Genomic DNA, 144,179 nt, shown 5'->3' on the forward strand with positions numbered 1-144,179 from the left:
TTAGTAACCCAATGTTTACCCTGGTTACCAGTGTAAATGTAAAAAAAACCAAACACTACATACTTACATTCCGGTGTCTGTCGCGTCCCCTGGCGTCCGCTTCCCTGCACTGTGTCAGCGCCGGCCGGCCGTAAAGCAGAGCACAGCGGTGACGTCACCGCTCTGCTTTAGGGCCGGCGCTTACACAGTGCAGGGAAGCGGACGCCGGGGGACGCGACAGACACCGAAATGTAAGTATGTAGTGTTTGGTTTTTTTTACATTTACAATGGTAACCAGTGTAAACATCGGGTTACTAAGCGCGGCCCTGCGCTTAGTAACCCGATGTTTACCCTGGTTACCCGGGGACTTCGGCATCGTTGGTCGCTGGAGAGCTGTCTGTGTGACAGCTCTCCAGCGACCACACAACGACGAAACAGCGACGCTGCAGCGATCGGCATCTTTGTCTATATCGCTGCAGCGTCGCTTAATGTGACGGTACCTTAAAGGAAGTAAGCTACAAACATTTTTTTCAGGGAAGGAGATGTGTGTGTTCATGTCACTTTTGGTTAAAGAAATGTCCCTGAAGATAAATGCCTAGTCTCCGCTGTATATAGTTCATATCAAGTTATTTTTCAGTAAAAAAATGTTTAATTTTTAATGGTCATCTCCTTTCATAAAATGTTAAACATTTGGTCCTGGTAAACCATTGGCCTGCATGGGTGTACTGCCTCTATGACACAAGTCCACACACCAAGACAGGACTCCCAATTTCATGTAACGTACCAGGATGCACTAGATGTGTACCTCACTAATGTCTGCCATCCACGCCTCATTACATATGGACAGATACTCTACTCTCTGCTTTGGAACTCATTTAGGATTACCTTTATGTCTCTGTGCTGCCTCTCTGATTAATCTCCTCCTTGCAGAGGCTAAGAGTTTTGGTGGTCGGCCCTCTCTTGGCAGGTTTATGTCATGCCCTCAGCCGCAGGTCCGGTCTCCGCTGCGCAGGGAGACCGGCACCTATCACACAGCCTTACTCACCCTGTCCGTGGCTCCAGACGATCAGCGGCTTCTTTCTCTGCTAAGAACCTGCATCCTCTTGGCAGGTATCCTGGAAATGCTCTTAGCCGTGCCCCGCTTCCTGCACATACTTGAAACAGCAGGACACCTGTTCGCTATTAGGGATGTCTGTGTTATGATGCTCTGTGCATAAAAAGCACCCTCCCCTTAACGGAGGTGCCTGGGCAATGTGTTCATTTTCTGGATTGTTGCCTCAGCTTCAGGCCACGCTCTGCTGTGCTCTGCACTTCACTTATATCTCTATTTTCACAGAGTCCTCTTCTGGCGATTCCCATCCTGGACTCCTCTGGTCTCTCCGGTTCCCACTCCAAGTTGTCTTGCCTCTCCTCACGGGACCCTCCAGACCCTGCTACCGGAGGGATCAACCTTGCTGGATTTCATGGAGCTTCTGGGATTCTCTCCACCAGCAGGTCCAAGTATTCTACAGTGTTGCTAGTTTGTCAGTATGGGTCGTCCTCTGGTCCTGGATTCGTGGCATTCAGGCCACCTGGTGTTGTGACGGGGGAATCCCTGTATAGGGGTACACCTTGCCCTGTGCTCCACTACGTGGTACAGTGTTGTGATCCAGAGGTTCTTTCCCTCTGACACCTTTTTCCTTTTTGTTTTTACCTTGTTAATAAATATGTTTTGGTTTATGAGATTCACTCTCCTGTCTTTTGAGTATCGGGTATACAGCTGCCACTGCACCATCAGTGGTCTATTGAGTCCACTATACCTTGTCACACCCTGTGGGCGTTACAGTTTATATGGTATCATGTTCTTTCCATTTGATGATATTGGAATTGATGGTGCTCCAGAGGATCACCAGAGATTGGGATTTTTTTTATAACCCAACCCTGACTTGTATTTCTCAACAACTCTGTCCCTGACTTGTTTGGATATCTCCTTGGTCTTGGTGCTGTCTGGTTAGTGGGACCTCTTGCTTAAAGGGAACCTGTCAGCAGGATTGTGCACAGTAGCCAACACACACTGTGAGGTCGGCGCCGTTATACTGAATAAAAGGATACCTTGGTCGATGATGCCGCAAGATGGCAGGAGGAGTTTACACTTTTCTGACAGTAGTAGAATGTAATGCATATACTGAACTTGTTGTACTTTGGTTTCACTTTCTTTCTTGTAAAAGGTCCTTTAGGGTATGTGTCCACGTTCAGGCTTGCTTCAGGCTTTGGTCAGGATTTTATGCAAGTAAAATCCTGACCAAAACTGCACCTGAGGTCACTGGCAGGTCACCTGCGGTGTGCCTGCGTGTTTTGCTCATTGTAGCAACATGCTGCGTTTTGAAAAAACGCACCGCATGTGCGTTTTTGCGGCAAAAACGCATGCGTTTTTTAACGCATAGGTTTTTTAACGCATAGTGGAGTCGGGATTTCATGAAATCCCCTCCACTATGCTGTAACATCTGGACGCTGCATTTTTGACGCTGCGGAAAAACGCAGCATCAAAAACGCAGCGTTTCCTGAACGTGGACACATACCCTTAGACTTCCTACTATGCTGTTTTAAGAAGCTGATGCATGTACATCATGTTCTGTGTAGCTAAAAGTTGAATTACCCCATATAATCTACTCTCACAAGTTTCTTCTGCAACCAAACTATGCAAGTTTTTATCTTAGGTTTTGCTTGTTAAATGGCCACAGTGTGAATGTACGCGTATGTATTGCTGCACTTATACCAACATATGCTCTGGCCCATTTGTTTTAGGTTTTTATGTGTTACTTTAATGCTTCATCACCACCCCCTTCCTTTCTTGCTAACCTACATTTTGATCCATGTTAAGGAATGTGACCCGAATCTTATTTCCTGACATGTGGAATCAGGGGTGTACATAGAAATCTTGGAGCTCATTAACAATAGACTGAATTGAGCCACTAAATATATAAATATTAGTTTTAGGCCACAAATTGTCCAAGAAAGAGTTTGGCTAGGAAAAAAAATAGTTCATTTTTTTTAAATGAAAAAAAAAAAACCATGTCAAACTTGACAAGTCAAAATAAATAGCATGGCAGGGATGAGAAGATAAAACAGGAACCAGAACTATATGTGTGAAGATTTATGCTTTTCACTGAATTTTTAAAAATGTAAACTGAGTATGTTATCCAAATGGCACTGCTCCACTGATTCTGGAACAATTTTTCTATTTCTTTTGTGCCTCTTTTCTTCAAAAGTTATGCCCTAGATTCGCCAACATGCAAATGTTCCCCTTCACCCAACTGGGCATATACAACATAACTTATCTCTATGTCTCTAGGTGTTTGCTTTTTCTCCTCTATGATGCTGGCCAATTAAAGCATAGCCACATGATAGAGGGGACAAAGCAAATGCCTATAGGGAAGGTCAGAGCTGCAGCCGGTTTCAGCATGTTTTCATGGGATGAGAACTACACACTAAGAACTTTGCAGTCACCGCCTCCTTTCCTGCTGTGCTGGAGCACAGGAGAGCAGCAATAATAATAATAATAATTATCTTTATTTATATAGCGCCAACATATTCCGCAGCACTTTACAATGAAGCGGGGACATATCCAGACAAATTCAATACAAGTTAAGACAATTTAAACAGTGACTTTAGGAGTAAGGTCCCTGCTCGCAAGCTTACAATCTACAAGGAAATGGGGGGGACACAATAGGTGAAAAGTGCTTGTTATTTCTGGTCTGGCAATAATAATAAATTGGGATTTTCATATAAAGCTGCATGATCCAGTCATCAGCCCATGTGTTTAAGTGCAATAGTCAAGTATCGAGTGCGGTTATCATGTGCATGGAGGGTGGGAGACAGATGAATAGTAGGGTGCAGATTTAGAATAATATTTGGAAGGAGGGAACAGGACAAAGTCAGTTTACTGGATGGAGAGTATAACTTTGGAACAGAGGGGCATGAAAGAAAAAGAAAAATTGTTAAAGAATCAACGGAGCAGCATCAATTGGAATAGGTACTCAAATAAGTTAAACAAATTGAGTGAGATGTCCTCTTATACTTTCAACAAAATTTGCATAAATTAGTGATACACTCCAATCTAAGAAACTTTGTAATATGTCTTATTAGAAATTCTGCTTCTTTCTCTGCTTATCAGTCTTTTCATTCCCTCCCCAGTCTTTTCAACGTATCAATTACAACAGCTTCAATCCATCTTGCTCAATAAAATATAAACTGCCAGCACAATTATTTGACAGGTTACAGAGCATGTAGAAGAGGGGAATGGGAGGAAGAGCATAGCCAGACATATCACAAAAACATTGTTCTGCAGCTTTCTAGTATTTTGCCTTAGCTTATGTATGAGCTAGATTCACAGCTACACTGCTTAGAACTGCCCGATAATTACATTGTGCCATTCTCTCCCATACAAAGTAAATAGCTCACGGGAGGACATTTGCCAACCTGGGTAAATAGCTGATAGGGCATTGGAGGTTGTTTCTATGATAGCAGTTCCATATCAGAGCATATTCATTTATTTTGCTTGATAGCTCCATCATAATTTGCAGTGCTTTATAGACATTATTATCACTGTCACCATTGAGGCTGAAAAATGGAAATTCTATATCAGTACATCTTTGGGTAGTACATAACTGACATTTGGACCTTCCATTTTCAGGACCAAGGACAGCATTTAACTAAGATGCAATATTACCGAAGGGTAGTCCAGAATTATCCATGTGTGATTAGTATGTATTTCACATCTAAGGCCTTCAGCATCATCATAATGAAGGGACAGTGGCCATTTCATTGCAATCAGTGTCTGTAACGTCCATACATGTGCTTGTTTTTGATATTGCAGCGCAGACTCATCCAAATTTATAGAGATAATTTGCAAATGGATGAATATGGCACTGTGATTGGTACTACAACGTAGGTGCTACCCACACATTAATGGCCATCATATGGATATCACTAATGTTAAACCCGTTTTAAGAAGACTTATTATTTATTACACATGTGCAAGAAGCATATATTAGGGTAAATTACAGTTTCATGTGCATTTTTATAAACACTTTTTTTTCAAAATTATTTTTTTTAACATTGTTATTCAAAGAAGGCATTAAAATGAAAGAAATTACAATATTAGCTTATCATTTAGAGCACTTCAGCTAAATGGGAAAAAGAAGATGTTTCTTGTCAACAGCTGAAATGCACCATGTATAATTTATTATGCTGAATAAAACATGTATAATAGAAAAATACTTTAAAAACCCATTTAGTAAAATAGAGATGTTTAATTAAAGGAATACTACAGCTTTGGTTGATACATTCTCCTAAACCCAGTTCAATGAGGGTGGTGGTAAATGACCAACATCCTTGGTGTTTTTGCTTGCCAGTGCTTTGCATTGTCCCCACTGAATCTACACTAGGCAGATAAAGGTACCTTCACACGAAACGACGCTGCAGCGATAGCGACAACGATGCCGATCGCTGCAGCGTCGCTGTTTGATCGCTGGAGAGCTGTCACACAGACCGCTCTCCAGCGACCAACGGTGCCGAGGTCCCCGGGTAACCAGGGTAAACATCGGGTTACTAAGCGCAGGGCCGCGCTTAGTAACCCGATGTTTACCCTGGTTACCATCGTAAAAGTAAGAAAAAACAAACAGTACATACTCACCATCTGATGTCCGTCAGGTCCCTTGCCGTCCGCTTCCTGCTCTGACTGAGTGCCACCGTACAGTGAGAGCAGAGCACAGCGGTGACGTCACCGCTGTGCTGTACTTTCACTTTCACTTTGCGGCGCTCAGTCAGTGTGGGAAGCAGACGGCAAGGGACCTGACGGACATCAGATGGTGAGTATGTACTGTTTTTTTTTTTTTACTTTTACGATGGTAACCAGGGTAAACATCGGATTACTAAGCGCGGCCCTGCGCTTAGTAACCCGATGTTTACCCTGGTTACCAGTGTAAAATATCGCTGGTATCGTTGCTTTTGCTGTCAAACACAACGATACACGGCGATCGGACGACCAAATAAAGTTCTGAACTTTATTCAGCGACCAGCGACATCACAGCAGGATCCTGATCGCTGCTGCGTGTCAAACTAAACGATATCGCTAGCCAGGACGCTGCAACGTCACGGATCGCTAGCGATATCGTTAAAAAAAGTCGTTTCGTGTGAAGGTACCTTTACAGCGTTCTTTTAGGTTTTTGTTTCCACCAAAAACTACTTTTATATGGAATTTCCAGTGGCATTCAGCTGCTCACTCTTCACCACCAGCAGACAGCTCTTTTGCTTCAAACTTCACTTTGGTTTATGCCAGTTGCCGATGCCTCACCAACCATCCCCAAGTCCAGACTCCTATGCACTACTCTGTACTACTATGTGTTATACTAATACTTTTCTCACACCACCAACTTCTTAGTTCCGCTCAGTGCCAAACCACTTTTTCACCAGCCCTGCTTGGTGCAGACAACCTCTGCTTTTCTTACTTTCATTATCTTCTATGTGTCATGGTACCTCTCTTTCCATAGTTTGTGGCTATGTGTTCTATCATACCTTCTCTGGTTCTGCTCTGTTCTAGAACATCCAATCCTCAGATCTTTGACTCCCAGACCATTCTATACCTCTACTTCTACCAACTAGTCAAACCATCTCACTTCTGGTTACTAGAAGTCCAATAGTGGCAATAAATGCCACAAATGTAGGAAGTTGCATAGATCTCAGGGAAAAAATATCTTCACTTATAAGGAAAAACGCATTTCTCCAAGAAGTAAACAGCTGTCTCCCACCATGCAAATAGCAAATCTTTCTCCTTTCTTCTTTGTTGTCAGAGAGACAAAGCTGTGTGTATTTCCTACCCTGAAGAACTTTACAAACATTTGCAAGATGTCAGGGATAATTAGACAAAGTGGAGATGTAAGACTTAGCCTAACGACTGTGTGTTTTGTAAAGATCAAAAAGCGTCTGTTGCCAACTCGTAAAAAAACAAATGAAAATCTCTCTAAAAACCACATACTCGCTACTTCTGTTAAGTAACTGCAAGCCTAGCAGATGATTTTCATCAGGATCCATTTACCTTTACCTAAAAGTCCTGACAGCTGGGAACTCTTTTTTACTATTTGGTGAGGGGATGTGTAGCAACTTCTGTGCATTGTTTGTATGTGTGTGTTCAACGCATGTATGACCACCTTATGCCTTCAATACAGCATCAATTCTTGTAAGTTATACCTTCCCAAAGTCAGCAAATTCCTTGGCTTATGGTCAGATGTATGAGTAACCGATTATACCAAACAGGAGCTAATGATCATCATTTTCATATATAAATTGAAACACAGTCATTAACTGTTTATTTTACTCACTTATATATCGCTAATAACTCCACAGCACTTTACAGACACTATTAGCACTGTTCCCATTGGGGCTGACAATCTAGATTCCCTATCAGTATGTTTTTGAGTTTGGGAAGAAACCTCAGTACCCAAAGGAAACCCACACAAACACGGGGAGAACATACAAACTCCTTGCAGATGTTGTCCTTGGTAGCATGTGAACTTGGGATCCCAGAGCTGCAAGGCTGCAGTGTTAACCACTGAGCCACCGTGCTGCACAAACTAAAAGAGAAACAGTTGAGTAGCAAGATTAAAACCGGGTAAGGAACAACCAATCGGATTAACCACATTGGCAAGATTGTATACAACAACAAGGCACAAGGTAGTTACTGTATACTGCATCAGCAAGGTTTCTCCCAGACAAAGATATTGAAATAGATTGAGCTTTCAAGATGTGCTGTTCAAGCTCTTTTGCAGAATTATAGAGATATTGATATATTTGAAGACCTTTGATGCAGCCAAGGAAATACAGTACAGACCAAAAGTTTGGACACACCTTCTCATTTAAAGATTTTTCTGTATTTTCATAACTATGAAAATTGTACATTCACACTCAAGGCATCAAAACTATGAATTAACACATGTGGAATTATATACTTAACAAAAAAGTGTGAAACAACTGAAATTATGTCTTATATTCTAGGATCTTCAAAGTAGCCACCTTTTGCTTTGATGACTGCTTTGCACACTCTTGGCATTCTCTTGATGAGCTTCAAGAGGTAGTCACCGGGAATGGTCTTCCAACAATCTTGAAGGAGTTCCCAGAGATGTTTAGCACTTGTTTGCCCTTTTGCCTTCACTCTGCTGTCCAGCTCACCCCAAACATCTTGATTGGGTTCAGGTCTGGCATAGCACCCTATCACTCTCCTTCTTGGTCAAATAGCCCTTACACAGCCTGGAGGTGTGTTTGGGGTCATTGTCCTGTTGAAAAATAAATGATGGTCCAACTAAACGCAAACCGGATGGAATAGCATGCCGCTTCAAGATGCTGTGGTTGCCATGCTGGTTCAGTATGCCTTCAATTGTGAATAAATCCCCAACAGTGTCACCATCAAAGCACCCTCACACCATGACACCTCCTCCTCTATGCTTCACGGTGGGAACCAGGCATGTAGAGTCCATCCGTTCACCATTTCTGCATCGCACAAAGACACGGTGGTTGGAACCAAAGATCTCAAATTTGGACTCATCAGACCAAAGCACCGATTTCCACTGGTCTAATGTCCATTCCTTGTGTTCTTTAGCCCGAACAAGTCTCTTCTGCTTGTTGCCTCTCCTTAGCAGTGGTTTCCTAGCAGCTATTTTACCATGAAGGCCTGCCGCACGAAGTCTCCTCTTAACAGTTGTTGCAGAGATGTGTCTGCTGCTAGAACTCTGTGTGGCATTGACCTGGTCTCTAATCTGAGCTGCTGTTAACCTGCGATTTCTGAGGCTGGTGACTTGGATAAACTTATCCTCAGAAGCAGAGGTGACTCTTGGTCTTCCTTTCCTGGGGCGGTCCTCATGTGAGCCAGTTTCTTTGTAGCGCTTGATGGTTTTTGCCACTGCACTTAGGGACACTGTCAAAGTTTGCTCAATTTTTCAGACTGACTGACCTTCATTTCTTAAAGTAATGATGGCCACTCGTTTTTCTTTACTCAGCTGCTTTTTTCTTGCCATAATACAAATTCTAACAGTCTATTCAGTAGGACTATCAGCTGTGTATCCACCAGACTTCTGCACAACACAACTGATGGTCCCAACCCCATTTATAAGGCAAGACATCCCCTTTATTATACCTGACAGGGCACACCTGTGAATTGAAAACCATTCCCGGTGACTATCTCTTGAAGCTCATCAAGAGAATGCCAAGAGTGTGCAAAGCAGTCATCAAAGGAAAAAAGGTGGCTACTTTGAAGAACCTAGAATATAAGACATAATTTCAGTTGTTTCACACTTTTTTGTTAAGTATATAATTCCACATGTGTTAATTCATAGTTTTGATGCCTTCAGTGTGAATGTACAATTTTCATAGTCATGAAAATACAGAAAAATCTTTAAATGAGGTGTGTCCAAACTTTTGGTCTGTACTGTAGATGAAAGACACATCATGTTTAGTACCCTTAAAAATAGGGAGATGTTAGAAGTGCCATCAGCTGTGAAGTGGAAGTAACCAATAGAACCCAGGTGCATCCTTCTACCTGTCTAGAGAAGTTTTACCAGATGTGGTCTTCATGCAAGAACTACAGCCCAAAAGTTATACTTTGGACATGGAAAAAATGCTATGCAACTCAACTATACACAAAAACATAGGAAGTGGGGTGCAAAAAATGGCATCAGGTGCTTTTGACCGATGAGTCAAAATGTTAAATATTGGCTGTAACATTATACAGTTTATTTGCTGAAAGACTGGACAGTGGTACAATAAGAAGTATCTGCAGGTAACAGTGATGCAAAGTGGAGGCTCCTTGCAAAGTGTAGGGCTGAATTTAACATATCAATTTAAAATAACTGAACTCATTTGAGACATATGACATATATATACGTCATATATCATGTATAACCTTTGATGAGGGCTTCAGCACTGAGCCCTCATCTTTTCCGGCACATGACATCTGATTTGATCAGCTGTCATGTGCCCCTAATAGCTGCAGGTGGAATCACGATCTACCTATGTCTGTTAACATGTTAAATACTGCGGTCAATATCTGACAACGGCATTTAACATGCTTGTGCCGGAAGCGGTCACTGACCCCGCCCAATGGTGCCCATATCACATGATCGCAGGGTGCCGATAGGTTGGTGTGACAAATGAGTTCCGTAGAAGACCACTGTCCTTGCCATTGATGATCTGCTCTGATTGCTGCCCAGCGGCCGGAGTTTATAGCAGATGGGCATTGCTACATTGCTACACATAAGAGTGCTGAAGCTATGTTATGTGAAGCACAAGTGCTTAGAAGATCACAGCTTCAAGTCTCCTAAGGAGACTATTGAAGCAAGTAAAAAGTAGAAAAAAATGTTTTTAAAAATATTTAAAATTAAAAAAAAAATATAAAAGTTCAAGTCACCAACAAAGAAGAGGATTCTTTACTGTTAGGGCAGTGAGAATCTGGAATTCCTTGCCTGAGGAGGTGGTGATGGCGAACTCAGTCGAGGGGTTCAAGAAAGGCCTGCATGTCTTCCTGGAGCATAACAATATTGTATCTTACAGTTATTAGGTTCTTTAGAAGGACGTAGATCTGAGGATTTATTCTGACGGAATATAGGCTGAACTGAATGGACAAATGTCTTTTTTTGGTCTTACTAACTATGTTATATTATAGTAATATGTTACCCCCCTTTTTGATCCATTCAAATTAAAACAATAAAAAAAAATACACATATTTGGTAGTGCTACCTTCAGAAATGGCTGATCTATCAAAATATAGAAATAATTAATCTGATCTATAAACAGTGTAAAAAAAAAGGCAAGAAAAAAAATTCAAAATGTCAAGGAAAGTTTTTTTGCTCACCACAAAATTGCAATAAAATGCAATATCAGGCGATTAAAGCATCGTATCTACCCTAAGACAGTATCAATAAAACCCCCAGCTCAACGTGCAAAAAATAAGCCCTGACCCAGCCCCAGATCCTGAAAAATGGAGACTCTACGGGTCTCGGAAAACTGCACCATTTCTTTCAAGCTGGATTTTTTTTTCACTACTTAAGTAAAAAAGAACCTATACCTGTTTGGTATCTACAAACTCGTAATGACCCGGAGGATCATAATAGCAGTTTATTTTTAGCATTTATTGAACAAGGTAAAAAAAAATTACCGTATTTTCTGGCGTATAAGACGACTGGGCGTATAAGACGACCCCACAACTTTTCTAGTTAAAATATAAAATCTTCTTAAAAGTCAGGGGTTTTCTTATACACCATGTGTCATCTTATAGGGCGGGTGACCAATGTGCATATGGTGGGGTGGAGTGGTCCCGATGATGAAAAGAGGGGGCATCTCACAGGGAAGGTGTAAGTGCAGTATCCCCCATTACCTCATTGTAGCAGCGATGCTCTATGTGCTGGGGGCGGCGTCAGCGACTCCCCTATATGCAGCATCGGGTCTCCGTGCTGGGGGCGGCTCCTTTTTGTGCAGTGTGGGGGCTCTGTGCTGGGGAGCGGCGTATCTCTGTGCAGCATCAGGGCTCCGCCGGCATTTCCTCTAAGCCCGGAGGCACCGGCAGCTCCATTACTGCGATGTGGTGGCCTCCAGGAAAATGGCTGCTGGGGCGGCACATGCTCAGATTCAGATCTCATCTCCCGAGATCTCCAAGCGGCCATTTTCCCGGAGGCCACCGCATTGCAGCAATGGACCTGCCGGTGCCTCAAGGCTTTGAGGAAATGCCGGCGGAGCCCCGATGCTGCACAGAGATATGCCGACAATGCCCCCCCAGCACAGAGAGCATTGCTGCTTTGCTACAATGGGGTAATGGGGGATACTCCACTTAGATGTCATGATTAAGGGAGCTTAGTCTCCAGAAACGCGTTGAGATTCACACCCACATGGTTTGTGCTGAAGTTTGTACCCTCTATGTTACAAGTTTGTGAATAAAGAAATTTTATCTTCATGGATTCGGTGGAGCTGGACATTTTTCTTCTTTTATACTCCACGTACACCTTCCCAGTGAGATGCCCCCTCTCTTCGTCATCGGGACCACTCCCCCCCACCCATCATATGCACCCGCCCTATAAGACGAGTCCCGGCGTATAAGACAACCTCCGACTTTTAAGAAGATTTTCAGGGGTTAAAAGGTCGTCTTATACGCCGGAAAATACGGTAAAAAAAAAATTGTGGAACTGCACTTTTTTGCAATTTTTCCGCACTTGGAATTTTTTTTCCATTGTCCAGTACATTATATAGTAAAATAAATTGTTTTGTTCAAAAGTACAACTCATCCCACAAATGCCCATATTGATGGAAAAATAAAAAAGTTATGGCTCTGGGAAGAAGATTAGAGAAAAATGAAAATGAAAAATAAAAAAATGAAAAATGGCCCAGGGGTGAAGGAGTTAAGGATTTGGTCAGGATTAATGATGTCTCAATGCTATGAATTAGGGCAAAGACAGACTGCGTATTTTTCGTGTGAGAGAATCGCACCGCACTGCATGGACTGTCCTGGCACCTCTCCTGATCTGAGCAAGACAGTATGATGTATTTTTATGCAGCTGTCAATCTCAGGTCAGGAGAACCAACAGCCAGTGTGAGGTTTAGGATGCGATTCTCGCACGAGAAATATGGCAGTCTGTCTCTGCCCTTATAGCCAGGTGCATATCCATCTTGCAATACCATCAGGGTGACATCTGAGTGGCTCTAAATGTATTCTGCAGCAGGACAGTGACCACAAACATACAGCCAATGCACTTAAGAATGAACTTCAGTTTGAAGAACAAGGAATTAGAGCGCTGATATCAACATCATCAAATCTGTCTGAGATTATATGAAGACTTAACAGTATTTACACAAGCGACATACACAGAAGATATGTTGTTATTTCTCCTAAATGTTTGGAAAAGCCTCCCTGATAAATTAATTAAAAGACATTTTTTGTTTTTCTCTCAACTCTGTTTTGAAACAATATTACAGCCCTGAGCCCTGTCTGCCTGTAAGCTGGAAGCTAAAGCTCAGAGGAACCTGCAGATGTGTCAGTTATAACCACACACAGCTCTGCAGTGAGAGCCGCCATTACACATCACACTGGTAACACCCCCTTATATTTAAAACAAGCTCTGGAGGCAGAGTTATCTCCAGGCACCATCTGCCCCGGACCCTGGAAGAGGTCACTTAGATAAAGTGATAAAAGATGATTTCTCAGCAACAAGACATCTGATATGAAACTCACAGGTAGGACTGTTTTCAGCAGTTTATAACCTGTATGCCCATATTAATAGTTTAGATAGGTCAAATGTGGTGACAGATTCCCTTTAATTGATAAAAATGAACTATTAACAATTTTATTTCTGATAGCATTCTATTATCCCAGAGTACAGTATAAAATCAAGTTTTCAAATTTAAATTTCAAACATTGCGCAAAGTATATACTGAGCATTATGCGATTAAAGGGGTTGTCCAACGAATAAAGTTCATTTTAATCAATAGATCTTGGAATAACAATAATTTCCACAATTGGATGTCTTTAAAAACCCCTTCCCGACATGCGCTGTACATATACTGCTCTGTGGGAACTGCGTTCCCTGCAAAGAAAAGTAAATGTACAGCACCACGATAGCGCGGCCTCACTCTGAGAGCTGCGGCAATTGGGTGTGGGAGTCAGCTCTGTTTGAGAGCTGACACCCTGCAGCCATGCCCATGATCGGTGCTAGCATCATTCGTGGGCATTTAACTCCTCTGATGCCACTGTCAATACTGACTGCAACTTCGAGGAGATCGCACACAGGGAGGAGGCTCCCTGAGTGCTCCAAGCAGAGCAACGTGATGCAATCGCATTGTCCTGATGGTCTCCATGGAGATCACTGGCCGCAAGATGACCTCGGTGTCCTTCAAGGAAGGTGGCGTGTCGGCGCCTGCTCAGAGCAGGACCTCAGAGGCCTCCTTCCCTGCCTGTCAGATGCTGATCTGATGTTCTGCAGTGCAGAAGTATTGCAGAGTATCAGATCAGCGATCTGGTACTGAACAGTGATGTCCCATCATAGGACAATGTAAAAAAGTTTTTAAAAAATTATTAAAAAGTGTAGAAATATATATTTTTTAAATCCTCAAATAAAGAGCAAAAAAAGAAACAAATACTTTTCCAATAAATACATTTATTTACGTAAAAAAAAAACAACTGAAAAAGTACACATTTGCTATGGCCATGTCCGCAACGACCCGCTCTATAAAACTGTCCCACTAGTTAACCCCCTCAGTGAACACCGTAAAAAAATGCATTAAAAAAAGGTAAAAAACAATGCTTTATCATCATATCGCTGAACAAAAAGTGCAATAGAATGTGAACAAAACACTAATGGAAATAAAAATTGTACTGCTGAAAATGTCATCTTGTCTATCAAAAAACAAACTGCTTTACAGCTCCATCAGCAGAAAAATAAAAAAGTTATAGCTCTCAGAATAAAATGATGCAAAAATAATTATATATATATATATACTGTATATATATACATATATATATATATATATACACAGTGGGGCAAAAAAGTATTTAGTCAGTCAGCAATAGTGCAAGTTCCACCACTTAAAAAGATGAGAGGCGTCTGTAATTTACATCATAGGTAGACCTCAACTATGGGAGACAAACTGAGAAAAAAAAATCCAGAAAATCACATTGTCTGTTTTTTTTATCATTTTATTTGCATATTATGGTGGAAAATAAGTATTTGGTCAGAAACAAAATTTCATCTCAATACTTTGTAAAATATCCTTTGTTGGCAATGACAGAGGTCAAACGTTTTCTGTAAGTCTTCACAAGGTTGCCACACACTGTTGTTGGTATGTTGGCCCATTCCTCCATGCACCATCGACTCAGCGCCACTTGCACAGAAAGCTCTGACTGATATTGTACACAATGTAAGACAGAGTTGGGTCGATTCATAGTGAGATAATTCCTTGCTATATCCTGGACATTCTTCCATCCCCAATTGTATTGGGTCTTCCCTGGTTGGTGAAACATAATCCGTTGGTGAATTGGCAAGACAGGGAAATTGTTGAGTGGGGAGATTACTGTCATGGGAACTGTTTAAATATTTGTCTTTCTACAGTCTCTACAGTAACTGTACCTGCATTTTTGTTTTTTACAACATTTTTTCTGAGAGGGGGTGTCAGGATTTGCTTCCTCACCGTACATATGACTGTCCTATTAACCTGACCCCATGATCTAAACTTCCAGTCCAGACTGTATAATTTTTCCAGGCCTGAGAAACAAGCCATGAAGGAGTTCTTTGCAGAAAGTCTGGAGAAGGGACATATCCGACCCTCATCTTCTCCCGAGGTGGCAGGGTTCTTCTTTGTGAAGAAAAAAGATGGCGGTCTACATCGCTGTTTAGATTTCTGGGAATTAAATCAGATTACCATCCGAGATCCATACCCTCTTCCTTTGATTCCAGATCTGTTCAGCCAGGTTGTGGGAGCTAAGGTGTTCTCCAAGTTGGATTTAAGAAGGTCTGCAACAAGGTTAGAATCAGAGAAGGGGATGAATGGAAAACAGCGTTAAATACCTCTGAGGGTCATTTCGAGAGTCTGGTTATGCATTTCGGTCTGACCAATGCACCTGCGGTAATCGAACATTTCATTATTGATATTTTCCATCATTTGGTGGGCAGGTTTGTGGTGACACTTCCGGGGCATGTTAAACAGATGCTGCGTATATTAAGGGATAATAAACTACTTGTCAAACTAGAAAAATGTGTTTTAACTGTCCAGGAGGTGCAGTTTTTGGAGTATCTGTTGTCATCTTTGGATTTTTGGATGGATCCTGAGAAGATCTGTGCTGCCCTTGATTGGAACCATCCCGAGAACCTGAAGTCTCTACAATGTTTTCTGGGCTTTACTAATTTTCACCGTAAATTTATCTGAAATTATTCAGTAATTGTAAAACCCCTTACTGACATGACAAGAAAGGGTCTGATTTTTCCAAATGGTTGGATGCCACCCTGCAGGCTTTTTCCTCCCTAAAGAGCTTTTTTGCCATGACCCATATACTGAGTCAACCTGATGTTTCCCAACCCTTTGTTGTGGAGGTTGGTGTCAAAGGTGGGGGTTGGGGGCTGTGTTGTCTCAGGGTCGGTCCCCTGGTAAATGGAGTCCATGCACTTTCTTTTCTAAAAAATTGACTTCAGCTAAGAGAAATGCTGACATGGGTAAGAGGGAGCTTTTGATTAAATTGGCATTTGAAGAATGGCGACATTGGTTGGAGGGGGCTGTCGATCCTATTACTGTTGTCACTGACCATAAGAACCATATCTTCAATTGGCTAGACGTCTCTAAGCTAGGCAAGCTAGATGGTCCCTGTTTTTTATTAGGTTCAATTTTGTTGTCACTTTCCGTCCAGGGGTCAAAAATGTCAAGGCTGATGATTTTTCCCAGAGCTTCCCTGGTGGTGGGGACCATGAGAACCCTGCCCCGATTTTGCAGAAGAGAGTAGTCATTTCGGCATTGTAACCTGAGCTGGAGGTTGAGGTGTTGGAGGCCCAGGAGACACCCCTGCCTCCTACCCTTCAGGAAGGCTGTTTGTACCATTTAATCTGCACTGCAAGGTAATTAAGGAATATCACAACTTTTGCTTGCTTTTCATCCAAGTGGTAAGGCAACTACGGACCTCATTTCTCGTCGTTTTTGGTGGCCAGGGTTGCATCGGGATGTGGTCTACCACGTATCTGCTTGTAGTATCTGCGTGCATTCTAAAGTATCGCATACCTGTCCATTTGGTATTCTTCTTACGTTACTTATTCCTAGCAGGCCATGGACACACTTGTCCTTGAATTTTAATACTGACCTACCGGTATTTGTAGGAAAGACTGTGGTTATGGTGGTTGTAGATAGGTTCAGTAAAATGGTTCACTTTGTCACATTACCAGCACTTTTGAATGCCAAGACACATGCTCAGGTATTTATAGATGAGATTGTGATGCTTCACAGGTGCCATGGTCAGGACATGGTTAATGTCCTGTGCTCTCAGGATTAATGTTGCTAGCCTCTTTTCTAAAATAGGAGGGGTATTTATACTTGCTCCTAACCTGGTTTCTCTGTCAGCTATAGATTCTGTTTCTGTCTGTATGCGTGATTTCTGGAGTGTGTGTCTGGCTTGCATAGTGTTATTTTGCCTTCCGTGCTTTACTCTGTTTGTGTTCCTGGCTTACTGAACTCTGGCTTTGCTTCTGACTATCCCCTGTCTCTCCATTTTGGTACCTCGTAATCTCCTGGCTATGACCTCTGCTTGTTTGATTATTCTTTAGTGCTTGTCCCTTCTCTGTTTCCACGGCGTTTGGCTCTGCCCCCTTACCTCCTCCCACTCTGTCACATGGTCTAAGGTCCTGTTCATTACCTGTACATTCTGTTTCATGTCAAAGGTCCCGTGGATTCAGGTTAGTAACTTGGCGTCTTGCTCAGCTGCTGTGTGCAGCTTCCCCTGCAGCATTGATACCCGGGCGCCATGACAACAGGGTTCCCTCCAATGTGATGTCAGATCGGGGGACCCAGTTTGTTTCCAAGTTCTGGAGGGCGTTCTGTTCTCAACCAGGGGTGCAGCTGTCCTTTTCCTCTCCCCAGACGAATAGACAGACCAATCAGAATTTGGAGACTTACCTCAGGTGTTTTGTCTCCAAAAATCAGGAGGATTGGACATCCTACTTACCGCTGGCAGAATTTACTATAAATAATCATAGCCAGGAGTCTACCGGCAGGTCGCCATTGTGTGGTGCATACGGCTACCATCCACCATTTGGTACTTTTAGTGGATGAGGTGCTTTGGAAGTTCCTGAAGAGGAACATTTTGCTTCATCGCTCTCCTCATTGTGGAGGGGGGGGGGGGTTCTGAGTAATTTGAAGATCATGGGAGACAGGTACAAACACATGGCTGACAGGAAGCACTTACCAGGTCTGGACTGGAGTGTGAATGACTTTGTGTGGTTGTCTACCAGTAATATCAAGTTGAAGGTTCCTTCATGGAAGTTGGGACCTAGATTTATTGGTCTCTATAAAATAACCGCTGTCATTAACACAGCAGTGTATCGTCTTGAGCTACCTCAGGCCCTTAAGATCCACAATGTCTTTCACAGGTCTCTGCTCAAGAAATATGTGGAACCTCTTGTATCCTCACCACTACCACCACCCTCACTAATGGTTGATGTAATTTGGAGTTTCAGATTTCGAGGATTGTAGATTCCCGTTCCCAACATCGTTCCCTACAGTACTTGGTGCACTGGAGGGGATATGATCCTGAGGAGAGGATGTGGGTTCCAGCATCAGAGGTGAGTGCCCCAAGGCTGGTTAGTAGTGTTGAGCATTCCGATACTGCAAGTATCGGGTATCGGCCGATATTTGCTGTATCGGAATTCCGATACCGAGATCCGATACTTTTGTGGTATCGGGAATCGGAATCAGAAGTTCCCAGTGTATGGTTCCCAGGGTCTGAAGGAGAGGAAACTGTCCTTCAGGCCCTGGGATCCATATCCATGTAAAAAATAAAGAATTAAAATAAAAAATAGGGATATACTCACCCTCTGACGCGCCCTGGTAGTAACCGGCAGCCTTCTTTGCTTAAAATGCGCGCGTTTACTGCCTTCCGTGACGTCACGGCTTCTGATTGGTCGCGTGCCGCCCATGTGACCGCGACGCGACCAATCACAACAAGCCGTGACATAATTTTCAGGTCCTGAATGCCTAGAATTAGGCATTCAGGACCTGAAAATTACGTCACGGCTTGTTGTGATTGGTCGCATCGCGGTCACATGGGCGGCACGCGACCAATCAGAAGCCGTGATGTCACGGAAGGCAGTAAACGCGCGCATTTTAAGCAAAGAAGGCTGCCGGTTCCCTCGATAAGGTGCAGGGCTGCGTCGGAGAGGTGAGTATAGCAATATTTTTTATTTTAATTCTTTATTTTACACATTAATATGGATCCCAGGGCCTGAAGGAGAGTTTCCTCTCCTTCAGACCCAGGGAACCATCAGGGATACCGTCCGATACTTGAGTCCCATTGACTTGTATTGGTATCGGGTATCGGTATCGGATTAGATCCGATACTTTGACGGTATTGGCCGATACTTTACGATACCGATACTTTCAAGTATCGGACGGTATCGCTCAACACTACTGGTTAGTTCATTTCACACTTCTTATCCTGAGAAACCTGGTCTTGAGTGTCCAGAGGCCACTCGTAGAAGGGGAGGTACTAGTGTCTGAGCTTCCTTCCCCTCATCTCTTCGTGTTGCACTTAGTCTTCCCACACTGTGCATGACACTAATTTATGGGTGTGTGTCTCCAGAAGCATGAGCTGGGCATAATATACTGGACACTACAACGTACTGGTCACTGCAGTGTACTGGTCACTACAACAGCAGTTTGCCATTTTTACTCAGCAACATTCATTGCTGCTTGTTTCTGGAAATCACCCGTGGAGTCAAAATACTCACTACACCTGTAGATAATTTCCCTAAGAGGTATAATTTCCAAAATGGGGTCACTTCACTTGAGGTGGGATTATGCTTTTCTAGCACTTAGGGGCTCTCTATATGGAGTCCACAAACTATTCTAGGAAAATCTGAACTCCAGGAGGCAAATAGTCCTTCCTGAGTCTCTCAGGCTCAGTAAAGTTGTAGTGCCCCCACTGCCGCAGGGCCGAGGGGTACCCGGTACCGGGCCTCTGAGTCTCTGCTCTGGGGTTGTCACGGTGGCTAGGCCTGGTCCGTAACCCTGCTGAGGGGCGTACAGTAAATAATAGATGTGGATGGTGGTGGTGGTGCGGTGCAGTAAATAACGAGGACACCAGGTTGCAGTCTCTTTACCTCTTTACTGAAGGTCTCTGGGTCCTCAGTCCGGAATACGGTTCACCAGGCTGCGCAAGTCCGGCCGGTCCGATGGCACCTCCAGAGTTCCCTTTGCAGGTGGAAATCTGTGCCTTCCTGCTAGCGCTATGTGTTGTGGTCCTCCCCTGCTGTGCTTACGGGATAGTCCCCACAACTGTTGTGTCTGTTTCTCGTGTTCCCTCACAACAACTCGATTAGATGATGTTCTGCTAATCCTCCGTCCCTCCCGGTGTTATGGTTGGGACGCACCCGTATGACGGGTAGGCTCGGAGCTCTTCCGGGACCCTAGAGTCGCCCCTCTCCACAGGTTGCCCCCTATGTCTGCATAGGTGATTTAGGTGAGACAGCCCGCCTATGACTGACTGTCCTGCCCTTGGTTTGAAGTATTGCCTGAAGCTGAATATAGTAATACTTCCTCGGCGTTCCGGCCGCCAGTTGTGCGCCTCAGTAGGATGTTGCCTCGGTCTTACAGCACGACTCCTACTGGTATTCTCCTTCTTGCTTTGATCTCGTTTCTCACTCAGCACAATATATCTCGCTTCTGATCCTTTCTTAGGGCACCGCCGCTATGCTGAGCAGGCACGGTCCCGTGACGTTCTTTCTTGTTGCCAGGCCTCTGTCAGGGTCCCAAACCTGACAGGGACCCTACCGAATCTTCCCCCACAACACCCTCTGCCACAAGGTGTTGCCTGGTTCCAACCCAGTCAGCTTTCTGTCTAACTTCCTGCCTGACCCCCAGTTTACCCACACGGTGAGGAGTGGCCTAATAAATAGCACCCTTAGCTCCCCCTGGAGGCCCGACTGTGAAATGTATTGGTGTATGTGATACCTGGTCAGATGAACTCCTTCAGTGCCATCAGACGTACCATAGCCCCCCTTAGCGGCGGAGCCACAGTACTGCAACGACCAGGACTCTGGGGCGCTGCACTCCCCCCCGGTTAAATCTAGTACTCCGGGACTGGGAAGAAAACAACAATACATGTCAGCAAAAAGACATACAATTTTTGTGAGTGCAATAACAATAAGCATATTTGAACAGAGCTTCCCTTTATGGGAGGTGAGGACACTTGAACATTACAAACATGGTTAAATTCTTTTAAATAACTTTCCTTACCCAACCGGGTATTCTACTAAGTGCAAAATTTTAAACATTAATTCAACATTGCCTTTAAGGATGTACACTCTAAATCCACTAAAGACCTTCTTATAACACATTATAAGGCTTAAGCAACTGTGCTACATTCTCCTACTTTACATCTGCAGGACCGCCTGTCCTAAACGCTCCAGACCTACTGCCTCTCCTTTCTATTACAGGACTGCTCCTTTCCGCCCGAGCCTGCTGTCCTTCCACTACTATACACAGTATAGAACACGTTTTTCTTTCAGTTTGAGATCACTGAGCCATCTCTATATGGCTCCTAAGAGGACTCACCACTAACCCCTACGGGTTTTAGCAGCAAAATCAGGAAACAAAGAGTTAATTGAACTATTTACATATTCAGAGTTTTAAGATCTTACTCTTGTGGTGCAGAAGGTGGTTTCCTTCCGGGCCTCACCAGACCAACGGGTCGCGCTGCCGATCCAAGGAGTGGTTCCTGCTCCAGCAATGACAGGATCCCTCGCCGTGATGCCCTTCTCACTGATGGACCGGCACGCCCCCAAGGTACGTGGTGGGTCCGGGTTCCCCCCTGCTCCACAGGAACAGGTTCCGTTGCCTTTTCAGCAGGAGGTTCGTCTTCTGGTGTTCCGGCAGCAGCCTGGAGTGCGACGCACCGCTGGACGCCCCGAGCTATCCAGCCAGCTTCACCTGTTTCCCTCCTCCACCTGGTGTAGGTCACAGTGTCACCTGTTATGACCCCAGTGGACAGGGTCTCAGAGGAGCGTGTAAGTCTGCAAGATACCAAAATCCAGCTCATAGGGCTGTGGTAACTGGGTTGACCAAATAGCTACTCCTAACGCCAACAATAGAAGTAGCCGGGGATCATGCCTACGGTGATCGCTAGATGACTCGCGCCAGCCGGAGAATCTAACTACCCCTAGGAGAAGAAAACAAAGACCTCTCTTGCCTCCAGAGAAAGGGACCCCAAAGCAAGATACAAGCCCCCCACAAATAATAACGGTGAGGTAAGAAGAAATGACAAACACAGAAATGAACCAGGTTCAGCAAAGAGAGGCCAGCTTACTAATAGCAGAATATAGCAAGATAACTTATCTGGTCAACAAAAACCCTATAAAAATCCACGCTGGAGATTCAAGAACCCCCGAACCGTCTAACGGTCCGGGGGGAGAACACCAGCCCCCTAGAGCTTCCAGCAAAGGTCAGGATACAGATAGGAACAAGCTGGACAAAAATACCAAACAAAACAAAAGCAAAAAGCAAAGAAGCAGACTTAGCTTGAAAAACAGGAACCAGGATCAGAGGACAAGAGCACAACTGATTAGCTCTGATTTCAACGATGCCAGGCATTGAACTGAAGGTCCAGGGAGCTTATATAGCAACGCCCCTGAACTAACGGCCCAGGTGAGGATATAGAAAAAGACAGACGCTCCAGAGTCAAATCACTAATGACCACTAGAGGGAGCAAAAAGCAAAATCACAACAGTACCCCCCCCTTAGTGAGGGGTCACCGAACCCTCACCACGACCACCAGGGCGATCAGGATGAGCGGCGTGAAAGGCACGAACTAAATCGGCCGCATGAAAATCAGAGGCGACCACCCAGGAATTATTTTCCTGACCATAGCCCTTCCACTTGACCAGGTACTGAAGCCTCCGCCTGGAGAGACGAGAATCCAAGATCTTCTCCACCACGTACTCCAACTCGCCCTCAACCAACACCGGAGCAGGAGGCTCAGCAGAAGGAACCACAGGCACAACGTACCGCCGCAACAAGGACCTATGAAACACGTTGTGGATAGCAAACGACACAGGAAGATCCAGGCAAAAGGATACAGGATTAAGAATTTCCAATATCTTGTAAGGACCAATAAAACGAGGTTTAAATTTGGGAGAGGAAACCTTCATAGGAACAAAGCGGGAAGAAAGCCACACCAAATCCCCAACACGTAGTCGGGGACCCACACCGCGGCGGCGGTTGGCAAAGCGCTGAGCCCTCTCCTGTGACAACTTCAAGTTGTCCACCACAACATTCCAGATCCGCTGCAACCTATCCACCACAGAATCCACCCCAGGGCAGTCAGAAGGTTCCACATGACCCGAAGAAAAACGAGGGTGGAAACCAGAGTTGCAGAAAAATGGCGAAACCAAGGTGGCGGAACTAGCCCGATTATTAAGGGCAAACTCAGCTAACGGCAAGAAGGTCACCCAATCGTCCTGATCAGCAGAGACAAAACACCTCAAATAAGCCTCCAAAGTCTGATTAGTTCGCTCCGTCTGTCCATTAGTCTGAGGATGGAAAGCAGACGAAAACGACAAGTCAATGCCCATCCTACTACAAAAGGATCGCCAGAATCTGGAAACGAACTGGGATCCTCTGTCTGACACAATATTCTCAGGGATGCCGTGCAAACGAACCACGTTCTGGAAAAACACAGGAACCAGATCGGAAGAGGAAGGCAGCTTAGGCAAAGGAACCAAATGGACCATCTTGGAGAAGCGATCACATATCACCCAGATAACAGACATGCCCTGAGACACCGGAAGATCAGAAATGAAATCCATGGAGATATGTGTCCAAGGTCTCTTAGGGACAGGCAAGGGCAAGAGCAACCCGCTGGCACGAGAACAGCAAGGCTTAGCTCGAGCACAAGTCCCACAGGACTGTACAAATGACCGCACATCCCTAGACAAGGAAGGCCACCAAAAGGATCTGGCCACCAGATCTCTGGTGCCAAAAATTCCTGGGTGACCTGCCAACACCGAGGAATGAACCTCGGAAATGACTCTGCTGGTCCACTTATCAGGCACAAACAGTCTGTCAGGTGGACAAGAATCAGGCCTATCAGCCTGAAATCTCTGCAACACACGTCGCAGATCTGGAGAAATAGCTGACAAGATAATACCATCCTTAAGAATACCAACAGGTTCAGCGACTCCAGGAGCATCAGGCACAAAGCTCCTGGAAAGAGCATCGGCCTTCACATTCTTTGAACCTGGTAAATACGAGACAACAAAGTCAAAACGGGAGAAAAACAATGACCAGCGGGCCTGTCTAGGATTCAGGCGTTTAGCAGACTCGAGATACATCAGATTTTTGTGATCAGTCAAGACCACCACACGATGCTTAGCACCCTCGAGCCAATGACGCCACTCCTCAAATGCCCATTTCATGGCCAACAACTCCCGATTGCCCACATCATAATTTCGCTCCGCAGGCGAAAACTTCCTAGAGAAAAAGGCGCAAGGTCTCATAACAGAGCAACCAGGGCCTCTCTGCGACAAAACGGCCCCTGCTCCAATCTCTGAAGCATCCACCTCAACTTGAAAGGGAAGCGAGACATCAGGCTGGCACAAAACAGGTGCCGAAGTAAACCGACGTTTCAACTCCTGGAAAGCCTCCACGGCAGCAGGAGCCCAATTAACCACATCGGAGCCCTTCTTGGTCATATCCGTCAAAGGTTTCACAATGCTAGAAAAGTTAGCGATAAAACGACGGTAGAAGTTAGCGAAACCCAAGAACTTCTGAAGACTCTTAACTGACGAGGGCTGAGTCCAATCAAGAATAGCTCGGACCTTGACTGGGTCCATCTCCACAGCAGAAGGGGAAAAAATGAACCCCAAAAAGGGAACCTTCTGTACACCAAAAAGACACTTTGAGCCCTTGACAAACAAAGAATTTTCACGCAAAATTTTAAAGACCATCCTGACCTGCTCCACATGCGAGTCCCAATTATCAGAAAAAAACAGAATATCATCCAGATAAACGATCAGAAATTTATCCAGATAGTTCCGGAAAATGTCATGCATAAAGGACTGAAAAACTGAAGGGGCATTAGAGAGCCCAAAAGGCATCACCAAGTACTCAAAATGACCTTCGGGCGTATTGAATGCGGTTTTCCATTCATCCCCTTGCTTAATGCGCACAAGGTTGTACGCACCACGAAGGTCTATCTTGGTAAACCACTTGGCACCTTTAATCCGGGCAAACAAGTCAGACAACAGCGGCAAAGGATACTGAAATTTGACAGTGATCTTATTTAAAAGACGATAGTCAATACAAGGCCTCAAAGATCCGTCCTTTTTAGCCACAAAAAAGAATCCCGCACCAAGAGGGGAAGAAGACGGACGGATGTGTCCTTTCTCCAGAGACTCCTTGATATATGAACGCATAGCGGTATGTTCAGGTATCGACAGATTAAACAGTCTTCCCTTAGGAAATTTACTGCCTGGAATCAAATCTATTGCACAGTCACATTCCCTATGAGGAGGCAATGCACTGGACCTGGACTCGCTAAAGACATCCTGATAATCAGACAAGTACTCCGGAACTTCCGAAGGCGTAGAAGAAGCAATAGACACAGGCAGGGAATCCTCATGAATACCACGACAGCCCCAACTAGACACTGACATAGCCTTCCAGTCAAGGACTGGATTATGGGTCTGTAACCATGGCAGCCCCAAAACAACCAAATCATGCATTTTATGTAGAACGAGAAAACGTATCACCTCGCGGTGTTCAGGAGTCATGCACATGGTAACCTGTGTCCAATACTGCGGCTTATTTTCTGCCAATGGCGTAGCATCAATACCCCTAAGAGGGATAGGATTTTCTAATGGTTCAAGAATAAAACCACAGCGCTTAGCAAATGAGAGATCCATAAGACTCAGGGCAGCACCTGAATCTACAAACGCCATGACAGGATAAGATGACAGTGAGCAAATCAAAGTTACAGACAGAATAAACTTAGGATGCAAATTACCAACGGTGACAGGACTAACAACCTTAGATATACGTTTAGAGCATGCTGAGATAACATGTGTAGAATCACCACAGTAGTAGCACAAGCCATTCCGGCGTCTATGAATTTTCCTCTCATTTCTAGTCAGGATTCTATCACATTGCATCAAATCAGGTGTCCGTTCAGACAACACCATGAGGGAATTTGCGGTTTTTCTATCACATTGCATCACATCAGGTGTCTGTTCAGACAACAACATGAGGGAATTTGCGGTTTTGCGCTCCCGCAACCGCCGGTCAATTTGAATAGCCAGGGACATGGTATCATTCAGACCTGTGGGAATGGGAAAACCCACCATAACATTCTTAATGGCCTCAGAAAGGCCATTTCTAAAATTAGCGGCCAGTGCACACTCGTTCCAATGTGTCAGCACGGACCATTTCCGAAATTTTTGGCAATACACCTCAGCCTCGTCCTGGCCCTGAGACATAGCCAGCGAGGCTTTCTCTGCCTGAATCTCAAGATTGGGTTCCTCATAAAGTAAACCGAGCGCCAGAAAAAACGCATCAATATCAGCCAATGCCGGATCTCCTGGCGCCAACGAAAAAGCCCAATCCTGAGGGTCACCCCGTAAGAATGAAATAACAATTTTTACTTGTTGAGCAGAGTCTCCAGACGAACAAGGTTTCAGGGACAAAAATAATTTACAATTATTCCTGAAATTCCTAAACTTAAATCGGTCTCCTGAAAACAGTTCAGGAATCGGAATCTTGGGTTCAGACCTAGGATTTCTGGTAACATAATCTTGTATACCCTGCACACGAGCGGCAAGCTGGTCCACACTTGTAATCAAGGTCTGGACATTCATGTCTGCAGCAAGCTTAAGCCACTCTGAGGTAAAGGGGAAAAGAAAAAAAAAAAATGAGAGAGGGAAAAAAAAACTCAAAATTTTCTTTCTTATAATCCCACTTCTGCAATACATTAAACATTTAATACCGGCCTGGCATACTGTTATGACCCCAGTGGACAGGGTCAAAGAGGAACGTGTAAGTCTGCAATATACCAAAATCCAGCTCATAGGGCTGTGGTAACTGGGTTGACCAAATAGCTACTCCTAACGCCAACACTAGAAGTAGCCGGGGATCATGCCTATGGTGATCGCTAGATGACTCGCGCCAGCCGGAGAATCTAACTACCCCTAGGAGAAGAAAACAAAGACCTCTCTTGCCTCCAGAGAAAGGGACCCCAAAGCAAGATACAAGCCCCCCACAAATAATAACGGTGAGGTAAGAAGAAATGACAAACACAGAAATGAACCAGGTTCAGCAAAGAGAGGCCAGCTTACTAATAGCAGAATATAGCAAGATAACTTATCTGGTCAACAAAAACCCTATAAAAATCCACGCTGGAGATTCAAGAACCCCCGAACCGTCTAACGGTCCGGGGGGAGAACACCAGCCCCCTAGAGCTTCCAGCAAAGGTCAGGATACAGATAGGAACAAGCTGGACAAAAATACCAAACAAAACAAAAGCAAAAAGCAAAGAAGCAGACTTAGCTTGAAAAACAGGAACCAGGATCAGAGGACAAGAGCACAACTGATTAGCTCTGATTTCAACGATGCCAGGCATTGAACTGAAGGTCCAGGGAGCTTATATAGCAACGCCCCTGAACTAACGGCCCAGGTGAGGATATAGAAAAAGACAGACGCTCCAGAGTCAAATCACTAATGACCACTAGAGGGAGCAAAAAGCAAAATCACAACAGTCACCTGGCTCCAAGTCGCGAGCGAACCTTCCTCCGCAGGGCTCCACTTCCTCCCGGTCTACACGGACGTGTAGCGGCTCCCCAATCTCTTGTATAACTCCCCTTCCATGTCGGGAGTTAAAGGACACCACTACACCCCAGTATGATGGCGGGGTTTCTTCCACGCTGGTCAGGTCAATCTGGGCTGCAGGCTGGGGCCGGCTCCACCACGCCGTCATCAAGCGCCGCAGGTGTTCGGCCTCCGGCAGGATTCTCATGCCCTGTGTCTGCAGCATACCTTCAGCCGCGGCCGGGTTGGGAGGAGCAGGGGACACCGGAGACAGGCGGACATCCGTGGGCTGGCCCAGCCGAGCGAGCACGCGGGCATCAGCCTCCAAGCAGCGTGCTATCTGTCGGGCCTCGGCTGCGGCCACACACTCCTCGGACATTTGCCAGTTAGGTCGACCCATCGGTGGTTCCGTGAGGGCCAGTCCCCGCAACGATGGCGTCTCCGAGGCTGTGTCCGGTGATGCGGCTCCATGCCGAGTCGGGTCATCCCCACGCGGTGCTCCCTGCGTCGCCATCTTTATCTCCTCCCCAGCGTCTTCTTCCCGCGGTCTCTTTCGTGGGCGGCCCCGTCTCCATGGTCTCCACCCTCCATTGAGGATTAGGAGGCGGATTTCTGCTGCTGACGGACACGTCCTCACAGTGCAGAAATATTTAGACTGGGCGGCCATTGTCGTTCGCGCTCTCCAGCTTGTCTACGCCCACTCCACGCCCCTCTTCTTCTCCTGCGCTCTCCTCAGCGCTGTAATGGTGGCGGATTTTGGCGGCAAGTGGCACAGCACAATCTTTGCAATAAAGTACAGTCCAAGTATAATAAATCACAGTTCCAAGGCACACATGACCTGATTCTTCAGGCTTAAGTAGATCCTGTTCGTGACGCCAAGTTGTAGCGCCCCCACTGCCGCAGGGCCGAGGGGTACCCGGTACCGGGCCTCTGAGTCTCTGCTCTGGGGTTGTCACGGTGGCTAGGCCCGGTCCGTGACCCTGCTGAGGGGCGTACAGTGTCATGATTCTCAATGGCGAGAGAACATAGCCCAGCATATATAAGAACTAGCTCTTGGAAGATGGAATCTAAACTGACCATGAACTAAACCTGCCGCACAATTAACAGTGGCCGGGTAGCGTGCCTACGTTTTATCCCTAGACGCCCAGCGCCAGCCGGAGGACTAACTAATCCTAGCAGAGGAAAATACAGTCCTGGCTCACCTCTAGAGAAATTTCCCCAAAAGGCAGACAGAGGCCCCCACATATATTGGCGGTGATTTTAGATGAAATGATAAACGTAGTATGAAAATAGGTTTAGCAAAATCGAGGTCCGCTTACTAGATAGCAGGAAGACAGAAAGGGCACTTTCATGGTCAGCTGAAAACCCTATCAAAACACCATCCAGAAATTACTTTAAGACTCTAGTATTAACTCATAACACCAGAGTGGCAATTTCAGATCACAAGAGCTTTCCAGACACAGTAACGAAACAGCAGCTGTGAACTGGAACAAAAAGCAAAAACAAACAAGGACGAAAGTCCAACTTAGCTGGGAGTTGTCTAGTAGCAGGAACATGCAAAGAAAGGCTTCTGATTACATTGTTGACCGGCATGAAACTGACAGAGGAGCAAGGTTATATAGAGACTCCCACATCCTGATGGGAACAGGTGAACAGAGAGGATGATGCACACAAGTTCAATTCCACCAGTGGCCACCGGGGGAGCCCAGAATCCAATTTCACAACAGTACCCCCCCCCCTCAAGGAGGGGGCACCGAACCCTCACCAGAACCACCAGGGCGATCAGGATGAGCCCTATGAAAGGCACGGACAAGATCGGAGGCATGAACATCAGAGGCAGTCACCCAAGAATTATCCTCCTGACCGTATCCCTTCCATTTGACCAGATACTGGAGTTTCCGTCTGGAAACACGGGAGTCTAAGATCTTTTCCACAACGTACTCCAACTCACCCTCAACCAACACCGGAGCAGGAGGCTCAACGGAAGGCACAACCGGTACCTCATACCTGCGCAATAATGACCGATGAAAAACATTATGAATAGAAAAAGATGCAGGGAGGTCCAAACGGAAGGACACAGGGTTAAGAATCTCCAATATCTTGTACGGGCCGATGAACCGAGGCTTAAACTTAGGAGAAGAAACCCTCATAGGGACAAAACGAGAAGACAACCACACCAAGTCCCCAACACAAAGCCGAGGACCAACACGACGACGGCGGTTGGCAAAAAGCTGAGTCTTCTCCTGGGACAACTTCAAATTGTCCACTACCTGCCCCCAAATCTGATGCAACCTCTCCACCACAGCATCCACTCCAGGACAATCCGAAGATTCCACCTGACCGGAGGAAAATCGAGGATGAAACCCCGAATTACAGAAAAACGGGGACACCAAGGTGGCAGAGCTGGCCCGATTATTGAGGGCGAACTCCGCCAATGGCAAAAAAGCAACCCAATCATCCTGATCCGCAGACACAAAACACCTCAAATATGTCTCCAAGGTCTGATTAGTCCGCTCGGTCTGGCCATTAGTCTGAGGATGGAAAGCAGACGAAAAAGACAAATCTATGCCCATCCTAGCACAGAATGCCCGCCAAAATCTAGACACGAATTGGGTCCCTCTGTCAGAAACGATATTCTCCGGAATACCATGCAAACGAACAACATTTTGAAAAAACAGAGGAACCAACTCGGAAGAAGAAGGCAACTTAGGCAAGGGAACCAAATGGACCATCTTAGAGAAACGGTCACACACCACCCAGATGACAGACATCTTCTGAGAAACAGGCAGATCCGAAATAAAATCCATCGAGATGTGCATCCAAGGCCTCTTCGGAATAGGCAAGGGCAACAACAATCCACTAGCCCGAGAACAACAAGGCTTGGCCCGAGCACAAACGTCACAAGACTGCACAAAGCCTCGCACATCTCGTGACAGGGAAGGCCACCAGAAGGACCTTGCCACCAAATCCCTGGTACCAAAGATTCCAGGATGACCTGCCAACGCAGAAGAATGAACCTCAGAGATGACTCTACTGGTCCAATCATCAGGAACAAACAGTCTACCAGGTGGGCAACGATCCGGTCTATCCGCCTGAAACTCCTGCAAGGCCCGCCGCAGGTCTGGAGAAACGGCAGACAATATCATTCCATCCTTAAGGATACCTGTGGGCTCAGAATTACCAGGGGAGTCAGGCTCAAAACTCCTAGAAAGGGCATCCGCCTTAACATTCTTAGAACCCGGTAGGTATGACACCACAAAATTAAACCGAGAGAAAAACAACGACCAGCGCGCCTGTCTAGGATTCAGGCGCCTGGCAGACTCAAGGTAAATTAAATTTTTGTGGTCAGTCAATACCACCACCTGATGTCTGGCCCCCTCAAGCCAGTGACGCCACTCCTCAAAAGCCCACTTCATGGCCAAAAGCTCCCGATTCCCAATATCATAATTCCGCTCGGCGGGCGAAAATTTACGGGAAAAAAAAGCACAAGGTCTCATCACGGGGCAGTCGGAACTTCTCTGCGACAACACCGCCCCAGCTCCGATTTCAGAAGCGTCGACCTCAACCTGAAAAGGAAGAGCAACATCAGGCTGACGCAACACAGGGGCGGAAGAAAAGCGGCGCTTAAGCTCCCGAAAGGCCTCCACAGCATCAGGGGACCAATCAGCAACATCAGCACCCTTCTTAGTCAAATCACTCAATGGTTTAACAACATCAGAAAAACCAGCAATAAATCGACGATAAAAGTTAGCAAAGCCCAAAAATTTCTGAAGACTCTTAAGAGAAGAGGGTTGCGTCCAATCACAAATAGCCTGAACCTTGACAGGATCCATCTCGATGGAAGAGGGGGAAAAAATGTATCCCAAGAAGGAAATCTTTTGAACCCCAAAAACGCACTTAGAACCCTTCACACACAAGGAATTAGACCGCAAAACCTGAAAAACCCTCCTGACCTGCTGGACATGAGAGTCCCAGTCATCCGAAAAAATCAGAATATCATCCAGATACACAATCATAAATTTATCCAAATAATCGCGGAAAATGTCATGCATAAAGGACTGGAAGACTGAAGGGGCATTTGAAAGACCAAAAGGCATCACCAAATACTCAAAGTGGCCCTCGGGCATATTAAATGCGGTTTTCCACTCATCCCCCTGCTTGATTCGCACCAAATTATACGCCCCACGGAGATCAATCTTAGAGAACCACTTGGCCCCCTTTATACGAGCAAACAAATCAGTCAGCAGTGGTAACGGATATTGATATTTAACCGTGATTTTATTCAAAAGCCGATAATCAATACACGGCCTCAAAGAGCCATCTTTCTTAGACACAAAGAAAAAACCGGCTCCTAAGGGAGATGACGAAGGACGAATATGTCCCTTTTCCAAGGACTCCTTTATATATTCTCGCATAGCAGCGTGTTCAGGCACAGACAGATTAAATAAACGACCCTTAGGGTATTTACTACCCGGGATCAAATCTATGGCACAATCGCACTCCCGGTGCGGAGGTAGTGAACCAAGCTTGGGTTCTTCAAAAACGTCACGATAGTCAGACAAGAATTCAGGAATCTCAGAGGGAATAGATGATGAAATGGAAACCAAAGGTACGTCCCCATGAGTCCCTTTACATCCCCAGCTTAACACAGACATAGCTTTCCAGTCGAGGACTGGGTTATGAGATTGCAGCCATGGCAATCCTAGCACCAAAACATCATGTAGATTATACAGCACCAGAAAGCGAATAATCTCCTGGTGATCCGGATTAATACGCATAGTTACTTGTGTCCAGTATTGTGGTTTATTACTAGCCAATGGGGTGGAGTCAATCCCCTTCAGAGGTATAGGAGCTTCCAAAGGCTCCAAATCATACCCACAGCGTTTGGCAAAGGACCAATCCATAAGACTCAAAGCGGCGCCAGAGTCGACATAGGCGTCCGCGGTAATAGATGATAAAGAACAAATCAGGGTCACAGATAGAATAAACTTAGACTGTAAAGTGCTAATTGAAACAGACTTGTCAAGCTTCTTAGTACGCTTAGAGCATGCTGATATAACATGAGTTGAATCACCACAATAGAAGCACAACCCATTTTTTCGTCTAAAATTCTGCCGCTCGCTTCTGGACAGAATTCTATCACATTGCATATTTTCTGGCGTCTTCTCAGTAGACACCGCCAAATGGTGCACAGGTTTGCGCTCCCGCAGACGCCTATCGATCTGAATAGCCATTGTCATGGACTCATTCAGACCCGCAGGCACAGGGAACCCCACCATAACATCCTTAATGGCATCAGAGAGACCTTCTCTGAAAATCGCCGCCAGGGCGCACTCATTCCACTGAGTAAGCACAGACCATTTACGGAATTTTTGGCAGTATATTTCAGCTTCATCTTGCCCCTGAGATAGGGACATCAAAGCTTTTTCCGCCTGAAGCTCTAAATGAGGTTCCTCATAAAGCAACCCCAAGGCCAGAAAAAACGCATCCACATTGAGCAACGCAGGATCCCCTGGTGTCAATGCAAAAGCCCAATCTTGAGGGTCGCCCCGGAGCAAGGAAATTACAATCCTGACCTGCTGTGCAGGATCTCCGGCAGAGCGAGACTTCAGGGACAAAAACAATTTGCAATTATTTTTAAAATTTTGAAAGCAAGATCTATTCCCTGAAAAAAATTCAGGCAAAGGAATTCTAGGTTCAGACATAGGTGCATGAACAACAAAATCTTGCAAATTTTGTACCTTCGTGGCGAGATTATTCAAACCTGTAGCTACACTCTGAAGATCCATTTCAAACAGGTGAACACAGAGCCATTCAAGGATTAGAAGGAGAGAAAGAGAGGAAGGCTGCAGTATAGGCAGACTAGCAAGTGATTCAATTATGAGCACACTCAGAACTAGAGAAAAAAAAAAAAATAAAATTTTCAGCAGACTTCTTTTTTCTCTCCTTTCTCAGCCAATAATTTAACCCTTTTGGGCCGGTCAAACTGTCATGATTCTCAATGGCGAGAGAACATAGCCCAGCATATATAAGAACTAGCTCTTGGAAGATGGAATCTAAACTGACCATGAACTAAACCTGCCGCACAATTAACAGTGGCCGGGTAGCGTGCCTACGTTTTATCCCTAGACGCCCAGCGCCAGCCGGAGGACTAACTAATCCTAGCAGAGGAAAATACAGTCCTGGCTCACCTCTAGAGAAATTTCCCCAAAAGGCAGACAGAGGCCCCCACATATATTGGCGGTGATTTTAGATGAAATGACAAACGTAGTATGAAAATAGGTTTAGCAAAATCGAGGTCCGCTTACTAGATAGCAGGAAGACAGAAAGGGCACTTTCATGGTCAGCTGAAAACCCTATCAAAACACCATCCAGAAATTACTTTAAGACTCTAGTATTAACTCATAACACCAGAGTGGCAATTTCAGATCACAAGAGCTTTCCAGACACAGTAACGAAACAGCAGCTGTGAACTGGAACAAAAAGCAAAAACAAACAAGGACGAAAGTCCAACTTAGCTGGGAGTTGTCTAGTAGCAGGAACATGCAAAGAAAGGCTTCTGATTACATTGTTGACCGGCATGAAACTGACAGAGGAGCAAGGTTATATAGAGACTCCCACATCCTGATGGGAACAGGTGAACAGAGAGGATGATGCACACAAGTTCAATTCCACCAGTGGCCACCGGGGGAGCCCAGAATCCAATTTCACAACAGTACAGTAAATAATAGATGTGGATGGTGGTGGTGGTGCGGTGCAGTAAATAACGAGGACACCAGGTTGCAGTCTCTTTACCTCTTTACTGAAGGTCTCTGGGTCCTCAGTCCGGAATACGGTTCACCAGGCTGCGCAAGTCCGGCCGGTCCGATGGCACCTCCAGAGTTCCCTTTGCAGGTGGAAATCTGTGCCTTCCTGCTAGCGCTATGTGTTGTGGTCCTCCCCTGCTGTGCTTACGGGATAGTCCCCAAAAATGTTGTGTCTGTTTCTCGTGTTCCCTCACAACAACTCGATTAGATGATGTTCTGCTAATCCTCCGTCCCTCCCGGTGTTATGGTTGGGACGCACCCGTATGACGGGTAGGCTCGGAGCTCTTCCGGGACCCTAGAGTCACCCCTCTCCACAGGTTGCCCCCTATGTCTGCATAGGTGATTTAGGTGAGACAGCCCGCCTATGACTGACTGTCCTGCCCTTGGTTTGAAGTATTGCCTGAAGCTGAATATAGTAATACTTCCTTGGCGTTCCGGCCGCCGGTTGTGCGCCTCAGTAGGATGTTGCCTCGGTCTTACAGCACGACTCCTACTGGTATTCTCCTTCTTGCTTTGATCTCGTTTCTCACTCAGCACAATATATCTCGCTTCTGATCCTTTCTTAGGGCACCGCCGCTATGCTGAGCAGGCACGGTCCCGTGACGTTCTTTCTTGTTGCCAGGCCTCTGCCAGGGTCCCAAACCTGACAGGGACCCTACCGAATCTTCCCCCACAACACCCTCTGCCACAAGGTGTTGCCTGGTTCCAACCCAGTCAGCTTTCTGTCTAACTTCCTGCCTGACCCCCAGTTTACCCACACGGTGAGGAGTGGCCTAATAAATAGCACCCTTAGCTCCCCCTGGAGGCCCGACTGTGAAATGTATTGGTGTATGTGATACCTGGTCAGATGAACTCCTTCAGTGCCATCAGACGTACCATAGCCCCCCTTAGCGGCGGAACCACAGTACTGCAACAACCAGGACTCTGGGGCGCTGCACAGTCACATATAGAATATTTCTACATTCAGCAGAAATTGTGGGACAAATTTTGGTGCCATTTTACCGTTCTCTCAGTAGGAAAATTTAAAATTTGAGGCTAACACAATTTTGGTCGTAAAAATGTAAATAGGTTTTTATTCACTGCCCATTGGTACAAAATTCTATGACACACCTGTGATGTCAAGATGATCAATGCATACCCAGATGAATTCATTGAGAGGTTTAGTTTGTAAAATGGGATTAATTATGGGGGGTTCTGCTGTTCTGGCACCTCAGGGGCTCTGCCAATGTGACATTGCACTGTCAAACCAGGGAAGAAAAATCTGCCCTCTAATATGGCTCTACTTCTCTTTTGAGCTTTGCACTGTCCCTCAAAAGTAGTTTTCAGCCACATATGGGGTATCAGCATGCTCAAGATAAATTGCACAGCAAATTGTATTGTGCAATTTCTCCAGTTACCCTTCTGAAAATGCAAAGTTTGGAGCTAAAAATAATTTTTGTGTGAAAGATGTGATTTTTTTGTTTTCACGGCTCAATGTTATAAAGTTCTGTGACGCACCTGGGGTTTCAAGGAGCTCAATACACATCTAGATAAGTTCCCTGAGGGATCTAGTTTCCAAAATGGTGTCACTTGTGGGGGTTTCATGAGTTGAAAACTGTATATACCCCAGATATAGATTACAGCGTGGGACACAACGACGGACAGGTATGGTATATTGTTGGTTTGTTATTTTTATTTTTATTACAGGAGATCGAGGATGTTGCATGGATTAGGAGTAATAATAAAATGGGAAAACTGTCTTGTGTTTTATTTCATTAAAATACTTTTTTCTGGCTGTGTCTATATTTAACATGTAACAACTATAGGATTAGTAATGGATAGGTGTCTTATTGACACCTCTCCATTACTAAGCCGTAGGCTTGATGTCACCTTACAATACAATACAATACAAAGATGACATCAACCCCACAACTATTACCCCACTTGCCACCACTACAGGGAAAGTGGGATGAGCAAGGCTAAGTGCCAGAATTGGTGCATCTCAGAGATGCGCCTTTTCTGGGGCGGCTGGGAGCTGATGTTTTTAGCCAGGGGGGCCAATAGTGACTTTATACTACCACGGGTGCTGAATTACCGGCTTTTCTTCTATCTATCTATCTATCTATCTATCTATCTATGTTATATAAATACATATATATATGTGTGTGTGTCACTGCCATGCATATATATATATTCTATGTGTATTTATCTATTCTATTCTAACCTGTCAGTGTGATTTTACTGTTCCCGCATATGAATTGTCAGCATCTATCTATCTATCTATCTATCTATCATCTATCTATCATCTATCTATCATCTATCTATGTTTTGAAGAATATTTCCTTTGAAAATGATGTGTAAATAATTTATCTATGCAAATGCTCATGTTAAAATAGCATTGCAGTCCGATAGTAATCGCACTGCATTCAGATGTACTGTAAATCGGATGCTAGATGTGAAAAATCAGATTGTACTCGCATGAAAAACACATGACACTCGCATGACACTTGCATTACACTCGTCCTACTCTCCTGCATCAAAATTGGATCGATTTTAAAATCGCTAGTGTGTCTAGAGCCTAAGGGAGAAAACCAGCGTAAGTGGATCTGTGGATATAATCAACTCATCTACAAAGAGGTCAGAGGAGGATGTCAAGAATGTGTGAAGAAGAAGGTGTGTCCGGTACGTGTGGTGACAGTTTCCACATGTACCGGAGACACTTACACACATAGACCCATTCAAGTGAATGGGTCCGTGCACATGTCAGTGTGTTTCCATGGACCGTGTGTCCGCAGGCAAAATACACTGACATGTCTCCTCCCACGTTACCTTCCCCCTTCCCAGGCTCACAGCCTCAGCTCCCGTGGGGATTCGAGCCACCTTCCCACCGCCCTCTTGTTTTTCCTTGTCTCACTCTTGCGAGATGATGACATAGTGGTCTCGCGAGACCGCTACGTCATCATCTCGCAAGATCGCAATGCATGGAGCGGTAACCGGGGCGTCGCAAGGAGCGGGAAAGGCGGCGGAAGGTGAGTATATAATGATTTTATTTTTTTTTATTATTTTTAACATTAGATGTTCTTACTATTGACGCTGCATAGGCAGCATCAATAGTAAAAACTTGGTCACACAGGGTTAATAGCGGCGGTAACGGAGTGAGTTACCCACGACATAACGTGGTCCGTTACCGCTGGCATTAACCCTGTATGAGCGGTGACTGCGGGAAGTATGGAGTGGGCGCTGGGCACTGACTGCAGGGGAGTAGGGAGGGACTAATCAGACTGTGGCCGTCACTGATTGGTCGCGGCAGCCATGACAGGCAGCTGGCAAGACCAATCAGCGACTTGGATTCCATGACAGAGAGAGGCCGTGACCAATGAATATCTGTTACAGACAGACAGACGGAAGTGACCCTTAGACAATTATATCAAGAATAGAGGGGTCCCCATGCTGTTTTCTTTAATTTAAATAAATAATTTAAAAAATGGCGTGGGGTCCCCTCCCCATTTTTGAAAATCAGCCTTGCTAAAACAGACAGTTTTGGGCTGGTATTCTCAGGCTGGTAAGGGGCCATGGATATTGACCCACCCAGCCTAAATATAGCAGCCCGCAGCTGCCCTGAAAAGGCACATCTATTAGATTTGCCAATTCTGGCGCTTTGCTCAGCTCTTCCCACTTGCCCTGTAGCGATGGCAAGTGGGGTTCATATGGTCTCCTGTTATAAATAGAAAATAAAAGACAACCGTATCCCTCACCCTTCTGTCGTTCTGTCCCACACCATAATCCATGTCTGGGAATAAATAGTTTTCCACCTGGACAGGGCCAAGATGCGACCGTCCAGGCTGAGGATCACTGGTGAATGAGCAGCTGCAAGGGCAGCCTCAGTGACTAGCGGTGACGTCATGGAGGTTTCCGCAGGTCACTAAGGCTGCATTCCCAGCCAGGCTGAACTGCGGTGACCTCAACACCGTGGAAAAGGTCAGTGAGTTCACAGCAGTTCAGGTCAGTGAGTTCACAGCAGATTTTTTATATTTGATGTGCTTAGACTAGTCTGCTCCATCTGGCCTGAGGAACAGGGAGAGTACATCTTCATCATGTTGCTGACTGCTACTCTGCTCTTATCCGACTGAACTCTCTGCTCAATCAGCCAGTGCCTGAACCTTTTATAACTTTTACTCCTCATAACTAACTTTTCCCTAACTACCAGCTAGGTAATAGGCTTAACTCTTTGTGTTTGTGCTGCTTCACATATAAAATAAGTGAACAGTTCAAAGGCACATATACTTCACATTAATGTACGGTGATCTTAAATTCTCGGGTGTTACAAGTGCAGTGCATTCCAATCTTGGTCTAATTTATACGGCTGTCTGACTGCACCTTATTAAAGTGACTTGTCAGTGCAAATTGCATTAAGTATCTTTTTTGGCCCTTTATACTGTAGTTCTATGTGGCTACTGTTATTTTTATGGAACTTTTATTTTGAGGATGTTATGTGTGAGTAACGATTGCCCTTCCTTTTGTACAAATATGTATGTCTATCTGTTCGCTTACTTCCATCTATGTCTTTGCTGTTCTAACCCTCCTTTGACAAAATCCTCCATACACGCTTGCAGGAGAGTTTAAGAGCAAGGAGATATGAAGTTTTATTTTGTTACTTAATTCCCCAGTGCAATGTCTAGAAAGTGCCTACATGAGCGTATTTTGGGGATCCTTTGTTAAGACATGTCCATTTCATGGGATATTACATCTTTTCTAGCATGTGTATGGAAAGACTGTCAAGTTTTGATATGCTTCGTATATTTATAGCCTGTGAGATAATGGCTTGTGATGAGTCAGCCTTGCCTTCTCTCCCATAAAACCATTGCTATAAAACTAATAGGTCAAAGTAGCAGCATAGTATAAGAGCATGCTATTTAGCTATGAGGAGACATATATGTGTTATGTGAATATGCCCCTCATGTGAAGACACAGCATTTTATCTTAATTAACCAGACGACTATTATTTCAGTAGGCCCAGGGACATGAGAAAGAGTTCATGTGAGAATGACTGATGACCCTTATTGCCATTGATTTAATGTTCAATGGCTGCCATTTGTTGACTGGCTGCTGATTATCTGTTGTATCTGTCCTTGTATTGCAATCCTAGTATTGTTCTACTCTCTTTGGGAAACAAGGGCACAATGTTTGAATGTCTGTTAATATGTTGGTGACTCATTTATGCTCTGCAATATGATGGACAATCTATGCATGTTGTTTGAACACTCCAGCAGTGAGGGATGACCCCCTACCACCTTCTCTCAAGCCTGTTGTGGAATGCTTAAATGAAAAGTTGTAACCTATAAAAAGGAGAATCTGCCTGTGTTCTGAGAGTCAGAGAGAGAGACAGGTAGAGATTGTGCCAAGACATCCAAACATGCAGGGGATCCTACAGGACTGCTGCCAATTTATCATGGCTCCATCATGACGGACACAGATCTAACATCATTTCTACAGGAAACAATCTAGGGGTTTTCGGCCCTTTTTGGAAGAATACAGATCAGCTCCATTGACCATAGCTGAACCATGGATATGTTTGGAGAAAGCCAGGATTGGGACGAGCCGGTCACCTGGTTCAATGCAGATGTTCGGAGAAGCCAGTGTCATGGTTTGCCTAGCTTGTGGGAAAAGGTCGGTTTAGGGTTAATCTGGATGTCCTCACTCTGGGCTTCTGGGAGGCTTCTTATAGCCTCATTGTGGGTCCGTTCCTTGTCGCTTATACTCTGACCCTTGGCTTAGTGTGTCTGACCCTGTTGCGCCTGTGCCAGTGCTTTGTGCCTGTGCTATGTTTCGTCTGTCTTGTTCTGATTTGGCTGTGCCCCTGTTATGAGTTTTGCCTGCCCCTTTTGTACTGCGCTGACCTCTCTGTGTATGACTTCTTGGCTACGTCCTGACTACCCTCTGCCTGCTTCTCTTGTACTGCACTGCCCTCTCTGTGTGTGATCCCTTGGCTACGTTCTGACTATCTGCTCTGTCTTTGCCCCTTGATAACTTTGTCCCGTAGTTATCCTTCTAGGAGTTTTTGTTCTCCTCCTAGCTTTCCAGAGTTAGGCCACACCCCCAGAAGGCACGTGCTTCAGGTCCTGTTTGTCTGAAGCACTCATCTTCATTGCTGCTGCTCTGCTCCACAGGTATCTTTGGGCACAGTTTGTTTACTCCGAACACACAAACTGGCTCAGTTAGCAAGTGCAGTGCGGTGTTCCTGACAGTCAGGTTGCGACCCTTGGGTCAACTGGCCTTGTACCTCAATTGACTATCAGTTTTCTAAGCTTGTCGTTACCTCCTCTCTGTGTGTGCTGCAGGTGTGGTAGCCGACCCTTTGAGCTCTGAAGTAACAGCTGCCATGATCCTGGCGAGTCAGCAGAAGGGTGAGATTCTGCAATGTGCACTATCTTGAGTTATTTTGCTGGGACTGTTCTTCCTGTTATCTGCCTGTTTTGTGGTTCAATAAAGCATTACAACACTGTGTTACCCTCACTCTGTGTTGTCTGAGTAGCATTATGCCCACGTTAAAGGGAAAACGGGTGTTCGGCGGGTTGATCTTTGGTCCATGTGGTTCCGGCTAGTGGACCTGGGCACCCACCGACAAAAAAATGACCTCCATTTTGCCATGACATCTAGAAAAATTGCAATTACAATGGTATGTTTGTCCATTCATTCATCAACATCGCAAGTTTGCTGAGGCAATATTCTAAAACGAGATTTGTTTGCCGTTAAGAGGGAGAACTAACCATTCACAAAATATTCTATTACTTTTATATTGATTAAAGACACAATAAGGGGCCTTAGGGTTGCCATCAGGTTATTACTGACCTTACAGTTATATGCCCGGTGAGCAGAAGTAAAGAGAGGGGTTTAAACCCAGTCCGGGTCCCCCCTCTTGTGCTACTGCGTACTGGATCCAAGGGTATAACAACGCAGCGTGCGCCATCGGTGGCGCATATCTTGGCACAATGATCATCCCTTAGAGCTCCATTGAACAGCCGTGCACTCCAAGGGACTCTCTCTGCCTCTTTTGTGATACGCTGGTGGCAGCACGTGCATGAAGACATCATCATGTACACACCGGCATATACATACATATACTGTACATGCTACTCTCCAGGAGAATACTAGAAGAAGAGCTTCGCCTGATGGGGATCATGAGAGGTAAGTATGAAAACTTATTTTTATATATAATTAAATGGGTTGGAGGGAGGAAGTGAAGATGAATTGAGGTGGGGGAGTGCAGATAATGAGGAATCAGTGGTGGGGACAGCAAATGATGAATTGAGGGTGGGGGATGAGGGACAGCAAATTATAAATTTAGGGTGGGGGGATGGAGGACAGATTGCCGATAGCTGCTATTGCACATGCTTTTTTGTTTCTTTAGGAGGAATAGCTTCATCCTGGCAGAGTGTCCTTGCAGCCCATGTTGATACAGTACTCGTTTCACTGTGGATATTGACACAATCTTACCAGCTTCCGCCATCATCTTTTCAAGGTCTTTTGCTTTTGTCCTTGGGTTGATATGCATGATAAAGCACGTTCATCTGTGGGACACAGAACCCGTCTCCTTCCTGAGTGGTATGATGGCTGGAAATTCCCATCTTGTTTGTACTTGCGTATAATTGTTTGTACAGATGAACGAGGCACCTTCAGGTATCTTGAAATTGTACCCAAGGATGAGCCAGAATTTTACAATTCTACAATTCTCTTCCAGATATATTGGCTGACTTCTTTAGACTTTCCCATGAAGCTACACAAAGAAGCACTGTGTTTCAAGTGTGCATTAAAATACATTCACAGGTGTGTCTCTAATTAACTCAGATGTTGACAAAAAAAACTATCAGAAGCATCCAAGCACATGACATCATCATATGGGCAGTAGTAATCTCAGTGTATGTAAACTTTTGACTTTGCAGTAAGTAATAAAAAAGCCTTAAAGCATCCTCTCTCTCATTATTCTGACATTTGGCAAATATTAATAATTATGGTAATCCAAACTGACCTGAAACAGGAAAGGTTTATTCTGATTTCATGTCAGCTATTGAGAAAAACATAAAAACATGCATATGTGTCTTTTTACATAGTGTATGTAAACTTCTAGTTTCAACTGTATGTGTATAATCCTCATATGAGCCCCTGTTTAGCCAGGTGATTCCCTTCTTATATTTTATATTTTTTTTGTTTTATATTAAAATCTAATAAAGCATTGGAATTTTTTTAATTCTTCTGCATATGTCTCTTTCTGACTTGTGAATTATATTTAAATAGGGGTGTGTAGATTTCCTATAACCTCTGTAACTGTAGCTGTGTAGCTGATATCACATGGGAGCACCAGGGCATCCTAATAAGGTACGTTCAAAACTATACTGCTAGAACCCAGTGTTCCAAGGCTGTTAGTCGTTCGCATTACAGTAGATGGATTTACTTATTGTACACTAAATTTATATTATATACTGACTATTCCTGATCTGAGCTGCATTGTTTGGAAGGGAAGGGTTAAAAATATTTGGTCAATAAGTCCAATAGAAACTATATTTATTCAGCTTCAAGTTTCAATATTTTTTTATTATCAGGCGAAGAACTGACGGGTAGACGGGAACTGTGCATGTACTACAAATACTCAAATAGATCATCCAAAATAGAATTTGAGTGCTTGCTTCTAATCAAGTCAACCAGAAAGTGGAATGTCCAATGAAGGAAATACATTCTGCAAAGCTGTGTAAAATTAAAGAAGTTTTTTCAGGCTCAAATTCCTGCATTTACTCTATGAGATTGCAGATTGTTGAATAGTTGCAGTGTGCAATGGGCACTCTGTGAGGATTTCCCTTTACACCTAACACTAATGGGCAGTCATGCGACCATACAGTAAGTATGCGATTTCCATACCTGAGATCATGCACCGACTTTGCAATTACTGCAATACCAAACTCACATATTACTTTTTTTATTTAAGTGATGAAAAAAATTGGAATTTTTTAAAATAAGAATTACATTGCCTTTTTTTTCCAGACCAGCAATATTTTCAATTTTAGGTCTATGGTGCTGTGTGAGGGCTTGTTTTTTGTAGGCAAAGAATGTAGGGGATGTGATAGTTTGATGCTTTATTCCCCTCCCCCTCAACCCACTGCCCAATTGTCAAGTGATACTGCTACATATTTATTGTATTATCACTGTGTCTTATAATGAGTACTGCTACGCATAAAGCGTATTACTCTTGTTATATATATGTTTGAATGTTATGCCTAGTGTTGAGCGATACCGTCCGATACTTGAAAGTATCGGTATCGGAAAGTATCGGCCGATACCGGCAAAGTATCGGATCCAATCCGATACCGATACCCGATACCAATACAAGTCAATGGGACTCAAGTATCGGACGGTATTCCTGATGGTTCCCAGGGACTGAAGGAGAGGAAACTCTCCTTCAGGCCCTGGGAACCATATTAATGTGTAAAATAAAGAATTAAAATAAAAAATATCGCTATACTCACCTGTCCGACGCAGCCGGGACCTCAGCGAGGGAACCGGCAGCGTTGTTTGTTTAAAATTCGCGCTTTTACTTGGTTACGTGAAGTCCCGGCTTGTGATTGGTCAGGGCGGCCATGTTGCCGGGACGCGGACCAATCACAGCAAGCCGTGACGAAATTACGTCACGGCTTGCTGTGATTGGTCCGCGTCCCGGCAACATGGCCGCCATTAACCAATCACAAGCCGTGACGTCACGGGAGGCTGGACATGCGCGTATTTTGAAAAGCGCGCGTGTCCAGCCTCCAGTGACGTCCCGGCTTGTGATTGGTTAATGGCGGCCATGTTGCCGGGACGTCACTGGAGGCTGGACACGCGCGCTTTTCAAAATACGCGCATGTCCAGCCTCCCGTGACGTCCCGGCTTGTGATTGGTTAATGGCGGCCATGTTGCCGGGACGTCACTGGAGGCTGGACACGCGCGCTTTTCAAAATACGCGCATGTCCAGCCTCCCGTGACGTCCCGGCTTGTGATTGGTTAATGGCGGCCATGTTGCCGGGACGTCACTGGATGCTGGACACGCGCGCTTTTCAAAATACGCGCATGTCCAGCCTCCCGTGACGTCCCGGCTTGTGATTGGTTAATGGCGGCCATGTTGCCGGGACGTCACTGGAGGCTGGACACGCGCGCTTTTCAAAATACGCGCATGTCCAGCCTCCCGTGACGTCCCGGCTTGTGATTGGTTAATGGCGGCCATGTTGCCGGGACGTCACTGGAGGCTGGACACGCGCGCTTTTCAAAATACGCGCATGTCCAGCCTCCCGTGACGTCACGGCTTGTGATTGGTTAATGGCGGCCATGTTGCCGGGACGCGGACCAATCACAGCAAGCCGTGACGTAATTTCGTCACGGCTTGCTGTGATTGGTCCGCGTCCCGGCAACATGGCCGCCCTGACCAATCACAAGCCGGGACTTCACGTAACCAAGTAAAAGCGCGAAATTTAAACAAACAACGCTGCCGGTTCCCTCGCTGAGGTCCCGGCTGCGTCGGACAGGTGAGTATAGCGATATTTTTTATTTTAATTCTCTTTTTTACACATTATTACATTAATGTTGTTGCGATACCCGATACCCGATACCACAAAAGTATCGGATCTCGGTATCGGAAATTCCGATACAGCAAGTATCGGCCGATACCCGATACTTGCAGTATCGGAATGCTCAACACTAGTTATGCCATTACATGTTTTTGCATACTGTTGTTAGGGAAAGTAAGCACTCCGGGGCCAGTTTAGTGTTAGGGGAGTAGTATCCCTAGTTGGGCACTGGATGGGGGCATAATAGATATTAGAAATAGCATAGGGAATAGTTAGAATAGGAGGGGCATGGTGGGGATAAGTTGAAGGAAGCTTCCTGGTTTAGTTAGTCGGGGCCTGGGTGCCCATAAAGCTCACACAGGGCTGGCTAGCCCAGGGCACATCGTGCCCCGTAACTTTCTTCTAGGAAGAGTGGGCCAAGCAGTAGTATCCCGGGGACCAGAATTAAGAACAGAAGGTACAGCGACTACAGGAACAGTAGTGCAGTAATAGTGGGACTACAACTGCTGGACAGAAGAAGGCTGAGAAAAGTGGGAGAAAGTGCACCAAGATGTGGCAGTTTTTTGCGTGGGCCGCCATTCTCAGGACTGGGGCGAAATGGCAGGGAATGCCCCCACGGAAGGCAGAAATACTGTACACTGAATGCAGGCTTAGTGGCAGGCAAGGGTCAGAGATACCGGTCCCTGATGCTGTAACAGTGTGTGCCCTGGATGACTAGTTGCTGAGTAAATAAGTTGAAGTTAAAGCAAAGCCGGACTGTGAGTCTTTATTTGTGAAACCATCTGTGAGGAATACATCCCTGTACTGGGCAAGTCCAGATGGCATTGAGGAACAGCACCGAGGTACTCAGAAAGGTACACATGTTTGTGTGGAGTGGGAAGGCCAGAGAGTGATAAAGGGATTGCTATCGGCCATGACTACAGCACTGGCTCCCCCGTCCTACAAGAAGACTTTTTTATTGATACCATTTTGTAGTAGATACAATTTTTATTACCTTCTTATTGCATTTTTTTGCAGTATTGAAATGCTGCAGTTCTTGCTTTTTAATTTTTTTTGCTTTACAGTGTTTAACAAGTGGATTAACTAATTTTAGAATTTGATATATTGGATTTTTTGGGACGTGGAAATACCAAATATGCGGGGAGTTTTTAATTCAATTTTTTATTTTATATTTACTTACCTTTTTATTATCATATTTTATTTCTTTCTTAATTTTAAAACATTTTTTCAATATTTGCTGTATTTGTTAATCCCCTCAGGGAACTACAGTATTGCTGTGTATAGCTAAAATCACAGTCTCCTATGAAATCCAACCACAGGCTGGACTTTGAAGGAGCACACTCATGACAGATACAGAAGTCTTCGGTAAATCCCTGGCTGTTATGGCAACCCATTGGCATCCTGTGAATGTGTCGCAGGTGGGCCGACTGGCAGAAAAGCGCCTTCACTGTGCTGCGTATTGTTGTATTGTATTGTATTTTGTATTGTGGTTTGTTTTACTCACCCTGGGATCTCTTTCTATTTTAGCACACTTTCCCTTCAGTAGGTAATTTACACTTTGCTCTTCCCTCTGGTTCTTTAGGAGGAATTGCAGCGCCCCAGAGTCCTGGTTGCTGCAGTAATGTCATTCTTCCACCAGGGGGTGTGATATTACGTCTGAAGGTAATAAAGGAGTCCATCCTTCCAGGTATCACCAAACATACACCACACTTCACACTCCAATCCACCAGGGGGAGCCATGCTCCTATCTAGTAGGGCACTCCTCACAGAAGGGTAAAACTGGTGGGTTGGATAGAAAGTTAGGGAGAAGCTGACTGGGCTCGGCCCAGGCAACACCTGTCAGGCAGACAGGGGGAAAAGAAGGAACATCTGAGCTGCAGACAGAGGGTCCCTGTCAGGGGTGGGATCCTGACAGAGGCCTAGCGGGATAGAAAGCTATGGAGCTGCGCCTGCCCCATGTGTGGCAGTATCCAAAGAAAGGACACGAAGTGAACTGTGTTGTAGAGAGTGAGAAACGAAGTCACAGCACAAGGAGAAAACACCGGGAGGAGTTCTGCTCCGAGACAGGCAGCCTCCTTCTGAGGCGCGTAGCCGGTGGCCAGAACACCGAGGGAGTAATTGACTCTACGCATTACTTCAGAGACCGGCAGGACAGTCAATTCCAAGTTGGCTGCCCGACCTTAATACCTAAGAAGACACGGTGGCAAATGGTGGGGGTCGGGGCATCTCTAGGGTCCCTATAAACAAGCCTCAGGCCATCCCAGTCATACGGATTTGTCCTATCCATACCATCTGGGGGACAGAGAGAAGACATCAGAAACACCCACGAAAGTTGTGAGGACCTTACCGAGTTGCTCAGCAGGGAGGGACTACAACACACAGGCGCTAGTAGGAAGGCTACTGATTTCCACATGGATAAGGGGACTCTGGATTTGCCTTTGAACCGGCCAGACTCTGCCTACCCTGTGGTCCGTACCCTGGACTGTGGATGCTGAAGCTTCCAGTAAAAGGTAAAGAGACTGCAACCTTTTGTCCTCGTTATTCCCTGCGCCTCACATCGTCCACCTTTACCATCTACACTTCTGGGAAGCCCTGGGGGTACACTTCACCTGTGGGAAGGTATTCCATCTTGCTGCCATAACATCACCCCAGCGGACCCCTAAGCAGCGTCGGTCACCCTGACCGAGTACCACAGGTGGCGTCACGAACCCCATACAAACTACACCTTTAATTGGACGCCCCTCAAAGGGCCACAGACCGGGTCAGGCCACCGTGACATCCCCAGAACCGAGAGGGACCCGGTACCGAGTACCCCATTGCCCTGACGTGGGGGCGATCCAGAATGTGAAGCACTAGATGGAATTTCAGGCCACAAAAGTCCAAGTCGCCATCGTTTAGACTTTGGTTAGGGCTATTTCAACTCACAGCAGCCTCTATAGGGACTGTGGGTTCAGGATCTCTAGTCTGTACAGGAAGTGGAAGGGTCAGTTGCAGTTTTTAGTTTGTTACCTATTTTCCTGAGTGAGTTGCTTCACTATTATAACAGAGGCTGTGAGGCCTCTTCAAGACTAAGTTTCATCTGATTTTTACCAGAGTGTCAACAGAGTTTGGCTAGAGTGTTATCAGTTTTTCTCTGAAAGGAGAAACTGGAAAAACTATTTTTTCCCACCTATCAATCTATGAAAAACAGACAGCACACGGATGGCATCATAGTGCTGTTTGATTTTATTCATTGATCCATAAACTTTCATTGTCACTTGTGATTTGACACTCAGATCAAGAGTCAACATGTCTACATCATTTTAAAGGGACCATTGGGTCTGCAAAAAGTGATAGACATTTGAGCAGCCCCGATAGACTATCTTAGGTGTGAGTGCTTTCCAAGAAAGACACGGTTAGCACTCATATGAGGAAAATTGATGTGTGAATGAGGTCTTTTAGGCAGATGATGGTTGAATAGCACAGGCATCATCTACTGGTAAAGATTTGGGTTAAGAAGACGTCATTGAGTCAACATTGAACTAACCAGTACATTCATCGTCAGTATGAAGTTTTTGCATTATTTTCGCTTAATAGTGGTAAAGAAATTCATTTGTGCCACACAATTTCATGAATAATATATACACCCACTCAGAAATAATAATACAGGTGCATTTCACAAAATTAAAATAACACCCCAAATTTAATTTATTTCAGTTCTTCAAAACAAAAAGTGAAACTCATATAATATATAGAGTCATTACAAGCAAAGTGATCTAGTTCAAGTGTTTATTTCTGTTAATGTTGATAATTATGGCTTACAGCTAATGAAAATCCAAAACTCATTATCTCAGTAAATTAGAATACTTTATTACACCAGCTTGAAAAATGATTTTAAAATGCATTCAATAGTTGGTCGGGACAAGTTTAGCATCAATTGCTGCATCAATTCGGCTTGGCATGGAGGCGATCAGCCTGTGGCACTGCTGAGGTGTTATGGAAGCCCAGGTTGCATTGATAGCAGCCTTCAGCTTGTCTGCATTGTTGGGTATGGTGTCTCTCATCTTCCTATTGACAATACCCCATAGATTCTCTATGGCATTAAGGTCGCTAATAAAGCACAGTGATACTGTTGTTTTTAAACCAGGTTTTGGTACTTTCGGCAGTGTGGACAGCCAAGTTCTGCTGGAGAATTAAATTTCCATCTTCAAAAAGTTTATCGGCAGAGGGAAGCATGAAGTGCTCTAATATTTCCTGGTAGACGGATGCGCTGACTTTGGTCTTGATAAAACACATTAGACCTACACCAGCAGATGACATGGCTGCACAAACCATCACTGATTGTAGAAACTTCACACTAGACCTCAAGCAGCTTGGATTGTGTCCCTTTCCACTCTTCCTTCAGACTCTTGGACCTAAATTCACCATATGAAATACAAAATTCACTTTCATCTGAAAACAACACCTTGGACCACTGAGCAAAAGTCCAGTTCTTTTTCTCCTGGGCCCAGGTAAGATGCTTCTGGCGTTGTTTATTGGTCATGAGTTGCGAAACTTGTAGCCAAGGTCCTGGATACATCTGTTTGTGTGGTGGCTCTTGAAGCAATGACTCCAACATCAGTCCACTCCTTGTAAAACTCCCACAAACTTTTGAATGGCCTTTTCTTAACAATCCTTTCAAGGATGCGGTTATCCCGGTTGTTTGTGCACCTTTTTCTACCACACTTTTTCTTTCCACTCAACTTTCCATTAATATGCTTGGATACAACACTCTGTGAACAGCCAGCTTTTTTAGCAATGATCTTTTGTGGCTTACCCTCCTTGTGGAGTGTGTCAATGACTGCCTGCTGGACATCTGTCAAGTCAACAGCCTTCCCTATGATTGTGGAGCCTACTAAACCAGACTAGGGGACTTTTAAAAATGCTTAGGAAGCTTTTGCAGGTGTTTTTGTTAATTATTCTAATTTACTGAGATAAGGACTTTTGGGTTTTCATTGGCTGTAAGCAGGGCCAGACTGGGACTAAAATTCAGCCCTGGCATTTGAAGGTACACAGGCCCGCTTGTCACATGGTGACTGTATAATATCTTTGTACACTTGTAGGTTACAAGAAGTGAGGGGAGTGTAACATGACTATATAACATATAATCACAGCTGTATCCAGCATTACAGCTCGGTCCTATTTATTGCTTTTAGTTGCAGTACCAAGAAAAGCCGCTACTTTACCTACATAACCGGATCTCGTAGATAATGAAGGGATTGAGACGGCCAAAGGCTATGGAACCTTATTCTGATGCTCTATAAACTTTGCCTGCCGTCACTTTTGGTTCCGCTGCGCAGCATGAGACCCGGTGACTCTGAAGAGTGGTGACATCAGTAACGTCACCACTCTTCAGATATTTCGGGTCTTGCACTAAGCTCAGCGACTGTGAAGAGCGGTATTGTTACTACCGTCACCGCTCTTCAGAGTCGCTGGGTCTCGCCAGGTCTGGGCTAGTAGTGGGGGTGTCTGATAGACACTTCTCCATTACTTACACCAGGGATTGATAGCAGCTGACATTACGCAGCTGACATCAACCCTAAAAATCATTACACATACCAGAATTAAATGCTCTGGCAGCTGGGAAAAGCAGTAGAGTTAGCGCTATTCCCTGGCTCCAGGTGCTAACTACAACTGTCATCATCCTTGCCTGGTCTCCCTGCAAAAGCATTTCTGCTGTATTTACATGCGCTGATCTCAGGCCACTAAACGAGTGTGATCGACAATTGTGAAGTCGTTCGCTTGTTTCCCGGCCTCTTTACACCAACTGAGAAAGAATGAAGGGAACAGAACAATCACAATTAGATCAATCTGTCCCCATACAGCATACAGTATCATGGTATCAGCAGCACATCTACAGTTTACACTGGCGATGTGCTGCTGAGATCAAGGATTTCTGTTCCCACATAAACAATCCAATCACTCGATGAATAGGCAGCATGTTGCTTGTTTAGTATAATACACCCCACAGTCCTCCAGATATTATAATGTGCACCTCAGTCCCTCATATAGTATAATACACTCCTCAGTCCTCCATATAGTATAATACACTCCTCAGTCCTCCATATAGTATAATACACTCCTCAGTCCTCCATATAGTATTATACACTCCACATAGTCCTCCATATAGTATAATACACCTCTCATAGACCTCCATATTTTAAAATACACTGCAATTCTTCCATATAGTATAATACACTCCTCAGTTCTCCAAATAGTATAATACATTCCTCAGTCCTTCAAATAGTATAATACATTACTCATAGCGCTCCATATAGTATAATGCCTTGCCATTGTCATCCATGTAGTGCAATTCACTTCCCATAGTATAATGCACCCCATAGTTCTTCATATAGTATAATGTATTACCCATAGTCCTCGATACAGTATAATGCAGCCCACATATAGTATAATGATGCCACCCCAGAGAATAATGCAGCCACCCCACAGAATATATTGTAGCCCCCTGAGTATAATGTAACCCCCAGAGAATATAATGCAGCCCCCTCATATAGTATAATGCAGCCCCTGCATATATAATATATGGTAGCCCCCTCATAGAGCATAATGCAGCCCCCCATAGAATATAATGTAGCCCCTCCATTGAATATAATACAGCACCCCATAGAATGTAATACATCCCTCCCCCATAGAATGTAATGCAGCCAGCCCCCCATAGAATGTAATGCAGCCAGCCCCCATAGAATGTAATGCAGTCAGCCCCCATAGAATGTAATGCAGCACAGCCCCCATAGAATGTAATGCAGCACAGCCCCCATAGAATGTAATGTAGCACAGAGCACAGCCCCCATAGAATGTAATACAGCACAGCCCCCATAGAATGTCTTGCAGCACAGCCCCCCTAGAATGTAATGCAGCCAGCCCCCATAGAATGTAATACAGCACAGCCCCCATAGAAAGTAATACAGCCAGCCCCCATAGAATGTAATGCAGCACAGCCCCCATAGAATGTAATGCAGCACAGCCCCCATAGAATGTAATACAGCCAGTCCCCATAGAATGTAATGCAGCATAGCCCCCATAGAATGTAATGCAGCACAGCCCCCATAGAATGTAATGCAGCACAGTCCCCATAGAATGTAATGCAGCACAGCCCCCATAGAGTGTAATGCAGCACAGCCCCCATAGAATGTAATGCAGCACAGTCCCCATAGAATGTAATGCAGCGCATCCCCCATAGAATGTAATGCAGCACAGCCCCCATAGAATGTAATGCAGCCAGCCCCCATAGAATGTAATGCAGCCAGCCCCCCATAGAATGTAGTGCAGCCAGCCCCCATAGAATGTAATGCAGCACAGCCCCCATAGAATGTAATGCAGCACAGTCCCCATAGAATGTAATACAACACAGCCCCCATAGAATGTAATGCAGCACAGCCCCCATAGAATGTAATGCAGTCAGCCCCCATAGAATGTAATGCAGCACAGCCCCCATAGAATGTAATGCAGTCAGCCCCCATAGAATGTAATGCAGCACAGCCCCCATAGAATGTAATGCAGCACAGCCCCCATAGAATGTAATGTAGCACAGAGCACAGCCCCCATAGAATGTAATACAGCACAGCCCCCATAGAATGTCTTGCAGCACAGCCCCCCTAGAATGTAATGCAGCACTGCCCCCATAGAATGTAATACAGCCAGCCCCCATAGAATGTAATACAGCACAGCCCCCATAGAAAGTAATACAGCCAGCCCCCATCGAATGTAATGCAGCACAGCCCCCATAGAATGTAATGCAGCACAGCCCCTATAGAATGTAATACAGCCAGTCCCCATAGAATGTAATGCAGCATAGCCCCCATAGAATGTAATGCAGCACAGTCCCCATAGAATGTAATGCAGCACAGCCCCCATAGAGTGTAATGCAGCACAGCCCCCATAGAATGTAATGCAGCACAGTCCCCATAGAATGTAATGCAGCGCATCCCCCATAGAATGTAATGCAGCACAGCCCCCATAGAATGTAATGCAGCCAGCCCCCATAGAATGTAATGCAGCCAGCCCCCCATAGAATGTAGTGCAGCCAGCCCCCATAGAATGTAATGCAGCACAGCCCCCATAGAATGTAATGCAGCACAGTCCCCATAGAATGTAATACAACACAGCCCCCATAGAATGTAATGCAGCACAGCCCCCATAGAATGTAATGCAGCCAGCCCCCCATAGAATGTAATGCAGCCAGCCCCCATAGAATGTAATGCAGCACAGCCCCATAGAATGTAATGCAGCACAGCCCCTATAGAATGTAATACAGCCAGTCCCCATAGAATGTAATGCAGCATAGCCCCCATAGAATGTAATACAGCACAGCCCCCATAGAATGTAATGCAGCACAGCCCCCATAGAATGTAATGCAGCACAGCCCCCATAGAGTGTAATGCAGCACAGCCCCCATAGAATGTAATGCAGCACAGCCCCATAGAATGTAATACAACACAGCCCCAATAGAATGTAATACAGCACAGCCCCCATAGAACGTAATGCAGCCAGCCCCCCATAGAATGTAATGCAGCCAGCCCCCAATAGCCGCACAGTACAGTTATCACTCAGTGATATATTTAAAAAAAAACCTCACCTTTCCTCATGCCCCGCGCTGCTCCTGGCTCCGGTCTCAGCAGCTGGAGTCTGCCAGGTCACACAGCAGGTGCGCGATGATATGATGTCATCGCACACCCGCAGTGTCAGTGCCAGGCAGAGCGGGGAATGATGGGAGAGGGAGCGACAGCAGACACTCTCTCCTCCATCATTACATTCAACTGTACCGGCGTCATAGACGTCGGAATAGTTGAATGCGGTGGCGCTGGTGGGGGGTGAGTCGGAGGGGGGGAAACGGCGCTGGCGAGTGGCCCACTACTGCCACCCACCGGCCCTTCTGGCATTTGCCAGAACTGCCCGATGGCCAGTCCGGCCCTGGCTGTAAGCCATAATCATCAACGTTAACAAAAATAAACACTTGAAATAGATCCCTCTGTTTGTAATGACTATATAATAAATGAGTTTCACTTTTTGTATTGAAAAACTGAAATGAATTAACTTTTTGATGATATTCTAATTTTGTGAGAAGCACCTGTATATGAGGTTATGTGAATGATTCAAGATATCACTCAATTTATGTGACCATAGGCAACATTGTAAAAATAAGAATTGAATTGCTTCTATTGCGATAAGTGGATGAGAATCCAGTCGACATGTTACACCCTGTATACAAATCGCATACTTCCAATCATTAGAGCTGGAAATAGAGGGGAATCCTCACAGTATGCAATCTGCAGTCAAATGCAGTGACTGCAGAAAATTATCTTGAACTGGAAAGCTAATTTCACTCAGGTGTATAAGGTTTTTTTTGTTAGAACGAAGCAGTAATCAGAGTCTATAAACTGTTTTTTAAGTGATCTTAGCATGCAGCTGCCTGACACTGAGTGCAGTTAACACATAAGCAAATCTAATTTTCAATAGTTCCAAGCAACTAACAGAATTATGTTGGATTAAACACTACTGTACGCTCATGCACTTACTGCTCAGTGTCAGTGATGGATATAATGTTTCATGGTAACATTACTAAAGCATGACTTTCTCTTTAGTTATTTTTGTGACCATTTCATTGCATTCTCCTAAATTTGATGAACCCATGACCCCTTTGTCTTTTTTTCTCTAAAGAAAAGTTGAAACAGTTCATTGCAAAAAGACAACCAGTCATTTGAAGATATCTCTAATAGATGCAAAACTTCTTTTTGTTACCTTTTCAGTCTATCTGGCCGTATTTTACGCCACCTCCTGCCATTTCATAGGCTCTTTACTCCGAATTGCTGCTGTTTTAAATAAGAAATAATTGGTTTCCTGCATCACTGATTAACCCATCTGCTACAGCTCAGATCCACGTATCCTTATTATGCAGCAACCTGTAAAAATGTAATTCTGAGAGTTAAATCCAATGGAAGACAGTGCAGAAATAATCAAAGGTCTTCAAAACAAAGTCTCGGTATGCAGTTTCTCACATTAGGTATTACTGGAGTGCCGGGTTAGATTTAAGGGCAACATCGAAACCCCTCTACCCAGGACTTGACACAAACCTTGCTGTATTTGTGATTGATAATATTCCATTTCCTGGAGAAAATGCCCCCCCCCCCCTTCTTCCACCACCTCTTTTGCTGGCCTGTCAAAAACTTTCACATTGATCAGTGAAGCCGTGGAGCCAAGCCAAAGCACCAGAGAAGAAAATCAGACACTTCTTAAAAAATAAAAAAACAAGTTTCCAGCTGAGAAACCAGCTTCAAACGAAAGCAACTGTCTAAATAAATGAAAAAATAAGAAAATCAGTTTAAAGAGTCTTCTTGGGAGACTGGCAAATAGTTTGAAGTCAACCGAGCTGGCCAAGATGAAGGGATAGTGCTCCTTCTACGGTCCTTTAAAAATACATACAGTCTTGCATTCCTTTACTGGTTTACTATGCCTCAAGCAATTATCTCCAGATTGCTTAAATTGCAGGATTTATCAAGACACCTTCTGTCCATATGTAAGAACTCCGCCTGGGAACATGAAAATCGTGAGATAACGAATCTTGATACTGTTAATGTTCATAACAAGAAATAAAAATGAACAAAGTTCTTCATGTCATGGTTTAACAACAGTATTATAATTAGTGAACCTGAACATTTAAGGGTATATTCAGAACTTTAAAATGTACCTAAGCTCTAACAGGTAAGTAGCTGCTACCTACCTATCTGCTGTGCCTAGCACCATTCTCCTCTGACACAGTGCAGTCACAAACATCCGCTGATGTCATCAACAGTTTCTTTTCCTGTTGACAGGGCAGGACAATTGGAGTCATGCTAATTGACAGCCGTCTCCCCGCTACCGAACTGGGGGAAGCTGGATGTCAATCAGGATGATCCCAGGAAGAGAAAATGCTGCTCTGTTGACAGGGAGCAACTGAGTCTCCGGCAGGAGCGGTCAATGAGCAGCACCAGGTACAACAAGCAAGTGGTTGTCTTTGTTATGCCTGTTAGTGCTTAGAAACATTTTTAAAATCCCAGATATCCCCTTTAAAGGGGCTGTTGTATGAGGATAACTCCTGTCCATATGCCCCATAATATACAGGGCTGTAACCCTGTTTAGACCACTCTCCACTAGAAATTAGCAAATTATTTTTGTGCCAAATTTTTGGAAGTTTCAGGAACCACTCAGATTCGAACAATTTGCAATTTGATAAGTGCAAGTTGCCTTAAAAAATGCCCACTGCCAATTTGCTCAAGGCTGAAATTTGCATGAATCAAAGAAGGCTTACATGACTTCAGGCAGGTCATTCTAGCTTCTCTATATAACCTTACAGCTATCACATCACAGGGTATGGTGCAGCCAAAACAAGAGGGACTGTCATAGCCTGTATAAAAGCAGAGGCAAGGAATGAAGTAGACATTTTGTGATGAATCTGGATAGCAAGAGGACATCACAGCTCACAGCGTAGCAGTAGAACAGGGGAGAGAAAGAATAAAACTTTGAATAAGTATTGCAGATAATGTGGAATGGGTAAATTCTGAGCGGATTGTTTCACTTAGTATTGAGTTCAAGTTAAATTTCCTGAAATTCACGATTTCACACACAATGGAAAATTTAGAGATTTGATTCACGGTTTGCAAAAATAAATCTTGCCCTCCAACACTTCCCATGCTGCTGAAACATTAGAGAGTGGGCTAACATAATTTTGTATTGCTGTGTGGACCTCCCCATAATACGCTGCAGATATAACATCTAGAGAATTATCATACTTTGTGCAGTGGGGAGTAGTATCAAGCCTGTCACAGATCAGCGGTTCCCAGCAGAGCACAGTTTCTACTGCAGAGTTGCCTTCCATCTCCAGAGTCACTGGTCAGTCTATCTCTCCTGTAAAGTGTAAGCTCTTAAGGTCAGCTGGATTCTCTCTTCTCTCCCTCGCATGTATTATCTGAGTAATTACAGGCTTACCAGTATTTAGATTCGCCACAAATCAAATGGTTGGGGCAAATTTAGTCAGTGAATTAGAATTTCAAAAGAGCCCTCATCTCCAGTGACAAGACAAAAGTGAAGAATAGCTACCATCTGTTTAACCATAGCCATATTTGTTGAGGTCACTTTGACATTACTAAGGCTGTGCTTGTATTAAAGAGCTTTAAAAGTGTTCAATACAGTCCTAGGAGACTTCAGAGTTCTAAATAAGTTTCTCCATGGAAGTTTGGCTTTACAGTACGTTGTGGCAAATTTATTTTATGGAAAAATTTCACAAAGCTGATAAATTCAAATGTCAAAATATTTGTTCATCTCTACTGATTCCAGGTTAAAGCCTATACATCTATTACTTTCACACTGAGGGGCCTATTCATCATTGTTTTTGCACCTTGTTTGGACAACAGTAACTTTTATTTCCATCTCATTCACTGTTTAATTTGCGCCATTTTTAAAGTTAACTTTACATGGATTTCTTACTGTACATCTGGTTTACTGTTCAAGTGTGGCAGACTAATAAAGCTTGTTGAAAGGCTGCAGCACAGCCAATCAACAAGCACTTCTGGCACCATCACAGCCATGCCAAGTAGGTGAGGTCAGTAAAGTGACCTCAGTTCCCAGCGGTGCTGACTTTATGCGATCCAGGCACTATAAACTGAGATACACTTACTGACGTCACCTCAGTTCACAGCAGCCGGGTCCTGTGTAGTAGAGTGCAAGACCTGGCAGTGACTGCTGCTCCAGTCAATGGAGCTGCATTCTCAGAACAGAGATCCATAGACTTGATGAAGAAGACTGAGATTGTCATGGGACCTCCATATTATGGATTATAATGGACCCTGTGGATTTTTTTTAAAAATATAATTATTTATTTATTTTTTTTAATCAATGGGGAAAGGGAAATTGTTTGGGAGTGTTTTCAAATAAAGATTTTTTTCAATGTGTTTTCTTCTCTTTTTACTTACTGGGCTAGAAAAGGGGATATTTGATAGACGACTTTCCATTACTATCCCTTGGGCTTGATGTCAGCGGACATTACTCAGCTGACATGAACCTCACAATCCCATTGTCCCGATTGCCCTAAAGACGCTGCCGCCATTTCTGGGGCAGCAGAGAGCTGGTTTTATTAGGCTGGGAGGGGGCCAATATCCATGGCCCTTTCCAGTCTATTAATATCAGCCCCAATTGTCTGCTTTGCCTTAGCTGGTTATTAAAAATAGGGTGGGGACCCCATATCATTTTGTTAGGATTCCCCCATTTTTAATAACAAAGTTTAATAGCAAAGTCAAAGCAGACAATTGGGGGCTGATATTAATAGGTTGGGACGGTCCATGGGTATTGGCCCGTTCGCAGAATAATAAGACCAATGTGCAGCTGTCAGCTTTCCCTTGGCTGGTTTTTAAAAATTGGGGGGTACTCCACATCATTTTTTTATTTATTTACTAACAAGTATAGTAAAATACACATGCAAGGCACTGTTCCGCTTCTCCACTTGGACCTCCGCCTCCTGGTTCAAGATTACTTTTTATATATTTTTTATTTTAAGTCATTTTCCTATCCACATTTGTTTGCAGGGGAATTTTCCTACTCTTACCCCCATTTTGCTTCCTTTTTCAGCCCCCTAGCCCTTACTATGGCTATTTTATAGCGCCAAAGTTCGAGTCCCCATTGACTTATATGGGGTTTCATGTCCGGGGTGAAGTTCGGGCCAAGTTCTGGTACCCAAACCAAACGTTTTTTCAAGTTCAGCCGAACCCGAACTTCCATGGGTCCGCTCATCCCAAAAATGTTTCCAAATGCATTCAATTTTATGATGCAATTTGGACACAAGTCACTTGCCATAGACTTTACTGCAAGTCACATGCAGCTGTGACTTGTGTCTGACTTAACTGTGATTTTGGCATAGAAAAATTACAGCATTGACAACCGACTCATGCTCAGTAGAATAGGAAGTATCACAACCCCTGAAATCTAAGTTACAGGAAGGGGGCAAAGGTTGCGACAGTGACTGGTAACCACGCAGGTCTTCCTGGATCAGGAATGTGACATCACTGGCTCAACAGGTGCAAAAAACAGATAACAAACGTGCCCTAAATAATAATCCAAATGGGGGGATTTCTAATATGACACTCTAGAAATGTGCTCAGCAGAATTTCACGCAAGTCTGTTCTTGGAGATTTAGTTATTTATTTTACACATTTATGTAGCCCCATTAATTCCACAGCTATTTACAGACATTATTGGCAATGTCCCCATTGGGGCTTACAATCTAGATTCCGCATCAGTATGTTTTTGGAGTGTGGGAGGAAACCCACGAAGACACAGGGAGAACATACAAATGCCTTACAGATGTTGTCCATGGTGGGATTTGAACTCTGGACCCCAGTACTGCAAGGCTGAAGTGCTAACCACTGAGGCACCATACTGCAACTGGAGATGAAGTCTATCCCTAGTGTACAGTGGCCTGGAGTAGGAAAATCAAAGCGTTTCAGAAAACAGGATTTTTCCAAAATGTGCTAGTATTTTGCCTCTTTCAGGCCACCGTACTGATGAGCCAGTGATGTCAGATGCTGGGAGGATTCACAAGTCTTCAGTCACATAAAATGACTGCAGACTTTCATTTTAGACTGGACAATTCCTTTAAGACTGGCCCCTATATTTCCTAATGGCTATACATTTATTTTACAACAGCTTTAAAGTATCAAAAAATAGAGGTATTGTGTCTCTTTAATTTTTGAGTGCATTAGTTGCCTACGGTGGCTTAGTGGTTAGCACTGCAGCCTGTTTGTATATTCTCCCGGTGTTTGCATGAATTTCCTCCGGATTCCCCGTTTTCTTCCCACACTCCAAACATACTGATAGGGAATTTATATTGTGAGCCCCATCGGGAACAGTGATGATGTCTGTAAAGTACTGGGGAATTAATGGAGCTATATAAGCGAGTAAAATAACAATAATATTCATCAAGATGGTGCACCTTGCATTGAAGGTTCTGGTTAAATCTTGCATGGGAAATGTGTAGCGGCAGCCGCCAAGTATCTAGATATCTGTCCTTGAAAACCTTAATAGTTCTTCTTCTACAGACTCCATATTCACTGGCAGGAAATGTAGCAGCTTCATTCATGATGATGAGATGTGTGAGTCTACAGCCATTTATGAGCAGAAAGACTTCGCAGGGAGGAGGACAAATGAGTTCACTGAACAATGTCGAAAAAGAAATATTTTATCAACTATTTTGTTCTTTATTGCAGCTTAACAGGGAAGGAAAATTGTGAAGGTAAATTTCACTTGAGCAGTAAAACCCACATGGAGCTTGTTTCAGTACTTGACTGGCTTTTATCTCCCCATATTCCTTCACTGTTAAGCAGCAATAAAGAAATATTGGTCAATAAAGCATTTTGCTTCTGGATTTTGCGCACGCTGCATGGCTGCAGGTCATGTTGCTAAGTAAAAATCTCCTCTTCTTAATGTGCTTTCTTATTGGCTGTAAAGGAAGGCAATTGTGCATGGATTTGCAGAGCGAGCAGCCGCCAAGATGGAGGGTAGCCTCATTACCATAAAAATATTTATGGCACGGGAAAGGACGAGATTGAGAACAGGATCTGGTTCCTCATCTGGGTGTGATATATGTACAGGGAACTCTGCAGTCTCAAAGAAAAGTAAAATCAGGAAGAGCGCGCTGCAATCTTTTATTCCCATTCTGCCTTTACCAGCATATTAAAGGGGTGCTGTACTTTGAAAAATCTCTTTTTGCTAGAATGATCCCATGACAGCAATCTGATCAAAGGACGATCAGCTTGTAGTCATGGACCAATCAGCTAGGAAAAAGAATGATGGCGCTCAATTCTCAACAGCACCTCCACTGGGAAAATGAGCTACTACATTGAAATCAATGGACTATCTGTGTAATGTATTGACGCTTTGGGCCCTCCAGAGTGATACTACTCAAAGCTGATCTATGGTGGGTTTTCATAATGCCTTAAATCCACTGAAATATATTGATATACTTAACCCTGCACAGTCATTTTACATTTTCTTTTCCCTTCATTTTTTAACCATACGTACCAAGAGCCAAAACTCCTCCTGACTCCTGACGTTTTCATATGCATGCTTGAATTTTGGGAGGAAAATTGCAATTTTTAGAAGACCATTTAAGTTACCCCATAATATGTTAGATAACAGAGAAATACCTAATTATGATGCTGAAAAAAATAACCAGTAATTTTTTTGTTTTTTAACCCTTTAACGCCTTCATGACCCAGCCTATTTTGGCCTTAATGACCTTGCCGTTTTTTGCAATTCTGACCAGTGTCCCTTTATGAGGTAATAACTCAGGAACGCTTCAACGGATCCTAGCGATTCTCAGATTATTTTTTCGTGACATATTGGGCTTCATGTTAGTGGTAAATTTAGGTCGATAATTTCTGAGTTTATTTGTGAAAAAAACGGAAATTTGGCGAAAATTTTGAAAATTTCGCAATTTTCACATTTTGAATTTTTATTCTGTTAAACCAGAGAGTTATGTGACACAAAATAGTTAATAAATAACGTTTCCCACATGTCTACTTTACATCAGCACAATTTTGGAACCAAAATTTTTTTTTGCTAGCAAGTTATAAGGGTTAAAATTTGACCAGTGATTTCTCATTTTTACAACAAAATTTACAAAACCATTTTTTTTAGGGACCATCTCACATTTGAAGTCATTTTGAGAGTTCTATATGGCTGAAAATACCCAAAAGTGACACCATTCTAAAAACTGCACCCCTCAAGGTGCTCAAAACCACATTCAAGAAGTTTATTAACCCTTCAGGTGTTTCACAGCAGCAGAAGCAACATGGAAGTAAAAAATGAACATTTAACTTTTTAGTCACAAAAATGATGTTTTAGCAACAATTTTTTTATTTTCCCAAGGGTAAAAGGAGAAACTGGACCACGGACGTTGTTGTCCAATTTGTCCTGAGTACGCTGATACCTCATATGTGGGGGTAAACCACTGTTTGGGCGCACGGCAGGGCTCGGAAGGGAAGGAGCGCCATTTGACTTTTTGAATGAAAAATTGGCTCCAATCTTTAGCGGACACCATGTCGCGTTTGGAGAGCCCCCGTGTGCCTAAACATTGGAGCTCCCCCACAAGTGACCCCATTTTGGAAACTAGACCCCCCAAGGAACTTATCTAGAAGCATAGTGAGCACTTTAAACCCCCAGGTGCTTCATAAATTGATCCGTAAAAATGAAAAAGTACTTTTTTTTCACAAAAAATTTATTTTAGCCTCAATTTTTTCATTTTCACATGGGCAACAGGATAAAATGGATCCTAAATTTTGTTGGGCAATTTCTTCTGAGTACACCGATACCTCACATGTGGGGGTAAACCACTGTTTGGGCACATGGTAAGGCTCGGAAGGGAAGGAGCGCCATTTGACTTTTTGAATGAAAAATTATCTCCATATTTGGCGGACACCATGTCACGTTTGGAGAGCCCCTGTGTGCCTAAACATTGGAGCTCCTCCACAAGTGACCCCATTTTGGAAACTAGACCCCCCAAGGAACTTATCTAGAGGCATAGTGAGCACTTTAAACCCTCAGGTGATTCACAAATTGATCCGCAAAAATGAAAAAGTACTTTTTTTTCACACAAAATTTCTTTTAGCCTCAATTCTTTCATTTTCACATGGGCAACAGGATAAAATGGATCCTAAAATTTGTTGGGAAATTTCTCCTGAGTATGCCGATGCCTCATATGTGGGGGTAAACCACTGTTTGGGTGCACGGCAAGGCTCGGAAGGGAAGGAGCGCCATTTGACTTTTTGAATGGAAAATTAGCTCCAATCGTTAGCAGACACCATGTTGCGTTTGGAGAGCCCCTGTGTGCCTAAACATTGGAGCTCCCCCACAAGTGACCCCATTTTGGAAACTAGACCTCTCAAGGAACTAATCTAGATGTGTGGTGAGCACTTTGAACCCCCAAGTGCTTCACAGAAGTTTATACCGCAGAGCCGTGAAAATAAAAAGTAATTTTTCTTTCCTCAAAAATGATTTTTAGCCCAGAATTTTTTATTTTCCCAAGGGTAACAGGAGAAACTGGACCCCAAATGTTGTTGTCCAGTTTGTCCTGAGTACGATGATACCCCATATGTGGGGGTAAACCACTGTTTGGGCGCACGGAAGGGCTCGGAAGGGAAGGCACGCCATTTGGCTTTTTGAATGGAAGATTAGCTCCAATCATTAGCGGACACCATGTCGCGTTTGGAGAGCCCCTGTGTGCCTAAACATTGGAGCTCCTCCACAAGTGACCCCATTTTGGAAACTAGACCTCCCAAGGAACTAATCTAGATGTGTGGTGAGCACTTTGTACGCTGATACCCCATATGTGGGGGTAAACCACTGTTTAGGCACAAGTCGGGGCTCGGAAGGGAGGTAGTGACGTTTTGAAATGCAGGCTTTGATGGAGTGGTCTGCGTGCGTCACATTCCATTTGCAGAGCCCCTGATGTGCCTAAACAGTAGAAACCCCCCACAAGTGACCCCATTTTGGAAACTAGACCCCCCAAGAAACTTATCTAGATATGTGGTGAGCACTTTGAACCCCCAAGTGATTCACAGAAGTTTACAACGCAGAGCCATGAAAATAAAAAATAATTTTTCTTTCCTTAAAAATGATGTTTTAGCAAGCTATTTTTTATTTTCACAAGGGTAACAGGAGAAATTGGACCCCAATAGTTGTTGCCTAGTTTGTCCTGAGTACACTGATACCCCATATGTGGGGGTAAACCACTGTTTGGGCACAAGTCGGGGCTCGGAAGGGAGGTAGTGACGTTTTGAAATGCAGGCTTTGATGGAGTGGTCTGCGTGCGTCACATTCCATTTGCAGAGCCCCTGATGTGCCTAAACAGTAGAAACCCCCCACAAGTGACACCATTTTGGAAACTAGACCCCCCAAGAAACTTATCTAGATATGTGGTGAGCACTTTGAACCCCCAAGTGCTTCACAGACGTTTATAACGCAGAGCTGTGAAAATAAAAAATTATTTTTCATTCCTCTAAAATGATGTTTTAGCAAGCAATGTTTTATTTTCGCAAGGGTAACAGGAGAAATTGGACCCCAATAATTGTTGCCCAGTTTGTCCTGAGTATGCTGGTACCCCATATGTGGGGGTAAACCACTGTTTGGGCACACGTCGGGGCTTGGAAGGGAGGGAGCACCATTTGACTTTTTGAACGCAAGATTGGCTGGAATCAATGGTGGCGCCACGTTGCGTTTGGAGACCCCTGATGTGCCTAAACAGTGGAAACCCCTCAATTCTAACTCCAACACTAACCCCAACACACCCCTAACCCTAATCCCAACCCTAACCCCAACACACCCCTAACCCTAATCCCAACTCTAGCCATAACCCTAATCACAACCCAACCCCAACACACCCCTAACCACAACCCTAACCCTAATCCCAACCCTAACCCTAATCCCAACCCTAACCCCAACCCTAACCACAACTTTAACCCCAACACACCCCTAACTATAACCCTAACCACAAGCCTATTCTTAATCCTATTTCCAACCCTAGCCCTAATTCCAACCCTAACTCTAATTCCAACCCTAACCCTAAGGCTATGTGCCCACGTTGCGGATTAGTGTGAGATTTTTTCCGCACCATTTTTGAAAAATCCGCAGGTAAAAGGCACTGCGTTTTACCTGCGGATTTACCGCGGATTTCCAGTGTTTTTTATGCGGATTTCACCTGCGGATTCCTATTGAGGAACAGCTGTAAAACGCTGCGAAATCCGCACAAAGAATTGACATGATGCGGAAAATACAGCGCAGCATTTCCGCGCGGTATTTTCCGCACCATGGGCACAGCGGATTTGGTTTTCTATAGGTTTACATGGTACTGTAAACCTGATGGAACACTGCTATGAATCCGCAGCGGCCAATCCGCTGCGGATCCGCAGCCAAATCTGCACCGTGTGCACATAGCCTAATTCTAACGCTAACCCTAGTTCTAACCCTAACCCTAACCCTAACCCTAGTTCTAACCCTAACCCTAGTTCTAACCCTAACCCTAGTTCTAACCCTAACCCTATTTCTAACCCTAGTGGAAAAAAAAAATATTTTCTTTATTTTTTATTGTCCCTACCTATGGGGGTGATAAAGGGGGGGGGGTCATTTACTATTTTTTTTATTTTGATCACTGTGATAAGTTTACCACAGTGATCAAAATGTACATGGATCGCATCTGCCAGCCGGCAGATTCGGCGGGCGTACTGCGCATGCGCCCGCCATTTTGGAAGATGGCGGCGCCCAGGGAGAAGACGGACCGACTTCGGGAGGCTCGGTAAGTATGAGGGGGTGGTGGGGGGGTGGATCGGAGCACAGGGGGGGGGATCGGAGGACAGGGGGAGCAGACAGGAGCACGGGGGAGCGGACAGGGGGACGGAGGGGGGTACCGGACAGAACGGAGGACTGGGGAGGAGATCGGGGGGTGGTGGGGGGGCAGAACATGATTTCCAGCCATGGCAGATGCTATTGCAGCATGGGCCATGGCTGGATTGCAATATTTCACCATTTTCATAGGTGAAATATTGCAAATTGCTCTGATTGGCTGTTGCACTTTCAACAGCCAATCAGAGCGATCGTAGCCACGTGGGGGCAAAGCCACCCCCCCTGGGCTGAAGTACAACTCCCCCTCTCCCTGCAGATCGGGTGAAATAGGAGTTAACCTTTTCACCCGATCTGCAGGGACGCGATCATTCCATGACGCCACATAGGCGTCATGGGTCGGATTGGCACAGACTTTCATGACGCCTACGTGGCGTCAAAGGTCGGGAAGGGGTTAAGGACCAGTGGTATTTCCATTTTTGTGCTTTCGTTTTTTGCTCCCCTTTTTCCACAGCCATAACTTTTTTATTTTTCCATCAATATAGCGATATGAGGGCTTGTTTTTTGTGGGACGAGTTGTACATTTGAATAGCACCATTGATTTTACCATATCGTGTACAGAAAAATGGAAAACAAAATTCCAAATGCGGTGAAATAGCAAAAAAAGTGCAATTCCACAATTGTTTTTTGGATTTTTTTTACCATGTTCACTAAATGCTAAAACTAACCAGCAATTATGATTCTCCAGGTCATTACAAGTTGAAAAACAACAAACATGTATAGGTATCTTTTTTATTTAAGAGGTGAAAAAAAATCCAAAGTTTGTAAAAAAAAACCCTGTAGCGTCTCCATTTTTTGGATCTAGGGTCGTAAAAGGGCTTATTCTTTGTGCATCGATCTAACATTTTTATTGATACCATTTTGGTGTAGATATGATTTTTTAATTGCCCGTTATTGCATTTTATTACAATGATGCAGCGACCAAAAAAACATAATTCTGGCAGTTAAATTTTTTTTCTCACTACGCTGTTGACCGATTGGATTAATTTTTTAGATTTTTTACATTGATAGATTTGGCGATTCTGAACACGGTGATACCAAATATGTGTATATTTGATTTTTTCCTTATTGTTTTATTTTGAATGGGGCGAATGGGGGGTGATTTGAACTTTTATTTATTTTTAAAAAAAATATTTCTAAAGCATTTTTTTTTACTTTTTACTTGCTTCAGTAATCTCCATGGAGACTAGAAGCAGATATAATCCGATCACTTGTGCTGCAGCCCTGCTCTATGTAGCAGAAATGCTCACTTTCCAGCTATGACAACCACAAGGTTCTCCTGCAGACCCTGGGTTGTCATGCCAACCCGCGGTCATGTGACACGGGCGACGAATGGCGCAGTTAATGATGCAGTTCCTGCACGTGCATGCTAAATGCTGCTGTCAGAGTTTGACAGTGGCATTTAACTTGTTGACATCCGCGGGTGGATCACGCTTCCATCCGCGGCTGTTAGGGGCACATGACAGCTGATCAGACCAGCTTGAATCAAAGCAACAAAGACCAGACACAAATGGGCGTGCACACCTGTTTCAATACTCAGATCAAGCTAACAATAATAAAATATATAGCTTTATTTGAACATCAGGACACACAAATCCACAAACAATAAAAACAATTAAAAACAAATATACATCATGGCGGTCAACCCGCACTCCTCAATATTAAACGGTGACAACCTGTCAGTTTTCATTACCGTGTGTCAAATCAATAGTACACAACTGGCAGTTAATAATAAGCTCTGACAGAATCACAGATCAATGAATAACAATCATTTGTGAGTAGTGTTGAGCATTCCGATACTGCAAATATCGGGTATCGGCCGATATTCGCTGTATCGAATTTCCGATATTTTTAAGATATCGGATACCGGAATCGGAAGTTCCTATAGTGCAATGATGCACTATAATGGAGTGTGGGTGGTGCGTGGGCAGAGACTGCGTCTGTGTGTGCGGGCGGGGTCTGTGTGTGACCGTGGGGGGGGTCTGTGCGGGCCTGCCAGGGGTCTGTGCGGGCCTGCCGGGGGTCTGTACGGGCCTCTCGGGGGTCTGTGCGGCCGGCCGGGGGTCTGTGCGGCCTGCCGAGGGTCTGTACGGGCCTCTCGGGAGTCTGAGCGGACTGCCGGGGATCTGTGCAGCCTGCCATGGGTCTGTACGGGCCTCTCGGGGTGTCTGTGCGGCCTGCTGGGGGTCTGTGCGGCCTGCCGGGGGTCTGTACGGGCCTCTCTGGGGTCTGTGCGGCCTGCCGGGGGTCTGTGCGGCCTGCCGAGGGTCTGTATGGGCCTCTCGGGGTGTCTGTGTGGCCTGCCGGGGGTCTGTGCGGCCTGCCGGGTGTCTGTACGAGCCTCTCTGGGGTCTGTGCGGCCTGCCGGGGGTCTATATGGGCCTCTCGGGGGTCTGTGCGGCCTGACGGGGGTCTGTGCGGGTGTGCAGGCATCGTCCGATGGGACTACAAGTCCCACCGGGCTATGCCTGCTACAATGGCAGTGATTGACACATTAGCCAATGATGGGACAGTAGTAGTCCCATCATCCGGCTAATGTGTTGAATGTAAAAAAAAAAAAAAACTACATACCACATACATGCAACATACTACATACATACAACATACATACTACATACAAACTACATACATACTACATACATACATACAACATACATACTACATACATACATACATACATACATACATACTACATACATACTGCATACATACAACAAACATACTACATACATACAACATACATACTATATACATACTACATACATACATACAACATACATACTACATACATACTAAATACTACATACATACTACATACATACTACAGAAGCATGGCATAGCCATGGGCGCGGCGTGTGCGCCCTCGTATGCCAATCTCTTCCTTTGCGCCTGGGAGAGGGATATTTTTGGTGACGGGGCCCACCGTCTGCTGCCCATGTGCTGTGCTGGTATCGCTATATCGATGATATTCTGTTTTTGTGGGGGGGGATCCGCCCACCAGCTCGAGGAGTTTATGAGGAGTCTTAATGATAATGCTTGCAACATACGACTCACATATACTTCCAATACAGTTACGGTTGACTTCCTGGATGTTCGTCTGGAGGTTGACTCTGACCGGCGCATCCAGACGGACGTATTCAGGAAGCCAACCTCTGTAAACTCTTTATTGCACGCTACCTCTGCTCACTATCCAGCCACAATCAGGGCCGTCCCGGTCGGACAGTTCCTCAGGATGCAGCGGATTTGCTCCTCTGAGGCCAAATTTGAACTACAGGCTAATGACTAAAACAGAGGTTTCTGGCCCGCGGCTATAGCCGTAGATCTGTTAAAGCTGGCTACGATCGTGCCAGGAAAATCCCTCATAGCCATTTATTACACTCTACTAAGTGACGTCGTGCTGTGGGTGGCAATGCCCCTATCAGGTTTATCTCTACCTATAATCACGAATGGGAGAGCATGCGCTCAATCCTAAAGAAACACTGGTCCATCCTTCAAACAGAACCCTCTCTGGGTGCCACCTTGGGTAGTCTTCCCCTTATGACCCCGAAAAGGTGGAAGAACCTGAGTGATATGTTGGTTAAGAGCCATTACACTCCTGCTCCAATAAACATCTTCGGTACAGGTGGTCCCCGTCCAGGTTCCACTCCGTGTGGGCGCTGTCTTGCCTGCGCCAATGTCCTGCGCTGCTCGAACTTCACTTCCAGTGATGGCTCTAAAGAATTTCAAATAAGACAACGTATAACCTGCGGCACCAATGTGATATATTATGCCACCTGTCCATGTCCAAAGGTATACGTTGGTCTTACCACTCGTGAACTTAGAGTTCGCGTATGGGAGCATGTGCGGGACATTGGCGCGGCCAAGACAGCTCCCACCACGACCGATCTAAAGACGATCCCTCGTCACTTTAGGTTACACCATAATTGTGATGGGAGATTACTTTCTGTTAGGGGGATTGATGTACTCCATTTGGGCATCAGAGGTGGCCACAACAAAAAACGTCTGGCACAGATTGAAACCAAGTGGATTGTCTTGTTAGACACCCTGACCCCTCGAGGTCTTAATGAATCTTTGAGCTTTGCCTCCTATTTGTAACATGATCTGCTCAGATTATCCCTCTGGTTTGTTGCTCTCCTGTTCTCCTAGTCTGTTGCACCCCACCATTCCTGTCCGGATTTATTGTTTTGTTTTTAATTGGTTTTAATTGTTTCCTCTTTCTATTATTAGTAAAACCTCCCATGGGCCTTGTTCTGTCTCCCTCGGCTCCGCATGGATCCAATTGACCAGCACCCTGGCCTCTGCAAATATGGATATTTACTATGAATAAAGAACATGCTGCTCATCTTTTGTACTGTGCGAACAGATTCCCATGCATTTATGTAGCCACCTATACTATTGGGGGTCCTCTCTCCGGCTGTGCCTCTCCTCTTCACCCCTCTGTTGGTAAGCCTATCTTATCATCACTGATACAATGCCATAGACAGTTAATAACCTCTCTCTCAGGCTGATATATGTGATCTGATTACTGGATCTATTCCCTTTACATAGGTTTACTGACTTCATATCATATGTGGGGACTGTATTGTGCCTTTTCCCCTTTGGGTAATCACTTAGCACTATTGGGGTGCATTGGGGTGGTAGCTCTTCTTCTGTTTTTTATTGGAATGTAAATACTACAGCGCATTACTGATAGCAATTTTAATGTTTGTATCAATAAAGACTTTGTTTATATATATCTCTATTGTATGCTCCTTGTTCTCCTTTTTTTATATACATACTACATACATACATACTACATACTACATACATACTACATGCTGTGATGCAGTGACCCCTGTAACAGGTAGGGGGCGCTGCATGATCTCCTCAGTATGCGCACGGAGGCGTATTGAGGCCGTGAGAGTGCATGGCAGTTGTAGGCATGGATGTGATAGTGAGACAGTGTCCGGCATTGTGGGTAATGGGAGGTATGTGTAGCAGAGGAGGAGGTCTTCTGCGCTGTAAGTTTCCCTTGATATGGGGAGATGCTCCCTACAATGCAACCCGGAGTATTTGGTCTTTGGTGCACATGAGCACTAAGATGTTGTTTAGTGAATCTGGGTCTGGGTTGCGGGTAGCTATGAGAGATGGGAGGGTCTGGCTACCCACATACCTCACCACTGGGTGAGGGTGCTCACTGTACCTCTTTTTCCTATTTGGCAGTGCGGGTGTTTTGAGGACCTGCAATGATGTCAGGATCACATGACCAGTCCATGTGATCCATACCTCACCTGTGGGAGTGGTTACAGGTACATAATGTGACCAGGGTGTGGGTCACATGTTCCTGTAGGTTCCTATGTGGTCTGAGTGTGTGGACCTGAATGGTACAGGTGCAAGGTCCTGAGAGAAACCTCAGTGTTGGGAGTGCTAGCCCTGAAGAGCACGTGGTGGGACTTTGCTACTGTTAGCCTGGGTATTGGATGGTCCCAGCCGGGGATGGACGTCCTGAATAGTACCCGGACAGGCCACCTGTGTGATGCTGGGTAACCTGGGTGTTGGGAGGTCCTGGGAGTAGGACCAGATCCCTGAACAGCACGAGGTGAGGACAGTGATCTGCAGAGCCAGTAACAGGTCCCGTGTGGTACTGCCAGTGGAAACCTGCAACTGACAAGCAGGAAATACCAGACTGTGTGTTTGGCTCCAGAGCGAGCCTGAACATTGGACTCGACCAAGAGTGTATGGTCACAGTCCTGATGGAACAGAGTCACGCTGTGAACTGTTATGACCTGGTGGTTAAGAGGCCACACTGATATGACTTGGTGGCTAAAACACAACATGGGACGAGCTCTGAGAAGATGGTATCTCTACTGACCGCAGTCCCTAATCCTAACAACAACACTAGTAATAGCCGTGGGATGTTCCTGACTCTCCCTAGACACCTCTTCACAGCCTAAGAACTAACTACCCCTAAAGAAGGAAATAGAAAGCTATCTTGCCTCAGAGAAAACCCCAAAAGGAAAGACAGCCCCCCACAAATATTGACTGTGAGTGAAGAGCGAAATGACGTACACAGAAATGAAATCAGATTTCAGCAAAGGAGGCCAATACTAACTTGATAGACAGAGAGAAAAGGATACTGTGCGGTCAGTATTAAAAACTACAAAATCCACGCAGAGTTTACAAAAATAAACTCCACACCGACTCACAGTGTGGAGGGGCAAATCTGCTTTCCCAGAGCTTCCAGCTAGCCTGAATATGACATAGTGACAAGCTGGACAAAAAGAGACATATTTGCAGAGCAATAGAGTCCAAGCAAATGGACAAACAAAACTAGCAAAAACTTATCTTTTGCTGACAAGGACAGGCAATATGAGAAATCCAAGGAGAGAACCAAATCCAACCAAGAACATTGACAGCTGGCATGAACTAAAGCCCAGAGCAGGTTTAAATAACAAACCCAGGCAAGACGATTAGTGAAGGCAGCTGCCACAGCTACCTAAAGGAGCAGCAGTTCCACTCGAAACCACCAGAGGAGCCCAAGGGCAGAACTCACAAAAATACCTTTAGCAACCACAGGAGGGAGCTCCAGAACGGAATTCACAACAGTGAACATTGTTACTTTGTTTTGCCATGCTATGAAGATTGTTGTTTTGTGTTTTCTGCCACTGGGGTTTATGGAGTAATAAACCCATTTGAACTTTTGGAAGAAAATACGGTCTTGTGTGTTAATACGCTGCCAAGCGAGTATTTCCCAAACCCGTAAGTAAGTGCAATCTTACAATGCATACTACATACATACTACATACTACATACATACTACATACAATACATTCATACATTACATACAATACATACATACAGACATACAGTACATATAACATAGAGTACATACTCACCATTACTTGTCATTTTGATCTCCGAAGCCAGTGTCACCTGTAAAAAATATTAAAATAACAAACAACCAATATACTCCCTGACCCGCTGAAATCCACGAGTGTCCCAAGACGATCTCCCATGGAGAACGGCAGCATCAGCTGATGCGACCACTGTCTAGGGGCTCCAGGAATACAATGACGGGAGGAAGGTATCCTTCCGCACTGTATTTCTCCTCCGCTGTAAAAAAATAGTCCCTAGTCTCACTTTTGGCTTTGCTGTGTGAGAAATTTTCCCACGCAGCAATTGCCATAAAGTTAGACTCTGAGATGTTACTATAGTTCAGTGATGCACTGCAGGAGCCACTGTCTCCTGTCAGTGTGTCACTGAAGGTCCTATAGAGCAGTGACATCACCCAATGTCACTGTTCTATAGGGGAGATCGTCGTGGGACACTCGTTATTAATTGGACTACGGCGGACTGGTATTTGTAGCCGAGGGGGGCCAATATCCATGGCCCCTCTCTAGGCTATGAATATCAGCCCGCAGCTGTCTGCGTAGCCTTTCTGGCTATAAAATATAGGGGGACCCCATGACATTTTTTTGGGGGGTCCCCCTATTTTAATAGCCAGTAAAGGCTACGCAGACAGCTGCGGGCTGATATTCATAGCAGGCTACAAATATTGGCCCCAGGCTGTAGGCTTTCCCCCTCTGGCGCAGAAAATTGCGCGGGAGCCCACACCGCTTTTTTCCTTTTTTTAAATCAGATTTAGATCGCGACGGATGGCCACACTTCGCGTCCGTCGTGCAACGGATCTGTCATGTTTTGGCGGACGGTCGGCACGAAAAAAATGTTCAAGTGAACTATTTTTGGTCCGTTGCATCTGCCATTTTCTACCGCGCATGCGCGGCCGAAACTCCGCCCCCTCCTCCCCGGACTTCAGAATGGGCAGTGGATGCGTTGAAAAACTGCATCTGCTGCCCACGTCATGCACAAATTTCACAACGTACGTCGGTACATCAGCCCGACGCATAGTGACAGACCCGTACCGACTCAAGTATGAAAGAGGCCTTAATGAGCGTTTAACCCCTTAATCCCATATGACGTACTATACCGTCGAGGTGGGGTGGGCCTTAATTCCCGGTGACGGTATAGTACGTCATACGCGATCGGCCGCGCTCACGGGGGGAGCGCGGCCGATCGCGGCCGGGTGTCGGCTGCATATCGCAGCTGACATCCGGCACTATGTGCCAGGAGCGGTCACGGACCGCCCCCGGCACATTAACCCCCGGCACACCGCGATCAAACATGATCGCGGTGTACCGGCGGTACAGGGAAGCATCGCGCAGGGAGGGGGCTCCCTGCGTGCTTCCCTGAGACGATCGGTACAAGGTGATGTACTCACCTCGTACCGAACGTCTTCTCCCTGCAGGCCCCGGATCCAAAATGGCCGAGGGGCTGTATCCGGGTCCTGCAGGGAGCACTTCCGGGTCGGAGCAGGCTGCAGATGAAAGCTGCAGCCTGCTCCGATGAAAGTATGATCGCGGATCTGATAGAGTGCTGTGCACACTATCAGATCTGCGATCTGTGATGTCCCCCCCTGGGACAAAGTAAAAAAGTAAAAAAAAAAATTTCCACATGTGTAAAAAAAAAAAATAATAATTCCTAAATAAATAATAATAATAAAAAAAAAATATTATTCCCATAAATACATTTCTTTATCTAAAAAAACCAAACAAAAACAATAAAAGTACACATATTTAGTATCGCCGCGTCCGTAACGACCCAACCTATAAAACTGTCCCACTAGTTAACCCCTTCAGTAAACACCGTAAGAAAAAAAAAAAAAAAACGAGGCAAAAAACAACGCTTTATTACCATACCGCCGAACAAAAAGTGGAATAACACGCGATCAAAAAGACGGATATAAATAACCATGTTACCGCTGAAAACGTCATCTTGTCCCGCAAAAAAAGAGCTGCCATACAGCATCATCAGCAAAAAAATAAAAAAGTTATAGTCCTCAGAATAAAGCGATGCCAAAATAATTATTTTTTCTATAAAATAGTTTTTATCGTATAAAAGCGTCAAAACATAAAAAAATGATATAAATGAGGTATCGCTGTAATCGTACTGACCCGACGAATAAAACTGCTTTATCAATTTTACCAAGCGCAGAACGGTATAAACGCCTCTCCCAAAAGAAATTCATGAATAGCTGGTTTTTGGTTATTCTGCATCACAAAAATCGGAATAAAAAGTGATAAAAAATGGTCACGTGTCCGAAAATGTTACCAATAAAAACGTCAACTCGTCCCGCAAAAAACAAGACCTCACATGACTCTGTGGACCAAAATGTGGAAAAATTATAGGTCTCAAAATGTGGAGACGCAAAAACTTTTTTGCTATAAAAAGCGTCTTTTAGTCTGGTTTCACACTTGCGTTTTTATCTGCATGCGTTTTTTAAAAAAACCGCATGTGTGAAAAAATGCATGTAAACGCGGTAAAACGCATGCGTTTTTATAGAAAAACACAAGAAAACAAGAAAAAAACAAAAAACCCTAACCCTACCCCTAACCCTACCCCTAACCTGAAATACGTGGCACTGAAATACTTGGCACTGAAATATACGTTTATATACGTATATACGTATATAAGTGCCACGATATTTCAGTGGCCACGTATATAAGTGCCACGTATTTAAGTGCCACGTATTTAAGTGCCACGTATTTAAGTGCCACGTATTTAAGTGCCACGTATTTACGTGCCACGTATTTACGTGCCACGTATTTTTCAGTGCCTGAAATACGTGGCACTGAAATACGTGGCACTGAAATATCGTGGCACTGAAATATCGTGGCACTGAAGTATTTACGTGCCACGTATTTTTCAGTGCCTGAAATACGTGGCACTGAAATACGTGGCACTGAAATACGTGGCACTGAAATATTGTGGCACTGAAATATTGTGGCACTGAAATACGTGGCACTTAAATACGTGGCACTTAAATACGTGGCACTTAAATACGTGGCACTTAAATACGTGGCACTTATATACGTGGCACTTATATACGTGGCACTTATATACGTGGCACTTATATACGTGGCACTTATGACTGTCAGAAAATGTTCAGTAAACGGTTAGGGGTATGGTTTCAGGTAGAATTGGGGAGTTTCCACTGTTCAGGCACATCAGGGGCTCTCCAAACGCGACATGGCGTCCAATCTCAATTCCAGCCAATTCTGCGTTGAAAAAGTAAAACAGTGCTCCTTCCCTTCCGAGCTCTCCCGTGCGTCCAAAAAGGGGTTTACCCCAACATATGGGGTATCAGCGTACTAGGGACAAATTGAACAACAACTTCTGGGGTCCAAGTTCTCTTGTTATCCTTGGGAAAATAAAAATTTGGGGGGCTAAAAATCATTTTTGTGGGAAAAAAAATATGTTTTATTTTCACGGCTCTGCGTTGTAAACTGTAGTGAAACACTTGGGGGTTCAAAGTTCTCACAACACATCTAGATAAGTTCCTTGGGAGGTCTAGTTTCCAATATGGGGTCACTTGTGGGGGGTTTGTACTATTTGGGTACATCAGGGGCTCTGCAAATGCAACGTGACGCCTGCAGACCAATCCATTTAAGTCTGCATTCCAAATGGCGCTCCTTCCCTTCCGAGCTCTGTCATGCGCCCAAACAGTGGTTCCCCCCCACATAGGGGGTATCAGCGTACTCAGGACAAATTGGACAACAACTTTTAGGGTCCAATTTATCCTGATACCCTTGTGAAAATACAAAACTGGGGGCTAAAAAATCATTTTTGTGAAAAAGAAAAATAATTTTTATTTTCACGGCTCTGCGTTATAAACTGTAGTGAAACACTTGGGGGTTCAAAGTTCTCACAACACATCTAGATAAGTTCCTTGGGGGGTCTAGTTTCCAATATGGGGTCACTTGTGGGGGGTTTGTACTGTTTGGGTACATCAGGGGCTCTGCAAATGCAACGTGACGCCTGCAGACCAATCCATTTAAGTCTGAATTCCAAATGGCGCTCCTTCCCTTCCGAGCTCTGTCATGCGCCCAAACAGTGGTTCCCCCCCACATAGGGGGTATCAGCGTACTCAGGACAAATTGGACAACAACTTTTAGGGTCCAATTTATCCTGATACCCTTGTGAAAATACAAAACTGGGGGCTAAATTTCATTTTTGTGAAAAAAAAAAAAAATTATTTTCACGGCTCTGCGTTATAAACTGTAGTGAAACACTTGGGGGTTCAAAGTTCTCACAACACATCTAGATAAGTTCCTTGGGGGGTCTAGTTTCCAATATGGGGTCACTTGTGGGGGGGTTTGTACTGTTTGGATACATCAGGGGCTCTGCAAATGCAACGTGACGCCTGCAGACCAATCCATTTAAGTCTGCATTCCAAATGGCGCTCCTTCCCTTCCGAGCTCTGTCATGCGCCCAAACAGTGGTCCCTCCCCACAAATGGGGTATCAGCGTACTCCAGACAAATTGGACAACAACTTTTGGGGTCCAATTTATCCTGATACCCTTGTGAAAATACAAAACTGGGGGCTAAAAAATAATTTTTGTGAAAAAAAAAATAATTTTTATTTTCACGGCTCTGCGTTATAAACTGTAGTGAAACACTTGGGGGTTCAAAGCTCTCAAAACACATCTAGATAAGTTCCTTAGGGGGTCTACTTTCCAAAATGGTGTCACTTGTGGGGGGGGTTTAATGTTTAGGCACATCAGGGGCTCTCCAAACGCAACATGGCATCCCATCTTAATTCCAGTCAATTTTGCATTGAAAAGTAAAATAGCGCTTCTTCCCTTCTGAGCTCTGCTATGCGCCCAAACAATGGTTTACACCCACATATGGGGTATCGTCGTACTCAGGACAAATTGCACAACAACTTTTGTGGTCTAATTTCTTCTCTTACCCTTGGGGAAATAAAAAAATGGGGGTGAAAAGATCATTTTTGTGAAAAAATATGATTTTTTATTTTTACGGCTCTGCATTATAAACTTCTGTGAAGCACTTGTTGGGTCAAAGTGCTCAACACACATCTAGATAAGTTCCTTAAGGGGTCTACTTTCCAAAATGGTGTCACTCGTGGGGGGTTTCAATGTTTAGGCACATTAGGGGCTCTCCAAACGCAACATGGCATCCCATCTCAATTCCAGTCAATTTTGCATTGAAAAGTCAAATGGCGCTCCTTCCCTTCTGAGCTCTGCCCTGCGCCCAAACAATGGTTTACACCCACATATGGGGTATCAGTGTACTCAGGACAAATTGCACAACAATTTTTGGGGTCCAATTTCTTCTCTTACCCTTGGGAAAATAAAAAATTAGGGGTGAAAAGATCATTTTTGTGAAAAAATATGATTTTTTATTTTTACGGCTCTGCATTATAAACTTCTGTAAAGCACTTGTTGGGTCAAAGTGCTCACCACACATCTAGATAAGTTCCTTAGGGGGTCTACTTTCCAAAATGGTGTCACTTGTTAGGGGTTTCAATGTTTAGGCACATCAAGAGCTCTCTAAATGCAACATGGCGTCCCATCTCAATTCCAGTCAATTTTGCATTGAAAAGTCAAATGGCGCTCCTTCCCTTCCGAGCTCTGCCCTGCGCCCAAACAATGGTTTACACCCACATATGGGGTATCAGCGTACTCAGGACAAATTGCACAACAATTTTTGGGGTCCAATTTCTTCTCTCACCCTTGGGAAAATAAAAAATTGGGGGTGAAAAGATAATTTTTGTGAAAAAATATGATTTTTTATTTTTACGGCTCTGCATTATAAACTTCTGTAAAGCACTTGTTGGGTCAAAGTGCTCACCACACATCTAGATAAGTTCCTTAGGGGGTCTACTTTCCAAAATGGTGTCACTTGTGGGGGGGTTTAATGTTTAGGCACATCAGGGGCTCTCCAAACGCAACATGGCATCCCATCTTAATTCCAGTCAATTTTGCATTGAAAAGTAAAATAGCGCTTCTTCCCTTCTGAGCTCTGCTATGCGCCCAAACAATGGTTTACACCCACATATGGGGTATCGTCGTACTCAGGACAAATTGCACAACAACTTTTGTGGTCTAATTTCTTCTCTTACCCTTGGGGAAATAAAAAAATGGGGGTGAAAAGATCATTTTTGTGAAAAAATATTTTTTATTTTTACGGCTCTGCATTATAAACTTCTGTGAAGCACTTGTTGGGTCAAAGTGCTCAACACACATCTAGATAAGTTCCTTAAGGGGTCTACTTTCCAAAATGGTGTCACTCGTGGGGGGTTTCAATGTTTAGGCACATTAGGGGCTCTCCAAACGCAACATGGCGTCCCATCTCAATTCCAGTCAATTTTGCATTGAAAAGTCAAATGGCGCTCCTTCCCTTCTGAGCTCTGCCCTGCGCCCAAACAATGGTTTACACCCACATATGGGGTATCAGTGTACTCAGGACAAATTGCACAACAATTTTTGGGGTCCAATTTCTTCTCTTACCCTTGGGAAAATAAAAAATTGGGGGTGAAAAGATCATTTTTGTGAAAAAATATGATTTTTTATTTTTACGGCTCTGCATTATAAACTTCGGTAAAGCACTTGTTGGGTCAAAGTGCTCAACACACATCTAGATAAGTTCCTTAGGGGGTCTACTTTCCAAAATGGTGTCACTTGTTAGGGGTTTAAATGTTTAGGCACATCAAGGGCTCTCTAAATGCAACATGGCGTCCCATCTCAATTCCAGTCAATTTTGCATTGAAAAGTCAAATGGCGCTCCTTCCCTTCCGAGCTCTGCCCTGCGCCCAAACAATGGTTTACACCCACATATGGGGTATCAGTGTACTCAGGACAAATTGCACAACAATTTTTGGGGTCCAATTTCTTCTCTCACCCTTGGGAAAATAAAAAATTGGGGGTGAAAAGATAATTTTTGTGAAAAAATATGATTTTTTATTTTTACGGCTCTGCATTATAAACTTCTGTAAAGCACTTGTTGGGTCAAAGTGCTCACCACTCATCTAGATAAGTTCCTTAGGGGGTCTACTTTCCAAAATGGTGTCACTTGTGGGGGGTTTCAATGTTTAGGCACATCAGGGGCTCTCCAAATGCAACATGGCGTCCCATCTCAATTCCAGTCAATTTTGCATTGAAAAGTCAAATGGCGCTCCTTTGCTTCCAAGCTCTGCCATGCGCCCAAACTGTGGTTTACCCCCACATATGGGGTATCAGCGTACTCAGGACAAATTGTACAACAACTTTTGGGGTCTATTTTCTCCTGTTACCCTTGGTAAAATAAAACAAATTGGAGCTGAAATAAATTTTGTGTGAAAAAAAGTTAAATGTTCATTTTTATTTAAACATTCCAAAAATTCCTGTGAAACACCTGAAGGGTTAATAAACTTCTTGAAAGTGGTTTTGAGTACCTTGAGGGGTGCAGTTTTTAGAATGGTGTCATACTTGGGTATTTTCTATCATATAGACCCGTCAAAATGACTTCAAATGAGATGTGGTCCCTAAAAAAAAATGGTGTTGTAAAAATGAGAAATTGCTGGTCAACTTTTAACCCTTATAACTCCGTCACAAAAAAAAATTTTGGTTCCAAAATTGTGCTGATGTAAAGTAGACATGTGGGAAATGTTATTTATTAAGTATTTTGTGTGACATATGTCTGTGATTTAAGGGCATAAAAATTCAAAGTTGGAAAATTGCGAAATTTTCAAAATTTTCGCCAAATATTCGTTTTTTTCACAAATAAACGCAAGTTATATCGAAGAAATTTTACCACTAACATGAAGTACAATATGTCACGAGAAAACAATGTCAGAATCGCCAAGATCCGTTGAAGCGTTCCAGAGTTATAACCTCATAAAGGGACAGTGGTCAGAATTGTAAAAATTGGCCCGGTCATTAACGTGCAAACCACCCTCGGGGCTTAAGGGGTTAATTAAAAAAAAACCCGGAAAAAACGGTGTGGGCTCCCGTGCAATTTTCTGCGCCAGAGGGAGAATGCCGACGGCCGGGGGCCAATATTTGTAGCCTGCTATGAATATCAACCCGCAGCTGTCTGCGTAGCCTTTACTGGCTATTAAAATAGGGGGACCCCCCAAAAAAATGACATGGGGTCCACCCATAATGTTATAGCCAGAAAGGCTACGCAGACAGCTGCGGGCTGATATTCATAGCCTAGAGAGGGGCCATGGATATTGGCCCCCCCGGTTACAAATACCAGTCTGCAGCCACCCCAGAAATGGCGCATCTGTAAGATAAGACGCCTATACATTATTAATCCAATACTAGTAAAGGGTTAATAAAACACACACACATTAGGAAAAAAATATTTTAATATTCTTCATTTAACCATGCTTACCACACTTCAGCGCCTGCAAAAAACGTAAAATAATTAACCGTATACTACTTGTCTGCCGTAGTCCAATTAATAACGAGTGTCACACTGCTCTATAGGACCTTCATTGACACACTGACAGGAGACAATGGCTCCTGCAGTGCATCACTGAACTATAGTAACCTCTCAAAGTCTCAGTTTATGGCAATTGCTGCGTGGGAAAATTTCTCACACAGCAATGCCAAAAGAGAGACTAGGGACTATTTTTTTACAGCGGCGGAGGAATACAGTGCGGAAGGATACCTTGCCCCCCGTCATTGTGTTCCTGGAGTCCCTAGAGAGCGGTCGCATCAGCTGATGCTGCCGTTCTCCATGGGAGATTGTCGTGGGACACTCGTGGATTTCTGTGGATCAGGGAGTATATTGGTTGTTTGTTATTTTAATCTTTTTTACAGATGACACTGGCTTCGGGGATCAAAATGACAAGTAATGGTGTGTATGTACTCTATGTTATATGTACCGTATGTCTGTATGTATGTATTGTATGTAATGTATGAATGCAGGGCCGGACTGGCCATCGGGCAGTTCTGGCATATGCCAGAAGGGCCGGTGGCAGTAGTGGGCCGCTCGAGTGTGCCGCTGTCGGCACACTCCCCACGCTGTCGCGGCACACTCCCGGCCCCGCATTCAACTATACCGGCGTCATTATGACGCCGGTACAGTTGAATGCAATGATGGAGGAGAGTGCGTCTGCTGACGCCCCCTCTCCCATCATTCCCCGCTCTGCCTGCCGCTGACACTGCGGGTGCGCTATGATGTCATATCATCGCGCTCCTGCTGTGTGACCGGGCGGGCAGACTGCGACTGCTGAGACCAGAGCCAGAGCAGCGCGGGGCAGGAGGAGAGGTGAGTAGAGTGTTTTTTGTTTTTTTTTATCAATGAGTGATGACTGGATTGTGGAGCTATTGGGGGGGGGGCTGTGCTGCATTATATTCTATGGGGCTGTGCTGCATTCCATTCTATGGGCCTCTGCTGCATTATATTCTATGGGGCTGGCTGCATTCCATTCTATGGGCCTGTGCTGCATTATATTCTATGGGCCTCTGCTGCATTATATTCTATGGGGCTGGCTGCATTCCATTCTATGGGCCTGTGCTGCATTGTATTCTATGGGCCTGTGCTGCATTCCATTCTATGGGCCTGTGCTGCATTGTATTCTATGGGGCTGTGCTGCATTCCATTCTATGGGCCTCTGCTGCATTATATTCTATGGGGCTGGCTGCATTCCATTCTATGGGCCTGTGCTGCATTGTATTCTATGGGCCTGTGCTGCATTCCATTCTATGGGCCTGTGCTGCATTGTATTCTATGGGGCTGTGCTGCATTCCATTCTATGGGCCTCTGCTGCATTATATTCTATGGGCCTGTGCTGCATTCCATTCTATGGGCCTGTGCTGCATTGTATTCTATGGGGCTGTGCTGCATTCCATTCTATGGGCCTCTGCTGCATTATATTCTATGGGGCTGGCTGCATTCCATTCTATGGGCCTTTGCTGCATTATATTCCATGGGGCTGGCTGCATTCCATTCTATGGGCCTCTGCTGCATTATATTCTATGAGGCTGGCTGCATTCCATTCTATGGGCCTGTGCTGCATTGTATTCTATGGGGCTGTGCTGCATTCCATTCTATGGGCCTCTGCTGCATTATATTGTATGGGGCTGGCTGCATTCCATTTTATGGGCCTCTGCTGCATTATATTCTATGGGGCTGTGCTGCATTCCATTCTATGGGCCTCTGCTGCATTATATTCTATGGGGCTGGCTGCATTCCATTCTATGGGCCTGTGCTGCATTGTATTCTATGGGGCTGTGCTGCATTCCATTCTATGGGCCTCTGCTGCATTATATTCTATGGGGCTGGCTGCATTCCATTTTATGGGCCTCTGCTGCATTATATTCTATGGGGCTGTGCTGCATTCCATTCTATGGGCCTCTGCTGCATTATATTCTATGGGGCTGGCTGCATTCCATTCTATGGGCCTGTGCTGCATTATATTCTATGGGCCTTGAGCTGCATTATATTCTATGGGCCTGTGCTGCATTATATTCTATGGGCCTGTGCTGCATTATATTCTATGGGCCTGTGCTGCATTATATTCTATGGGGCTGTGCTGTATTATAGTCTATGGGGGCTGGCTGTATTACATTCTATGGGGGCTGGCTGCATTACATTCTATGGGGGCTGTGCTGCATTACATTCTATGGGGGCTGTGCTGCATTACATTCTATGGGGGCTGGCTGTATTACATTCTATGGGGGCTGGCTGTATTACATTCTATGGGGCTGTGCTGCATTACATTCTATGGGGGCTGTGCTGCATTACATTCTATGGGGGCTGGCTGTATTACATTCTATGGGGGCTGGCTGTATTACATTCTATGGGGGCTGGCTGTATTACATTCTATGGGGCTGTGCTGCATTACATTCTATGGGGGCTGTGCTGCATTACATTCTATGGGGGCTGTGCTGCATTACATTCTATGGGGGCTGTGCAGCATTACATTCTATGGGGGCTGGCTGTATTACATTCTATGGGGGCTGTGCTGTATTACATTCTATGGGGGCTGAGCTGTAATGCTGGATACAGCTGTAATTATATGTTATATAGTCGTGTTACACTCCCCTCACTTCTTGTAGCCTACAAGTGTACAAAGATATTATACAGTCACCATGTGACAAGTGGGCCTGTGTGACTTCAAATGCCAGGGCTGAATTTTAGTCCCAGTCCGGCCCTGTATGAATGTATTGTATGTAGTATGTATGTATGTATGTAGTATGTATTTATGTATGTAGTATGTATGTATAGATGTATGTTGTATGCATGTTGTATGTATGTTGTATGTATGTAGTATGTATGTAGTATGTATGTATGTAGTATGTATGTATGTATGTATGTAGTATGTATGAGGTATGTATGTAGTATGTATGTAGTTTTTTTTTTACATTCAACACATTAGCCGGATGATGGGACTACTACTGTCCCATCATTGGCTAATGTGTCAATCACTGCCATTGTAGCAGGCATAGCCCAATGGGACTTGTAGTCCCATCGGACGATGCCTGCACACCTGCACAGACCCCCGCCAGGCCGCACAGACCCCAGAGGGGCCCGTACAGACCCCCGGCAGGCCACACAGATCCCAGACAGGCCCGTACAGACCCCTGGCAGGCCGCACAGACCCCCAGCAGGCCGCACAGACCCTCCGAGAGACCCGTACAGACCCCCGGCAGGCCACACAGACCCCCGGCAGGCCACACAGACCCCCAAGAGGCCCATACAGACCCCCGGAAGGCCACACAGACTCCCGGCAGCCCGCACAGACCCCCGAGAGGCCCGCACAGAGCCCCCACGGTCCCACACAGACACGCAGTCTCCGCCCAAGCACCGCCCACACACTTCCCCTCTCCGGAACAGGATGTATAAGGACAGAAAGGGCTTATTTTAATTCCGATATTTGTGTGCCATTGACTTGCATTGGTATCGGGTATCGGTATCGGCGATATCCGATATTTTTTGGATATCGGCCGATCCAACCTGATACCGATATTTCCGAATATCGGAACGTATCGCTCAACACTATTTGTGAGAATAATTAATGACTAATAAATCATAGCAAGCATGACCAAACATCAAACCTGACCTATTCATGTACAGAATGTGACCCAGTTATCCCCTACAATAATGAGTCAGATGTCAGTAAACTGGATTTAGAATTGCATGGTATGGAGGTCACAAAAAAACACAAAAAAAGTAAATCAAAAAATCTATTCAAGCTTAATGCTCACCACTGCTGGCAGGAGGCAAAAAAAAGGCCGGAAATGTCCATTTAAAGTGAGTGCTTTTCATTACTGGCTGGAGGATTCACCAAGGATATCAATAGGAATGAACAAGTGAGCTGAAGAAAAAAGTATAAAAGTCACCTGTCAACACAATCAATCAATCTCCAACGTCTTCACCATCGCCAAGACCAAAGAGCTGTCTAAGGACATCAGGGGCAACATTGTAGACCTACACAAAGCTGGAATGGGCTACAGGAGAATAGGCAAGCAGCTTGGTGAGAAGGCAACAACTGTTGGCACAATTATGAGAAAATGGAAGAAACACAAAATGACTGTCATTCTTCCTCGATCTGAGGCTACATGCATGATCTCGCCTCTTAACGTAAGGATGATTCTGAGAAAGGTCAGAAATCAGCCCAGAACTACATGGAAGGACCTGTTCAATGACTTGAAGAGAGCTGGGACCACAGTCTTAAACATTATCGCTAGTAACACACTACACCGACGTGGATTAAAATCCTGCAAGGCGCGCAAGTCCCCCTGCTCACGTCAGCACTTGTCCAGGTCCATTTGAAGTTCGTCAATGACCATCTGGATGATCCTGAGGAGGCATTGGAGAAGGTCATGTGGTCAGATGAGACCAAAATAGAGCTTTTTGGCATCAACTCCACTTGCCGTGTTTGGAGGAAGAAGAAGGATGAGACAATTCCAAGAACACCGTCCCAACCATAAAGCATGGTGGGAGAAACATCATACTTTGGGTAAGGTTTTCTGCAAAGGGACAGAACGACTGCAGTGTATTGAAGGGAGGATGGATGGGGTTAAGCATGATTTTGGCCAAAAGCCTGCTTTCCTCAGTAAGAGCATTGAAGATGCATCCCGGCTGGTTCTTCCAGTAGTATAATGACCTAGTACACCGTAAGAAGCATTTCAAGGTCCTGGAGTGGCCTAACCAGTCTCCAGACCTCAACTCAACAGAAAATATTTGGAGGGAACTGGAACTCAATGTTGCTCAGCAACAGCACAGAAAGCTGAAAGATATGGAGAAGACCAGTATGGAGGAGTGGGACAAAATCCCTGCTGCAGTGTGTGCAAACTTGGTCAAGAATAGACATGAGCGAACCTTTTAAGTTTCAGTACGCCAAACGTTTAGACGTTCGCCGAACATGTTCGTGGAACAGTTCGACGAAAGTACCCGAACATCATTAAATTTAATGAGAGGCCAAACTAAACGTATACACAACACCTTAAGGACTGACAAAAAGCTTCCCAAAAAGCCAAAATTAGGGCCAGACAACATGAAAAGTGGCATCATTTGACCCACAGTAGAAATTTACAAATGGCACAGCAGCAGTCAGCCATGAGCCATGCATGAGGTATCACTTTGAATTGAAGTTTCAGTGTAGACCAGAAGGTTCAGGGAGCGGTGTAAGCCTTCTTAGCTGGAGGCCTGACACCTCATGCAACACTTCCAATTTTTTAGGTTTTTTTTCCCGCCACACTCAGATGGCAAAAGCATCAGTTTCATACAGTACTCTTGGCATAAAAATGTAAGGGAAGTAACACAGGTAGTTGACTGATCAAATGACACACAGTAGAACCTTTTATAATGGCACATAAGCAGTCAGCCATGGGCCATGCATGAGGTATCAGGGTCTGGGCCAGCATTTACAGCTTGCAATTGAAGTTTCAATGGGGACCTGGTGGTAAAGGAGGCGGTGTAAGCATTCTTTGCTGGGAGCCCTGATACCTCTTGCAAGACTTCCAATTTTTGTTTTCTCCAGCCACACTCAGATGGCACAAACATCAGTTTTATAGTCTACTATTGGAAGAAAAATGTAAGGAAAGCAACACAGATAGTTGAGTGAGAGTAAGTGCAGGCCTGCCTGTTTGTGAGAGCTACTTTTACAGGCAACACACATGAAAGAGACCCAACTTGAATTCTCCACATTTCAAAAAATTATTGTCACACGCCACAAAAGTTGCATCAATTTCCACCGAGTAGAAATAGTATAATAGGCCTGTGACACACCTTCCACTACAGGCAACCCAACAGATGGAGAGACCCAACTTGGAGTCTCCACATTTTAAAAAATTGTTTATAACATTAGCAGCAGTAGCAACAGCAGGTACAGAAGCCACGACAAAGGTGTCACAGACTGCAATAACGTGAAATCAATGCATGACACTAAAAACGACATCATTACCTAGTGCAAAAGTCATGGTCAATCCATAACTTGTTCATTTTGATGAAAGTTAGGCGGTCCACACCTTAAGGGGACAGTTGGATATGCTTATCCATCAGGACAACACCAGCAGCTCTGAAGACACTTTCTGAGAGAATGCTGGCTTCAGGGCATGACAAAACCTTCAAGGTGTGACAGGCAAGCTAAGGTCACTCTTCCATTTTGAAGACCAAAATGCAAAAGGGTCCAACCCCTACCCCAGTGGCATTGAAATTGAGCTCCAGATATACCTGTACCATCCTCTCATTCATAATGTGTAAAACTTGTACTCTGTTCTGCTGGTGCATGGTCTGGTCTAAAAAATGTGTGAAACGACTCACAGATATTGCTTATGCCACTTACACTGCTGCGGCTGCTAATGTTTTTGCTATGACGCCTTCACGTTCCCGGGGTTGGACGTCTAGAACTGTGATGCACACTGTGTGCCTCACTGCTGTCTTGGGGAAAACAACTCTTAAGATTGTCTACAAGCGTGTTTCGAAACTCCAGCATGTGCGCATCCCTTTACATGGGGGGAAGCATCTGACAAAATTTACTCTTGCATCGTGGATCTAACAGAGTGGCAACCCGGTAGTCACCACTATTTCTTATTCTAAGAATACGGGCATGTTGAAGAAGTGCAACAAGAAGGCGCTCATTTGTCGAGCACTTCCATGAGGCTCAAGTCCATGGTGTCTTGGTGGCGGGGTAACACTCATGGTCGTTTCTTCAGTCCCGCCAACCGCAAAGAACAGAGAGGGGATCATTATCCTCTTCATCACCTGACTGTTGCCCATCCATCACCTCTTCCTCCTCGTCCTCCTCCTTTGTTACTCTGCTCTTGCACCGTCACTAAGAGTTTGTCTGGTACCGTGAGCCCCCCTTGATTGCTGTAAACCTTCCTCCTATGGCACCCATCTGTGCGACGACAGTCTAGAACTTTGAGATATTGTTATCTTTTCCGCATCCTCCTCTGCTTTCACCCCTTCCTCTGGGACCACCACCTCCTCATGCAGACTATTCGGACTATTCAAAGTGTGCTCCAGTATGTAGATGACTGGAATAGTGATGCTGATGATGGCATCATCGGTGCCAACCATCCATTTCAAAACTGTGCAGAAGGATGCAGAGGTCCTTCATCTGTGCCCACTCTGCAAGCGTGACTTGCACCACATCCGTACTATGTTGGCCAAGGCTATGCAAAAGGACATACTGCACCAGGGTTCACTGTCACTGTCACTACAACATGTGCATGGTGTCAGAACATCGTAAATCAAACGGTTAACCAGTAGGCTGAAAGACTTCTATAACAATGCAAGTTGATGACCTGCAGGGTGCGATCGGCGGAAGTGAGCACACAACGACCGTGCTTTCTGCAGCAGCGCATCCAGGCCAGGATAGTGGCGGAGAAATTGCTGTACCACCAGGTTGAGGACATGAGCCATGCAAGGCACGTATGTGAGCTTGCCTTAACGTAGGGCCACCACCTAGTTTGCACCATTATTGCACATGGCCTTCCCTAGTTCCAGGTTCAATGGAGACAGCCATTGCTCTAATTTGGCCTGGATAGCTGTCCACAACTCTTGAGCTATGTGACTACAATCTCCAAGGCATATTAATTTGAACACTGCCTGATTGCGATAAGCCATGGCTGCGCAGTACGGAGGAGGAGGGGATTCTTTCTGCACTGTTGTAATGCGTGTCTCATTAAGGGAGAGGTTGAGGGCACATGTTAAGGACCAAGAGGAGGTAAAGGAGCCAGAAGCAGTGGAGCAACTGTTAGATACACAAGGCTTTGGGATTCAAAAACTTGTGGAGCAGCCCCTTGACCACTTGCACCCACAGCCACCAGAGTCACCTAGTGCCCAGTCAGCAAGATGTAGCACCCCTGCCCATGTTTGCTTGTCCAGTTGTCAATGGTGAAATCCACCCTGGCAGACCTGGATTTTTTCAGAGAACATGTGAAGTTATCTGCCACATGATGGTGTGGCGCAGGCACAGCTTTCTTAGAGAAGTAATGGCAACTGGGCTACTGGTACTGGGGAGCTGTGACGGCCATCAATTTTCTGAAACCGTCTGTATCCACAAGGCGGAAAGGCAGCAATTCCATGGCCAACAGAATGGAGATGGTGGAGTTCAAGCTCTTAGCTTTGGCAAGTGTAGGAGGAAACATTCCTCTATGTGACCACAATGCAGCAAATGTGGTTGTTGGAACAGTTGGTGGTTGGCGAGGCTTGCTAGTCGGCATTTTAGCCCACTGAGATTCCCAGACTAAAGCATATTGATCGCGCATGTAGCAATTTTGGCCTCTACTGAGTTTTATTTGCAAATTTGGCAGATAATGTGAGTGAGCCATCCATTGCGATCTCAAAAATGGCCCGGGCTCAGCAATCCTTGCTGCCCCTGTGAACTGCACACTTGTCACCGGTGTTGTGGCTGAGAATGCAGTGCTTGTCATGGTTACATTACTTTGGGTCTATGCAGGAAGCTGCAACATAACCTGCTCATCTTCCTCCTCTGCTGAGCTACTGAGTGGTGTACCTCTGGTTTCACACCAAGTGGGATCTACAACCTCATCATCTTTCTCTCTGTTCTCACACTTCTCACCCTTAGAGTCACCCTCCTCCTTCCTGCCCTGACACCATAGTACAGTCCGTGTGCACAACTGGTATGTGAGTCTCATTAGGATCACCTCCACCCCCGGTGGTTAGCGTCTGGTGACGAGGGTCTGAATTCAGCTCAGACCCTAATTCATCCAGCTTTGGGACCAATTTTGGGCATCAGTGCAGATGTTTTCCTCTTCTAGATTCTGGGAATCTTTGGAGCAGACCTCTGACGCCAATGGAATAGAATGTGAGCAGTTCTGCAGAATGGTCCATCTGTGGTTCTCCACAATCAGTTGGGCGTTTTGAAATTTGTGAGGTGGGGGAAAGAAGTGTGATTGGGATGCCACCTATGAGGATTGCACTATATGTGATTCTAGGGTCGAGGAAGAGGAGGAAAGACTTGATGCAGCGCTTGCCATCCACTGAAGCACATGCTCTTTCTGAGCCTCATCTACAAAGCGTACAGCTAAGCGGCTGCCAAAGAAAAGGAGTCGAGTAGCGCGTCCAGTAATAGATGTTGTCAGTGGTCTTTGAATAGGATAAGACAGTGTTTGTTCAGTTGAGATTTCATTAACATAAACACCAAGCCCGTTCCCCCTTCCACCATGACCTTGCTATTTCCAACTCATGCTCTCTGTACCCTCCCCCTCTTTTATCCAGCTATGCTTAGACCTATCAGTCACCAGTCACTAAATTAATAATAAGTATTTATTGGCTGATATACTGTGGCTAGACCACAGAATTAACACAAAAGATTTTGATTATGAAATGAGGTCTGGTGCCTTACCAGACTATTATCGCAAACCATTTGAATTATGAAATGAGGCCTGGTGCCTGCAACAGAGTATTATAAAATACCACGATGAGGAAGGTGCTCACTGTAATGATTCAAGGTGCTCAGGAGAAAAATAGGAATATATAGAAAAAACTCCGGCACACTCTAAATAATGAATTTCAAGATTTCAAAGTTTATTTTCCATTATAATAAGAAAAATTGGGTTTCAAAAATTGTGAATAAATGCATATATCTTCAGTACATTTGATTTGGACACATATGATTCTTTTCTCAACGTTTCGGCTAGAAAAACGCCTTTTTCAAGAGATTAAATGTCCTTCTGGAATATATATATGAAAAGAATAATTACATACAAGGTTATATAAACAAAATAAAGCATATACAAAGAAACATCCTATCACAGGAGAACAGGGGTGAACATGTTCCTCATGTGCCCCTACTTCATATAAGGGGTTGAACCATAATAACGTCATTGGACAAATTATATATTTTTCCTTTTGGGAGGCTTATAATATGAAGAATTAGGTAAATACTTTAAAGTCATTTAGGGGAATTACGGTGACTGCCGGATACACATCACACCAAGGAAAAAATAAATAAAAAATAAACATAATCAAAATATGTGTATACATATGTATACCAAATGTGAAACATCCTCAATCAGTATGTTCAATATGCTAAAGGAACTATCTACTCACTGCACCACAGAGTGTAAAAGATAAGGGTCATACTTATGGGTATGAAGAGCCTGGTAAGGAAACCCACTGTTGAAATAAATGAACAAAAAAAGAAAGGATTTACTGCGTATCAGCGCAGATATAAAAGTCAAATATAAAAGTCACAGCTATGTGCACGGCACGCTCCGGAGCTGTTACTGCGGCTGAAATAAATACCTTAGGCAGAAATGTCTCACTGGAATGCGGTGTCCGTAGCGGAGGACCGGGGAACCGAGACTTTTATATTTGACTTTTATATCTGCGCTGATACGCAGTAAATCCTTTCTTTTTTTGTTCATTTATTTCAACAGTGGGTTTCCTTACCAGGCTCTTCATACCCATAAGTATGACCCTTATCTTTTACACTCTGTGGTGCAGTGAGTAGATAGTTCCTTTAGCATATTGAACATACTGATTGAGGATGTTTCACATTTGGTATACATATGTATACACATATTTTGATTATGTTTATTTTTTATTTATTTTTTCCTTGGTGTGATGTGTATCCGGCAGTCACCGTAATTCCCCTAAATGACTTTAAAGTATTTACCTAATTCTTCATATTATAAGCCTCCCAAAAGGAAAAATATATAATTTGTCCAATGACGTTATTATGGTTCAACCCCTTATATAAAGTAGGGGCACATGAGGAACATGTTCACCCCTGTTCTCCTGTGATAGGATGTTTCTTTGTATATGCTTTATTTTGTTTATATAACCTTGTATGTAATTATTCTTTTCATATATATATTCCAGAAGGACATTTAATCTCTTGAAAAAGGCGTTTTTCTAGCCGAAACGTTGAGAAAAGAATCATATGTGTCCAAATCAAATGTACTGAAGATATATGCATTTATTCACAATTTTTGAAACCCAATTTTTCTTATTATAATGGAAAATAAACTTTGAAATCTTGAAATTCATTATTTAGAGTGCAACAGAGTATTGGCCCAAACGATTTTGACTAGGAAATGTGGCCTTCTGATTCCTCACTGCCTCTTACTTTCCCCTGATGAAGTCACGGTAGTGACGATACGCATCGGGCCTACAGGACATGGTTTTAGTCCTCCACCTATTTGATTGTAAATGAAGTATGGGGTCTTGAAAAATGGTCTGAATTGATGACTGGTACACGATTGGTCTTGGGAATTGGTCTGAATTGATGACTGGTATACGATTGGTAATGTATTTATAACAAAAAACAATATATGCTTTCATGAGGGATGCTAGAAGGGTCCTGTTTGAATGGTTGTGATGGGCACTTACCCTGGTATTCATAGGTTTGAACACTCCTTCTAACAAATCCAATAGATTATAGCATCTCCACTTTGTATTTAGTGCCAATCTCCAGTTGTTAGAATGTATTGGTTTTACCAATATATATTTGAAATACTACTATCTGACCACCCTTTAATCAATACATAGACTACCATAGTTCACATATCAAGCCTAACTTCTATATGCATGTGCAGCGCCCCAGAGTCCTGGTCGTTGCAGTAATATTGTTCTTCCACTAGGGGGAGTGATGTTACGTCTGATGGCAATAAAGGAGATCTTCTGTCCAGGTATCACAACCACACACAACACACTTCACACTCCAGGCCGCCAGGTGGAGCTGAGCTTCTATCTATTAGGGCACTCCTCACAGTTAGGTAAAACTGGTGGTTTGGATAGGAAGTTAGTCAGAACCCGACGGAGTTTGGCAGAAGCTGGCTGGAGTGGGTTCCAGTCAGCTCCAGACTGCGGTCTGCGGAGGACGAGGGTCCACGGAGCTGCACCTGCCCCACGTGCGGCAGCATCCTAAGAGAGAGACATTAGAAGAGAAGTGTTTTGCAGTGAGTGAGAAACGAAGTCATAGCAGAAGGAGAGGAACACCAGAAGGAGTTCTGCCCTGTGAAAGGCTGCCTCCTTCTGAGGCACAAGAATCCCGGTGGCCAGAATACCGAGGGAGTAAGGATCTCTATGCTTTACTTCAGAGACTGGCAGGACAGTTAATTCCACGTTGGCTGCCCGACCATATACCCAGGAGGCACGGTGGCAACTTGTGGGGGCTGGGGCGTCGTAGGGTCCCTATAAACAGCCTCAGGCCACCAGTCATACTGGTTTTGTCCTATCCTATCCATCAGGGGGACAGACAGAAAGAGACTAAACATCTCCAATAGTTGTGAGGATCTTACCGTGAAGCTCAGCAGGGGGGTACTACAACACACAGGCGCTAAAGGAAGGCTACTGAATTCCACCTGGATAAGGGGGCTCTGGATTTGCCTTCAGACTGGCCGGACTCTGCCTGCCCTGTGATCTGGTGCCCTGGACTGTGGACACTGAAGCCTTCAGTAAAGGTAAAGAGACTGCAACCTTGTGTCCTCGTTATTCATTGCGCCTCACACCATTTACCATCTACACTCTGGGAAGCCCTGGGGATACACCTCACCTGTTGGACGGTATACCATCTAGATGCCATAACATCACCCCAGCGGACCCCCAAGCAGCGTCAGTCACCCTGACTGAATACCACAGGTGCCGTCACATACATTATCCCTTTAAAGACCTTTCCCTTATTTTACAACGAACGTCCCTAGGGCCACGGACCGGGTCAGCCACCGTGACATCCCCACCGAGAATACCGAAGGGACCCGGTACCGAGTACCCCATAGCCCTACTGGGGGCGCTCCATCATTTGGCGTCACGAACAGGATCTACTTAAGCCTGAAAATCGGGTCATGTGCACCTAAGAACTGTGCCAGAACTGTGTTAGAACTGTGATTTGCTTGAAGACTGTGTATTGCAAAAGACCGCCAAGATTCCCGCCAAAACCGCCGCCATTACAGCGCCACAGAAGAAGAAGAAGGGGGTGGAGTTGTGGCGTGAACAAACTGAGAAGCGTGAAAAATAATGGCCGCCCAGTCTAAATATCTCTGTACCTTGAGGACTTGTCTGTCAGCAGCTGGGATCCGCCTCCTGATCCTCAATGGCGGGCGGAGACAAAGAAAACGAAACCGCCCCAGGAGAAGAGAGCGGGAAAAGAACGAGGAAGGAGCCAGCCACGTGGAGGACGCCATGGCCAGCCACCCGGGACCAGAGTGTGGGGTCGGAGCAGAGGACTCCCTCAGCCACCTGGAGAGACACCGCAGCCAGGCATCACCCTTTGGCCCTGACTTCCTGCAGGCCGGCGTGGACGAGCTCAGCGACCAACTCCTGCAGACGCAGCTGAGCACTGAGGCCGGGTGGAAGAAGACCTTCATCGGGGGCCTCACCAGACTCCTGTCGGCAGCCTCGTCTGGTTTGGAGCAAGAAAGAAGTTCTGGCGCTCCAAAGCCAGAAAGCAAGGCCCTGCCGGAAAGCGAGATGCTGCAAACAGAGATGACAACGCCGCAGCACAAGGCCCTGCAACCAGCGTTCCAGACCCCAGCAGAGACGGTAAAGAGACTGCAACCTTGTGTCCTCGTTATTCATTGCGCCTCACACCATTCACCATCTACACTCTGGGAAGCCCTGGGGATACACTTCACCTGTGGGAAGGTATACCATCTAGATGCCATAACATCACCCCAGCGGACCCCCAAGCAGCGTCGGTCACCCTGACCGAATACCACTGGTGGCGTCACGAACATTATCCCTTTAAAGACCTTTCCCTTATTTTACAAAGAACATCCCTAGGGCAACGGACCGGGTCAGCCAACGTGACATCCCCGGCGAGAATACCGAAGGGACCCGGTACCGAGTACCCCATAGCCCTACTGGGGGCGCTCCACATGATTTTTTGGTGCTATTAGGCTAATCATTGTTCCTGTTTGATTAGGTCATATCAAGTGGCATTATTCTTTAGTATTTTAAATGTTTAAAAAAAAATCCTTTTTGTGTGTTTTTTTGCGGTTTTTGTGTGTATTAATAAACTTTGGTATATTTTTTAAAGGTGATCCCTGCTTCTTTGTATGTCCTCTTGTCTTTGGTTGTTATTGCTGATTCCTCACTGCAACACAGTTTCTTTTATCTTAAACAATTTTGATCACTTGTAAAGCGCCATGGAATAAATGGCGCTATAACAATAAATAATAATAATAATTAGAAAATTGGGCCTCCTGGATGAACCACTATATTAGGCCTAACAAATTTTAAGTGGAATTGTGGCCTTCTGATTTCTCCTGACTTCTCACTGCAACACTTTTTTTTTTATCACAAACAATTTGGATTGGCAAATTGGGCCTCCTGGCTGAAGAACAATATTAGGCTTAACGATTTTTAAGTGGAAATGTGGCCTTCTGAATTCTCACTGCAACACAGTTTTATAACAAACTCTTTGGACTAGCACACTGGGCCTCCTGGCTGAACCCCAATATGAGGCCTAATGATTTTTTCGTTGAAGTGTGGCCTTCTGATTAATCACTGCAATACAGTTTTATCACAAACTATTTGGATTAGCAAATTGGGCCTACTGGCTGAACAACAACAGTGGGCCTAACGATTTTTAGGTGGAAATGTGGCCTTCTGAATTCTCACTGCAACACAGTTTTATAACAAACTATTTGGACTAGCAAATTGGGCCTCCTGGCTGAGCAACAATATTAGGCCTAACAATTTTAAGTGGAAATGCGGCTTTCTGATTTCTCACTGCAACACAGTTTTATCACAAGGGATTTGGATTAGCAAAAAGGCCTCCTGAAACAGCAAAACAATTTCAGCATAATCTAGTTAGATGCTGGAAGATTGATTTCACACAGGACAGGATCCTATCTAGCTAACTGACAAGTTCACTTTCAGCAGCAGCAGCACTAGCAGGAGCGCCTTCTTTGCACTGTGACACTGAGAACATGGTGTCAGCAAAACAAGATGTCCGCTTTTTATATGGACAGGGACATAGTCCTTGATGATGTTGTGGATGGTTTCTGTGCCGATTGGCTGTCAGAATGTACACACGTGAAGTTATTAAAGAAAAGAAAATTACACTTTGTAGCTCCTATGACCTAGACCTACCCACTCCCCTCATCAAACACATCCACCCTGCTCATCGTACAACACCACTATCCTAGCCAAAGTCATAACAAAAGCGTTAGTGGAAATGCAATGATTTACTGAACTGTGACCGAATTTTGCTGACTTTGAATAAAAACGCTCGAGAAACAGAACACGAATCCGAATGTGCTACGTTCGTGCTGAATTTGAGATTGGCGAACGTTTTCAGAACACGTTTGCCCTTCTCTTGTCAAGAATTACATTAAACATCTGACAACTGTATTTGCAAACAAAAGTTTTGATACTAAATATTAAGTTATGTTTTTCTATTGTATCAAATACTTATTTCATGCTTTCATGCAATAAAATGCAAAATAATTATGTAAAAATCATTCAATGTGACTTTCTGGATTCACTTTTCAGATTCTGTCTCTCACAGACAGAATTACAGACCTCTCCATTCTTTTTAGGTGGTAAAACTTGCAAAATCGGCAGTGTATGAAATACTTATTTTCCCCACTGTAGCAGCACACCCTTTTGAAAGTTTGAAAGTAACACAGCATGTAAATGTAGCCAGCCAAGACTCTTTCCATTCTTGTTTGAGGGATTTTCATAAATTTTTCTTTGGAAAATTCTTCCAGTTCTGTGAGATTCCTAGTTCGTCTTGCATGCACTGCTATTCTGAGCGTCATTGTAAAACCTTCAGCCTGCTCCTTTTGAGGTAGTCTATTGTGGATTTTGATGTGTGTTTAGGATCATTATCCATTTGTAAAATCCATCCTCTTTTCAACTCTAGCTTTTTACAGATGGTGTTATGTTTACATCAAGAATTTGTTGAAATTTCATTGAATGCATTCTTCCCTCTACCAGTGAAATGTTCCCCACACCATTGGCTGCAACACAACCCCGAAGCATGATTGATCCACTTCATACAAAATGAAATTCTGTGTCCTTTTTTCTCCACACATACCTCTGGCCAAAGAGTTCTATTTTAAACTCATCAGTCAACAGGACTTGTTTCTAAAATGCAACAGGCATGTTTAGATGTACTTTTGCATACTTCTAACACTGAATGTTATGGTAAGGATGCAGGAGAGGTTTTTTCTGATGACTCTTCCATGAAGGCCATATTTGTGCAGGTGTCGCTGAACTTTAGAATGATGTACCACAACTCCAGAGCATGCTACATTTTTTTGAAGGTTTTTTGCAGTCAAGAGGGGGTTCTAATTTGTCTTACAATCCTATGAGCAGCTCTCACTGAAATTTTTACCCCCGATAAACATCCCCATAGTATTATTCCCCTTCCAGCAATCCTTAAAGTTGGTACAATAGAGTCAGGTAGGTAACGTTCTCATGACACTCGTCAAATCCATACTTAACCATCAGATACCAGATAGAGAAGTGTGATCCGTCACTCCAGAGAAATGTGATTTGTCACTCTATAGAACATATTTGCTTTATACTACTCCATTCAACACTTGACACTATGCTGTCACGGGGGAACTGGGTAGACTAAGGTTGGTTACCCGGGCCCCTGCGATATCCCTCAGGTTAGGGAAACCCTGTCTGTCCCTTTCCCAGAAGTTACACTAAAGGTGTGCATGTCTGGGTTGCCAGGCCTGACCCTGACTCCTGTTTCAGCCCTAAGCTGAAACCACCACCCGCCACCCAGTGAAGAGACCACACACCAATCCCCACAGAAAACACAGACAGGGAAAACTTGAAAAAAGCACCACGCCGCAGACACACAGGAATACACTATAATGTGCACAGGGCAAAACAAATACAAATAGGAAGGAGGAATATGACAAATGATAATATACCACCAGATACAATATTCCTACAACAAGACCACCACTCCAGACCGGAACCACTAGGCATAAAGCACAAGCTATAATCGGCGACGCCCAAAGTCCAGCGCGACTATTTAAGGGCGTGGGCGTGACCCAGCCTCCTGATTACCAGCTAGATTAACCCCGAGCAAGCTGGATAAAATCTAGCAGACGCCACTGAGCGTGTAGTGGACGTAAGTGGAATTACTGCTGTCTATCGGACGCCCTAGTGTGAACAGCGTCCGACATGACAGTACCCCGCCTTCTACGAGGGACCCGAGGGCCCTCACGACTTATAGGACCCGGCTTGTCCGGATGGCGGCAGTGAAACATACTGACCAGCCGGTCCGCATGTATGTCTGAGGCTGGTACCCAGGACCTCTCTTCCGGCCCATAACCACGTCAGTGTACCAGGTACTGTAATGTGCGGCGCACTACACGAGAGTCAACCACCTTGGAGACTTCAAACTCCAAATTGCCATCCACCAAGACTGGAGGTGGCATAGGCGCCGTGTCCACAGAACCCACCACCATTTTTAATAAAGATCTGTGGAACACGTTGTGTATTTTATATACCGTAGGGAGTGCCAAACGGTAGGCTACCGGGTTAATGATGGCGGCAACCCTAAATGGACCAATAAACCTTGGACCCAATTTCAAGGATGGAATCTTGAGTTTTATGTTTTTTGTGGACAACCACACCCAGTCACCCACACTCAGGTCTGGACATGTCACACGTTTACTGTCAGCCACTCGTTTGTACCTTGCACCTACGCTTAGCAAGCACTGTTTCACTCTCCTCCAAACGGATGACAGTTGTGCTCCTAACTGGTCCTCCTCCGGGACGCCAGTAGAGCCCCCCTGATGCAGAGTACAAAACTGAGGATGGAGCCCGTAAACACAAAAGAACGGGGACTCCCCAGACGATTCCTGATGGTGATTATTTATAGCAAACTCAGCCAAAGGAAGGAACGTCGACCACTCCTCCTGATTGTCAGAAACAAAACAGCGTAAGTACTGCTCCAAATTCTGGTTCATACGCTCGGTCTGACCATTTGACTGAGGATGAAACGCAGAAGAATGCGACAACTTGATCCCCAGCCGTGAGCAAAAAGCTTTCCAAAATTTTGCCACAAACTGAGTACCCCTATCAGACATGATGTCAGATGGGACCCAGTGAAGTCTGACCACCTCCTGCACAAAAACCTGAGCCAGAGTCTTAGCGTTAGGCAATGAAGGCAAAGACACAAAGTGCGACATCTTTGAGAACCGATCAAGAACCACCAGAATGACCGTGTTCCCAGCAGAGGAGGGAAAATCTGTGATAAAATCCATGGAAATCTCCATCCATGGCCTACTGGGTACCCCGAGAGGATGTAGTGTGCCAGCAGGACGAGAGCGGAACGTCTTAGCCCTAGCGCACATGGTACATGCTGATACGTACGAGACCACATCCTGTCGGATTTTCGGCCACCAAAACTGACGTGACACCAACTCCAAGGTACCCCTAACCCCTGGATGGCCAGCCAGGACAGCATCATAATGCTCACCCAACACCTTTAGGTGAAGATGGAGCGGTACAAACGATTTGTTAATGGGAAGCTCTGGTGGTACCCCCTCCTGAGCCTCGGCAATCTCAGCCTCAACCTCGGTCGTGAGAACCGAGACCACTACCCCCTTTTGGAGGATGGGTACCGGATCTTCCCGAGGTTCTCCCCCCGGAAAACACCTGGACAAAACATCCGCCTTAGTGTTCTTAGACCCAGGTCGGTACGTAACAAAAAAGTTGAACCGCGTGAAAAACAATGCCCAGCAAGCCTGCCTGGGGGACAGACGCTTGGCTGACTCCAAATACAGCAGATTTTTATGGTCGGTGATAACTGTAACCTGATGGACCGACCCCTCCAAAAAGTGTCGCCATTCCTCAAAAGCCAACTTGATAGCCAACAACTCCCTGCTGCCGATATAGTAATTACGTTCGGCAGACGACAGCTTCTTGGAAAAGTAGGCGCAAGGACGCAACTCGCCCAAGGATGAGCCTTGTGACAGCACCGCCCCCACTCCAACCTCAGATGCATCGACTTTCACGGTAAATGGTTTTGATACGTCTGGTTGCACCAGAATGGGGGCCGAAGCAAAACTGTTCTTCAGAAATTCAAATGTGCGCACAGCAGCCTGAGGCCAGGCAGAGAAATTGGTACCCTTTTTTGTCATGTCAGTAAGCGGTTTAGCAATGGTAGAAAAATCTTTGATAAACTTTCTATAATAGTTGGAAAACACAAGGAACCGCTGGAGTGCTTTTAGGTTATCAGGCCGTTCCCAATGCAGCACCGCTTGCACCTTAGCGGCGTCCATTTTAAACCCTGAAGCAGACACAATATAACCCAAGAAAGGCAACTCCTGAACCGAAAATACACATTTCTCAAGTTTTGCATAGAGCTTATTTTCCCTGAGAAGCTGTAACACCTGCCTCACATGCTCTAAATGAGTATCACGGTCGCATGAATAAATGAGAATGTCATCTAGGTACACAATAACGAATTTCCCCAGAACATGCGAGAATACATCATTTATGAAATGTTGAAAAACTGCAGGCGCGTTTGTCAACCCAAATGGCATCACCAAATTTTCAAAATGACCCTCAGGAGTATTAAAAGCCGTCTTCCACTCATCACCTTGACGGACTCTTATGAGGTTGTAAGCCCCCCTGAGGTCAAGCTTGGAAAACCACTTAGCACCAGCCACCTGGTTGAACAAATCAGGTATCAGTGGCATAGGGTATGGATCCCGAACCGTAATCTGGTTTAACTCCCTGAAATCCAGACACGGGCATAGTCAGCCATCTTTCTTTTTAATGAAGAAGAACCCCGCTGCCACCGGCGAGGACGAAGGCTTGATGTGCCCTTTGCTCAGACTCTCAACAATGTAATCTTTTAAAGCTTGCCTCTCAGGACCAGAGATGTTGAACATCCTTGCTTTCGGCAATTTAGCCCCTGGTTTAAACCTAATAGTACAGTCATAGGGGCGATGTGGTGGCAATTCTGAGCAACCCTTCTCTGAGAACACATCCGCGAAATCCAGCAGTGACTCAGGAATGCTTGGAGTCACAGCGGACACACACGTGGCCAGGCAATTCTCCTGGCAAAATCCGCTCCACTGAATTATGTCCTGAGTTTTCCAGTCAACAACCGAGTTGTGCATAAATAACCATGGAAAACCCAGAACCATTTGAGCAGGAAGATTACTGAGCACTAGGGTTGAGCGAAACGGATCGGTCATTTTCATAAGTCGCCGACTTTTGGCAAAGTCAGGTTTCATGAAACCCGATCCGATCCCAGCATGGGATCGGCCATGCGGTACAGGATCTTCGCGCCAAAGTTGCGTTTCCTATGACGCTTAAAGCGCCATTTCTCAGCCAATGAAGGTGCACGCAGAGTGTGGGCAGCATGATGACATAGGCCCTGGTCCCCACCATCTTAGAGAAGGGCATGGCAGTGATTGGCTTGCTTTCTGCGGCATCACAGGGGCTATAAAGGGGCGTTCCCGCCGTCCGCCATCTTACTGCTGCTGATATGAGCGTAGGGAGAGGATGCTGCCGCTTCGTCAGAAGCAGGGATAGCGTTAGGCAGGGTAAATTGACCCCAAAACCGATTGTGCTGTAGCGATTTCCACTGTCCAACACCACCTTTTCTTTGCAGGGACAGTGGAGGCTAGATTTCTCTTCATCAGCTCTGTAGGTTATAAGGCTCCCTGATAGCTGCGGTGCTGTGTGTACGCCGCTGTGCAAACCAACTGCTTTTTTCAAAGCACAAATCCTGTTGCTCCTTCCTTTCTGCACAGCTATCTTGTTTGTTTGTCCACACTTTTGACTTTTGTGTGCAGCAGTCCTTTTTATTGCTGCCTGACACACTTTTCTGAAAATACTATAGGGAGATAGTAATTGTAGTACAGTCCCTTTTTTTTTTTCTTTTGGTATATCTCTTCAAGCCACTTTCTGCCACAGAAAATATACTGTAATACAGTGGCCCAGATTTATTCACTAGTCTCCCTGAAAAAAAAGGGGCAGATTAAAATTGGCAAATCTGCATTAGTGCCAGTCCTGTGTGTGGCATCTGTCTTTGTTTTTCTGCCACAGAAAACCTACTGTATAACAGTGTGCCTGATTTCTTCCTAATTCTCCCATTAAAAAAAAACAAGTGGGAGATTAAAATTGGCAAATCTGCATTAGTGCCAGTCCTGTGTGTGGCATCTGTCTTTCTTTTTCTGCCACAGAAAACCTACTGTATAACTGTGGGCCTGATTTTTTCCTATTTCTCCCATAAAAAAAAATACAATTTGGGAGATTAAGATTGGCAAATCTGCATTAGTGCCAGTCCTGTGTGTGGCATCTGTCTTTGTTTTTCTGCCACAGAAAACCTACTGTATAACTGTGGGCCTGATTTTTTCCTCATTCTCCCATAAAAAAAAAAAAAAATGGGAGATTAAGATTGGCAAATCTGCATTAGTGCCAGTCCTGTGTGTGGCATCTGTCTTTCTTTTTCTGCCATAGAAAACCTACTGTATAACTGTGGGCCTGATTTTTTCCTAATTCTCCCATAAAAAAAAAAAAATTGGGAGATTAAGATTGGCAAATCTGCATTAGTGCCAGTCCTGTGTGTGGCATCTGTCTTTCTTTTTCTGCCATAGAAAACCTACTGTATAACTGTGGGCCTGATTTTTTCCTAATTCTCCCATAAAAAAAAAAAATTGGGAGATTAAGATTGGCAAATCTGCATTAGTGCCAGTCCTGTGTGTGGCATCTGTCTTTCTTTTTCTGCCACAGAAAACCTACTGTATAACAGTGTGCCTGATTTCTTCCTAGTTCTCCCATAAAAAAAATAAAATTGGGAGATTAAGATTGGCAAATCTGCATTAGTGCCAGTCCTGTGTGTGGCATCTGTCTTTGTTTTTCTGCCACAGAAAACCTACTGTATAACTGTGTGCCTGATTTTTTCCTCATTCTCCCATAAAAAAAAAAATTGGGAGATTAAGATTGGCAAATCTGCATTAGTGCCAGTCCTGTGTGTGGCATCTGTCTTTCTTTTTCTGCCACAGAAAACCTACTGTATAACAGTGTGCCTGATTTCTTCCTAGTTCTCCCATAAAAAAAAACAAATTGGGAGATTAAGATTGGCAAATCTGCATTAGTGCCAGTCCTGTGTGTGGCATCTGTCTTTCTTTTTCTGCCACAGAAAACCTACTGTATAACTGTGGGCCTGATTTTTTCCTCATTCTCCCATAAAAAAAAAAAATTGGGAGATTAAGATTGGCAAATCTGCATTAGTGCCAGTCCTGTGTGTGGCATCTGACTTTGTTTTTCTGCCACAGAAAACCTACTGTATAACTGTGGGCCTGATTTTTTCCTCATTCTCCCATAAAAAAAAATAAATTGGGAGATTAAGATTGGCAAATCTGCATTAGTGCCAGTCCTGTGTGTGGCATCTGTCTTTCTTTTTCTGCCACAGAAAACCTACTGTATAACTGTGGGCCTGATTTTTTCCTCATTCTCCCATAAAAAAAAAAATTGGGAGATTAAGATTGGCAAATCTGCATTAGTGCCAGTCCTGTGTGTGGCATCTGTCTTTCTTTTTCTGCCACAGAAAACCTACTGTATAACTGTGGGCCTGATTTTTCACTGCATTCTGCCACACATAAAAAAGGGAGATTTACATTCACAACAAGTTCACGTACACCTTCTACCTGGTTTTACAGGACCACCTAACGGTTGTTAGTTAGGTTACATTTTTCAAATAATGAGGAAGTCTGGTGGAAGAGGTCGTGGCCGTGGGCAGTCATTGCCAGCTGGTAATGATGGTAGTGGTGGTGGTCGTGGAGCATCAGATGGTCGTGGGAAAAGCAATATAGCCCCAAGTCTCGAGTTGTTGAGCCTGCGTCATCGTCATTGAGCCTCCACAAGGCCTCCATTTCTGGGAGTAGGAAAACCGCTTTTGAAGCCAGAGCAGCAGAAACAAGTATTGGCTTTCATTGCTGACTCTGCCTCTAGCTCTTTCGCCTCCTCCTCGGAAAGTGCCAAATGTCAGAGCAGTGCATCGTCAGTGGATGCTCCCGGTCAGGAACAAGTCGCTTCCTTGTGTCCTTCACCAAGAACAACATTGAAGGATGCGTCAGGCGACACAACTGGTTACTCCATGGAGCTCTTTACACATACCGTGCCTGGGTTAGAAAGGGAAATTGTTAACAGGCCATGCCCATTACAAGATGAATCGGACATGGAGTGCACAGATGCACAGCCACAGCCAGATTATTATGCTGTTCCTTTGACTCAAATCAGAACATTGCCCTCGCAGTGTACTGATCCAGAATCTGACTCCGATGAGACTATGGAGCCCCGTCACGAACGCTATAGCACCGGCTTACACGGTGACCCAGAGGAAGGTGCACAGAACATAGAAGAGGAGATCATAGATGACCCAGTTGTTGACCCCGATTGGCAGCCATTGGGGGAGCAGGGTGCAGGCGGCATTAGCTCTGAAGCGGAGGAGGAGGAGGAGCCGCAGCAGGCATCAACATCGCAACAGGTTCCATCTGGCAGGCCCGTATCTGGCCAAAAACGTGTGGCAAAACCAAAACCAGTTGTAGGACAGCGTGGCCATCAGGTTAAAGTAGCTCAGTGTGCAATGCCTGAAAAGGTATCCGATAGGAAGAGTGCAGTCTGGAATTTTTTTAACCAAGATCCCAATGATCAGCGCAAAGTCATCTGTAAGAAATGCTCAAGGACCTTCAGCAGAGGTCAGAATGTTAAAATTTTAAATACAAGTTGCATGCATAGACATTTAACCACCATGCACTTGCAAGCCTGGACAAACTACCAAACGTCCCTTAATGTTGTAGCACCCTCTCACAATGAAGCTAGTCATCAACGCGACATCCCTTCCCTCACTGTAAGCCCACCGTTTACCACACCACCTGCAGGTAATGTGGGGGTTTCGTCGCAAGGCCAAAGCAGTCAGGGAATCACCAGGTTCCTGGTCGGAAAAACTGTATGTAAGGCAACATCAAGAATACCATCACCAACCCTCTCTCAGTCACCCATATCCACCGGCACCCCCGCTAGTTCCACCGTATGCAGCTCTCTAGTCCAGCTCACCCTACATGAGACTCTCGTTAGGAAAAGGAAGTACTCATCCTCGCATCCGCGTACACAGGGTTTGAACGCCCACATTGCTAGACTAATCTCGTTAGAGATGATGCCCTACCGGTTAGTTGAAACCGAAGCTTTCAAAGCGCTGATGGACTACGCTGTACCACGCTACGAGCTACCCAGTCGACACTTCTTTTCGAGAAAAGCCATCCCAGCCCTCCACCAGCATGTAAAAGACCGCATTGTCCATGCGCTCAGGCAATCTGTGAGTAGAAAGGTGCACCTGACAACAGATGCGTGGACCAGTAGGCATGGCCAGGGGCGTTCCGTCTCCATCAAGACACACTGGGTTAATGTGGTGGATGCAGGGTCCACAGGGGACAGTAATATTGGGACAGTTCTGCCTAGCCCACGGTGTAGGAAACAGTTGGCTGTAGGCATTCGTCCCCCCTCCTCCTCCTCCAGCAGAAGCGAGAGCTCGTCCACAGACTGCAGTCGCACGACCACTCCATCCGCAGCTGCTACTGTTGCACACAAGGTGTCCAATTATGGAATAGCTTGTGGCAAGCGTCAGCAGGCTGTATTGGCAATGAAGTGTTTGGGCGACAACAGACACTTCGGAAGTTCTGTCCGAGTTCTTGCAGCAAGAAACTCAGTCATGGCTGGGCACTGTACATCTTGAGGCAGGCAAGGTAGTGAGTGACAATGGAAGGAATTTTATGGCTGCCATAGCCCTTTCACAACTGAAACACATTCCTTGCCTGGCTCACACCTTAAACCTGGTGGTGCAGTGCTTCCTGAAATGTTATCCGGGGTTACCCGACCTGCTGCTGAAAGTGCGCAGACTTTGCTCTCACATCCGTCGTTCGGCCGTACACTCCATCCGTATGCAGAACCATCAGCGGTCTTTGAACCTTCCCCAGCATTGCCTAATCATCGACATTGCAACAAGGTGGAACTCCACACTGCACATGCTTCATAGACTGTGCGAACAGAGGCGTGCTGTTATGTATTTGTGGGAGGATACACATACACGGGCAGGCAGTTGGATGGCAGACATGGAGTTGTCAGCTGTGCAGTGGTCGAAGCTCCAAGACCTGTGTCAAGTCCTTCAGTGTTTTGAGGAATGCACACGGCTGGTTAGTGCAGACAACGCCGTAATAAGCATGAGCATCCCCCTAATGCGTCTGCTGATGCAAAGTTTGACGCACATAAAGGAGCAGGCGTCTGCAGCCGAGGACGAGGGAAGCCTTGATGACAGTCACCCATTGTCTGATCAGGGAAGTGTACAGGACGAGGTGGCGGGCGAAGAGGAGGAGGACGAGGAGGATGATGGGGATGAGTATTTTTTGGATGAGGAAGCTTCTCAGGGGGCAATAGAAAGTGCTGGCGGTGCAAGGCCGGGTTCAGGGTTTTTGAGGGAGACAAGTGACGTTGATTTGCCTGAAAGTGCTCCTCAACCCAGCATATGCACTGACTTGACAACTGGAACATTGGCCCACATGGCGGATTATGCCTTGCGTATCCTCAAAAGGGACCCACGCATTATAAAAATGATGACCGATGACGATTACTGGTTGGCCTGCCTCCTTGATCCTCGCTATAAAGGCTGTTGTGAATTTGGATTCTGGGCTCCCCCGGTGGCTACTGGTGGAATTGAACTGGTGTCTTCATCTTCTCTGTTCACCTGTTCCCATCAAGATGTGGGAGTCGCTATATAACCTTGCTGCTCTGTTAGTTGCTTGCCGGTCAACAATGTTATCAGAAGCCTCTCTGTGCTTGTTCCTGCTCCTAGACAACTACTAGATAAGTTGGACTCTTGTCCATGTTTGTTTTTGCATTTTTGTTCCAGTTCACAGCTGTAGTTTCGTTACTGTGTCTGGAAAGCTCTTGAGAACAGGAATTGCCACTCTGGTGTTATGAGTTAATGCCAGAGTTTTAAAGTAATTTCTGGATGGTGTTTTTGATAGGGTTTTCAGCTGACCATGAAAGTGTCCTTTCTGTCTTCTGCTATGTAGTAAGTGGACCTCAAATTTGCTAAACCTATTTTCATACTACGTTTGTTATTTCATCTCAACTCACCGCCAATACATGTGGGGGGCCTCTGTCTCCTTTCGGGGTATTTCTCTAGAGGTGAGCTAGGACTAATATTTTCCTCTGCTAGCTTTATTTAGTCCTCCGGCTGGTGCTGGGCATCTAGAATCAACGTAGGCATGCTACCCGGCCACTGCTAGTTGTGCGTTAGGTTTAGTTCATGGTCAGCTCAGTTCCCATCTTCCAAGAGCTAGTTCCTATATATGCTTATGCTATGTTCTCTTGCCATTGAGATCATGACAGTTTGACCGGCCTGCAAAGTGTTAATTGTTTGGGCTGAAGCAGGAGAAAAAGAAGTGTTGTAGGGAAATTTTTTTTTTTTTTTTTTTTCCCCCTCAGAGTTTTGCTGCCTAGCCCTTAATTGCTGTCTAGCTGCTTCTTACCTCCTCTTAACCCTTGAATGGCTCTGTGTCCACCTGTTTGTAATGGATCTTCAGAGTGTAACTGCAGGTTTGAATAATCTCGCCACGAAGGTACAAAATTTGCAAGATTTTGTTTGTCATGCACCTGTATCTGAGCCGAGAATTCCTTTGCCGGAATTTTTCTCGGGGAATAGATCCGGGTTTCAGAATTTTCGAAATAATTGCAAATTATTTTTGTCCCTGAAATCTCGCTCTGCCGGAGACCCTGCACAGCAGGTCAGGATTGTGATTTCCTTGCTCCGGGGCGACCCTCAAGACTGGGCTTTTTCATTGACACCAGGGGATCCTGCGTTGCTCAATGTGGATGCGTTTTTTCTGGCTTTGGGGTTGCTTTATGACGAACCTCATTTGGAGCTTCAGGCAGAAAAAACTTTGATGTCCCTATCTCAGGGGCAAGATGAAGCGGAAATTTACTGCCAAAGATTCCGTAAATGGTCTGTGCTTACTCAGTGGAATGAGTGCGCCCTGGCGGCGACTTTCAGAGAGGGTCTCTCTGATGCCATTAAGGATGTTATGGTGGGGTTCCCTGTGCCTGCGGGTCTGAATGAGTCCATGACAATGGCTATTCAGATCGATAGGCGTTTGCGGGAGCGCAAACCAGTGCACCATCTGGCGGTGTCCACTGAGAAGTCGCCAGAGAGTATGCAGTGTGATAGAATTCTGTCCCGAAGCGAGCGGCAGAATTTTAGACGGAAAAATGGGTTGTGTTTCTATTGTGGTGATTCTACTCATGTTATATCAGCATGCTCTAAGCGCACTAAAAAGCTTGGTAAATCTGTTTCCATTTGCACCTTACCGTCTAAATTTATTCTATCTGTGACCCTGATTTGCTCTTTGTCATCTATTACCACGGACGCCTATGTCGACTCTGGCGCCGCTTTGAGTCTTATGGATTGGTCCTTTGCCAAACGCTGTGGGTATGATTTAGAGCCTTTGGAGACTCCTATTCCTCTGAAGGGGATTGACTCCACCCCATTGGCTAATAATAAACCACAATACTGGACACAAGTAACTATGCGTATTAATCCGGATCACCAGGAGATTATTCGCTTTCTGGTGCTGTATAATCTACATGATGATTTGGTGCTAGGATTGCCTTGGCTGCAATTTCACAACCCAGTCCTCGACTGGAGAGCTATGTCTGTGTTGAGCTGGGGATGTAAGGGGGCTCATGGGGATGTACCTGTGGTTTCCATTTCATCATCCATTCCCTCTGAAATTCCTGAGTTCCTGTCTGACTATCGTGACGTCTTTGAAGAATCCAAGCTTGGTTCGTTACCTCCGCACCGAGAGTGCGATTGTGCCATAGATTTAATCCCGGGTAGTAAATACCCAAAGGGTCGTTTATTTAATCTGTCTGTGCCTGAACATGCTGCTATGCGAGAATATATAAAGGAGTCCTTGGAAAAGGGACATATTCGTCCATCGTCATCTCCCTTAGGAGCCGGTTTTTTCTTTGTGTCAAAAAAAGACGGCTCCTTGAGACCATGTATTGATTATCGGCTTTTGAATAAAATCACTGTTAAATATCAATACCCATTGCCGTTGCTGACTGATTTGTTTGCTCGCATAAAGGGGGCCAAGTGGTTCTCTAAGATTGACCTTCGTGGGGCGTATAATTTGGTGCGAATCAGGCAGGGGGATGAGTGGAAAACCGCATTTAATACGCCCGAGGGCCACTTTGAGTATTTAGTGATGCCTTTTGGTCTTTCTAATGCTCCGTCAGTTTTCCAGTCCTTTATGCATTATATTTTTCGCGATTATTTGGATAAATTTATGATTGTGTATCTGGATGATATTCTGATTTTTTCGGATGACTGGGACTCTCATGTCCAGCAAGTCAGGAGGGTTTTTCAGGTTTTGCGGTCTAATTCTTTGTGTGTGAAGGGTTCTAAGTGTGTTTTTGGGGTACAGAGGATTTCCTTTTTGGGATATATTTTTTCCCCCTCTTCCATTGAAATGGATCCTGTCAAGGTTCAAGCTATTTGTGATTGGACGCAGCCCTCTTCTCTTAAGAGTCTTCAGAAATTTTTGGGCTTTGCTAACTTTTATCGTCGAATTATTGCTGGTTTTTCGGATATTGCTAAGCCATTGACCGATTTGACTAAGAAGGGTGCTGATGTTGCTGATTGGTCCCCTGATGCTGTGGAGGCCTTTCGGGAGCTTAAGCGCCGTTTTTCCTCTGCCCCTGTGTTGCGTCAGCCTGATGTTGCTCTACCTTTTCAGGTTGAGGTCGACGCTTCTGAGATCGGAGCTGGGGCAGTGTTGTCGCAGAAAAGTTCTGACTGCTCCGTGATGAGGCCTTGTGCCTTCTTTTCCCGTAAATTTTCGCCCGCTGAGCGGAATTATGATGTTGGGAATCGGGAGCTTTTGGCCATGAAGTGGGCTTTTGAGGAGTGGCGCCATTGGCTTGAGGGGGCCAGACATCAGGTGGTGGTATTGACTGACCACAAAAATTTGATTTATCTTGAGACCGCCAGGCGCCTGAATCCTAGACAGGCGCGCTGGTCATTATTTTTCTCTCGGTTTAATTTTGTGGTGTCATACCTACCGGGTTCTAAGAATGTTAAGGCGGATGCCCTTTCTAGGAGTTTTGAGCCTGACTCGCCTGGTAACTCTGAGCCCACAGGTATCCTTAAGGATGGAGTGGTATTGTCAGCCGTTTCTCCAGACCTGCGGCGGGCCTTGCAGGAGTTTCAGGCGGATAGACCTGATCGTTGCCCACCTGATAAACTGTTTGTTCCTGATGATTGGACCAGTAGAGTCATCTCTGAGGTTCATTCTTCTGCGTTGGCAGGTCATCCTGGCATTTTTGGTACCAGGGATTTGGTGGCAAGGTCCTTCTGGTGGCCTTCCCTGTCACGAGATGTGCGAGGCTTTGTGCAGTCTTGTGACGTTTGTGCTCGGGCCAAGCCTTGTTGTTCTCGGGCTAGTGGATTATTGTTGCCCTTGCCTATTCCTAAGAGGCCTTGGACGCACATCTCGATGGATTTTATTTCAGATCTGCCTGTTTCTCAGAAGATGTCTGTCATCTGGGTGGTGTGTGACCGTTTTTCTAAGATGGTCCATTTGGTTCCTCTGCCCAAGTTACCTTCTTCTTCCGAGTTGGTTCCTCTGTTTTTTCAAAATGTTGTTCGTTTGCATGGTATTCCTGAGAATATCGTTTCTGACAGAGGGACCCAATTCGTGTCTAGATTTTGGCGGGCATTCTGTGCTAGGATGGGCATAGATTTATCTTTTTCGTCCGCTTTCCATCCTCAGACGAATGGCCAGACCGAGCGGATTAATCAGACCCTGGAGACATATCTGAGGTGTTTTGTGTCTGCTGACCAGGATGATTGGGTTGCTTTTTTGCCATTGGCGGAGTTCGCTCTCAATAATCGGGCCAGCTCTGCCACTTTGGTGTCCCCGTTTTTCTGTAATTCGGGGTTTCATCCTCGATTTTCCTCTGGTCAGGTGGAATCTTCGGATTGTCCTGGAGTGGATGCTGTGGTGGAGAGATTGCATCGGATCTGGGGGCAGGTGGTGGACAATTTGAGGTTGTCCCAGGAGAAGACTCAGCTTTTTGCCAACCGCCACCGTCGTGTTGGTCCTCGGCTTTCTGTTGGGGATTTGGTGTGGTTGTCTTCTCGTTTTGTCCCTATGAGGGTCTCTTCTCCTAAGTTTAAGCCTCGGTTTATCGGCCCGTATAAGATATTGGAGATTCTTAACCCTGTTTCCTTCCGTTTGGACCTCCCTGCATCCTTTTCTATTCATAACGTTTTTCATCGGTCATTATTGCGCAGGTATGAGGTACCGGTTGTGCCTTCCGTTGAGCCTCCTGCTCCGGTGTTGGTTGAGGGTGAGTTGGAGTACGTTGTGGAGAAAATCTTGGACTCTCGTGTTTCCAGACGGAGACTCCAGTATCTGGTCAAGTGGAAGGGATACGGCCAGGAGGATAATTCTTGGGTGAATGCATCTGATGTTTATGCCTCCGATCTGGTTCGTGCCTTTCATAGGGCCCATCCTGATCGCCCTGGTGGTTCTGGTGAGGGTTCGGTGCCCCCTCCTTGAGGGGGGGGGGGTACTGTTGTGAATTTGGATTCTGGGCTCCCCCGGTGGCTACTGGTGGAATTGAACTGGTGTCTTCATCTTCTCTGTTCACCTGTTCCCATCAAGATGTGGGAGTCGCTATATAACCTTGCTGCTCTGTTAGTTGCTTGCCGGTCAACAATGTTATCAGAAGCCTCTCTGTGCTTGTTCCTGCTCCTAGACAATTACTAGATAAGTTGGACTCTTGTCCATGTTTGTTTTTGCATTTTTGTTCCAGTTCACAGCTGTAGTTTCGTTACTGTGTCTGGAAAGCTCTTGAGAACAGGAATTGCCACTCTGGTGTTATGAGTTAATGCCAGAGTTTTAAAGTAATTTCTGGATGGTGTTTTTGATAGGGTTTTCAGCTGACCATGAAAGTGTCCTTTCTGTCTTCTGCTATGTAGTAAGTGGACCTCAAATTTGCTAAACCTATTTTCATACTACGTTTGTTATTTCATCTCAACTCACCGCCAATACATGTGGGGGGCCTCTGTCTCCTTTCGGGGTATTTCTCTAGAGGTGAGCTAGGACTAATATTTTCCTCTGCTAGCTTTATTTAGTCCTCCGGCTGGTGCTGGGCATCTAGAATCAACGTAGGCATGCTACCCGGCCACTGCTAGTTGTGCGTTAGGTTTAGTTCATGGTCAGCTCAGTTCCCATCTTCCAAGAGCTAGTTCCTATATATGCTTATGCTATGTTCTCTTGCCATTGAGATCATGACAAAAGGCAAATTGCAAAATATCATGCCACATGAGAACCTCGAACAAATATTGGCAACCAAACGAGCTACTCTTGTAGACCGTTTGATTCAGGCATTCCCAGCATACAGCGCCGGTGATGGTTCTCACACGAGCTGCAGGGGGCAACAGGGCAGAGGTGTTAGAGGTGCACAAATCAGAAGTGGCATAGGACAGAGGGGTTTTCTGACCAGGTTGTGGAGTGATTTCGCAATGACCGCAGACACGACAGGTACTGCAGCATCAATTCAAAGTGACAGGAGACAACATTTGTCCAGTATGGTTACTAACTATTTTTCCTCCATTACCGATGTTCTCCCTCAACCGTCATTCCCCTTTGATTACTGGGCATCCAAAATAGACACCTGGCCTGAATTGGCCGAATATGCATTGCAGGAGCTTGCTTGCCCAGCAGCTAGTGTGCTATCAGAAAGAGTATTCAGTGCTGTTGGTTCTATACTGACCAAAAAAAGGACTCATCTGGCTACCCAAAATGTTGATGATCTAACCTTCATTAAAATGAACCACTCATGGATTTCTAATTATTTTTCCCCACCTTTCCCGGCTGACACCTGGCTTTCCTCTAAAAAGGTCTTTCTTTGGGACTGGTATTACTGACTGTTCCAATCTCTTAATTTGCTGCTGCTGTTTGTCCAGCATACGACATGTTTACACCTCCCTAAATGGCCTAACTTCCCCCACGGAGCCGTGGTCTCGCCACTTGGCGCAAGCACCAGTCAGAGTGCCGTTTGTCTGAAGAGGTGGGTGTCGACGGCACTGGCACTGGGTCCCTCATAGTGCAATGAAGTGTCTCTGGCGGTGGTGGCGCGCACCCAACGTCAGACACACCATTGTAACATGAGGTTCCCTGGGCTTGTACCGCCGTCCAGGAGAGAGTTTCCCCCACCCAGGTCAAACTGTGCTCTACCACTTGCAAAATTATCTCTCGATGCTCCACCACTGTTTAGTCTATGCCCTGAAATCCTTCAATGGCTGGCACAGACAATAACAATTTGTTGACATGTATGATGCTAGTTAAAATAGTCAGGGGCCCTGTCCTACATTTACACCAGTAAATACTTTGCGCCAAATTACAATGTCAGAAAGTCAGCATAGGAGCACACCCCTGTACCTAAGTATGCCACCTTTTTTTTTGGGGGGGGGGTTGTTTTTTTTGGGAGACATTAACATCTATTTTGTTTTTGGGAGTACTTAGTGTATCAGACACTCCTTCCAATTGTCCTCCGCTGACCACACCAATGCTGCCTGTGTACCCCTGCCATCTAATGGAAGCTGCATAGAGCCTATTTTATTATTTTAGGCCTAGGAAGTCTGTATGCGGTCCCTCCTTCCAATTGTCCTCCACTGACCACACCAATGCTGCCTGTGTACCCCTGCCACCTAATGGAAGCTGCATAGAGCCTATTTTATTACTTTAGGCCTAGGAAGTCTGTCTGCGGTCCCTCCTTCCAATTGTCCTCCGCTGACCACACCAATGCTGCCTGTGTACCCCTGCCACCTAATGGAAGCTGCATAGAGCCTATTTTATTATTTTAGGCCTAGGAAGTCTGTCTGCGGTCCCTCCTTCCAATTGTCCTCCGCTGACCACACCAATGCTGCCTGTGTTCCCCTGCCACCTAATGGAAGCTGCATAGAGCCTATTTTATTATTTTAGGCCTAGGAAGTCTGTTTGCGGTCCCTCCTTCCAATTGTCCTCCGCTGACCACACCAATGCTGCCTGAGTACCCCTGCCACCTAATGGAAGCTGCATAGAGCCTATTTTATTATTTTAGGCCTAGGAAGTCTGTCTGCGGTCCCTCCTTCCAATTGTCCTCCGCTGACCACACCAATGCTGCCTGTGTTCCCCTGCCACCTAATGGAAGCTGCATAGAGCCTATTTTATTATTTTAGGCCTAGGAAGTCTGTCTGCGGTCCCTCCTTCCAATTGTCCTCCGCTGACCACACCAATGCTGCCTGAGTACCCCTGCCACCTAATGGAAGCTGCATAGAGCCTATTTTATTATTTTGGGCCTAGGAAGTCTGTCTGCGGTCCCTCCTTCCAATTGTCCTCCGCTGACCACACCAATGCTGCCTGTGTACCCCTGCCACCTAATGGAAGCTGCATAGAGCCTATTTTATTATTTTAGGCCTAGGAAATCTGTCTGCGGTCCCTCCTTCCAATTGTCCTCCACTGACCACACCAATGCTGCCTGTGTACCCCTGTAACTAATGTAAAAATGCATAGAGCCAACTTTTTTAGTTAACACATACTACCTTTGTCTGTCTGCGGCGCCACTCAATCACGCTGTCCTCCACTGGAAAAGCTGAACTTCAACCTTCAGGCTCTCATTAAGTAGTTGTTTATATAAGACAGCAGTTGCCCTACTACTTTGGTTGGGGCCTAGTAACGGTGTCTGCCGCTCCTTGGTGTTCTCCTCCAGGTTTCCTTGTCTGAGCTTCAACCTTCAGGCTCTCATTGAGTATTTTTTAATGTCATTCTGCAGTTGCCCTACTACTTTGGTTGAGGCCTAGTAACGGTGTCTGCCGCTCCTTGGTGTTCTCCTCCTCCTTGGTGTTCTCCTCCCGGTTTCCTTGTCTGAGCTTCAACCGTCAGGCTCTCATTAAGTATTTTTTAATGTCACACTGCAGTTGCCCTACTACTTTGGTTGGGGCCTAGTAACGGTGTCTGCCGCTCCTTGGTTTTCTCCTCCAGGTTTCCTTGTCTGAGCTTCAACCTTCAGGCTCTCATTGAGTATTTTTTAATGTCACACTGCAGTTGCCCTACTACTTTGGTTGGGGCCTAGTAACGGTGTCTGCCGCTCCTTGGTGTTCTCCTCCTTGGTGTTCTCCTCCCGGTTTCCTTGTCTGAGCTTCAACCTTCAGGCTCTCATGGAGTATTTTTTAATGTCACACTGCAGTTGCCCTACTACTTTGGTTGGGGCCTAGTAACGGTGTCTGCCGCTCCTTGGTGTTCTCCTCCAGGTTTCCTTGTCTGAGCTTCAACCTTCAGGCTCTCATTAAGTATTTTTTAATGTCATACTGCAGTTGCCCTACTACTTTGGTTGGGACCTAGTAACGGTGTCTGCCGCTCCTTGGTGTTCTCCTCCATTGAACAAAGCAGTGCCGCCTGTTTACTCCTGTTACCAATTTTGAACTTCATTTGGCCCACTTTATTACTTGGGCCTAATAACTGTGTCAGCCTCTCATTACAGTTGTCCTCCACTGAACAAAGCAATGCCGCCTGGTTAGTCCTGTTACCAGTTTTGAACTGCATTTAGCCTACTTTATTCTTTGGCCCTATATCTGTGTTTCCTCCTCATCCTGCCCATTGCCCAGCCACTGCTAGATGAGTCTGCTGGTACATTGACCCAGACCACTACATTCCCCTTGCACTCTACACAGCCAGAATCTGACCCTGCTGAAAGTAAGGTTCCCCTTCCCGCATGCTATACCAAATTACACAGGGACAAAGAGGAAGGTGCAGATGAAAGTGCAGGTTCCTTCATCAGGTGGGGGGGCATACTCGTTGGCGACGTCACTGGCACAGGGCCCCTCAGAGTACGCAAAAGTGTCGCTGCCGGTGGGAGGCGCCCCCGCCGTGCAAACACACCGCTGTACTTTGAGGGGCCCTGTGCCAGTGCCAATGCCAACTATTGGGCCCCCCTGCTTGCTAAGGATCACAGCACTTGCAAACTTGACATACTTACCTCTCACTGCTCCACCGCCGTGACATAGTCCACGTTTCCTGGGCCCACTAAAAACTTGAACCAGCCCTACCCCCCACAACTTTAGCCAAATGACCCCCAATTTCCAATGCCTATCTATTATTATAAAGTAAATTAAGATTGACAATCTTCATTAACAAGAATGGATGTTTTTGGCATTAAAATGGGCACTGTAGGTGTTTTCCTGGCCTCCACTCACTGCCGACTATGCTTCCCAATTTACTTGCATTGGGTTTCATGTTTCGGTCGATCCCCGACTTTTCGCGATAATCGGCCGATTTCACTCGACTCGACTTTCGACAAAGTCGGGTTTTGCAAAACCCGACTCGACCCCAAAAAAGGAAAAGTCGCTCAACCCTACTGAGCACCCTACATGTAACCTGCTCAGAATGTAGGACCCCAATGTGGAGTTTAACCTCAGCCACAAACTCAGTAATCTCCCCCTGTGGGAGAGGGTGTTGTGAACTCTGTTTTTGGGCTCCCTCTTGTGGTCACAAGTGGTACTGTGTGAGTGCTGTCTTTGGGCTCCCTCTGGTGGCTCTTTGTGTCATTCTGCAGGTCTGAGGCTGGATCAGCTGTCTCGTTATCTGTTAGCTGGTTTCCTATTTAGCTCACCTGGACTTTCAGTGTTTGCCTGCTGTCGATGTATTCAGTGCTATTTTGATCTCTCCTGAATTCCTTCGCTATCAGTCTCTCCAAGAGAAGCTAAGTTTTCTGTTTGGTTATTTTTTGCTCATCAGTGTTCATTATGTTTCTTGGTTATTTACTTGTCCTTGTCCAGCTTGCTAATATGTGATTTCCTTGCTTGCTGGTAGCTCTAGGGGGCTGAGTTTCTCCCCTCACACCGTTTCTTGGTGTGGGGGTTCTTGAATTCTCAGCGTGGATATTTTGTATACGGTTTTTTACTGACCGCACAGTTCCCTGCCTGTCTTCTGCTATCTAGTATTAGTGGGCCTCATTTGCTGAATCTGTTTTCATTTCTACGTTTTGTATTTTCCCCTTACCTCACCGTTATTATTTGTTGGGGGCTTCCTATATCTTTGGGGTCATTTCTCTGAGGCAAGAGAGGTCTTACTTTCTCTATAGGGGTAGCAAGTTTCTCAGGCTGCGTCGAGACGTCCAGGAATTTAGGCACGTTCACCGGCTACCTTCAGTGTGTTTGTTAGTATCAGGTTTGCGGTCAGTCCAGTTACCACCTCCCTAAAGCTCGTTCTATGTTCAGTAACTTAGCTAGTTCATTCTGTGATCCTCAGCCACTAAGGATCATAACAAGAGGGGTAGCATTGATGGTGACCACCCGGATAGGATGAGGCAATTTTTCGACTGTCAACCCGGCCGTGCGAGCAAACTCCTCATCAATGAGATTAGTGGCCGAACCACTATCCACAAAAACAGTGATTGACAGCTCTCTGCCAGCGACCATAACTCTGGCAGGGAGCATACATTGAGAGACCACCATGGAGGATATGCATAAGCTCATATTGGCCTCTTCCACACCCTTTGAGCTTAGTAGTTTTCCGCCGTTGCGCTTTTTTTTTAGAAAACAGAGGACAAGCATTTTTACCACAGTAAAAACAGAGTCCCTGCTTCCTGAGCGAGGGGGCTTGATAACGCGACACCCCTGCGATTTGCATAGGCTCCATGGGCTCACCTGCAGCAACCTCACGTGCACCTACAACCTCCCCCATAGGCGGCGTCTCTAGCGCCCCCTGACGCAAACGGCGATCAATGCGGACCACAAGACTCATGGCAGACTCTAGAGAAGCAGGAGTCTCATACATCAGAAGGGCTTGTTTAACCCTTCCCGAAACCCCACATACAAACTAACTCCGCAGCGCCGGGTCATTCCATTGTGTGTCCACCGCCCAGCGGCGAAATTCAGAACAGTAATCCTCCGCCATTCGCTCCCCCTGGCGGAGAGCACATATATTAGATTCTGCTAGAGCCAATCTGTCAGGATCATCATATATGAGTCCAAGAGCAGAAAACAAACTCTCTACTGAGTTAAATGCAGTTGAATCAGAAGGTAATGAAAATGCCCATGCTTGGGGGTCTCCGTTCAGTAATGACAAAACCAAGCCCACACGCTGAGCCTCATTACCTGAGGAAAGCGGGCACATAAGAAAATACAATTGGCAAGCTTCACGGAAAACAAATTTACTGCGTTCCCCAGCAAACCTCTCAGGTAAAGGGATTTTTGGCTCTGCAACTCTACTTGCTATTTCCACTTGCACATTAGATACCACAAGACCCTGTTGCTGAACTGCCCCCTTCAATTCAGTGACCTGTAAGAACAGCACCCTCAACTGGCGGTTTATGGAAGTCATAGGCTGCATGACATGCAAAAAAAAAATATATATATATTTTTTTTTTTTGTTTTTTTTTGGGCCGATTATAATGTCACGGGGGAACTGGGTAGACTAAGGTTGGTTACCCGGGCCCCTGCGATATCCCTCAGGCTAGGGAAACCCTGTCTCTCCCTTTCCCAGAAGTTACACTAAAGGTGTGCATGTCGGGGCCGCCAGGCCTGACCCTGACTCCTGTTTCAGCCCTAAGCTGAAACCACCACCCGCCACCCAGTGAAGAGACCACACACCAATCCCCACAGAAAGCACAGACAGGGAAAACTGAAAAACGCACCACGCCGCAGACACACAGGAATACACTATAATGTGCACAGGGCAAAACAAATACAAATAGGAATGAGGAATATGACAAAGGATAATACACCACCAGATACGATATTCCTACAACAAGACCACCACTCCAGACCGGAACCACTAGGCATAAAGCACAAGCTATAATCGGCGATGCCCAAAGTCCAGCGTGACTATTTAAAGGCCATGGGCGTGACCCAGCCTCCAACCAAATTACCAGCTAGATTAACCCCGAGAAAGCTGGATAAAATCTAGCCGACACCACTGAGCGTGTAGTGGACGTAAGTGGAATTACTGCTGTTTATTGGACGCCCTAGTGTGAACAGCGTCCGACATGACATATGCTTGGTGATCTATGGCTGCATGCAACTGCTTGGCTATGAAAACTCATTCTTATGAGAATATTTGTGTGAACAGAATTATTGGGCAACTATTAGTATGCAGAATTATTGTACAACTGAATTAAAACGTACATTTTCCCATCTCAATTGTTTATTTTCATCTATTCAAGTGAGTACAATAATTAATGAATCACCTCAAAATGTCCAAAAATACATTTCTGACATTCCTTAACCCCTTCCCGACCTCCGCCATACTATTACGGTGGAGGTCGGGTCCTATGCTTTGATGTGGTCTCTGGCGGTGAGCCCGCATCAAAGCCGGGACATGTCAGCTGTTTTGAACAGCTGACATGTGCCCGCAATAGCGGCGGGTGAAATCGCTGTTAACTAGTTAAATGCCGCTGTCAAATGCTGACAGCGGCATTTAACCTGCGCTTCCGGCCGTGCGGCCGGAAATGCGCGCATCACCGACCCCGTCACATGATCGGGGGTCAGCGATGCGTCAGGATGGTAACCATAGAGGTCCTTGAGACCACTATGGTTACTGATGCCGGCCTGCTGTGAGCGCCACCCTGTGGTCGACGCTCATAGCAAGCCTGCAATTCAGCTACATAGCTGCGATCTGATGATCGCTGCTATGTAGCTGAGTTGATCCAGTTGTACCAGCTTCTAGCCTCCCATGGAGGCTATTGAAACATGGCAAAAGTAAAAAAAAAAAGTTTAAAAAAATCTGAAAAAAATAAAAAAAATATAAAAGTTTAAATCACCCCCCTTTCGCCCCATTCAAAATAAAACAATAAAAAAAATTCAAACCTACACATATTTGGTATCACCGCGTTCTGAATCGCCCGATCTATCAATAAAAAAAGAATTAACCTGATCGCTAAACAGCATAGTGAGAAAAAAATTTGAAACGCCAGAATTACGTTTTTTTGGTCGCCGTGACATTGCATTAAAATGCAATAACGGGCGATCAAAAGAATCAAAAGAACGTATCTGCACCAAAATGGTATCATTAAAAACGTCAGCTCGGCACGCAAAAAATAAGCCCTCACCTGATCCGAGATCCCGAAATATGGAGACGCTACAGGTATCGGAAAATGGTGCAATTTTTTTTTCTTTTTTGAACAAAGTTTGGCATTTTTTTTACCACTTAGATAAAACGTAACCTAGACGTGTTTGGTGTCTATGAACTCGTAATGACCTGGAGAATCATAATGGCATAGTGGGATTGCACTTTTTTTGCAATTTCACAGCACTTGGAATTTTTTCCCATTTTCTAGTACACGAGATTCTAAAACCAATGATGTTGATCAAAAGTGCAACTTGTCCCGCAAAAAACAATCCCTCACAAGGCCATAGTGACGGAAAAATAAAAAAGTTATGTCTCTGGGAAGGAGGGGAGTGAAAAACGAGAACGCAAAAACGGAAAAGGGCAAGGTCTTGAAGGGGTTAAAAAATATCAGTGACCAATATAGCCTTCCTTCTTTTCAATAACAGCCTTAAGATTGCATCTATCAGTCTCTTAATTTATTGATGACAAACTTTTTGGACAGCACCGACCACAGCCTCCCAGACACTGATCAGAGGTTACTGTTTTCCTTCACCGTAATCTCCCATTTAAGGACCCACAAGTTCACAAGAGCTGGGTGAAGAAGGGTGTTGATAACTCAACACTGTCTCTACACAATCCTGAATACAGAAAAAGCAGACTATGTAAAACACAACCCAAAACCATAAGATAAGCAGCCATTTTCCCAAAGCCCACCTTAGAGAAATCAGAGAAGGATGACTCTGCTCAGCTCTGATATCTTAGGAGGGGCCAGGGCCCACAGATTCACAGCTTCGGGACATCCCCTCCTACTATCCTGAGGCCCTCAGCATCGTCCCATTTCTGCTGCTGCTGAAGCGACAATCCTGCCTCCTGTGACCCTGTTCCACAGCCTCCCTCCAGTAAGCTACCCTAAAATGGGACTATAAAATGCATCACCATTTTATTTAAAAAGATGTTTTCCTATTTTTCTCACCAAAATTTGGGGTGCGTCTTATGGTCTGGTGCATCTTATAGTCTGCAAAATACGCTAGTTTGTGTGATAACATAGCAATTAAGATGTTTAGTGGCTGAATAAAAGAATATAGTGTCATACATAGGGCAATTCAAGGCTTTGGAGTATGTTTGATTCGCCGCAAATAGAATTTCTTGGGAAAATTTTGAGAATTTGAGAATCTGATGCATTTGAATTTAAAAAAATTAAATCATCTCTAATGTAAATCATAGAACAGTGTCATGCTCCTGGGTTAGAACCCTTGAGCCTTGTTTTGTGGTTGGCTTCTCTGTCCGCCGAGCCACAGCAGATACACCTTTTCTCCAGGTGTTTAGGTTCCGTCTTTCTGGCTGCAGTCTGTTTAGCATAACACAAGTGATTTAGTTTGCCTGCCCTATCACCTTTCAGATGTAGTTTTATATTCTGACCCACTGCTGGAATTTCATGCTGGTGATAGTTTCTTGTGGCTGTTCAGCCATTCTGCTATAGCTTGAAGCCAGTCAGGGAAATTCCAGCCACAGAGGCTATCCTGAACACATCCTGAAGGTAAATTATACATGGAACCCACCACATAATAACACCACCAGAATGGTCTTCATAAGCACTTATCGGGAAAATTAACCAATGCATTTTGAAAAATTGGGATTTATTACAGATATCATATCCTAATATATCTGAATTTTTAACAAAACCACTCTTATGTAATAAACGACCTAGAAATATTAAGAATCATCTGGTCAGAGCACAATGGACTCTGTCCACACAAGGTAGAGGCACCTTCCAATGTTTGAGCTGTTTACAGTGCTCTAATATCAACAGAGGTGACTCATTTACCTGTCATGATCCAGTCCTGAGTTTGCTTTCAGCTGTCTTGTCTCTGTACTGGTCATGTGGGAGTTAATCCCCTTTGCCTCGTTTTGAAGCTGGCTGCGCTATTTCAGTCCTCTGCAGCCTGCGGGCCAGTGTCAGCTATAGTTCATGCTTCCTAGCTTGAGCCCCTGACCTGTATACCTGTATTAGTGATCCTTGTGCCTCTGACTGCCTGTACTCGTGTATAATTTGACGTGATCTCTGGACTTCGCCCCTTGTTTTCTGTCTCTGATACCACGCTCCCCGACTGGCTTCAACTCTGGCTTGTGCCCTGACTTTGTTTTACGTCTCACGTTTTGGTTACCACATTCCTGGTAGGCTTTTACTGCGGCTTGTCTGACTACTCTTTCGTTACCTGTGGCACCTGTGCTGTGGTTCAGTGTTGCTACGCTGTGTGTGCAACTAGGGTTGAGCGAAACGGGTCGATCATTTTCAAAAGTCGCCGACTTTTGGCTAAGTCGGCGTCTCATGAAACCCGATCCGACCCCTGTGCTTGTCGGCCATGCGGTACGCGACTTTCGCGCCAAAGTCGCGTTTCAATGACGCGAAAAGCGCCATTTCTCAGCCAATGAAGGTGAACGCAGAGTGTGGGCAGCGTGATGACATAGATCCTGGTCCCCACCATCTTAGAGAAGGGCATTGCAGTGATTGGCTTGCTGTCTGCGGCGTCACAGGGGCTATAAAGGGGCGTTCCCGCCGACCGCCATCTTACTGCTGCTGATCTGAGCTTAGGGACAGGTTGCTGCCGCTTCGTCAGAAGCAGGGAGAGCGTTAGGCAGGGTCCACTAACCACCAAACCGCTTGTGCTGCAGCGATTTCCACTGTCCAACACCACCTTCGGTGTGCAGGGACTGTGGAAGCTATTTTTTTTTTTTTTTCCCCTCAGCGCTGTAGCTCATTGGGCTGCCCTAGAAGGCTCCGTGATAGCTGTATTGCTGTGTGTACGCCACTGTGGAAACCAACTGCTTTTTTCAAAGCACATATCCTCTTGTTCCTTCCTTTCTGCACAGCTATCTTTTTTGTTTGTCCACACTTTTTATTTAATTTGTGCATCAGTCCACTCCTATTGCTGCCTGCCATACCTGGCTTACATTACTGCAGGGAGATAGTAATTGTAGGACAGTTTTTTTTTTTTTGTTGTTTTTTTTTTGTGGGAGATTAAGATTGGCATTTCTGCTACAGTGCCATCCCTGTGTGTGCCATCTCTCACTGAGTGGGCCATAGAAAGCCTATTTATTTTTTCCGTGATTTGTGTTCTAAAATCTACCTCAACACAAAAACACTACATCAATCAGTGGGAGAAAAATATTGGCCTCAGTCAGGGCTTGTGTGCCACTGCTGTGTGTGCTATCTCTCATTCAGTGGGCTATAGCAAGCCTATTTTTTTTTTTTTTTTTAATATTATTTGGTTTCTAAAGTCTCCCTGAAAAAAAAAAAAAACCTAAAAAAACAGTGGGAGAGTAATATTGCCCTTTCAGCTTGTGTGCCAGTCTTGACTCCTGGGTGTGCCACCTCTCTCCCTCTCATTCAGTGGGCCATAGAAAGCCTATTTATTTTTTTTTTTAAATATTATTGGGTTTCTAAAGTCTCCCTGAAAAAACAAAAAATACATAAAAAAACAGTGGGAGAGTAATATTGCCCTTTCAGCTTGTGTGCCAGTCTTGACTCCTGGGTGTGCCACCTCTCTCCCTTTCATTCAGTGGGCCATAGAAAGCCTATTTATTTTTTCCGTGATTTGTGTTCTAAATTCTACCTCAACACAAAAACACTACATCAATCAGTGGGAGAAAAATATTGGCCTCAGTCAGGGCTTGTGTGCCACTGCTGTGTGTGCTATCTCTCATTCAGTGGGCTATAGCAAGCCTATTTTTTTTTTTTTTTTTTTAATATTATTTGGTTTCTAAAGTCTCCCTGAAAAAAAAAAAAAAACCTAAAAAAACAGTGGGAGAGTAATATTGCCCTTTCAGCTTGTGTGCCAGTCTTGACTCCTGGGTGTGCCACCTCTCTCCCTCTCATTCAGTGGGCCATAGAAAGCCTATTTATTTTTTTTTTTTAATATTATTTGGTTTCTAATTCTCCCTGAAAAAAAAAAAAAAACCTAAAAAAACAGTGGGAGAATAATATTGCCCTTTCAGCTTGTGTGCCAGTCTTGACTCCTGGGTGTGCCACCTCTCTCCCTCTCATTCAGTGGGCCATAGAAAGCCTATTTATTTTTTTTTTTAAATATTATTGGGTTTCTAAAGTCTCCCTGAAAAAACAAAAAATACATAAAAAAACAGTGGGAGAGTAATATTGCCCTTTCAGCTTGTGTGCCAGTCTTGACTCCTGGGTGTGCCACCTCTCTCCCTTTCATTCAGTGGGCCATAGAAAGCCTATTTATTTTTTCCGTGATTTGTGTTCTAAATTCTACCTCAACACAAAAACACTACATCAATCAGTGGGAGAAAAATATTGGCCTCAGTCAGGGCTTGTGTGCCACTGCTGTGTGTGCTATCTCTCATTCAGTGGGCTATAGCAAGCCTATTTTTTTTTTTTTTTTTTTTTTTTTAATATTATTTGGTTTCTAAAGTCTCCCTGAAAAAAAAAAAAAAACCTAAAAAAACAGTGGGAGAGTAATATTGCCCTTTCAGCTTGTGTGCCAGTCTTGACTCCTGGGTGTGCCACCTCTCTCCCTCTCATTCAGTGGGCCATAGAAAGCCTATTTATTTTTTTTTTTTAATATTATTTGGTTTCTAATTCTCCCTGAAAAAAAAAAAAAAAACCTAAAAAAACAGTGGGAGAATAATATTGCCCTTTCAGCTTGTGTGCCAGTCTTGACTCCTGGGTGTGCCACCTCTCTCCCTCTCATTCAGTGGGCCATAGAAAGCCTATTTATTTTTTTTTTTAAATATTATTGGGTTTCTAAAGTCTCCCTGAAAAAACAAAAAATACATAAAAAAACAGTGGGAGAGTAATATTGCCCTTTCAGCTTGTGTGCCAGTCTTGACTCCTGGGTGTGCCACCTCTCTCCCTTTCATTCAGTGGGCCATAGAAAGCCTATTTATTTTTTCCGTGATTTGTGTTCTAAATTCTACCTCAACACAAAAACACTACATCAATCAGTGGGAGAAAAATATTGGCCTCAGTCAGGGCTTGTGTGCCACTGCTGTGTGTGCTATCTCTCATTCAGTGGGCTATAGCAAGCCTATTTTTTTTTTTTTTTTTTTTTTTTTTTAATATTATTTGGTTTCTAAAGTCTCCCTGAAAAAAAAAAAAAAACCTAAAAAAACAGTGGGAGAGTAATATTGCCCTTTCAGCTTGTGTGCCAGTCTTGACTCCTGGGTGTGCCACCTCTCTCCCTCTCATTCAGTGGGCCATAGAAAGCCTATTTATTTATTTTTTTTAATATTATTTGGTTTCTAATTCTCCCTGAAAAAAAAAAAAAAAACCTAAAAAAACAGTGGGAGAATAATATTGCCCTTTCAGCTTGTGTGCCAGTCTTGACTCCTGGGTGTGCCACCTCTCTCCCTCTCATTCAGTGGGCCATAGAAAGCCTATTTATTTTTTTTTTTAAATATTATTGGGTTTCTAAAGTCTCCCTGAAAAAACAAAAAATACATAAAAAAACAGTGGGAGAGTAATATTGCCCTTTCAGCTTGTGTGCCAGTCTTGACTCCTGGGTGTGCCACCTCTCTCCCTTTCATTCAGTGGGCCATAGAAAGCCTATTTATTTTTTCCGTGATTTGTGTTCTAAATTCTACCTCAACACAAAAACACTACATCAATCAGTGGGAGAAAAATATTGGCCTCAGTCAGGGCTTGTGTGCCACTGCTGTGTGTGCTATCTCTCATTCAGTGGGCTATAGCAAGCCTATTTTTTTTTTTTTTTTAATATTATTTGGTTTCTAAAGTCTCCCTGAAAAAAAAAAAAAAACCTAAAAAAACAGTGGGAGAGTAATATTGCCCTTTCAGCTTGTGTGCCAGTCTTGACTCCTGGGTGTGCCACCTCTCTCCCTCTCATTCAGTGGGCCATAGAAAGCCTTTTTTTTTTTTGGTTTTTTTAATATTATTTGGTTTCTAAAGTCTCCCTGAAAAAAACAAAAAAAACATAAAAAACAGTGGGAGAGTAATATTGCCCTTTCAGCTTGTGCGCCAGTCTTGACTCCTGGTTGTGCCACCTCTCTCTCTCTAATTGTGGGCCATAGAAAGCCTTTTTTTTTTTTTTTTTTTAATATTATTTGGTTTCTAAAGTCTCCCTGAGAAAAAAAAATAAATAAATTAGGTGGGAGATTAATATTGACATTAGTGCTTGAGTGACAGTCCTGCGTGTGTGTCATCTCTGTGATTTTGTGCCACAGAAAACAGAGTGTGTAACATTGTGCCTGATTTTCCTTGTGGTCTCACCAACCTGTTAAGGGATATTGAAATCATACTGAAGTTATAGCTCACCGTGTAAGTTGTTTGACAGCAACAAATAAAGTTACTTTGGTTAAGATTTTAAAACAATGAGGAAGTCTGGTGCAAGAGGTCGTCGTGGGCGTTCATTGTCAGCTGGTAATGATGGTAGTGGTAGTGGAGCATCAGGTGGTCGTGGGGATAAAAATATTCCACCTAAGTCTGGAGCTGTGGAGCCAGTTTCGTCGTCAGGCTACACAAGGCCTCGAACGCTCTCTTTTCTGGGAGTAGGAAAACCGCTTTTAAAGGCGGAGCAGCAACAGCAAGTTTTGGCTTACATTGCAGACTCAGCCTCTAGCTCTTTTGCCTCCTCTTCCGAAACTGGTAAATGTAAAAGCAGCGCGTCGCTTGTGGATGTTCACGGTCAGGGACAAGTCGCTTCCTTGTCCTCCTCAGCAAAAACTACAACAAGAGAGAAGGATGCAGCAGGCGACACAACGGGTCACTCCATGGAGCTCTTTACACATACCGTCCCTGGCTTAGAAAGTGAAACATTTAACAGGCCATGCCCATTACAAGTATATTCTGACATGGAGTGCACTGATGCACAGCCACAGCCAGAGTACTATGCTGCTCCTTTGACTCAGACCACCACATTGCCCTCTCAGGGTACAGATCCACAATCAGACCCTGATGAGACTATGTTGCCCCGCCACGAACGCTATACCACCGACCGACACAGTGACACAGACGAAGTTGCACACGAGCTCGAAGAGGAGGTAATAGATGACCCAGTTATTGACCCCGATTGGCAGCCATTGGGGGAACAGGGTGCAGGCGGCAGTAGTTCAGAAGCGGAGGTGGAGGAGGGGCCGCAGCAGGCATCAACATCGCAACAGGTTCCATCTGCCGGGCCCGTATCTGGACCAAAACGCGTGTCAAAGCCAAAACCTGTTGGAGCACAGCGTTGCCATCCGGTTAAAGCTCAGTCTGCAATCCCTGAAAAGGGATCCGAGTCTAGGAAGAGTGCAGTCTGGCATTTTTTTAAACAACATCCAACTGATCAGCGCAAAGTCATCTGTCAAAAATGTTCAACTAGCTTAAGCAGAGGTCAGAATCTGAAAAGTCTAAATACTAGTTGCATGCATAGACACTTAACCACCATGCATTTTCAAGCCTGGACTAACTACCAAACGTCCCTCAAGGTTGTAGCACCCTCGGCCAATGAAGCTAGTCAGCAACGCAACATCCCTTCCGTCACTGTAAGGCCACCATTTTCCGCACCACCGGCAGTATCTGTGCAGGTTTCTTTGCCAGCCAAAAGCAGTCAGGGTCAGGGAATCACCAGTTTTGTAGGAGGAAATATTGCATCTAGGGCACCGGCGGAAACAATACCGTCTCCAACCGTCTCTCAGTCTGCCATGTACACCGGCACACCCGAAAGTTCCACGATCTCCAGCTCTCCAGTCCAGCTCACCCTACATGAGACTCTGGTTAGAAAAAGGAAGTACTTATCCTCGCATCCGCGTACACAGGGTTTTAACGCCCACATAGCTAGACTAATCTCGTTAGAGATGATGCCCTACCGGTTAGTTGAAAGCGAAGCTTTCAAAGCCCTGATGGAGTACGCTGAACCACGATACGAGCTACCCAGTCGACACTTTTTTTCCAGAAAAGCCATCCCAGCCCTGCACCAGCATGTTAAACAGCGCATCGTCCATGCACTCAGGCAATCTGTGAGTACAAAGGTGCACCTGACTACAGATGCATGGACCAGTAGGCATGGCCAGGGACGTTATGTGTCCATCACGGCACACTGGGTGAATGTGGTGGATGCAGGGTCCACAGGCGACATCAATTTAGGGACAGTTGTGCCTAGCCCACGGTCTAGGAAACAGTTGGCTGTAGGCGTTCGCACCCCCTCCTCCTCCTCCTCCTCGTCCTCCTGCAGAAGCTACAGCTCTTCCACAGAACGCAGTCTGCCAACCACTCCATCGGCAGATGACACTGTTGCACACCAGTTGTCCCATTATGGGCCAGCTACTGCCAAGCGTCAGCAGGCTGTATTGGCTATGAAGTGCTTGGGCGACAATAGACACACCGCGGAAGTTCTGTCCGAGTTCTTGCAACAAGAAACGCAGTCGTGGCTGGGCACAGTAGATCTTGAGGCAGGCAAGGTAGTGAGTGATAACGGAAGGAATTTCATGGCTGCCATCTCCCTTTCCCAACTGAAACACATTCCTTGCCTGGCTCACACCTTAAACCTGGTGGTGCAGTGCTTATTGAAAACTTATCCTGGGTTCTCCGACCTGCTCCTCAAAGTGCGTGCACTTTGCTCACATATCCGACGTTCGCCTGTACACGCCAGCCGTATGCAGACCTATCAGCGGTCTTTGAACCTTCCCCAGCATCGCCTAATCATAGACGTTGCAACAAGGTGGAACTCAACACTGCACATGCTTCAGAGACTGTGCGAACAGAGGCGTGCTGTTATTTATTTGTGGGAGGATACACGGGCAGGCAGTAGGATGGCAGACATGGAGTTGTCAGGTGTGCAGTGGTCTAAGATACAAGACATGTGTCAAGTCCTTCAGTGCTTTGAGGAATGCACACGGCTGGTTAGTGCAGACAACGCCGTAATAAGCATGAGCATCCCCCTAATGCGTCTGCTGATGCAAAGTTTGACGCACATAAAGGAGCAGGCGTCTGCACCAGAGGAAGAGGAAAGCCTTGATGACAGTCAGCCATTGTCTGGTCAGGGCAGTGTACAGGACGAGGTAGCGGGCGAAGAGGAGGTGGAGGACGAGGAGGATGATGGGGATGAGTATATTTTTAATGCCGAACCTTTCCCGGGGGCACAGGAATTTGGTTGCGTGTCACGGCCGGGTTCTGGTTTTTTGAGGGACACAAGTGACGTAGATTTGCCTGCAACTGCCCCTCAACCAATCACAACCGGAGATTTGACAACTGGAACTTTGGCCCACATGGCGGATTATGCCTTACGTATCCTAAAAAGGGACACACGCATTACGAAAATGATGAACGATGACGATTACTGGTTGGCCTGCCTCCTTGATCCACGCTATAAAGGCAAATTGCAAAATATTATGCCACATGAGAACTTGGAACTAATATTAGCAACCAAACAATCAACTCTTGTTGACCGTTTGCTTCAGGCATTCCCAGCACACAGCGCACGTGATCGTTCTCACACGAGCTCCAGGGGGCAGCAGACTAGGAGTGTTAGGGGTGCACACATCAGAAGTGGCGTTGGACAGAGGGGTTTTCTGACCAGGTTGTGGAGTGATTTTGCTATGACCGCAGACAGGACAGGTACTGCTGCATCAATTGAAAGTGACAGGAGACAACATTTGTCCAGTATGGTTACTAACTATTTTTCATCCCTTATCGATGTTCTCCCTCAACCGTCATTCCCATTTGATTACTGGGCCTCCAAATTAGACACCTGGCCAGAATTGGCAGAATATGCATTGCAGGAGCTTGCTTGCCCGGCAGCAAGTGTCCTATCAGAAAGAGTATTCAGTGCTGCAGGTTCAATATTAACCGAAAAAAGGACTCGTCTGGCTACCCAAAATGTTGACGATCTAACATTCATTAAAATGAACCACAACTGGATTTCGAAATCTTTTGCCCCACCTTGCCCGGCCGACACCTAGCTTTCCTATGAAAAGCTCTTGCCTGTGAATTACTTTTCTAATGTCTAATTTGCTGCAGCTGATTGTACAGCATACGACATGTTTACACCTCCCTAAATGGCAAAACTCCCCACACGGGGCCGTGGTATCGCGACTTGGCGCAAGCACCCGTGAGACTGCTGTTTGTCTGAAGAGGTGGGTGTGCTCGCTTTTGGTTGACGGCATTGCTACTGGGTCCCTCATAGTACAATGTAGTGTCTCTGGCGGTGGTGGTGCGCACCCAACGTCAGACACACCGTTGTAACATGAGGGGCCCTGGGGCGGTCCCGCCGGCCTCAAGAGAGTTCCCCCCCTACCCCAGCTCAAAATGTGCTCTACCACGTGCAAAATTATGTCGCACAGCTCCACCAATCTTTAGTCTATTCGCTGACATCATTCAATGTCTGGCACTGACAATACAAATTTGTAGACATCTATGATGCAACTTAAAGTAGTCTGTGTCTGTGTCCTATATTGGCACCATTAAATAGTTACTGCCAAATTACTATGTCAGAAACTCAGTAGATGAGCCCACCCCTGTACCTAAGTATGCCACCTTTTTTTTTTGTTTTGGTTGTTTTGCGAGACATTAACATCTATTTATATTTTGGGAGTACTGGGACAGACACTCCTTGCACTACTCCTCCACTCACCACCAAGCTGCCTGTGTATCCATGTAACCGCTGTAAAACTGCCATGAGCCTATTGTTTGTTATTTTAGGCCTTTGATAGCCTGTCTGCGGCCCCTACTTGCAATACTCCTCCACTGACCACCAAGCTGCCTGCCCGTGTATCCATGTAACCGCTGTAAAACTGCCATGAGCCTATTGTTTGTTATTTTAGGCCTTTGATAGCCTGTCTGCGGTCCCTACTTTAAATACTCCTCCACTGACCACCAAGCTGCCTGCCCGTGTATCCATGTAACCGCTGTGAAACTGCCATGAGCCTATTGTTTGTTATGTTAGGCCTTTGATAGCCTGTCTGCGGTCCCTACTTTAAATACTCCTCCACTGACCAGACCACTGCTGCCCGTGTACCCCTGGAACCAATTATAAAGTGCCTACAGCCAGCCCATTTTCTTATGTTAGGCCTTTGAAGCCTGTCTGCGGTCCCTACTTTAAATACTCCTCCACTGACCAGACCACTGCTGCCCGTGTACCCCTGGAACCAATTATAAAGTGCCTACAGCCAGCCCATTTTCTTATGTTAGGCCTTTGAAGCCTGTCTGCGGTCCCTACTTTAAATACTCCTCCACTCACCACCACCAAGCTGCCTGCCCGTGTATCCATGTAACCGCTGTGAAACTGCCATGAGCCTATTGTTTGTTATGTTAGGCCTTTGATAGCCTGTCTGCGGTCCCTACTTTAAATACTCCTCCACTGACCAGACCACTGCTGCCCGTGTACCCCTGGAACCAATTATAAAGTGCCTACAGCCAGCCCATTTTCTTATGTTAGGCCTTTGAAGCCTGTCTGCGGTCCCTACTTTAAATACTCCTCCACTGACCAGACCACTGCTGCCCGTGTACCCCTGGAACCAATTATAAAGTGCCTACAGCCAGCCCATTTTCTTATGTTAGGCCTTTGAAGCCTGTCTGCGGTCCCTACTTTAAATACTCCTCCACTCACCACCACCAAGCTGCCTGCCCGTGTATCCATGTAACCGCTGTGAAACTGCCATGAGCCTATTGTTTGTTATGTTAGGCCTTTGATAGCCTGTCTGCGGTCCCTACTTTAAATACTCCTCCACTGACCAGACCACTGCTGCCCGTGTACCCCTGGAACCAATTATAAAGTGCCTACAGCCAGCCCATTTTCTTATGTTAGGCCTTTGAAGCCTGTCTGCGGTCCCTACTTTAAATACTCCTCCACTGACCAGACCACTGCTGCCCGTGTACCCCTGGAACCAATTATAAAGTGCCTACAGCCAGCCCATTTTCTTATGTTAGGCCTTTGAAGCCTGTCTGCGGTCCCTACTTTAAATACTCCTCCACTCACCACCACCAAGCTGCCTGCCCGTGTATCCATGTAACCGCTGTGAAACTGCCATGAGCCTATTGTTTGTTATGTTAGGCCTTTGATAGCCTGTCTGCGGTCCCTACTTTAAATACTCCTCCACTGACCAGACCACTGCTGCCCGTGTACCCCTGGAACCAATTATAAAGTGCCTACAGCCAGCCCATTTTCTTATGTTAGGCCTTTGAAGCCTGTCTGCGGTCCCTACTTTAAATACTCCTCCACTGACCAGACCACTGCTGCCCGTGTACCCCTGGAACCAATTATAAAGTGCCTACAGCCAGCCCATTTTCTTATGTTAGGCCTTTGAAGCCTGTCTGCGGTCCCTACTTTAAATACTCCTCCACTCACCACCACCAAGCTGCCTGCCCGTGTATCCATGTAACCGCTGTGAAACTGCCATGAGCCTATTGTTTGTTATGTTAGGCCTTTGATAGCCTGTCTGCGGTCCCTACTTTAAATACTCCTCCACTGACCAGACCACTGCTGCCCGTGTACCCCTGGAACCAATTATAAAGTGCCTACAGCCAGCCCATTTTCTTATGTTAGGCCTTTGAAGCCTGTCTGCGGTCCCTACTTTAAATACTCCTCCACTGACCACCAAGCTGCCTGCCCGTGTATCCATGTAACCGCTGTAAAACTGCCATGAGCCTATTGTTTGTTATTTTAGGCCTTTGATAGCCTGTCTGCGGTCCCTACTTTAAATACTCCTCCACTGACCACCAAGCTGCCTGCCCGTGTATCCATGTAACCGCTGTAAAACTGCCATGAGCCTATTGTTTGTTATTTTAGGCCTTTGATAGCCTGTCTGCGGCCCCTACTTGCAATACTCCTCCACTGACCACCAAGCTGCCTGCCCGTGTATCCATGTAACCGCTGTAAAACTGCCATGAGCCTATTGTTTGTTATTTTAGGCCTTTGATAGCCTGTCTGCGGTCCCTACTTTAAATACTCCTCCACTGACCACCAAGCTGCCTGCCCGTGTATCCATGTAACCGCTGTGAAACTGCCATGAGCCTATTGTTTGTTATGTTAGGCCTTTGATAGCCTGTCTGCGGTCCCTACTTTAAATACTCCTCCACTGACCAGACCACTGCTGCCCGTGTACCCCTGGAACCAATAATAAAGTGCCTACAGCCAGCCCATTTTCTTATGTTAGGCCTTTGAAGCCTGTCTGCGGTCCCTACTTTAAATACTCCTCCACTGACCAGACCACTGCTGCCCGTGTACCCCTGGAACCAATTATAAAGTGCCTACAGCCAGCCCATTTTCTTATGTTAGGCCTTTGAAGCCTGTCTGCGGTCCCTACTTTAAATACTCCTCCACTCACCACCACCAAGCTGCCTGCCCGTGTATCCATGTAACCGCTGTGAAACTGCCATGAGCCTATTGTTTGTTATGTTAGGCCTTTGATAGCCTGTCTGCGGTCCCTACTTTAAATACTCCTCCACTGACCAGACCACTGCTGCCCGTGTACCCCTGGAACCAATTATAAAGTGCCTACAGCCAGCCCATTTTCTTATGTTAGGCCTTTGAAGCCTGTCTGCGGTCCCTACTTTAAATACTCCTCCACTCACCACCACCAAGCTGCCTGCCCGTGTATCCATGTAACCGCTGTGAAACTGCCATGAGCCTATTGTTTGTTATGTTAGGCCTTTGATAGCCTGTCTGCGGTCCCTACTTTAAATACTCCTCCACTGACCAGACCACTGCTGCCCGTGTACCCCTGGAACCAATTATAAAGTGCCTACAGCCAGCCCATTTTCTTATGTTAGGCCTTTGAAGCCTGTCTGCGGTCCCTACTTTAAATACTCCTCCACTGACCAGACCACTGCTGCCCGTGTACCCCTGGAACCAATTATAAAGTGCCTACAGCCAGCCCATTTTCTTATGTTAGGCCTTTGAAGCCTGTCTGCGGTCCCTACTTTAAATACTCCTCCACTCACCACCACCAAGCTGCCTGCCCGTGTATCCATGTAACCGCTGTGAAACTGCCATGAGCCTATTGTTTGTTATGTTAGGCCTTTGATAGCCTGTCTGCGGTCCCTACTTTAAATACTCCTCCACTGACCAGACCACTGCTGCCCGTGTACCCCTGGAACCAATTATAAAGTGCCTACAGCCAGCCCATTTTCTTATGTTAGGCCTTTGAAGCCTGTCTGCGGTCCCTACTTTAAATACTCCTCCACTCACCACCACCAAGCTGCCTGCCCGTGTATCCATGTAACCGCTGTGAAACTGCCATGAGCCTATTGTTTGTTATTTTAGGCCTTTGATAGCCTGTCTGCGGTCCCTACTTTAAATACTCCTCCACTGACCACCAAGCTGCCTGCCCGTGTATCCATGTAACCGCTGTAAAACTGCCATGAGCCTATTGTTTGTTATTTTAGGCCTTTGATAGCCTGTCTGCGGCCCCTACTTGCAATACTCCTCCACTGACCACAATGCTGCCTGGAGTGCCTGCCTGTGTATCCATGTAACCGATGTAAAACTGCCATGACTGCCTACTGTTTGTTATTTTAGGCCTTTGATAGCCTGTCTGCAGCCCCTACTTGCAATACTCCTCCACTGACCACACCAATGCTGCCCGTGTACCCCTGGAACCTATTTAAAAGTTCATAGAGCCTAGTTATATATTTTATTTACTATTAATAAGGCCATGATGGACTACGCTGTACCACGCTACAAGCTAACCAGTCGACACTTCTTTTGCGAGAAAAGCCATCCCAACCCTCCACCAGCATGTAGAAGACCGCATTGTCCATGCACTCTGGCAATCTGTGAGTACAAAGGTGCACCTGACAACAGACGCATGGACCTGTAGGCATGGCCACGGAAGATTACGTGTCCATTACGGCGCAATGGGTTAATGTGGTGGATGCATGGTCCACAGGGGACAGCCTACTAAGTCTGTCTGCAGTCCCTAATTCAAATTGTCCTCCACTGTCTAAATCGGAACTTCCACCTTCTGGCTTTCGGCCTATAGTATCAGAAATTAAACTGCATTTGGCCTTCAACTTTGGTTAGGGCCTACTAACGGCTTCTGCCCCTCCCTGGTGTTGCCCTCAACTAAATAAAGCTGAGCTTCAACCTTCTGCTCCAAATTACCATTTTGAAAAATGCAATAGGCTTTTCAGGCCTACTAAAGGTGTCTGTCTGTGTGCCCCTGCCTGGTGTTGTCCTCAACTAAATAAAGCTGAGCTTCAACCTTCCGGCTCTCATTATGTGGTTTTAAAAAAAAAAATGGTGGTTAGGGCCTACTAACGGCTTCTGCCCCTCCCTGGTGTTGCCCTCAACTAAATAAAGCTGAGCTTCAACCTTCTGCTCCAAATTACCATTTTGAAAAATGCAATAGGCTTTTCCGGCCTACTAAAGGTGTCTGTCTGTGTGCCCCTCCCTGGTGTTGTCCTCAACTAAATAAAGCTGAGCTTCAACCTTCTGGCTCTCATTATGTGGTTTTAAAAAAAAAAATGGTGGTTAGGGCCTACTAACGGCTTCTGCCCCTCCCTGGTGTTGTCCTCAACTAAATAAAGCTGAGCTTCAACCTTCCGGCTCTCATTATGTGGTTTTAAAAAAAAAAATGGTGGTTAGGGCCTACTAACGGCTTCTGCCCCTCCCTGGTGTTGCCCTCAACTAAATAAAGCTGAGCTTCAACCTTCTGCTCCAAATTACCATTTTGAAAAATGCAATAGGCTTTTCAGGCCTACTAAAGGTGTCTGTCTGTGTGCCCCTCCCTGGTGTTGTCCTCAACTAAATAAAGCTGAGCTTCAACCTTCCGGCTCTCATTATGTGGTTTTAAAAAAAAAAATGGTGGTTAGGGCCTACTAACGGCTTCTGCCCCTCCCTGGTGTTGTCCTCAACTAAATAAAGCTGAGCTTCAACCTTCCGGCTCTCATTATGTGGTTTTAAAAAAAAAAATGGTGGTTAGGGCCTACTAACGGCTTCTGCCCCTCCCTGGTGTTGCCCTCAACTAAATAAAGCTGAGCTTCAACCTTCTGCTCCAAATTACCATTTTGAAAAATGCAATAGGCTTTTCAGGCCTACTAAAGGTGTCTGTCTGTGTGCCCCTGCCTGGTGTTGTCCTCAACTAAATAAAGCTGAGCTTCAACCTTCCGGCTCTCATTAAGTGGTTTTAAAAAAAAAAAATGGTGGTTAGGGCCTACTAACGGCTTCTGCCCCTCCCTGGTGTTGCCCTCAACTAAATAAAGCTGAGCTTCAACCTTCTGCTCCAAATTACCATTTTGAAAAATGCAATAGGCTTTTCAGGCCTACTAAAGGTGTCTGTCTGTGTGCCCCTCCCTGGTGTTGTCCTCAACTAAATAAAGCTGAGCTTCAACCTTCCGGCTCTCATTATGTGGTTTTAAAAAAAAAAATGGTGGTTAGGGCCTACTAACGGCTTCTGCCCCTCCCTGGTGTTGTCCTCAACTAAATAAAGCTGAGCTTCAACCTTCCGGCTCTCATTATGTGGTTTTAAAAAAAAAAATGGTGGTTAGGGCCTACTAACGGCTTCTGCCCCTCCCTGGTGTTGTCCTCAACTAAATAAAGCTGAGCTTCAACCTTCCGGCTCTCATTATGTGGTTTTAAAAAAAAAAATGGTGGTTAGGGCCTACTAACGGCTTCTGCCCCTCCCTGGTGTTGCCCTCAACTAAATAAAGCTGAGCTTCAACCTTCTGCTCCAAATTACCATTTTGAAAAATGCAATAGGCTTTTCAGGCCTACTAAAGGTGTCTGTCTGTGTGCCCCTCCCTGGTGTTGTCCTCAACTAAATAAAGCTGAGCTTCAACCTTCCGGCTCTCATTATGTGGTTTTAAAAAAAAAAATGGTGGTTAGGGCCTACTAACGGCTTCTGCCCCTCCCTGGTGTTGTCCTCAACTAAATAAAGCTGAGCTTCAACCTTCCGGCTCTCATTATGTGGTTTTAAAAAAAAAAATGGTGGTTAGGGCCTACTAACGGCTTCTGCCCCTCCCTGGTGTTGTCCTCAACTAAATAAAGCTGAGCTTCAACCTTCCGGCTCTCATTAAGTGGTTTTAAAAAAAAAAAATGGTGGTTAGGGCCTACTAACGGCTTCTGCCCCTCCCTGGTGTTGTCCTCAACTAAATAAAGCTGAGCTTCAACCTTCCGGCTCTCATTAAGTGGTTTTAAAAAAAAAATGGTGGTTAGGGCCTACTAACGGCTTCTGCCCCTCCCTGGTGTTGCCCTCAACTAAATAAAGCTGAGCTTCAACCTTCTGCTCCAAATTACCATTTTGAAAAATGCAATAGGCTTTTCCGGCCTACTAAAGGTGTCTGTCTGTGTGCCCCTGCCTGGTGTTGCCCTCAACTAAATAAAGCTGAGCTTCAACCTTCTGCTCCAAATTACCATTTTAAAAAATGCAATAGGCTTTTCCGGCCTACTAAAGGTGTCTGCCCCTCCCTGGTGTTGTCCTCAACTGAACAAAGCTGAGCTTCCACATTCTGGCTTTCGCCCTATACTATCAGATATTAAACTGCATTTGGCCTACTAGTGTGGTTAGGCCCTTGAAACAGTGTCTGCTGCTCTTGGGTTTGCTACTCCACTGAACAAAGCAATGCCGCCTGTTTAGTCCTGTTACCAATTTTGAACTGCATGTAGCCTACTTTATTCTTTGGCCCTATATCTGTTTCCTCCTCATCCTGCCCATTGCCCAGCCACTGCTAAATGAGTCTGCTGGTACATTGACCTAGACCACTACATTCCCCTTGTACTCTACACAGCCAGAATCTGTCCCTGCTGAAAGTAAGGTTCCCCTTCCCGCATGTTATACCACCTTACACAGGGACAAAGAGGAAGGTGCAGATGAAAGTGCAGGTTCCTTCATCAGGTGGGGGGGCATACTCGTTGGCGACGTCACTGGCACAGGGCCCCTCAGAGTACGCAAAAGTGTCGCTGCTGGTGGGAGGCGCCCCCGCCATGCAAACACACCGCCGTACTTTGAGGGGCCCTGTGCCAGTGGCAATGCGAACGAGTGGGCCCCCCCCCTGCTTGCTCAGGATCACAGCACTTGCAACTTTTAAATACTTACCTTTCCCTGCAACACCGCCGTGACGTAGTCCGCATTTCCTGGGCCCACGAAAAACTTGAGCCAGCCCTACTCCCCCCACAACTTTCCCCCAATTCCCTATGCCCAACTATTATTATACAGTTAATTAAGATTGGCAAGCTTCAGAAACAAGAATGGATGTTTTTGGCATTAAAATGGGCACTGTAGGTGTTTTCCTGGCCTCCACTCACTGCCGACTATGCTTCCCCATTGACTTGCATTGGGTTTCGTGTTTCGGTCGATCCCCGACTTTTAGCGATAATCGGCCGACTGCACTCGACTCGACTCTGGACAAAATCGGGTTTCCCAAAACCCTACTCGATCTTAAAAAAATGAAAGTCGCTCAACCCTATGTGCAACCTCTCTTAACTCACCAGCACCCCCTGGTGGAGGTTGCACTATACTGCACTGCAGCAGCACATTACATTACCTATCCATGATCTGGTAAACGTTACCCAATCAAAGGGTATTTTACCTGTGAGTCATTGTTTGTTATTTACCTGATTAAGTGCCATGTGGTCTCGCATATATTGGGGAGACTACCCAGCATATTCGGGACCACATATCATAGAATAAATCAACCATACTTTGTGGCCAATCCCTATATGGTTTGAATAGGAAGTTTGATGTACTGTACTAGTATATATCATTCATGGAATTGTAACTATACCTCTGACCTTGTACAAATCATATATTTTTTCCTTTTCTTTTAGATTTCCTAAACTATTTACTAGATTTACTTTCTGCAGGTATAGCAGTCCATACAAAATATGGTCCTTCCCTCTCTCTTTTAAAAAAAAGTTTACAGTTTTGTTTCCCATCTTTATTTATTTATTTTAGATCTTTATAATTTTTTGTTCACTTTTTTCCTTTTATTTTTTATTATTTTCTTCCTCCCCCCTCTTCTTTTTCCCATTTGTTTCTTTTTTCCAACATTTCCCCCTTTTTTTTTACTTTTTCCTCCTTCTTTGCTTACTTTTACCAGCTTTTGTCCCTTTCTTTTTCATTAACCTTCCGTTCCATCCAGTCTTACACTTCCTGCTGAATCCCTTTTATTTTTACCAGCACTCTTTACAGCATCTTTTTCTATATTCAGTATTCAGAAGTCCGCATAACTGCATATATGGACCCTATACATACACAAGTAATACAATCAAGTTTTTTTTATTGATCATTTATCTATCTGTTCACCTTCTTTTCACTATGGGAAATATCTACTATTGTCTTTGATGTACTGTAGTCACACTATTTGCATAATCCATTTTTCATGTTATCTTTTTCTTATTTTTCTAATGTTTATCCTGCATTTTACTGTTTATCTTTGGACCCACTCCCTTATTACAATACCTTTGTTAGTGAATTTTCCTTTCTTTTGACGTTCTAGGAGGTCTTCACACTGCTCTGGACCTTTTTCATATAATGATTGATACAGTTCTAATTAATCTCAATATGGCAGCCCCATATCAGTTGCCCTCCATTTGAAACCCTTTAACAGATTACCTTGAACTAATGTTTTCATATGTACATATTGGATAGCACTCCTTTTGAATGTCTTTGAGATATGAAAATTATGCATAAAGTGCTTGTTGTACTACTACATTTAAGCTGTACATTACTTACTTTGATAATGATGATCAATTTTATGTTATGATTTGTATATCACTTCTACAGATAATCCTTGAAAAAGGTAATATACTACCAAAACATTGGGATGAAGATTTTCTGCTTTTTCATTTGGGTCGCTAATAAAATCATCAGTTTTCTTCAATTATATTTTTTAGTGCCGAAGTTTCTCTATCTACTAAAGACTTATCTTTTACTTCTGAGCACCGACATATGCAAAGCAGAGTGCCCCATCTCTGCTTTATATGCGCCTACCTATAGCCAGATGGAGACAGCAGTAAGATACAGCAGTGCTAAGGAGTGCTGCAAGAGGCAAACTCAGTGACATGGCCTGACACGAGGAGAAGCAGAGCGATGACAGCAGTGAGTGGGACAGTGCGGAGAAAGCATTTCAGTTATCGGCATAACAAAGTGACTCTGGTAACCCATCCTATCATTACCTGCAAATGTTGCCGGTTGATCTTAGGTCTTCAGGAAGTGGCAAACCCAGACCTAATATTTGTCCCATGTACATAGTTATATGAGGGATTTTAAATAATACTATTTTGGGATATATATAACAGCATGATTAACCTTTATTGAAGGGGTTGTCCACTCTGATTTTTCATACTGAAAAGTTATCAAACATGAGCTAAAAATTAAAAAATACAGCATAATCATCTAGTCCTCCATAGGAGATGGCATGTGACTGCTGTAGCCAGTGATTGTCAGCACCACTCTAAGGTATCTTATATGGCCATATGGATATCTAAGCATAACCAGTCCCTCCTCACAATGCTCACATGCCATCCCCACTAAAAGAATTTCGGAGACAGACAGGGACCTGGGCAATTGTAGAAGAGAAATGGCAAGGGATTAGCCTTTTTCATCAAAAAAAGAAAAAGGTTTGCCAACCCCTTTAATTATTTTAGAGAGTGAGATTCCAAGGAAGGGGAAAAATAGAAAATTTACGTTAGTTTTTTGGCTTAGTACAAAATGGTTTGTGTGCAATAATTATTACCATCATTCTACATGTCATAACTGTTTTAGAGACACTAAAATATGTCTCATTTGCTTGATTTTTTACTGCATTTTGCAAGGAAAAAAATATTTTATGAAAAATAATTATTTTGTGGCATTACATTTCCGGAGTTGAAACTATTTTTTCCACTAATGTAATATAATGAGGGCTTTTGATTTTAAAGCAAAATTTCAAATTTTTATCTGATCTAGCAACATTTTTGGGTACATTTAATGTGTTATTTTAATACATTTCTTTTGAGGAGGGGTGAGAACTTTTTTATGTCATACATCGAACATTGCACTAACATACGCTTACAGAATGTGTCTCAACACAGATTCTCTAAGAAAAACAAGCTTTGCACCAAGAAATGCATAGAAAACATAACTATGCTAGCAGTTAAAACAACAGATCCAAGTTGATCACAAAGATGCAAAAGAACAGTAGTCTCAAACTTTTTTTTTTACCATGAGAGTCACATACAGCTCTAAGGTTGCTTTCACTCATCAGTTTTTTGCCATCAGGCTCAATCTGGTGAATTTTGAAAAAAACGGATCCGTCGCAAATTGTGAAAAACTGATGCGATGGATCCGTTTTTTTGCTGGATCCGACTAGCTTTTCCGGTCTGGAGCCGAATAGCTGGTCTGGAGAGAGAGAGAGAGAGAAGACCCCAGAATGGAAAACGCATGCTCAGTTTCAAAAAATGGAATCCGTTGCCGGATTCCATCATTTGACGGATCCGGCGCCATAGGGTTTCATTATAGCAAACGACAGATGTCGAGGGATCTGTGGCTGTCCGTTTTTTTGACAGACACAAAAACATTACTATGTTCGTTTTTTGTTTCCGGCCTGACGGCAAAAAACTGATGCATGAAAGCAGTCTAAGAGATTGGCGAAAGCCACAATTTGTAGGAAGAAATCATAGAAGTCATATAGGAAAGATACATTTTCATACCGTGTTAACCTTCAGATTTTGCGTTATTCTGTGCCTGATGAAGAGACCTGAGAAGTCTAGAAAGCTTGCAATTTGTTACCATCTTTTCAATTAGTCATTAAAAGCTATCAACCACTGAGGACTCTCAAATCTTAATATTTTTCTTAGAAGTCATATAGTGACCAATGATGAATAACTGGTCATTAAAGGGTTATCTCTGGTCATTTAAGGGTTATTCTGTCTCCGCTGGCTTCCGTATCAGGGAGGCAAACAGCACAGGTCTACAGATAACTATTGGGACGAATGCACTATCTGCAGATATTTTGCACCTGTTCTGACAAATAGGACAGGTCGACAATTCCTGCCGATAACACACGTGTCCCAACAGGTATTTGTAGACTGATGCACAACTTGCTTCCAATATAGATGTGAATGGAACCAGAATAATAATTTAACAAACATAATTATGTAAAATGACAATTCTTATGATCTCCATTCCTATCACTAAATAATCCTTGCTAGAAGAAAATATGGAAGAGGATAGGTTTACGAGAGATGACATCTTGGTAATGAGACACTTTTTAATAGACCATCAGTTGAACCAGCTGATATTATTTTTCACTAAGTGGCAGAATTAATTTCTAATTATTGATAAATTTCAGCTGGTGTCTATGTTTCTATGGCTTTTTTCATCTCTTTTTCCTCATGTCTTCAATACGTGTGGATTGGATGGGTTGTTACTGGCATTTGGTGAAAATTAAACATATTTACTTACACGCCTAGTGATTTGTTTAATACATATTTCACCCACTGTATATCTAATCCTTTTCTGTTTCATATAATGACCCTCTGGCAGGTGTATTAAGGGTTGTGTGGGCTCCAGATGATGAGACAGCCTCTTCCACTTATTAGCAGGACTTTTGCAGGAAATCTGTGTCCACATATTCCCCTTCTTTAGAAGATAACGGCAACAAATTGCGTTTTTTGCTGCAATTTTTCTGAAAGTCAGAGCATGTGGACAAATCCTTACTTACCAAGAGTGTTGATTAGCGGCCTACCCGAAAGGCAAAACTACTGACAGGCTCTTCTCCAGTGAATCAGCAGCTGAGTAATGCAAGAAGATAAATCACTCACTAGATAAAATAGAAATAGTCTGCTATTTTTAGATTTTTTTGTATTCTGTCGGGGGCGCTTTTTTAAAATCTCAAAAGCAGTGTAAAGTCTTCAGAGGAGGAAAGGATTAAAGGGGTGGTCCACCACCTAAAATTTATTTTCTAAATATCTATCTTTACAGCCTAACCACTTTTGTAATTAGCTTTAGTACACATCACCCTATACTTCTCCCTATCTACATAATCCTTTTTTTTACTGCACTTCCTGCAATGTCACAGGAGGCTGAGGCGGCACTCACCCACTGCAGAAGTTACTTCCTGCAGTTTCTTGCATCACCACCCTCTGAAGATGTCCTGGGTCTATCATGATAGATGCTGTGAGAGACGTGATAGCAGTGCAAGCACTATGATTCTATCTCCGCTGCCATGTCTTCTAACTGGGGAAACAAGAAGTCATCAGGTGGCGGAAATAGAGGAAGAGAGTGACCACAGGTCTACCACTAATGACTAGTGATGAGTGAGTATACTCATTGCTCGGGTTTTCCCGAGCATGCTCGGGTGATCTCTGAGTATTTGTTAGTGCTCGGAGATTTAGTTTTCGTCCCTCAGCTGCATGATTTACGGCTGCTGGACAGCCTGAATACATGTGGGAATTCCCTAACAAACAGGCATTCCTCACATGTATTCAGCCTGTCTAGCAGCCGTAATTCATGCAGCTATGGCAATGAGAACTAAATCTCTAACAAATACTTGGAGACCACCCGAGCGTGCTCGGGAAAACCCGAGCAATGAGTATACTCGCTCATCACTACTAATGCCGTTTCTTTTGAGGGCGGTGATAGAAAGTGTGGGGGTGAAGCTGGGGCCACTTTCTGTTTCTATCTCCACCCTCTTATGAAGCAGAGTACGAGCGCTTAGCTCACCTCTCCCACAACTTCTATCACCATCAATCCAGGACATCTTCAGAGGGAGGCAATGCAAGAGTAAGTAACTGCAGCGCCCTTTGATGACATCCTGAGACAGGAGACGTGCTAGATGCTGCAGACAAATGAGTGCAGCCCAAACCTTCTGAGATATCCCATTTGAGACTCCTCTCAAACGAAACGTCACAAGAGGTGCAGTAAAAAAAAAAACATTTATGGAATAACTAGATTGGGAGAAATATAGGGTATTGTGTAATAAAACTATTTACAAAAGTATTTTTTGCATAAAGATAGATATTCAAAAAGGACACTTAAGTTTGTTCTTCAGCTGACTATACAACTGTTCTAGCTATTAGGCTGGAGTCACACTCAGTGTAAGACAATACGGTCCGTTTTTTATGGCCGTAATACGGCCGTAATACGGAGAAATGTTCCCAAAATAGTGGTCCGTATGTCATCCGTAGGCAGGGTGTGTCAGCGTATTTTGCGCATGGCATCCTCCGTATGTAATCCGTATGGCATCCGTACTGTGATATTTTCTCGCAGGCTTGCAAAACCGACATCTAATGGATTTATGTGCTCAAATGTCCGTTAAAACATATATACAGTATATATATATATATATATATATATATATATATATATATATATATATATATGTCATTGAGACACACATATATATATATTCTGTATTTATATTTAATTCAGCGCGATATATGTGAAAAGCCAGTAATTCAATTGCTGGCTTCTCATTTCTCCTTCCCAAACCCAACAGGATATGAGACATGGTTTGCATACAGTAAACCATCTCATATCCCCC

This window comes from Ranitomeya variabilis, chromosome 4 (genome assembly GCF_051348905.1).
Source record: "Ranitomeya variabilis isolate aRanVar5 chromosome 4, aRanVar5.hap1, whole genome shotgun sequence".
NCBI classification, from domain to species: Eukaryota; Metazoa; Chordata; class Amphibia; order Anura; family Dendrobatidae; genus Ranitomeya; species Ranitomeya variabilis.